The 104,366-nt window shown below is 34.1% G+C and overlaps 3 protein-coding genes across 9 annotated transcripts; 1 reads left to right on the forward strand and 2 right to left on the reverse strand.

Annotated features, from left to right (window-relative positions):
• Positions 1 to 13,997: 13,997 nt before the first annotated feature.
• On the reverse strand, positions 13,998 to 24,041 carry LOC134256060 (TBC1 domain family member 23-like). Of its 2 annotated transcripts, none has more exons than XM_062738653.1 (18): positions 23,986 to 24,041; positions 23,815 to 23,865; positions 22,352 to 22,460; positions 22,048 to 22,153; positions 21,581 to 21,785; positions 21,105 to 21,228; positions 20,073 to 20,197; positions 18,908 to 18,954; positions 18,696 to 18,799; positions 18,417 to 18,545; positions 18,084 to 18,179; positions 17,811 to 17,886; positions 17,137 to 17,274; positions 16,572 to 16,711; positions 15,644 to 15,762; positions 15,408 to 15,487; positions 15,012 to 15,147; positions 13,998 to 14,784 (listed from the first exon to the last, which is right to left on the reverse strand). In XM_062738653.1, exons 1-18 carry the CDS (start codon positions 24,039 to 24,041, stop codon positions 14,508 to 14,510), a joined length of 2,118 nt encoding a protein of 705 aa, XP_062594637.1. In that variant the 3' UTR covers positions 13,998 to 14,507. The 2 variants fall into 2 exon arrangements, with proteins under 2 accessions (XP_062594637.1, XP_062594638.1); XM_062738654.1 differs by having other exon boundaries at positions 23,971 to 23,987.
• Positions 24,042 to 24,086: 45 nt separating this feature from the next.
• LOC134256059 (E3 ubiquitin-protein ligase CBL-B-like) lies at positions 24,087 to 57,335 on the forward strand. 5 transcript variants are annotated; one of them, XM_062738648.1, is made up of 13 exons: positions 24,087 to 24,631; positions 30,551 to 30,697; positions 31,178 to 31,309; positions 32,039 to 32,176; positions 32,495 to 32,714; positions 34,290 to 34,454; positions 37,121 to 37,285; positions 43,426 to 43,541; positions 45,958 to 46,052; positions 47,126 to 47,140; positions 48,306 to 48,449; positions 54,270 to 54,375; positions 56,448 to 57,335. In XM_062738648.1, exons 1-13 carry the CDS (start codon positions 24,087 to 24,089, stop codon positions 56,671 to 56,673), a joined length of 2,214 nt encoding a protein of 737 aa, XP_062594632.1. In that variant the 3' UTR covers positions 56,674 to 57,335. The 5 variants fall into 5 exon arrangements, with proteins under 5 accessions (XP_062594632.1, XP_062594634.1, XP_062594633.1 ...); XM_062738650.1 differs by having other exon boundaries at positions 54,291 to 54,375; XM_062738649.1 differs by lacking the exon at positions 47,126 to 47,140.
• A 7,858-nt stretch (positions 57,336 to 65,193) lies between these two features.
• On the reverse strand, positions 65,194 to 76,417 carry LOC134256135 (protein AAR2 homolog). Of its 2 annotated transcripts, none has more exons than XM_062738743.1 (5): positions 76,325 to 76,417; positions 67,954 to 68,132; positions 66,472 to 66,575; positions 66,256 to 66,352; positions 65,194 to 66,080 (listed from the first exon to the last, which is right to left on the reverse strand). In XM_062738743.1, the coding sequence occupies exons 1-5, from the start codon at positions 76,331 to 76,333 to the stop codon at positions 65,267 to 65,269; spliced, it is 1,203 nt and encodes a 400-aa protein (XP_062594727.1). In that variant the 5' UTR covers positions 76,334 to 76,417; the 3' UTR covers positions 65,194 to 65,266. The 2 variants fall into 2 exon arrangements, with proteins under 2 accessions (XP_062594727.1, XP_062594728.1); XM_062738744.1 differs by having other exon boundaries at positions 76,331 to 76,376.
• Positions 76,418 to 104,366: the final 27,949 nt, after the last annotated feature.

Consider the following 104,366-nt stretch of genomic DNA (forward strand, 5'->3'; position numbering starts at 1 on the left):
AACAAGATTTGAAACACATGGTAGTAATTTTTTTTATTTGTGAAGAGACTTATTGAGTTCTGTCATAACTCTGAAATATAACTCTGAAAAATTAATAAATCATTGCTTCAGAAAGTATTTATCTATCTATTCTTTAATAAATTATTGAATTATTTTTTTTTATAGTAATTTATTAATTAATCAATTTATTTCCATTATTTTTTGCTAACACCTGTTTAATCCATGAATTACTTGGAGTGACTTTGTATTTTTAAAATAAATTCGTTTTAAAAGCCAGAAGTGTTTATTACCCCTACGTGCTAAGAAGATCAAATCTATTCGAACAAATGCATGAATTACTCGAAGGAAAAACAATTATAATATACAGCATATTTTTCCCTTTCACCTGTTATAAATTTTGTATCACTTTAAAGGGGGTCATTTTTCAATGGGGGTCAATTTTTTATAGGACTAACATATAAAATAATTACTCCTAGGACTCTTTTTCTACAAAAAATGATTTTTTTCTACGGGTGGGGGGTAATTTTTTGTCGTTGAAAAATGACCCCCGGTCATTATTCGATGGTGGTCATTATTCGTCTTTACACCGGCATTCGCTCAATTTGTAACAAACTTCTCAATTGTGGCCATAATGTTCAGATGAAGCTAAATAATTAAATTTCGACTGCAGAGTTATTTATATAAGTATACTCATTCTGATTAGATAGGTAGTGAATTCTGTTGATTAGAACTCATATATACAGAACCATACCTGGCTAAATCGATATGTAGCGGTAATGAGTTGTCAATATGTAGCGGTAATGAGTTGTTTTTGGCCGGAAAAAGGTAGCGGTAATGATCAGTTGAAAATCTGAAAAAATGTAGCGGTAATGAGTTGAAATTTTTGGCAATGTAGCGGTAATGTTGACCTCCCATTTCAAGAAGATTTTGAGCTTTTGCAGTGGAATTTTATACCAAAACTCCCTAGGGCCTCTTTCATCCCTCTGAAAGTGTCCCGTCCCGTTTGTTTTATTAGTGTTAACTGTAATAAATGTCGCTTGGCACTATTTTTAGCACAGGGACATATGGAAAGTTATTACGTATAATACAAGTTTTCAGCGGACTTTTTATTCTTTTTACATCTATTAGAGCTGTTTAAGGTAGTCTGAACCTCAGGTTTATAAAATTAGGAGTTAAAAAATACTCATAAAAGTATCGCTGAATCCACAAAGTTATGTAAATTTATCCACAGTATTTGATTAAAGTTAATCATATTATATAGGGAAAATTGTCAAATCTCCAATATTTTTGCAGAAAAAGCGAATTGGAATATCAGCAATGCAAAAGGTCCCGGGCTCGAATCCCGGACGATCCCTTTTTTTGAAATACTTTTTTTTTTTTTACTAAATGATAGTATTCAGCATGTGAAACAGCTACACGACCTCGGTCAGGTCAGATCACCCCGTGGGCCAGGTCTCGGGTCCCTATTTCAGAATGTTGATCTTAAAAGGGGTAATTAATTGTATAATGACGTCTGCCTTGTACAAATTCATAAAATCATCATTACAGTGTATAAATATTCTATATAAAAAGAATCTTCTATACACCTAATAAAGAATACGCAATCAATTTTTTATATCCATATATCGGCATATTTTATTTGCTTCAATATAAATGTATACATTTAATAATTCTACAAATTCAGTCGGGGGGGGGGGGGGGGGGGTATCTGACACCCCCCCCCCCCCCCCCGAATTGCGCATTGTCTTCTTTTTCCCTAAGCGAGGGACACAAATTCTCTGAATTAGCTTGTTAAGAGAATTATTTTTTTATCAATATGAAGCAGAAATTTTTCAGAATCTCACAAATATACAGGAGAAGAAAATACTTGCTGCGGTCTTCAAATCGACATTTAGATATACCGACGACATATTACCAATTAACAATAATTAATAACTATTAATATACCCTTACATGTATCACCTGCATACGGGGTTTATGTCTCTCAGCTGAATCGATTTGCAAAGGCGTGTTCTACGTATGAATAAATTCTAAAACGAGCTCAGTTATTAAAAAACAGGTTGATGAATCAAGAATATCAACAGTAACTGTTTCGTTTGAAGTCATTATTTCGTAAGTTATATATGGTCAATACAATGTCATTGTCAGCAAATGCTGACTGACGTTTTTATGTCCCCGTAAACGAAGTTTCGGGGTACATAATATATAATGTATATAAAATACTAGTAGTTTTTGTCATGTCCGTCCGTCTGTCTGTCTGTCTCTCTGTTTGTCTGCAAAAACTTTAACCTTGCCATAACTTTTAATTTAGTGGAGCTATAACTTTCATATTTAATATGTGTATTTCTTGTGAAAAGACCTTTCTTTGGGTACAACCAAATTTGAACTTGAACTTGGAGTTTGGCCCACTTTTACACAAGAATCTAAACTTTTACTTTGGCCATATCTTTTGAACAGTATATACCAGGACATTCATACTTCACATAATTATTTTTGTGGAAAGACCTTTCATCGGATACCAGCAGCCTTGACCTTGGAGATTTCTGTACTTATGAAAAAACTTTAACCTTAGTCATAACTTTTGAACAGTAACGGTAGGGCTTTCATTCTTCACATATGTAATCCTTGTAAGAAGACGCTTCATTGGATACCAAGAACTTTGACCCTTTGACCTTGGAGTTTGACCTATTTTTTAAAAGCAAAACTTGAACATAACTTTTCAAGGGTTAGGGCTGGTGCATCGTCGCAAACCACGGCCAAAATGTACGCTCCTCTCCCATCTGGCCGTGGTTGAACGAGGAGAGAATTCTTCGTAGCTCATTAAAATATTGACCAATGCGAGTAAAGCGTAGTCGGATGATGAACTTTATCGCGACCTTTCAATATCCAATCGCAGTGTAGGAAATATTTCTTGTATACTGCTGATGTCAATTGTTGATTTCAATTGCGAAGGAAACAAAAATTGTCATTGGCTGAATATGACGTCACAACAGAGAGGCGTAAATATTCAAAATTACGACACTTTTTGTGTTCAAGCAGCCACGGTTAGGAGAGAGCTATATATGCGGACTCCGGACCGTGGCTTGAGACGATGGGTCTGGTGCTTTCATACTTTACATATTTAATCCTTGTGACAAGACTTTTCATTTGATAGCAAGACCATTGACACTTTGACCTTGACCTTGGAGTTTGACATACTCTTTAAAATTTTTAACTTGGGCCATAACTTCTGAACGGTTAGAGCTAGGGCTTCCATACTTCACATATGTATTTTTTGTGGCAAGACCTTTCATTGGATACCAGTTACCCTGATCCTTTGACCTTGACCTTTGAGATTTCCGTACTTATGAAAAAAACTTAATCTTGGCCAATTTTCATATTTCAGAATTGTATTTTCAGTGAGAATAACCTTCTTTTGGTACCAATATATTGAATTTGCATTTAAGAAAAGTTTAATCTTTGCTATGTTGCCATACGGGGGCATCAGTGTTTACAAACACATCTTGTTTTATGAATGTAGTTGAGCCATCATTTACTCAAAGAATTTACGAGTGATTTTTTTTTTGTTATTTCATGACAAGGAGCATACGGCGGGTGTGAGCGGTTGGCAGGTGATGCTCACTCCTCCATGACACCTGATCCTGCTAGAATATGCTTTAGCACGGTATGTTTTGAGTTTCTCCTTTACAGTAGTTTATATTTTTGTAAGGGATAAAGATAAGATCTTGAAAAAGCATTTACTTGACCTTGTAATTGTCCCCCGCTTTCGCGAAAGTGAGGGGACATTAAATCTCATTCGTCTGTCCGTCTGTCCGTCAGTCTGTCCGTCATAAAAACTTTAACCTTGCCCATAACTTTTGATTTAGTGGAGCTATGACTTTCATATTTCACATGTGTATTTCTTGTGACACGACCTTTCTTTGGGTACCACCGAATTTGACCTTTTGACCTTGACCTTGGAGTTTGACCCACTTTTACACAAAAATTCCAAACTTTTACTTTGGCCGTCACTTTTAAATGGTAGGTACTAGGACTTTCATATTTCACATATGTATTTTTTGTGGCAAGACCTTTCATTAGATACCAAAAACCTTGACCTTTTGACCTTGACCTTGGAGATTTACATACTTATGAAAAAACTTTAACCTTGACCATAACTTTTGAACGGTAAGGGATAAGGCTTTCGTACTTCACGTATGTAATTCTTGTGAAAAGACCTTTTATTGGATACCAAGGACTTTTACCTGTTGACCTTGACCTTGGAGTTTTTAACAACTTTTTAAAAACTTTAACCTTGGTCACAACTTTTGAACGGTAGATACTAGGACTTTCATATTTCACATATGTATTCTTTGTGGCAAGACCTTTCATTGGATACCAACAACTTTGACTTTTGACCTTGACCTTGGAGATTTACGTACTTATGAAAAAACTTTAACCTTGGTCATAACTTTTGAACGGTAAGGGTTAGGGCTTTCATACTTCACATATTTAATCCTTCTGAGAAGACCTTTCATTGGATATCAACAACTTTGACCCTTTAATCGTGACCTTGGAGTTGACCTACTTTTAAAAAACTGTAACTTTGGCCATAACTTTTTAAGGGTTAGGATTAGGGTTTTCATTCTTCACATATGTATTACTTGTGACAAGACCTTTCTTAAAGAAACCAACAATACCCTTTAACGTTGGAGTTTGACCTACCTTTCAAAAATTTATCCTCGACTATAACTTTTGAACAGGTGGTGCTAGGGATTTTGTATTTCACAATCATATTTCTTGTGAGAAAAACCCTATTTGGGTAATAATATATTTAATTTGCTTTAAAAAAATTTTAATCTTCGTCATGTCGGGGTCATCAGTGTTTCACAAACACATATTGTTCCTTATTGAGAAAGATGGGGGTTTCATATATGACATGTGCATTACCTGTGACAAGATAATACCGAGCACCTTTTGATTTCTTACCCCTTGACCTTGACCTTCGCGATTGACCTTATTTTGAAAAAAAATCAACTTCAATGATAATATCTAAATAAATGACATATGATAGGATGTTCATATTAGACACAATATGTCATAAAAAAAAATAACATCTCACCCACAAGAACACCGAAAGCAGGGGACCACAATTCTTGAATTTGCTTGTTTATCTCCATTTGTAAGGTACAATAATAAGCCTTAGAAACAAAGGCGATATTATTGCAAACCTTGTCTGCCAAAATATATTGTTCATGTAGTATATTTCTCATTTTTTTTCTCACATCTGATTTAGTGACAAAGTTTATTTACGTCCTTTTAAGATAACTGTTTTTATATATTTCTCCATTTTTAGATATATTGAAATTTACAAAAAATAACCTTTACAGTTAGATTGTAGTTGAACAAAGAAGAGCAAGAACACATAAGAGGGTTTTGTTTTAGATTTTCAATATCTATAGGCACTTAAAAAAAAATAATTGAAAACTTTGGAAGCAACAATATGGGAATATCTTTAGAAGATGCGGCAGCAGGCTTTCAGAAATACGATGGAGAACAATACTGAATTTTCATGGTTGAGAATAACACTTATGTTCAGATCTATGGCACGCCAAATTCACAAAAATGAGATAAACCTAGTTTCACATTTGATAAACTAGGTTTATCGACTGTAAACTATAGTTTACAAACCGTAAACTATAGTTAACGATTCGTTAAGTATAGTTAACGATTCGTTAAGTATAGTTTTCATCTGTAAAACTATATTTAACGGTTGTTAACTATAGTTTACGAATGATAATTTAAGTTTATCTATGGCACGCCAAATTCACAAAAATGAGCTAAACATAATTTCACAGTCGATAAACTAAGTTTATCGATTGTAAACTATAGTTTACAGACCGTTAGCTATAGTTAACAATTCGTTAACTATAGTTTTCATCTCATACATGTAACTATAGTTTACAAACCGTTAACTATAGTTAACGATCTGATAAATATAGTTTCACGATTTGTGAAAATATGATTAACAACTCTTAACTATAGTTTACGATTGTAAACTATTGTTTACAAACGTGAATCTATGTTTATCAACAAAATCTATTGTTAACGCTTATTACAGACCGATAAATATGGCACGCCAAATTCACAAAAATGAGCTAAACATAGTTTCACAGTCGATAAACTAGTTTCATCGGTTGTAAACTATAGTTTACGGACTGTAAACTATAGTTAACAACGTTAATCTATTTTTTACATCTGTAAACCATAGTTGACGCGAAAATCTATGTTTCACAACTGTAAACTATACTTAACACCGAAAACAATCATTTGCGATTGCAAAACATAGATTATCTGATAAATACAGTTTCACGATTTGTAAACTATAGTTTACAAACCGTTAACTATAGTTATCGATCTGATAAATATAGTTTCTTGATTTGTGAAACTATGATTAACAACTCTTCACTATAGTTGACGATTTTGTAAACTATAGTTTACAAACGTGAATCTATGTTCATCAACAAAATATAATTGTTAACGTTTTATAACAGACAGATAAACTTAGATTAGCATTTATAAACTAGAGTTAACAACCATTAAATATAGTTTTACAGATGAAAACTATAGTTAACGAATTGTTAACTACAGTTAACGGTCTGTAAACTATAGTTTACAATCGATAAACTTAGTTTATCAACTGTGAAATTACGTTTACTCATTTTTGTGAATTTGGCGTGCCAAATATAGTTTACAAATCGTGAAACTGTATTTATCAGATAATCTATATTTTGCAATCGCAAATGATTGTTTTCAGTGTTAAGTATAGTTTACGGTTGTGAAACATAGATTATCGCGTTAACTATGGTTTACGGATGTGAAATATAGATTAACATTGTTAACTATAGTTTACAGTCCGTAAACTATAGTTTACAACCGATAAACCTAGTTTATCGACTGTGAAACTATGTTTTGCTCATTTTTTGTGAATTTGGCGTGCCAAACAGATCATTTATTCCTTTGTTTGCAGAATCGACAGTTACAAGCGAACACGGCCTCCAACTCGGCTTTCATATATCGACGACGTTAGATGAAAGTTACTTTTATTCATATGTCCACTCAGCATATCCAAGTGAAGTATTCAGAGATACCAAAGTCAGCCATATCGGTTTCATGATTTGATGTTCAAATAGCTTTATATAGCTAAAAGGATTATATCTGCTAACAACTAAATTCTATGACAAACATGATTACTTTTGTTTTTTATCATCAACATTCCTTATTTATATGCGATAATATTCCAGTATCACATGATTATGATGATATGTGTCCTAATTTATTCGAATACTAAAAAATGTGCTGACTCGATATGATAATTTTATTAACTGAGGCAGGCTACTGACAAATTGGTTGATGTGACAGAAAAATCAACAAAAACGTATAAATCCTGTGGTTCTTATATAGTGACAGTGTAAGTAAAATATTTGGAAAATATTTTGTGGTTAGTCATTTAAAAAATTAATTGGTGAAAAAATTATTCTTTTGCATAAACCCTTTAAATATAGATTTCGCTCAAAAGCATCTTGCTGGAATTCCACTGGGTTTTCTAGTTATGTCCCGTTATAAACAGATCCATTTTGTATTCGTATGAATGAGAATTTATTCAAAAACGTCAGCAAGAAAAGAAAAATTCCCCTGATATAGCCATAAGTTCTACCTATAGATATATCAACGGCTTTTAATCAATTCACAGAGGCCTTGATTTAAACAAAAAATAAATTTACACTACCACAGGATGCTTCCACGTTACTGTGATTCACCATGGCTTTGCTGTTCTTGGGACGAGGAGTTATGAAGATTTATCGCCATATAATCCAAACTGTGACTTCATTCCAACCCCTGGAGACCATGTACACAGTGCAAAATGTTCTTAGTATACAATCTTCACTACCTCAGGAAACTTGTAACTAATTTTCAGTTTTTCTGGACTTTTGTCGCCCCAACTTACCCCTTGGAAAATGACTAGAACAATTCACAACCGACAGTATCTCAGTAAACTCCCATATGTTTCCAATTTTTGGGTTCCAGGGGTTCTTGAAAAGAATATTTTAAAAGATTTTCCAGAATATTTTAGTATTAAACTTCGATACCATTGTGTGGCCCAAACCTGTCCTAAATGGACGTAATCAGGGAAATGTAGAATCTAAATGCGTTACACAAGTTTCAGCCTTTCTTGCCAAATAGGTCTTAAAAGGTGATATTTAAAGCTTTTACCAATATACGTAAATATAGGTATTTAATGTAAATTTTTATTTCCTATTGTGACTCCAACCTACCCTTTGGAATATGCTTTTCTTGACCAGTGTTTCAAATTTCAAAGAATTTCAAATTTCTTATTTCAACATTTCCTTTGAAATTCAATTTAGGTTAATGTATCACCTTAATTAATAATGTAAAATTTACGCAATTTGCAACAATCATGCAAGTATTAAAATCAGTCGTGAAAATAGCATCTACACATAAAGGAGGGCAAAAGAGATTACTGCAGTATCTTTTCCAACTAAAACAAAAATTTTCCATGAAAGTGTCGTTGCGCAATTTTATTATTATTTTTTTTAAATATGACTTCAAAATATCTGTAAAAAAGTGACATTTCCTTGGTTTATAAAACCGAAGGACATGATCAAACTTTACCTTAAAAGTGTAAGATTTCTGAGAAATATTTAAAGTTTAGTTATTCAAGGATCATATCGCAAACAAAAGCCACTTCCTGGTATGATTTGTGTGGTATAACACTTAACATGTCAGTCTCCATTCACCGACTGAAACACAGGACTTTTATTGCTTGGGTTCAAACCACCAGAAAACCACAAAATAGTTTTTGCCAAAAGATTTTTTCTTTTTGAGAAGTTTTGTCATAATTTCATTCCTTTTAATAATTGCAACTTTGGTTTAGAAATTGAATTCATTTTTAAATTCATATTTAAATCATTTTCAAAAGGCCTTTCTCATGCATACTCAGTGCTTTATTCACATTCCTTATGCTACAGAATAGGCCAACTGGACCTTGAACAATTATACTGTTGCTGCAGTAAACAAGAGGCCCCATGGGCCACATCGCTCACCTGAGAAGCTTTGGCCATTCTGTTCTTTACCAGATTTCCCCCTTGTAATACATATTGTGACCCCACCCTACCCCACTGATCATAATTTAAACAATTTGAAATCTACACTACCCCAGGATGCTTCCATATAAGTTTCAACTTTGATTTTCATATTTTTTCTATATATTTCTATGTAAAACATTGAACCCACATTGTGGCCCCGCCCAACCCCCGGGGGTCATGATTTGAACAATTTAGAATATACACTACCCCAGGATGCTTCCAAATAAGTTTCAGCTTCTCTGGCTCAGTGGTTCTTGAGAAGAAGATTTTCAAAGATTTTTCTTTTATATTTCTATGTAAAACTTTGATTCCCCATTGTGGCCCCACCCTACCCTTGGGGGTCATGATTTGAACAATTTAGAATCTACACTACCCTAGAATGCTTCCACATAAGTTTCAGCTTTTTTGACCCAGTGGTTCTTGAGAAGAAGATTTTAAAAGATTTTTCCTTTATATTTCTATGTAAAACATTGATTCCACATTGTGGCCCCGCCCAACCCCCGGGGGTCATGATTTGAACAATTTAGAATCTACACCACCCCAGGATGCTTTCATATAAGTTTCAGCTTTTCTGGCCCAGTGGTTCTAGAGAAGAAGATTTTTAAAGATTTTTCCTATATATTTCTATGTAAAACTTTAATTCCCCATTGTGGCCCCGCCCTACCCCTGGGGGTCATGATTTGTACAATTTAGAATCTACACTACCCAAGGATGCTTCCACATAAGTTTCAGCTTTTCTGGCCCAGTTGTTCTTGAGAAGAAGATTTTCAAAGATTTTTCCTTTATATTTCTATGTAAAACTTTGATTCCCCATTGTGGCCCCGCCCTACCCCTGGGGGTCATGATTTGAACAATTTAGAATCTACACTACCCAAGGATGCTTCCACATAAGTTTCAGCTTTTCTGGCCCAGTGGTTCTTGAGAAGAAGATTTTCAAAGATTTTTCCTATATATTTCTATGTAAAAATTTGATTCCCCATTGTGGCCCCACCCTATCCCCGGGGGTCATGATTTGAACAATTTAGAATCTACACTACCCCAGGATGCTTTCATATAAGTTTCAGCTTTACTGGCCCAGTGGTTCTTGAGAAGAAGATTTTTTAATGACCCAACCCTATTTTTGTCTTTTCTTGAATATCTCCCCTTGCGAGGGGATATGTCCCTTCATTTTAACAATTTTAATTCCCCTTCACCCAAGGATGCTTTGTACCAAGTCTGGTCAAAATTGGCCCAGTGGTTCTTGAGAAGAAGTCGAAAATGTGAAAAGTTTACAGACGGACGGACGGACAGACAGACAGACGGACGACGGACAAAATGTGATCAGAAAAGCTCACTTGAGCCTTCGGCTCAGGTGAGCTAAAAATGAATTAAACTGATGACTTCCAAATGGTCACGGTTGATTGCAAGGCATAGAAAATGACAAAAAAATTAGATACTTTCTCTTTATATGAGGCCATATACTATGGTGGCATTGCCCCGTTAGTTTACAGTTATATTTCCAATACAACCTCAAGTTCTATCTCCATACATATAAGTATAATAGCTTAATCAGTTTATGCATTTAATTTAATTATTTACACAAGAACCTAAGAGATACAATTTTTTTCAATTTCAAGATGTGTATTTCTAAACTTGCATTCATATATCACAATCAAGTCTAGTAATTCAACAAAACAATTGATTTGAACATTTTTGGTCAAGTTACCCAGTCAATGTTGTTTAATGTCTATATCAAGCTTCTTCAGTTTACAACACAGGTTTATCTACATACAAGCTTATGCAGATGATGGATACTTCAAATGCATGTACACGTTTATAGAAAAAAAGATGGTGTTGCTGTTGTTCAATGTATACATCCAGCTACAACCATATAATATTTGCTGCAATTTTTTTAAAATAGAAAATCAAAAAGACAAGCTTAAGGTACATCTTTGAAAGTAAACCTTGAAGAATTACTTGAAGATGGGGAATAGTTTTTTTCCGTAAATATGCTCATTTTAACATCATACAAAATTGTAACTGCAATAAACAGATGGTAAAACAGCTTTTTAAACCAAACTAGTACTTGCAAGAATTACATGTGTAGATTCATAATACAGTTGTTTGGCCAGTTCCGAATAAGAAACCGATTCGGCTGAACTATAAATATACTAAACATTATTTCAAAATTTAAGTGTTTTGTCAAGGTAGTTCGATGACTTGTGGAATGAAATATTGTTTCATAAAAATTTATCCTGCCTTCAAATAAATTTATTTCGCAAGTCACCATAGGTGTCATTTTTACCAGTTACGAATAAGCCGACGAGTTCCGGATAGCCCAGAGATTCTTACTCAATTCAACCTTTAAATTAAAAAATATACGTCCCAGATGTTATCCATTGGCATGTCTAAGAAAAGTTAAATTAATTTCTTACCAATATATCATTTGTATTTCCAAAGGTTGAAGAGAAACTAGAGGTACTGTGGGCACTGAGCTCATTTTAAGTATACCCCACACCTACTTTATAATTATTTGAGACAAATTCCATGTTTTGCTCTGAGAGACCCGAAATAAGTGTCAGATCAAAAAGTAAAATAAAAGTTCAATATGTGACAATGTAATCAAGAATCTGTTAAAGTATCATTAAATCTTATTCAGTGGTATAGGAGGAATTGTGGATCAGAGATGGATAAACCTTTCAATTACAAAGAGTAGCGGTATCTATGTTTTTCTCAGGGAGCCCAAATTATGTGCCTGATCCAAAAATAAAATAGTTTTATTTTGGCACTGTTAAACAAAGATTCTGTGAAAGACTCATTAAATTCTGTAAAGCTTCATTAAACTTCATTCAGTGGTAGAAGAGAGGTAGCGGATAAGAAATGGATATCCTAGAGCATATCAGACAGACGGACGTACAGCTAGACGCACGGACGGACATAAAGACGGGTGGATGGACAAACATTCCTTTACTATATACACCCTTCTTCCTGTTTTACAAGCGGGGATATAATAAATAAGGCTTACAATGAAGAAAACAACGAAGAGTGAATTTATAAAAGTGTTTAAAATGGGTATCCGGAACTGGTAAAATAAGAAGACGAAAATATTTCGATATCTTCCAGTGTTCTAAATATTTATTATTGACAAGTTTTTAGTATATGTTAGAGTACATATCAAACTTACTTTTGATACCTTGAACGTGGTTTTATGTGAAAAATTTATAAATCTACAGAGGTTTTTCATCAGACTTGCGCGTCGCGGTGATTCACGTTTGTTGCGTTGTAAAAGTATGTCGACTGTTTCGAGTACGATAACGAAATCAAACCGAGGGTAAAAAAATCAAAACTTCGCATAATTCAAACGCTAATAAATAAGCCTTCTTACCATAGAAACAATTTATTTTTACACCGTTGAATTTATTAATTATCAGTCGTTACATTACTAATCATTCGGAACTGGCCAAAATCCGGAACTGGCCAAACGACTGTACAAAATGATGCACAAAGATTTAATCAAACATTTGAAAGCATTATTACTAGAAAAGAACAAATGACAACCATCATTAGTAACGCATCTCAGGCTACTATGTGGCAAGGCATATCTCCTCAGTATGATTGTCAAAATGACAACTCTAAATCAAACAATATCTTCCCCATCAGGTTGTACATGTAGTTTGTAAGATCACACTTGATTTCTTGTGTTGGAAGAATCTCTTAATATACCTTATCAAACCCAGCTAAAAATATATTTAAAAAAATGATTATATGAGTCATTATATTGTTGAATATGCATGGATAAGTGTGTACAAGACCCGAAAGGTTAAACCAGTTTTGATGTAAAAGAATACAAGTATTTTAGAGAACTTAATATTTGTGTGCATGCTATATATCAGATAAAAATTCCCCATGAAATAATACTTTTTAGACTAAGGTGGGTTTTCTTCTATGCATTAAAGGCAGCATTAAAACTAAGAAAAAATATTTCTATTTTTGTGTGTTTTATCCTTTGTATTGCAATATGCCCATATAATATATGCACTATCCTTTCTCATTAAAGGAGTTCTAAAACCATGCTCATAGTAAAGTACCGGTATTTCGGTGACAAATTGAGTTTTGTGGAGGAAGTATACTGTGGAATCATTTTTATTCGTGGGGGTCAATGTTCGTGGGTAGCCAAAAATTTCCTGGTTCGTGGGGACGTAATTTCGTTGGTAACAAGTTCCATTTCGATTTTTTCCCTCCAACATTAAAACAAAGAAGGATAACCCCGTCAATAATGCTTATTTAAGTTATCTCTCTTGTGAAAACAAAAATGTACCGGCGGCTTGCACCGACAAATTACAGCCGAATGATAGGAATGATAATTAGTAACATTAATTAATTAATTATAATTCAACCTGTGACATGAGAACTACGACAACAATGCCAAAATTGACCTAAAAACGTTTACCCTGAAATCAAATCATGCTAATTGGCTAATTAGCACCCACTCCAAAATCGCACTAAAAATTGACCTCATCGAAGGGGCATTTGAGCGTGTTGGACTATAATGTAAACACTACTTAAATTTAACAGTTGTATTTATCATTTTATTACTTATTGTATATAGTTCTCGATGTCTTTGATACTTAATATTTTTTTGTTTTAATGTTGGTTTCGTGTCAATAATTAACAACATGCAGATCGTCTTCTTTATGCAAGATCACTCGGACACAAGGGTAACAATTGTTTTACGATGTAAATAACTTTTAACAAATGATAAACCAAATGTTTGTATATACGTTCGTGGGGATTTAAATTCGTGGGTCAGGGTTACCCACGAAAGCCACGAACATTGGTCCCCCACGAACAATGATGATTCCACAGTATTTGGTTTTCAAATAAACATTTTACTTAGGAGGTAATTTCATGGAAAATTAATGCAGCAAAAAATAAAATCTGTAAAAAAAATATGATACATGCATTGAGAAACAAAAAACACATGAACTACATAAATCCATAGAAAGACAAAAATTAAATATTGTATCACAGGAAGTAATAGTTATAGAAATAAATAAAGGTTACAAACCAGCTCTCAACAAAAAGAAAAAAAAAACTGTACTCAAACATACATGTATCTTTAGTTGAATAAATGTTCAATATATTACTCTGATATGCAGTGAGTCAAAGCTGAGAACAAAATTATCATAACAGCAGAGAACTAAATAAAAGATGGAAAACTTTCAAAAGTTCCTAATTATAAAGAGCAATAACATTGCAAATGAACTTTGAATACATTTTATGTATTATTTGTCAATAAATCTCAACATCTTTGACTATAGACAACATTTGTTCTGAATGAAAATACAGGGCATCCAAATGAGAAAAGTTTTAGAATCACACTCAGCTTTCCAATGCATCCAACACTTTAATAATTTGTTGTTTGATAACTTTAGTTGCCTCTGGTGCTTGTGGCATTAGAAATCGGTCAATGTCTGTTACTTGAATAACCTCTCCATCCACAGAGCCATACTTGAATGTGATAAAGTCTGGGTGTTTTCTTTTGGATGTAATTTTTACCACACTTCCTAAAGCCCGCCTTGCCTGAATATGTGCCATATTTTTTCTGTTGGGGATCTCTCGAAGTACATATAAATGAGTGTCTGTCACCAACACATAACTATAAAATATTTGAAAATACATGTAAATATCACTTCAAATGTCAAATGACTATTGGTTATTTTGATCGATTGCGTTTGCTTTAAAGCCAGCCCCTTAATATCCATTTTGTCCATGGAAACAAAATGAACCGTGGGGTGAATTTTGTAAGACATGCTTGTATGTATTTTGATAATTTATTTCTTATAAGTGGAAGGATCTGACTTGCTTATGAAATCTTTCACCTACCTTGGAAACATGTATCCATTACCGATGACCTCTTGACATTTACAAGAGTATCTGACATCAGGCTTCTTTAGCCAAACTTCCACATTTACAACTTCTTTTCTTTCACCATCATCAGAGTTCCCAGCTTGATCATCACCTAGCAATAAAAAAAAAATCAATTTGAGAAGGGAAACCCCTTTACAATAAAGTATTAAATCGTCGGCAAGATTTGAATAGGATAAGTTTTTTTTTCAAAGTTGATACATTTTTTACATGCATCTGTCATCACTTTTATAACCGAGAAAACATATTTCATAATCATCTGTCTTTAAAAGTTAATTTCACATCTTCTACAAAAGTGAAGGAGTTTATATCTTAATGCCATGACAAAAGATTTCCTGCTACAATTTATCTTACCATCATCATCATCACCAATAGAAAAGACATTGGCCATGTTTCTGTATCTCTTGCCCACACGGTCTGTATTGCTGACATGCCTGTCCAAAAATAAAACTTCTCCATCATACACAAATAAAAACATTAAATTCCATAACATTAAAATTCTGTTTCATAAAGAGAGGATTCCATAATGTTTTCAAGGGAGGTAACTCAGAAAATAAACAATGAACTTGCACACCCACAGAATAGCTTACCTTTCCTGCATTTGATGCTCATTTTTAATGTAATCCGTTAGCTTTTGTTTCATCACAGCTGACTTGCTCTTCACTGTAGATGTTAATTTTCCAAAGAATGATTCACCATTTTCCTCACCCTAACAAATAATAAAACATAGTTAGAATTTTAAAAAAATTAACATATGAATTAAACTGATTAATATCTGAGTATAGTATGACAAAATAGAAACTAGGGATGGCAATTTGTAACCGGTTAACCAATTACTCGGTCAGAACGATGGCAATCGTTTAGAAAATCTGTAATTTGTAAGTCGGAAAAAATAGAATTTATGTTAATTTGAATGCAAATTAAAATTCATTTACGAAAAAAGAAATCACTGCTTAAATGTTTATAATTCAGCATTTTCACACATCCAAGCTGACTTAGATGTAAATATGGTTCTCCGGATTGGGACTGTGAGGTAATTGGTCAGTTTGTGTTTGAAGTATTACCGAGTAATTACTGTTAAAACATCATGTCGTTACCCCAACTGTCCGGTAATTCTTTAACGATAACCATCATTAAGCACTGCGATTTGAAAGTTTGTCTCTTGTAGATATCCACTGAATAAATAACTAAACAAACATTGTAAATTAAATTATGTATGTATATGACTTAATGAATGTCTGTATATGACTTTACACTATTTTAATCTTCTTGTGTACATGAATAGAGCTACTTAAGAAAAAAATATATCAAGATTTTGATACATTTAACCGGTTAATCAGTCAGAACGTCTTGCAGTTAACCGATTAGCAATTCTGTATTCGATTGCCATCCCTAATAGAAAGGTTTACGAAGTAATCCATTTTCTGTTTACATTCTATTTGACTGTTAAATAATAATGAAAGGATATCTTTTAAAATGGTATGATGGATCATCACAACAACAATTATGCATATTTACTTTTCCATTTCTATGAAAATCTTCCCCATTCTCCATATCGCTTGAGCTGTTGCATGCCTCTGGGTTACACACAATACAGTGTTTTGGATTATGACTTGTTAGTCCCTCTGATAATCTGTCCTTTAAAATTTCATGTAAACCTGGACAAAAAGGAAAAATTTACATTATCAAGAATACTGTATACAGAACATTGTCACCCCCATTTTATTTTGGCCCCTTTTCGCCTTACCCTCATTTGGGCAAATTTTAAGTTGGGCGAATTCAAAAAATATAGTATAATTTCTTTATTCAAAATTATGACTGAGCGAATTTAAAATGGGGCAAAATTGTTTGCAAGAGTGAAAGGGCAAAAATAACCCTGTATATAGTAAATTCAATATGCCATTACTCATAATATTTCAAGAGAGTTATAATTTTGCAAGAGTATTGTACATACATGTATTTGTAAAAAACAAATTCCTTAATTTTTAAATTTCCAAATCTGCTTACTGAATACATCAGAAACTTTGCATAAACATTGATAATTCTTTCACGATGTGGACAATAAACATATTTGTTTCCATACTTTGATAGCCTCCCTTGGCGAAACTGACATATTGATAGTGTTTCTGTAGGAAGTTGGCGATGACCATATGGACATACTGATCTTCCTCCTCCCGCCCACTGCCGATAAAACAAAGGTGTTCTCCTCCAGCTACTGAACCTAGAAAATCCAGATGTTAATTTAAAATGAGCTTATAGCAGCATAAGTACTCATCTTCAGGTACAAATTGTTCTTTTTAAAATACCTAGCTTTTAATAAAGAAAAAAGATATACATAGTCCAAGAAAGTAATCGGAACAGTGTTACGAAAGATACACTCTGGATTATGAAAATTTGAAAGGAACTACAGGCTAATTCAACACAATCATTTTTAAAGACATTTGCACTTGAAAACACAATAATACTGTATCCAATTATTCATTGTCAATTTTACCACATATAGAAATAAATAATCTTTTCAAATACAAGTACTCTATACACTTATATAAAGATTAATTCTAAATAAAATATTTTTATCCCATGATTTGGAGTTCACAATATTTTATTCAATTTACGATTACATTTTTAATTCTACTTTAAATTCTGTTTAAATCAGTGTTTATTTGATGATTTCATTCTGTTCCAAAGCAGCAAAATAGGCAGCATATGATAATCACTTTGTAGTGTTTATCCAAGACAAAAGTAGAAGTGACTGACCTGAGGATATTGACTGTTGTTGTGCTGCTAACAAAGCCTGTACAGCAGTACTGAACTCTCTGGGATTCTGTAACATCTACAAAGCAACAACTTATTATTCAGTGACATCTCAAATCACTTAACATTGCTTGATTCTGCCACTAGGAATATACTGGAATTGCATTAATGCATCATGAAAAATAATTTTTCATGAAAATTCAATAAACCCTAATTTTTTTCCCAAAGTAGTCACATTACTACAGGAAATACATCTGTAATGTTTTAGAAACTTACCAGATTTGCGTCTAGATGGAACGCTGTACGTAGATGTCCACTGTTGTACTGGTCAGCTGGTCGACAGTCCACCACAAAGTACCGCACACCATCACCCTGTCAACAAGAAAGGGATTCATAATACAGTACATGTGCATGTAATTAACTGGTACACTACATACATGTATATGATTACTTTATCTGTTCCATTTTCAGTTGTCTATTTGGATCACAGCAATATCTAAAAACAACATTCTCTTAGGTTTACTTTATTTTACACATTTTCATTCATATTGATCATTAGGTTACTAAGTTCTAATCTAGGTGTAGCCATATTCAAACAATATTACTCACTCCTGCTTGGCTGTTGTTCTGAAGAAGTTCTGACACAGAAACCGGTAAACATAATGCCTGTGAAACTAGTAGATCCTCCTCCTTTCCTCCTGGGATCATACTGTTACCAAATAATGGACTCTGGTAATCCTACAGAAAACAGGCATAACCTTGTTTCTTAAAAATTGATTCAGTAGAGAACTAAACTAATTCTCTCATATTTACTGTAGCATTAATGATGGTAAAGTTTTAAGAGTCCTTACAAATGCTCTATGGTTTTAATGTGTTTATATTTCATACCCTTCTGAAAGACTGTGGGGTTTTGGTGGCATAGTACTGTGCTAAGGCACAGAAATCCTCAATGTCCTCTGCCTCTAGACCTGAGGGGAAGGATGTCAGCATTTCTGAATTAAAAAAAATCAAAGTCAATGAGATTACCCCAAGGAAAGATATATATTATGAACTTTTATAGAAACTTTATTCCTCTTTTACACTTAAAAGTTTTAAAGTACCTGTAATTTGCTGCTTTGAATCCAATTCTCCTGCCAAAATTTGATCTCTGAAATGAAAATGTCAAGAAAAGTTAAACCTCCTTAACCGATGCAATGGGACCAAAGAAAAACTTCAAGATATCTTGGAATATGGAATATTGATGATAAGATACTTAAAGAAAGTGTTAGTCTAGTTGTAAAGAGACTTTAGAACAAAGGTTTATTTAATTGGATACTGTTCTTATTAGACAGTTTAATAGTGAGCTGTATTTTTGCCAAAAAATTCTCTCTCTGTTTTAAATTTCATTACTCCTAACTTTATATCAAGTTTTATCAGGGTATAAAAGTCATATAAGGCCATCCTTAAAAAAATTATTTTTTGCGGTAACGCGCCTCATCATTTTAGGTGTGAGTAGGTAGGTAGGCTTTTTTTTTTTTTTTTTTTTTTTTTTTGAGACAAAATGTCAGAAATAAATTTCGATGATATAGAGGTATTAACTATGTCTCAATTTTCACCTTACTTATCAAACAGGAAAATTAAAGCATTCTAAATGAATTCAATCTTTTATTGCTCAAATATCAGAACACATCAGTTCTTTTTAGGCAAACTTTTTCTAAGAAAGTGACTCTCATCAGCCACGTACCTCAAATAACTGACTCCACACTAATCTAGTGTTTCGGGGGTGTGATATTTACGAGGTTTAAGATTTTGATAGTTTATTAATTAGCTGCAAATCCGCAATCATCCCATGTGGAATTTTGTCTGCCACCAATTTTGTGGCGATCTCGTAAACATCATACCATGTATCTGTAAGGTGGAACTGACGCACAATATTTTTTTTTTGCCTAGTAATTAAGATGATTTTCCTTTAAAATTTACTGTAACTGACAGAACTATTACTATAGAGTCAATATTTCCCGCAACCTTCTCGGACGCCATCTCTAAATTTGTAGATCACAAAGACGTTTTAATAGTACTGGGGGGAAAGATAAAGCGTCGGTGTAACTGAGACGTAAAAAAAAAAATATCAATCAGATAAAAACGGAAAATGGATACGTAAAAAAAAAAAAAGATTTTTGAACCGATAAAAAAAATCCAGTCGGGTGGATTTTGGTGAGTCGGTCGCGTTACCGCAAAAAAACAATTTTTTAAGGATGGCCTAAATGTTCTATATTTTGTACCAACCTTGCATTAACCAAGATGACAAGAGCCATAAAAAATGTCAGAAATTGGTCTCCATGTTGGAAGTATACATCCCACATCACCTGTATGACTTGAAGATCACAAGGAGCAGCAAACAGACTTCTGAACTGTGAAGAGAAATCAGGCATCCTCAAAGATAACAATCAAAATTCAACTCTCTATGTTCACACATAAATTTTATTTCCAAATTAGTAAATAACTTGTATATCATCAGCAATCTATATATTTGCATGTGTACAAGTTAAGGTCAGATGACATGTTCCTCAAATAAATGTTTTGTATCTCTTGGTATTATATAAAAATTATTCATATTTGTCATTCTCTATTGATTTCTACATTGTTTTAAAAATGTTTTTAATAATAAGTACACCAAAAATTGTGTTATAGGCCATTTAGAAGATTACCCATAAGGGTTATATAAGAAATATGACCCTATGGTATCTTGGCCAAATGCCTGGTAAGGTATCCTGATTTTTTGTGAGGAAACTTGTCTAATTACCTTTACTTCAATGACAAATTCTTAGGAAAAATTATATATTTTTGAGGAACGTGTCGTCTGACCTTAAATAGTACATGTATATGTACAATCAATTGATGATTGCTTTAAAAAGGTTAAGCAGCCATCACTACCCCAATACATAACCAGAATAAGGCATAATTAAAATACTACTTTCACCTCTTCTCTTTTATTTCCCAAAATAGTATTGCCTATTGTCAGTATCAGTAAAGTCAATCTATGACATATACAGGCTGACACATTTTAGTCCTCCCCAAAAATGTCCTAAGAAACAGTACAAAATCTATATATATGTATGTACATAAGTGATGTTAGTTTCTATTTGATAAATCTACCTCAAAAATCACATGTATCAGGTTCAATCTTATATTAAGTAATAATTATCAAACTTAAAGCTGTTAAAACACAAGGACTGTTTTAAGGACGGAAAAGGAGGTGATTGCTTGTTAGTTTAATATTTTTAAATTTGAAAGCTTGATATCCCTGCTGAAGCATACCCATGAATGGCAGTAAAGATCTGGCATGATCTTCTTTGTGTCCAGAAATGAGCTCAACTCAGGGTCATGGTACTGTAGGAGCAAGCGAAACAAATGGAATGGTTTTCCTCCTTTGACACAATCCCTGAAAATTTGAATATGAAATTAATGTCACTCCATTGATAAAATCTTTATTTAGTATACTTCTACCCACATTTCTCATGGTGAGTACTGAGTAAGGAGGTAATAAACCAAAATATATTACAATCATATTAACCTGACAGGATACATGCATAACAAAATAGAACATTCACGTGATACTCTAGGAATCATGTGCAATAGGACACATTAGAATTGTCAGGGATAACATTGTGTGTACTGTAAGAGTGGTCCTCAGAAAAACTGAGGTATGGATAATACTTAATTTTTTTCTCATTTGTGTAAAGTGCCTAAAATTTGAAAATTCATTTTGCATCAAAAATGTTAAATTAATGTACCTAGGAATAAACTTGTTGATGATGGAATAGAAACAGTTATAGAGCTGGGATCTGGTTAATTTAAGTGCCAGCAAGGGTTGTATGACTTCTAGCCATCCATTGTCTGATGTATATTTCTCATTTCTGGATTTCGAAAAGAATGTAATGATGGATTCTAAATCACTGACAACTGAAACTTTGTCTTCTTCCTCATTTCCAAGTTTGTCTGGAAGAAAAGAATTGGAAAATGTATTTAAAATTAAGACTCGTACTTTAATATCCATTCAAAATTGTGTCTTTAATCAAAAGCAACATCAATGAAAAGTGCTATAATATGTGGGCATAAATTTATTACAAATTATATTTCAATGCCTAGCCAAAAATTAATGGGGGATATGCCTTTTAAAAGTAATGCTCAGCAATATGAGAACTTAAGCTGGTGTGCTGAGGATTGGAATCTAAAGATACCAGATACAGAGACATCATACCAACTAGAGCTTTGCAATCTTCTCTAACTATTCCCTGTTCATCAAGATCATACAATCCATCAAATGAACTCAAAGCATCCCCTTTACTCTGCACATTAAGACAAATCTAAAAATGAAAAAGTTTGAAAATGATCAAAGAGTATTTTCAAGCCACAGTTTGACAAATAAATATGTTAAACTTAATAGAAAACAATGAAATCTATTTAAAAAAGAAAAACATATTTGAAATGTGTATGGCACATATGGTACATATCAGATTTGACATAAACAATAGGGAAAGAAAAGGTCAGACAAAAGTTAATACCTGCCAAACCTCTGGTCTCAAATGATCTGGAACAGGTCTACATTTACATATGTTCTTGAGAGTTCCAAAATCACAACTTTCAACAAGTGCCGTTTCCAAATCAGTTATCCTGCAAAAATATTAAATGTATAAATCAACATGATCAAAGTGCAAAAATACTTGACAATGAAAAAAAATCAATGTGGTGGGTTTTGATAATTAATATTTATACATGTTTAGGAGCTCATAACACTGTTCTTTGAAAATGTATGATATTTAGTTACCACACAAACTGATATTTAACAAGAGATGTTTGTAAAATACTTATGCCCCCCCCCCCCAAATTATTTGAATTTTTCTCTAAGTCCAAGGGGCATAACCCTGTCCAAAATGGCTCGAACGTACCCAAAACAGAACTTGTCCTAGATATTCTGATGATAAATCCACAGGTACTTGTGGACAGGACCCCCCCCCCCCCCCCACCTTCCGATATTCAACCCCGGGGCTTATTTGACATTTTTTTTCACAATTTATATTTATAATTCTTGTTGCAAACATGTTGAATAAGTGTAATAAATAATTTATTACACTTATTCAACATGTTTGCAACAGGAATAAATCATCAAAACCCCAAAATAATCGCTCCACAAAAAAATACCCCACTATACATTATAAGAGAGAAAAGTAAGCAACTCCGGTTTGTTTATGTTGTACCCCCACTGGTCTTTCTGGGTTTAAAAACATTTTTTTTTTTCATTTTCACCTAAAATGTCTGTCCACACTGTCTCTACATATATTTCTGTCTCAGTCCATGCTATTGAATTGACTCTGCATCTCATAAGAATCCCACAATTTCTCCTTCAACAGCATTCCAGTCAGATAATAGCCCCAAAACTTTTAGAACTTTGAATAAAATGTCTCACAAGGAGACGTAACAGGTGAGTGATTTTTAGCATGTTTAGATGCATTGTATTTAAAAAAGTTCAAAGTTGAATATCACTTCACCTAAATGCGACTTTTTGTACATGCTGAAAAATAACACACTTGAGAAAAAAGTGTGATAAAATAGCTTAATCAAACTACTCTGGATAGCTTTATAAAGCTATATAGCTAAATCAAGAGATTGTGCTGGACCTGTTTTTGTCTTCATGCAGATTCAAGAATATTTTGTGATCATTACAGATCCTCGTTTCATTGATTAAGCTATTTACTACCAATACTAGCGTAATCTATGAAACAATGCAATCTATTTTTTTTATTCTGTTTGTCACACTTTTCTTTTAATTGATTTTAATACCTGCTAGTCACATGATCAAAATATCAAGTGAAAAACTTGCATTAAAGTGAATGTTGAGTTTTCTGTTGTTCAATTTCGAATAATTTCAATTATAGCTTATTGGGATAAGAAGAAACATTGTTTTTTAATAAATTTTATAAATTTTTTACTCAAAATTTTATCAAAAATCTTGATTTTAATGTTTTACCAGCTTGTGTCATCTATTCCGTCGGCCATGTTTATGACGTGTAGTCGTAAACTGAAATGTTAGATGTCGTAAAATTATTCATACATCTAATTTACACTCTGGAAAATAATGTAAAGTGTATTCTAAAATTCTTTTGCGTTATATCAAAGATCATACATTATACAATCTTACATTCCATAATATTTTACCCCATTTCCAAATGACCGTATAACGGAAACGAGGAACATAAAAAGTGAGAATGAGGTATTGAACCAGGAAGCTGCCCCAGCAAAATGGCGATGGGACCTAAGGATCGCAATCGAAACGCCCAGAGTAAAAATTTTGGGGGAATGATTGGATCTATTCTTCAGGGAGTCTTAGCAACACCTAAACTTGTTGTTGATAAAAAGACCATCGAAAAATCATGGAAATTAATGGACAAAGTTGTGAAATTGTGTCAACATCCAAGAATGAATTTGAGAAACAGTCCTCCTTTTATTTTGGATCTACTGCCAGACACTTACCAACATCTCCGTTTAATTTACAATAAACATGACGATAAATTAAATACTTTGAATGAAAATGACTACTTCCGGGTGTTTATAGAGAATCTTATGAATAAGTGTAAAGCCACAATAAAACTTTTCAAAGAAGGCAAGGAAAAAATGTTCGACGAAAATTCTCACTACAGACGAAATTTAACTAAGTTATCTCTAGTGTTTTCTCACATGCTTGCAGAGCTTAAAGCAATATATCCAAATGGACAGTTTGCAGGTGATAATTTTCGCATAACAAAAAGTGATGCAGCAGAGTGGTGGAGAAAGTCATTTGGGGATCGGTAAGCGAGAGAAGTTCATAGTTGCACGTGTTTACAGGGGATTCTTCCGATATGTTTGGATAATTTTTGGGTGTAGCTTCCCTTAGTTGCAGTAATAAATGCCAGAAGACCACTGTATCCTGTATCCACAGTTGTCTTTTTAAACTTTTTACATACATCAGTCAGATGGTTCATTCACCGACCCCCATGTAGTTCAATATTTTTTAGTGTAGCAGACCCATCTAGAGTTTGGGAAAGGGAGGAGGGCAGGGGCTGGTTCAAATTCTTTTCAGGCCCCATGGATTATTTCCCTTCAATTAGGTGTCATGCCCTAATGGTGGAAGATGATGTTATGGACATGATCGTCATTGCTCTCTACATGCAGCATTACATGCAGCTTTGTTATTATTCCCTCACAACAGAGTTGGAGGGGATAGAGTAATGCAATGGTTTGTGTATGTTACGTCCTGAGCAAAACTTAAGTGACGTAATTTGCATCGGGATAGATGTCAAATGTTGTCTGAATTTATAGATATGCTCTTTGCAATGGGATGCTCTGCTTTGTGGTGCCCTTTTTATGTGTTTTCTTTTCTTTGTATTTTACAGAATGATTTTTACTCTAATAGCTCATGAGCCCCATTCACCCATTTACATCTGCTCATTTACTATTACAGAAGTATATTTACATGTGTATGATGTATGCAAAATATACTCTTTGTCATGTGTAAATGTAATGATTTTTACTCTAATAGCTCATGAGCCCCATTCACCCATTTACATCTGCTCATTTACTATTACAGAAGTATATTTACATGTGCCTGATGCAGTCTTCACAACAATTCTTATTCAGCACATGCCCTTCGGGCATGTATACCGATAATTTTAACCCAGCCCATTGAAATTTGTACATGCCCTACTCAAAATTCATTCATATAGCAGATATGATTGTGCATCAAAAACATAAGGTTTTTTTATTAGCTATAACTATTAACTAAGGACAGTGTTTCTGTTTTTAAATTCTCTAGATCTTAAGATTAAATTGTTTTCAGAGTTTTGAATCAACCATGACATGCCTGTCTGCCATTTTTCTTTTGCGATTTTGTTCACATGCTAGTGGTTTGTTGGCCGGTTTAGCTGAACAGAATTTATATATAGCAAGTTTACACGAATAACTGGGGTATGGCAGAAGAAATGGCAAATAAACATTGCGAGTCGAAAGAAAAATCAACACATGCCCTTCGGGCATGTAATTTGAGAATTTTAAAATGCCCGCTGGCAAATTTACCAGGTCCCGGGCATGGGGCACCCAGGTTATTTCGAAGACTGCTGATGTATGCAAAATATACTCTTTGTGTAAATGTAATATTTGCAATGCATTAAGACATTCTTAAACAAATACTTTTATCTTTATATCACACATGTTACATATTAAAGTTTATGCTTGAAACACAAGTTTAAATAGTGGCAGACTTAATTTAATCAAAAACTTTTGCTACATATCACCTGAATTTGTCCCCCTTTTTTTATCAGGATGAGGAAGAAATTCAAACAAGTTTGATTAGATACAGCATGAAATTTTTAGATTAAATAGATTTAAGTTGGTGCCTGTCTCTTTACTTTTTTCCCTGTTAATTTTCCCAACATCTCTACCAGGCATTACATTTCCACTTAGCAAGGTTGTTTTACCTGCACACATTTTTTTTAATCATATTAAATCAATTTTAGCATGTACAGATGTATATTATGTATTATTTAAATAATGCATTATCAATTTTTTTTAAGACAGAGATGTTTGTATTCGATACTGGATAGTGAACTTTGTCAATTGTGCTAGCTTTATATTTTACATATGAAGAGTATGTAGAAATTTTCAGTGCCTGTATGACTACATGAGTATATTGATAGGATAGAAGAATACAAATTTATTAGTGAAGTACTGTAGAGTGTGCATCATACTCTATATAATTGTGAGATCTTGATGTGAATTAAAGTTGCTGTTCAAGGTCCTTTCATCATCAACAGCATCTTAGTTTTCCTAATTCTGCTTTAGGACACTGCATGATCATCACATAAAGACAAAAAATATACAAGCTAATTCAAATTCAGAGAATCTATGTCCCCTGTTTTATAAGGAAAAAAGAAAAACATATGTGTGGTTTAACTTTTCAGTCTAATTTATGAACTTTTTTTTTGATATAGAAAACAGGACATTGCATGTTCATAATCTTGATAATGTACAAAGTTCAATTAAAAGATAATTTTTTTAAGTCTGTGAAGTCTATCAAGAATTTTATAGTTGGTATAAACTGTAATAATCAAGATTCAGTAGATTATTGAAAGGTCATTGTAAACCCCTGAGTTTGTAACCATCGGTGCTCATGATGAACACAATGTTCACACCATTCTATCATAAATAATATATATGTAGGTCAGGGCACACTTATAAATTATATGAAGTAAACAAGATTATGTCTAAAAAACAAGGAAGTTGTCTCAATGTCATGTGTATCCTGGTATATATACATGTGTTGATAATGCTTTCTGCATGGTATAAAATAAGTAACAAAGCCGTATTTTCCAAGAAATATTGATCTGGAAGAAAAGAAATATTCAGATGCATGTACTTGTATACCAGTATAGTACTAGTTTGTCCATATGTTAGCTCAAAAATTTCTTCTGAGGTAGTGTGGTCTATATAACTCTTGTCTTGATTCTAACCTACAGAAATGCACTGTATTTGTATTGACTAATGTTACAGACATTTTTCTTTTATCATTTAAAATTTAATTACACATAATATGATTAATATTTTTACATCAAACATTTGTTTTTTGGTGGGGATCTAAGTTTCCAAATGCTTGTTCACCCTTTGAAATTGCCAATACATGAACTTGACTAGCGCATAACCATGATAAGGCCGAAAGAAAAAATACTCTCGTTTCCTGTCCCCTGACCCCAAAAAATGGGTAGGTAGTAGGGATGGGTATCGCCCAAAATTTCGTATTGCGATATATCACGATTTTTTCCAACAATATCACTATAATATCATGATATTTTTAAAAGCAGTTTTTACAATGATTTTATACGAAAAGTCATAATTTTTCTAAAAAATATGCTAGAAAAAACAAAATTTTACTTTCTTGAAATTTTTATGTATATAAAATGAATATGTTTGGACGGTAAGATATGCCGTTCTTTTCACTTTTTACAACATTTTTTATACTTTCTGTAATTGTAATTTGAAAGATTGAACAAATAAATGAATAATTACTGGACTTTATAATATGTACCTAAAGACCGGTATTTAGGTCTCCGTATCACGATACGTATCACGCAACAAAAAATCGTGATATACCGGTATACCGATAAAATTGCACATCCCTAGTAGGTACGTAGGGAAAAAAATTTATTTTGAGAAAAAAAATTTATTTTTAAAATTCAATGAATGCAGGACATATAGCATATAATAAAAATAAAACAGTATGTTAACAGTTTACAAAGCAAGTTTATTAATAAAGATTTATAAAGTAAAGGTATCCTGTACACTTGTGATGTATTAGTTCTATAAATATTGTTGGTCGACTTTAGTATTTCAGGAAAATAGCCCCCCAAAATGAAAATGTAATAAAAACTTTTAGGGTCGGAGGGTAAAATGTAGGGTAGGTCGGGTGACAGGAAACAAGAGTATGTTTTGTTTTGGCCTAACTGTGTTCTGTGATAAAAACCACTTGACTTACATTTGACAAAGATCTCAGTCTCCACATAAAAAAAGCAAACATTTGGTGACAGTAGCTTTGCAATATGATGTTCATTGTTCATTTTTTCAAAAAAGTAAACTAAAGTAAATGTTTAAAACAATTAATGTATCATTTAATATGTAGATCAATACTTTTTTGGTTTGTCATGTCTATAAGGACAGGGACAGCAATAAGTACAGGACATAGTCACTTAAACTGTTAAATTTGTACAAAGAAGGAGATCTACTTCAAGATAAAGTACATGACTTCTAATGTCTCACCAAAAGTGTGCTCTCCATGCATTTTTAATATGTTTTCAGTATTCTCAGACTGCACAAGGTTCAGCCATTAGAAAGAAGTTTTTAACTGATGAATATTGAATAATTCATATACTTGTACATTAGTGCAGTATGAGACTTTGAGTCTCAAGACAGATTAATAAAATATAGTTTCTTTGAAAGCTAAATTTAAGGAGCAGCCATAAATATTGTTCAATGTGAGCATCACTTTTGATTTTCAAAAATGAAATTGGTGATTTCAAAATAATTAAATTCATAACCTCTTGACCTATCCATCCATATTAGGGCTTTTTGGAATGTTGAAACTTTTCACACACTTTATTAGGAAAATGCATAAATCGATCAAAATAGTAATTGGTAATAGATTCAACTAATTTTTTAGTAAACCATGAATTATTGAATAGGTCAACAACAACAAAAATCATCTCTGGATGATATCTGCGGTATGTACATACACCAAATAATTGATTGGTTTAATTATGATGATGAGGCCCCTAAGTCCTGATGCAGTTATGAATTGCTCTGTGGGTTTGCTGGGAGTGGCTGCTCTCTACTGTGGCTACCCTTTCAAGGTTACCTGTGTATCGTCTTTACCTTGAGCGCACCAGATAACTTCCAATCAAGTTTATGACATAAGATGTTCATAATCAGGAAGATTACATTACACTTCCCAGTTTTCTGCAAGATAAATTTCAAGGTCATGTACAAAGGGGGAGGGGAGTGTTGAAACCTCCTAATTATAAGATGTCTTTAAAAGTCATACATGAGAATCACTTGAAGTGCTGCATGATGCAAGGGGAGGGTGAACCACCATAAGTTATAGCATTAAATGTCAGACATGTATGAAATTTATACATTAAAATTTTTATGAAATATTGGATTTAGCTTCCGGTGAGAGTTTTCCCCAGTATGTACACACATTCAATAATTCATTGGTTTCTGCTGCTGAAGCCCTGGATTCCCCAGCCAGTGCAGATAATTAAAGCCGTTAATGATGTGACTGACTCTGTGTGGGTTTCTGGGAGTGGCTGATGTATACTCCTGTAACAATGCATGTATTCAAAGTTATATCAAGAGTGCACCAGATTAATTCTAGTCAGTGATCTTACTAAGTATGTACCAGTGAGCATTATCCTGTAAGATTCATATATAATATGTCTTTCACACAATCTTCCCACTTTGAACCAGATTCTTTATAGGGATGGATGCATTGGGTAGAGGATGATTTCAGAAAGTATTAATTAACCCATATATCCCTCCTTCAATCTACTCTCATAATATGACTTACATGTAGACCAAACTTTGATTTATCAGGTCCTTTGCTTTGAGTTAGGTACAGTAATATACTAGGGGTATATTGATTATGTTAAATGCATTTAATATGAAGATTTAAAAAAATATCAATTATTTAACTTTTGAAAAAAGTACGAATGTGCACCAATCCTAGCTGTTTTCATGATAGAATCTATAACTCTAGCTGAGTCAGCTTCCTGTGTCAGATTTGGTAGCACTGTATGTGGGATTGCACTGAAAACCAAAATAGTAAATTTAATTGAACAGGTTGAATCTGAATCTTAATTGTTATTTAAGAGTCCTTGATTTTTTTTTATGATCTGACGTGAAAATGAGTTGAAAAAGAGCAGCATAAAATTACAAAATAATTATACATGTAAATGTACATTGAAGGATATTTAAATTCGATTGATGCAAAACATTGTTTCCAAGAATTAAATTATATGTTATTCTAGTATAATACTTTCTCAAGTGCTATATGCAATTTATCTACATAAAATGATATTCATGATACATGTACAGACAAATACTTATGAAAAATTGACTGATTTTACTCATAATGCAAAACTGTATAAAGTTGTATCGGTTCTTCCCTGTTTTTTTTTTTTCAGTACCATTGTGTCGTGGAAGATGTTTCGTCAGACTCTGCAGGAGACCCACCCCATCAGTTCCCCCCTGGAGGCCATGGCATTGAAATCCACCATTGATCTGACCTGTAACGACTACATCTCCGTCTTCGACTTTGATGTATTTACCAGGTATGTCATCTTAATAATTCATTCATACTGTGACCTCTGTATTAAAAAGAAAATAACTAAACTGAACATTTGAAGAGCAATAAATTAATTGGAAATTTAGATTTGAATTTTGTTCTTCTCTGCTTAAAAAGGGAAATGAAAAATCCACAAAATCATACATACATGTTTTATTAATATCTGCAAGCTTACAAAGTGCATTTTCCAAATACAATTACCATTACCAATTCACCATACATGAGATTTTCATTTTGTTTATCTTAATTGTCAGATATATTATATATTCATCTTTGTGGAGGATACTATTTTTAAGAATTGAGTAGGAAATATAAAAGATTATTGTCTGTCCCTCATAATCAATGCTTCCACCTCATTTCTGTATATTTTGAGATATATTGCCAAAAAAAGGGATGTCCCTGGTTCCATGGGACAGACCTAACATGATTGTATATTACAAATGTTCTTTATGTTTCTTTTATTTAGACTTTTCCAGCCCTGGGTAAACTTGTTACGAAATTGGAATGTTTTGGCAGTCACGCACCCTGGTTATGTAGCATTTCTCACATATGACGAAGTCAAAGCCAGACTTCAGAAATATGTCAACAAACCAGGAAGGTATGTATACCAGGAGATACAGATAAAACATGAAACCGGCTTACATATGAAATAGGTGAACAGGAAATGAAAATGAAATGTTTTTGTTTGAAATTTAAAAGACTGAATACACTGTATACTACTATGAGTAATGTAAATTAAAGTGAGAGTTTTTTTTTTTTTTTCAAACAAGTACCCGGATAATGTTATGTGAGACATAATCAATTTCTTATGCATTGATTTGTGTTTTTAGAAAAAACGCTCTACATGCTGGCTGGTAAAATCACAACCAGGCTTGAAAAAGAACATTATCTGGCTTAAACAGCATTTGACATTTATATTACTACTGATGTCATAAATTGCAATTTGCAATATTTTGCATCAAAGAAAATTGATATAAATACTTTTTGAGGTTCTGTAGCATGATAAGTAGAGTGATTATGTTTTATTGTTATTGTGCCCCAATTTATTGCATACAGATAAGATTGTTAAAAAATACTAAGTTTATTCATTTGGTGCATCCACCATCTCAAAAGGCTTGTAGTGAAATTTTTGCACAGTTTGTATAAACATTGTATGTTTCGTGATGGTCATTGAGAAATGGTTTAAAGGAAAGAGAAAACTTGAAAAATGTAATTTTAAGAGTTGTAGAACTTTGAAGGCATGATATACTGGTTCCTTTAAAGAATCTTTTCATTAATAATTTGATTTAATAGTTTATTATTCTTTTACTGTATGGTCACTTTACAGTTATGTCTTTCGCCTGAGCTGTACAAGATTAGGGCAGTGGGCCATCGGGTATGTCACAGCAGAGGGCCAAATACTGCAGACCATTCCTCAAAACAAGTCCCTGTGTCAAGCCCTCCTAGATGGCCAAAGGGAGGGGTTGTAAGTAAAATCAGTTACATTTCAGTAAAGAAAATGGAAGCCTTTTCCCTGTAGAAAATGTTGAGTTATATACAGTGAAGGAATTTAACATAACGTTACAAGTTACAATGCAATTGCAAAGAATTCAGAAATGTTTGAGTCAAATCAATTGCTTTAAAGTTTACAAGCTGAAGAAATTATACTTTTCTTTATATTTATACATTCAGAGTATTGAATATCGAGTTGGTATTGAGTTATAAAATTAATTGCAAACTATGATGGTAATTTTTATTGAGATTATTGTTTCATTATTACATGTATATTGTTTTATTTCTTCAGCTTCAAATTCCCAGATGGACGCTCCATAAATCCGGACCTGAGTTTCTTGGTGCAGGACTGTGAGGAAGACCACATCAAAGTGACTCAGGAGCAATACGAACTTTACTGTGAGATGGGGTCAACCTTCCAGCTTTGTAAAATATGTGCAGAGAATGATAAAGATATCCGGATAGAGCCCTGTGGTCATCTCCTCTGTACTCCATGTCTAACACAGTGGCAGGTAACAGCAAGTGATTTCTCTGATTATCTCCCTTGAGGCATGGATTTTTTATTTTGTTGCAAATTCACTTGTAGCAAGTTTTCTGGCATATATGAATTAGCATGTTTTATGGTTTTGTACTATATTCAATACCTGAATAAATGTTGAAAAAAGTGTGGGTAATATAGATTTCCAACATTTTATGGAAAATAAGCTTGAAAAACTGTTAGGTATCTAGAAGACTTGGTACAGTATTACTTTGCAATGCAATATATTTATGATATCGGATGATGCTTTCTCTTTCTCTGAATATCAAATTTATAAATTTATTCATAGACTGCCTACTTCTCTCTGGCTAAGTTTACTCCAGAAATTTAAAATTTCACATATATGTACAATTGTATTCAAAATCGCTTTGTGGCTAGCTGTTCTAGAGAGCTGTCTTCCAGGGACATGCAATGAATCAAGCCTCCATTTAGTCCAGACATTGTATTTTTAGTATAAGTTTAGTGGAGTGTATGAAATTAATTTCCTTTGTTGACTGTATTTTAAACACAAAGTTTTATATTATATATATCCAGATTACATTGGATGTGTTTTTAGTGCAGATTACATGTAGAAACACTCTGTTGTATGCAGACAGGAAGATACATATTACAATGGGATCCATTTTTTTCTGCAATCGTGTTTCAGAAATTTATTTACAGACACACTTATTTGTTTTATTACCGGTATGTTACAATGACTTACTAAGCAAAACCAAGATAAGTAAACAGGAAATCAGCACATCACTTGCCCTAGCAGCTCGGAGCTACATGTATAATGAGCATGTTTCCAATTAAAATATGAAAGGTCAGAAGTCAGGATTAATCTTTTAATATATCTTAAACTTTATGATACACCTACAAGTAAGTTGGATGCCTATCCTACTTTGTCATGTTATTAAATTATTATCACATATACAGGTCATTAGAAATTTGTGTGAAAACAAGGCAAGTGTTGCCATGGCTTACAACATCTGTCCAAAGTACACATAAATTTTTTCTCCTTTATTTGGCTATCAAGGTTTACACATCATGAAGTGCACCTAGTTGATTGGTATTTGAGTATAATTAATACTTGTATATAGTTAATGTACACTGTAAATGACCATGATACACTGTTAATTTAAAAACTGTGATGACCCAGTTTTGTAGAATAAAACTTCTGAATTATATGAGTGAAGTGGTTACTTCCTATCAGTATGTCTAGTGGTACTTTTTTTTGTATCAGCTTACACATTATAATACTCAATATAAAAATCCTGCAAAACAGAGTACACAAAGTGAAAGTGTTATTATTTTTAGAATGTTTGAAAAATGTGACTGCAAAGTAATCCATGTCAATGTTCAATACATTATAGAAAGAAACACATTAACATAGTCGCTATATGATTTATTTGAAAAAATATATGGAAAAAATTTATTAAGGGGAACAAATAGTAAACAAAGTTTTATGCCTCGAAGTTTATTCATTGCAAATATATCAATCCAAAAAGCATGCAAAAATTAATTGTACACTTTTTAATTGTTTTTATTTTACAATTGATTTTTACAGGACTCGGATGGACAAGGATGTCCATTTTGTCGATGTGAAATAAAAGGAACAGAGCAGGTTGTTGTAGATCCCTTCAACCAACAACACGAAAGAAGACAAATTCACGAAGAGCCCAAGAGAAAGCGATGTTCAAGGCACATGTTTGAAGATGACAACGGGGAAGATGTTAGTTTTCTATACACATTACAATTCTGATTTTATATGACTCCAAGTCATAATGCCAAAATCGTGCAAATAGATTTTTATCAAAGAACTTTTGAACCTAGATTTAAGTAGGAAAATATTTACTTCCTGGTTGACTGAGTTGAGATTTGTATAAAGTATTTTGCAATCAAAAGGAAATTATAATAATTTAACTTTGGCTTTCGTACTTATGACCAAAAAGTTGTTAAGTCATTACAAGTTACTTCCCTTTCCATGTATAATGAATTGCTTTTAAAGAGATTTGATATAAACTAGATTTATACACATCAAAAACTCAGAATATGATAACTGGGTATTAAGCAACTAAGTGGTTTTATCTCAGTTATGCATTATTCTTGCTTTGATGTCCAAAAGTCTTAAATTGTAATCCTCACCCAGAGATAATTCAATAGAATCTAATCAGATAGAATAATTTTGTTAGATTTATTCTTAGAACTACAAGTTTTTTACTTGTAGCCAGAAACTTTATTAGAAACCTGCTTGAAGTATTAACAAAAAGTCTTGTGTTTTTAGGTCACCTGAGTAACTCAGGTGACCTATTGCTATCCGTTTTCGTCTGTCGTCTGTCGTGTGTTTACATTTGAACATTTTCAGCTTCTTCTCTGAAACCACTGAACCAATTTCAACTAAATTTAGTACACAGCATCTATGGGTGAAGGGGAACAAAAATTATGAATTTCATGGGCCCCGCCCCCCTGGGGCCTGAGGGGTGGGGCCAAAACAACTAAAATTATTGCAATCTTTAAAAATCTTCTTCTTTACTCCTGGACATCAAGCAGGCAAACTGTTGGCATGAATGTAATGAGCTTTGAGTCCTCTACCAAAATTGTGAAATTCATGGCCCCAAGATCAGGGGTTCTAGTGCTAGGGTGGGGCTTTATTTATCATATAGTGAAAATGCATTATTTCTTTGAAAATCTTCTTCTCTGCTCCTGGGTATTAAATAAACTAACTAAGTACATAGTTATGATGAGCAAGAGGTCAGGGGTTCTGGTGTTAGGGCGGGGCTATATAAATCATAGTAAAAGTGCATTATTTCTTTGAAAATCTTCTTCTCTGCTCCTGGGTATTAAATAAACTAACTTACAACATAGTTATGATGACCAAGAGTGCCTCTTCAAAAATTGTGAATTTCATGGCCCCTGGGTCAGGGGTTCTGGTGTTAGGGCGGGGCTCTATTGATTGTATAGTAAAAAAAACATTAATTCTTTGAAAATCTTCTTCTCTGCTCCTTGGTATTAAACAAGCTAATTAAGTACATAGGTATGATTAACAAGTCTTAGAGTGCATCCTCCAAAATTGTGAATTTTATGGCCCCAGGATCAGGGGTTCTGGTGTTAGGGCAGGGCTCTATTGATTATATAGTGAAAATGCATTAATTCTTGAAAAATCTTCTTCTCTGCTCCTGGGTATTAAACCAATAAATTATGTACATAGTTATGATGAGGAAAGATGCCTCTTTCAAAATTGTGAATTTCATGGCCCCTGGTCAGGGGTTTTGGTGTAAGGAGGGAACTCTTTTGATTAAATAATGAAAATGCATGAATTCTTTAAAAATCTTCTTTGCTCTTGGGTATTAAACAAACTAAGTAAGTATACATTAGTTATAATGAGCAAGAGTGTTTCTTCCAAAATTGTGAATTTTGTGGCCACTGGGTTGGGGTAAGTGATGTTAGGGCAAGGCTTTATTGATTATATCATGTATATAGTGAAAATACATTGTTTCTTTAAAAATCTTCTTCTCTGCTCCTGGGTATTAAACCAATGAACTATGTACATGTACATAGTTATGATGAGGAAGGATGCCTCTTCCAAAACTGTGAATTTCATGGCCCCTGGGTCAGGGGTTCTGGTGTTAGGGCGGGGCTCTAATGATTATGTATAGTGAAAATGCATGAATTCTTTGAAAATCTTTTCCATTGCTCCTAGGTATTATACCAATGATCTTAGTATATATATTTATGATGAAGAAAGGTGCATCTAGCAAAATGGTTAATTTCATGTTCTCTGGGTCAGGGGTATCAGAGGGGGGGGGGGGGGGGGGGGGTTAACAGTACATAGTCTGAAGATAAATGAATGCTTTGAAATCTGCTCTATGGTATTAATCAACCATTTATGATGAAATAAAATTTATGATAAAATTTCCAAAATTTTGAAATATGTGTCCCCAGGGTCTGTGGTTCCTGTGGGGTGGGGTGCACCACTGGTTATAAAGTGAAAACGCATACTAGTATTCTCTTTTTTACTCTGATCTAACTCTGGGTATTTAAAAGTAACTGGAGTAAGAATTCTAAGTGTATAATTATGATAAGCAATGGTGCCTCTTTCAAAATTGTGAATTTCATGGCATTTGGATTAAAACATGAACCAAATTCAATTTTTGGAAAGTTGTTTCATGATACTCAGGTGACCTATAAGGCCCGTGGGTCTCTTGTTGATAGGACTTCCGTTTTAGTGATATGACTTCTGTTGTAATTGATAGGAATTGTTTTTTATTGATAGGACCTGTATTGATAGGACTTCTGTTTTAGTGATAGGACCTTTATTAATAGGACTTGTGTTTTATTGATAAGACTTCTGTTTTATTGATAGGACCTGTATTGATAGGACTCGTGTTTTTTTTATAGGACTTTGATGGCCTGGGATGTTCATTTTGTCGGGCAGAAATGAAGGCCAAAGAGTCTGCGGAGGTGGACCACCACTTTAGTTCACAGCTGACCTCCAGGTCAGACTCCACTAAGGCCCACACCAATAACACCCCCACCACCCACGAGGAGCATGACGACTCAGATGTAAGACATTTATATTCAAACAAACAGGAAGCCATATGTCTTCTGGGAAGAAGATCTATTTTTAGCTCGCATGACCCAAAGTCTAAAGTAAAATCATTTGATTGGAGAATAAACATGATCTTCTCCCTGAACAAACACTACTCTTTACTAATTAAATTATCAGGTATGGAAACAAATCTGAAAAATATACTTTATGTTTAAGGTTAACTGTAATGTCTTGAAAGTGACATTTTCAGTTTTCAGTTAATATACAATCATGTAAAGGGAAAAACTTCTGATGAACTTCTGACTGCATGAAAAGTTTATTACACCTTTCTTTTGGTGTAAATATGAAGGTTTTTGAAAGGGTGAGTCATCTTGTTATCTGATCAAAGTCAGCTTCACTTGATAAAGACATAATGTGTAAAATTGTTCCTAGTGTTTGTGTGTAGGAACAAGACATGTGCAAATCAAAAAACAAAACAAACAACAACAAAAAAGAACTAGTCAGAAGACTTTTAGAACAAATGAAAAGTTTAATAACAAATATGTCCAAATATATTTTTGACAAGCTGGAGGTGTCTGGAAGAAAAGTTACCAATTTTTGATTGAACCATTAATTTATGAGAAAGAAAAATGAAAAAGTAGTAAATTAAACTAAAAACAAAAGGCTTAAAGTCACAGATTATGCATAGTTCAACAGGCATTTTAAATCCTATGAATATATTGTGAGTTTATGATTATCCACTGTACATTGTAAAAGTTAAGATACTACACGTAGTACATAATATAATGTATCTATCTATTTAAAATTAGAAAATGAATGACAGTAAATGTTATATCCCTTAAAAACCTTTCCATCTGATGCAGTGTGTACTAAGCCCCCCTTTCTTGTTATCAGTTTGTAAATAAGTGTTTTGCACTGTTTTTTCCCAGCATGTTGAAACTGACAGGGATCACCAGTGGATTAGTAATAACCTGCATGCCCAGGTAGTAATAAATCAGTGTCTAAATCATGTAAGTTCTCAATCATAGGCATTCTGTTTTACCTATGATTTCTTTTTGCACTGGATTGTACGTTACACAGAATAACACATTTTACAACACATGGACCTTAATATTCTCAGTTAAATCTGTAGCTCACTAACTCCCGTGTATTTACTTGAGAGAACCCATACCGAAAAAAGTTATAACTTAGTTATAACTTTTGTAACTAAAAAAAGTTACAAAAAAGTTATAACTAAGTTATCGGATTGAATGGCATGTTTTAAGTGAGGTATAATTTAGTTATAACTTAGTTACAAAAAAGTTATAACTTTTTCATAACTTTTCACCTTTTATTGAACATAAATACAGCAAGTACATAAAAGTTATAAAAAAGTTATAACTACAAAAAGTTATACTTATAAAAAGTTACACAAAAAGTTATAAAATAGTTACAAAGTTATACTTTAGTTATACCCAAATAAACAGTGGAAAAGTTACAAAAAAGTTATACCCGAAAAAAGTTATGAAAAAGTTACAAAAAAGTTATACCCGGAAAAAGTTATACCCAGGAAAAGTTATAACTAAAAAAAGTTATACCTATTATAAAGTTATGAAAAAGTTACAAAAAAGTTATACCCCAAGAAAGTTATGAAAAAGTTATAGAAAAGTTATACCTAAAAAAAGTTATAACTGCAAAAAGTTATAACTATAAAAAGTTATACCTATTAATAAAAACTTTCGTAAAAGTTCCAGTGAAATTATACACTGTATGTTAACCTGTTGTGGATTTACTCAGGTATAAGCTTTTAAAAAGCTACTCAATAAAATTTAAAAAAAAAAAAAAAAAAGATTTTTGAAATTTATACAAAAAAGATTATTTAAAACATATTAAAGGCAATAACAATTTTACCTAACAAACACGATAAAGATAGCTTGGTTTATTGTCAAATACAACTAAATGAATGCACATGCAATTGTTTTAAAAATTCAAGTGTACCTTATTTTACATCATGTCATCTACAACAGATTGAAATTTCTCTGGTTGTTTTAAAGAATACATTTTTAGCATATAGCAATTAGGGTCTTTGTAAAATTACCTAGCAAACTGCATTCTACTCTTGCTAATTGTATAAACAGACATCACTAATTTTAAAATATTAACACCCTATTTATTTTTGATCTAGCTGTATTTCAAAAAAAAAGAAACAGTCACAGTTTCTAGCTGCATACCACCCTCCTTGCACAGGTATCCTTGCAGGTGTGCAGTTGTTTATCTTTATTATTTAAAGATAGGCTGCACTGAAAGTTGGCTGAGTTAGCTGACAGACTTAGCCATCGTTTGACAGGCCGCACTGGTAGTAGACCAAGTTAGCTGACAGACTTAGCCATCGTTTGAGAGGCCACACTGTTAGTAGGCCAAGTTAGTTGAAGGACTTGGCCATCGTTTGACAGGCCGCACTGGTAGTTGGTCAAGATAGTTGACTGACTTGGCCATCCCTTGACAGGTCGCATCTGACGGACTTGACCATCCCTTGAAAAGCCGCTCTGGTAGTAAGCCAATCTAGTTGATGGACTTGGTTGTTCAATGACAGGCCGCACTGGTAATAGGCCATTTAAGTTAGTCGAAGGACTTGACAGGCTGCACTGGTAGTCAGCCGAGCTAGTTGATGGACTTGGTCATCCCTTGACAGACCGCACTGGGTCAGCCGAGCTGGCCGAGGGACTTGGCTGGTGGTCTGCGTCCCTCATTTTAGCTGGTCAGAGTCTTGGCTGGTGGGCAGTGTGACTGGTAGTCGGCTAAGTTTTCGTTGAAATATGCTTGCAATTTTAACCTTTTCTTCAATTCTGCAAAAAATTGTAAAGGTTCAAAATTTAGATTATATATTTAGATAGTATTTTTCCAGCACTCATTTGCATATCAAATTGAAAACACTCTTCCATATCAATTAATTCAAATTCATTAATTCATCCAAAACATGGAAAATACAAGACTAATTTAAGATCTATACTTATAGGAATCAGTTTTAGATTGAAAGATTTATTGAATTTTGAAATGAAAAAAAAATTTACTTTACCTTAAACAAGAAATATTGTGAAGAATTTCATGTACTACAGGTCAGGACAGATTCACCTCATGGAAACATCATGTACCAATATTCTGCTTTATAAAAAAAAAAAAAAGAAAATTAATGTTAAATTACTCATTTCATTGCATTAATTAACATTGCAGCTAGATCATGTTATGATCATGCTGATGCTTATAAGGCTTCACAATATTTTAACAGTTCAGGGAATATATAAACAATTGTGGGAATAAATATGACAAAGAACAACATATTTGATTAATATACTAAATGCTGAAAAATATTATGCGTTTCAAATACTTTCAGTTTGTTTACTTCAGTCTTTGTCATTCGAAATACCAATCAAAACAAACAAGAAATCTAAGATTCATACGCCTAGAATTGTGTTCATTCCCAATATTTCTTCTTTTTGGAATGTTATTCAAGAGGTACTAAGTATACTTTACCAAAATCAATAAAATGTTAGCATAAATATCGCCTTACCAACTGGTTTTATCTCCTTTTTTTCTATCAACACTTTCAACATCCAAACATTCAAATCGTCCATGGAAAAATCCGCGCTCTGTTATTGACCAATCATAGAACTCAAAAACGTCACGTGATCGAAAAATAAATAAATAATTCATTATTAATTTATTTTAAATGCAAATAAACCTAATTGTGTAATTTCAACCTTAAATTAAAAATATAAATACCAGTTGGTGTTAAAATTTTGAATTTATCTTAGTATCAACAAAACGGACATCGGAGGCCGGCGGCCGCCATATTTGCCGCCATTTTGAATTTAATATTTGTTTATTTGTGAAAATAACTATTATAACTGGGTTATTTAATTATGCAAACAATAAAATCTACATGTACTTGTCATCTGCTTAAATCTTAATATAACTGGCAGTCTTTATTCACAACATCGTAATATCTGTTCAACATGAACATGCACATACTCTATGCTGTTGTTTATCTTTATAGCCACCCATATTACGACCAATTTTCTTCAGATTTCAAACAACCTGTGTAGAATTGTATCATTCAGAGATTGTGTAATACCCAAGCTGAAATATTTACGATGTGTTGGCCACAAAGGTCACCCAGTACAAACATCTGTCTCACAGAAAACAATACGGAAATTTACACAGTTTTGCACACGAAGACTTCATGAGATTACATTTCATACTGTTTATATCTCTTGCAGTACATTTATATGAAATATATTCATTCCCAACTTCAGATGTAAGTGCATTATTATAATTTACAAGACAAATATTATGTCTCATCAGGGTCTCAATAAATACGTAATTTTTCTAAGAGAGAGAGAGAATTTTTCTAAGAGAGAGAGAGAGAAGGAGAGAGAGAGAAATTAATTATTCTCAACTTTAGTTGAAACTTACATGACAAATATCAATTTAAATAGACAATAATATTTATTACACACACATGACATGTACTGTGTACACACCCTCAAACACCACAGAGAGAGAGAGAGAGACAGAGAGAGAGAGAGAGAGAGAGATAGATTCTCATTTATAGATGTAATTCACAAGATTTTATTTCACATCCCTTCTGTTGAACTTGACATGGCTGTGGACAGCATATTTACCGGAATTATGAATGAGAAGTCGATCACTGGTAGTAAACAATATTATTGTTCAGGAATTGACAAAGTTTTCTGCTGCAGTGTTTGAAAAAAAAACCAACATTTTGAACACGATCAAAATTCATTCAATTAACACTTAGTTAATATGTTATTTTTGAAAAAAAAAAATGGTGTCAAGTAGTATCCATTAAATAACCCCCAAAACTTGTAAATTTATACTGGTAATGCTTGAAAATGGCTAAGTTCAGAAAAGTTATGTTTTAGTTATACATGAAAATGACAAAGTCCAGAAAAGTTATGTTTTAGTTATACATGAAAATGGCTAAGTCCAAAAAGTTACATTTTAGTTATACATGAAAATGACAAAGTCCAGAAAAGTTATGTTTTAGTTACACGTGAAAATGGCTAAGTCCAAAAAGTTACATTTTAGTTATACATGAAAATGACAAAGTCCAAAAAAGTTACATTTTAGTTATAACTTTTTTGTACCTCACAGGCTAGGTATAACAAGTTATACATGATTATAACTTAGTTATAACTTTTTTCGGTATGGGAATTGTCTATGATTTTATATCTTAATTGTCAGTGAGTTTTTAGTTTTACTAAATGCACTTTAAAACCAAGAAATACTACTAATAAATTTAATTTATTAATCATTTATTTAGCTAATTAAGTGATTTAATTTAAAATATCACCACAAGCCAAGGGTATTCACTGAGAGATAAGTGAATGCAGGCCTTTGGCCAGTAAAACTAGATGTAGAATTGGATGGGGATATTTTCTAGCTGAGATTTTTTTTCCAGTTTCTAAAATCTAACGTATATATCCCTTTTTAGCAATTTACTCTGAAAACCCTGCTTTCCTTGGAGTAAAAGTCTTGAATTTGATAGTGTGTATGTAATCATATTCTATTTTCTACCAGTGAAGTTTTAAAAACACTGACTTGGGAAATGTGCAGTTCAGCAAAGATGGGATATGCTTGGGATTGTAGAAAGAATGATGGTTATAATTCATATAAAAACTAGATTTTAAAAAAATCACAGTATCAGAAATTGTTAATTTGTAATTCATTGAACTATTATTGTAGTTTGATCTGTCAGTTGCTTTGACCATGCATGCAGCAGCAATTTAGGGAAAAAAACAAAAGTGAAATTCCTCCTGACCTCAGTCAATTCTTAAAATTTTGGCCTAAGTATCAAAAGATGAATTGGTTCTGGTTTATGGCTAAAAAAAATGACAGTGCTGTATTCTTCAAAATGTACAGTCAGTGTAAAAACAGACGAAGTAAGCATTATGTGATGTAAGTGCTAGCTGAAATGTACCACTTCATTTTGAAAATAGAACTGACAAAGTGAATCCGACTCATTTAATAATTGATAACTAACAATTAACATGATTATTAAAATGCTTTGATAATAACAGTTTCTAGTTCTCATGTTTTGTTCCTTTGCACCATATCTAATTACAGCTAGTGTATAATTTTTTTTTTATTTCAGTCCAGAGATTCACCCACAATTCCAAAAAGAGATTTACCCCCACCAGTCCCTCCAAGAAGGTCATCACCTGTGCCTTCACCCAGTGTCTCGCCAACTTCATCCCCAAAACCTCCCAGGTAAGGCATAAAATGTTGTGAATTACTTTTAAGATAAACAGCAAAGTTCTGTGTTTACTCATTAAACTGCTTTTTAAAAGAGGAATACGTTTACCACATTAACCAAATGTTTCAAACAAAGATTAGAATCCATAAGCAATTAGTTGTCACTGTTTAATTAGTACATCTCATAAAGTTTACACCATGTAATCACCGGTAAGTGAGGTAGATTGAAATATGACAAAAAATACATACTTAGTTCATAAACTAGAATCTCAAAGACTGATATTTCAAATATAGTCAAAGTGATCTAGAAGTCTGACCACTTATTATGCTGCCTTTCGAATAATGGAGGGTATATTGCTTTGCTGCTGTCTGTCGGTCCACCAAATTCCATTCATTTTCTTCACAGAGGCTGCACATACTGAAATGAAATTTGGTATACAGATTTACCATAAGATTATCTAGTTCAAGCTCTGTTTTGGGTTTGATCCACTAATTTTTAAGAGAGTTACAACCTTTGGACTTTCCAATTCCAATTATTTGCTGTTTCTGTTCATTTTCTTTGCATTTATGTCCAGGGGAAAGGGGCATAATTGTTTCACCAAACATCTCTTGTTGTTAAGTATTTTACCCTGGATATCTCAAACCCTTGGATATCTGGATATCAAGAAGATTTTTCTTGGTCCCATTGAGTTGCGACAACAAGGTTTGACAGTATTTAACTTTTCAAATTCTTCAAACTAGGAACTTGTGCATACTTGCAACTCTCATTGCTACATGTATTGACATGGCCATTGAATGAAAATATATTCAACTTTCTGTCAGCAGAATTGATAGAAATTAAGTTCATATAAATATTCATTGAGCATATTGAGTTTAAATTGGTTTGTCAGTACAGGATATTTCTATACAATTTTTTATTCTACCTACATTATATTTTTTTTATGTCCTCTGTTCTAGCTGTTTTTCTGAAAGAAAAAGCCAATATTTTCATTATTACAAATTAACACATTCTTCCAATTAACTAAAAATGTTTTTGAAGTCTATGAATTATATTTCATTATTTCAGATAAAATTTTCTTTAAATGAACTAACTGAACTGTCTTGTTGATAGGCTAAATTATCCTGGATACAAAAACAATTTGATAAGAACTTCTTATTGTACATATAGAGAATAGCATGATGTATATAAATACATTGTTATTGTCTTGTCTTATAAATGTCACTGGAAGGTATACGTGTATTGTAAATGTCATTGGTATTTCCATATAATTTCTAATAAGATACATTAACAGTTAACGAAAGTTATAAACCCACACAAATTTTCCTACTCACCATTAAAGCTAAATGTGAGCAGGTGCATGCGGAAGTACGTCAGTTTTGCACCTGACTAGTTGTTATTTGATATACACAAATTATTTTTGAGTTGGCTCGCGTAGCGAGCTACTCCCTGTCGACATAGCCGTTTCAGAGCTGTAAAATTTATCACGCATTCATCAAGGTGATCCATACGCCAAATATTATAGTTCTAGCAAAAGATGCTTTGGTTTGAGTGATTGTATAAACTTAAGAGATTTATGCCTTCATGCTTTTAAAGAAATTTTTGATTAAATACCTGTACGATGTACAATTACTGCGTATGAATATTTAGGCGGATCTAATCTTCCCATCTGAAGTTTATTTATAATTGACCTAGAATACTCCCTCTCACAAACACCTGCTGCTCTCATTAGCTGCAGCTAGTTGTTGTTGAAAATCTATTTTTAGAATCCAGATTTGCTGTGGGAATCTTTAACCTAATTACTTCATAACACTGACAACTTCAGCTAATGTGCTTAAATTCATTATAGAATCCAGTCAAAATAATATGGAAGCCCATGAGTGCCAACCTGTATATATAAAGGAAAAGCAATATACACTTTATTTATGAACCGAACATGGATCAGACATATAATATTCAATCTCTTAAGATGCAAAATAAACTAAATATATTAAGGTATGGTGCCCAGATGTATTAAAAAGCTCAATTGACTCGAGCGAGTCAACTCGCAAGCCCTTCAGGCCTTTTATTTAATGTTGGATTCATGTTTTCCAAAAATTGTAAATAAATTTATTTAGAGGTGATTTACATTAGAATTTGATATCTTAAACTTTGTCTTGACTTTTACCCTTGATAAATCAAGAATATTGACTCTGTTTGTCTTGATTTTGAGACCTCAGTTTTTAAGTTCCATCTAGAATTTTTTAAACCCAGTTCGGTAAAAATGACTCCAAGCTTTTACTCATGCCCACCAGTCTTAATTACTGATGTGTTAACAGGGAAACCCAATTTGGATGTTAAGAGGTTGTTAAGAATTTTGTTGTTGTTTTTTTTTTGGTTCTTGAAAATAATCACTCACACATATATGATAAATACCCCATTCTCTTCATATAGTCGAAGACAGTTACCCCCGACACCCCCTGTAGATCCATCTCAGATTCCACAACCAGTGTCTAAGGCAATCTGTACCGACGTCGTGGATGGAGTGGGTTAGTATATGTACTTAAAATTGATCTACTTACTGTCATGTCTTCATATGCTTTTATTGAAACATTTTTAATACATTATGTACTTTTTATATTCAATCTGTGTATGAAGGTCATTACAATTAGTCATTTTTATACCATAATATATTCATTTATATAATTTTATGCTGAACATGTATTATACACCTTTTAAGCTCACCTGAGATAGCTCAAGGGAGCTTTTCTGACTACCTGTTGTCTAGGATTTCTCTGTTCATCCATCTGTCTGTCTCTGTAAACATGGTAAATTTACTTCACAGTGACTTTTTTGTAAAAAAAAATTTAGAAATATCTTCCATAAAAGCAATATCATGTTCATCATATTGATGAACTTCTGATAATCCATGTTTTGTGGATTCAATTTATGTTGAGTCATGACCTCTAGATCTTGTGGATGGGTCAAAGACAAAATAAATTGGGTATTTTTTTCTAGGAATGGAAAGTCTAAAATAGTTTAAGTAAAGTCTGGTTTAAAAAAAAAAAAGAAGGGTTAAGTAAATTAATGTACATGAGGTGAGTGTTGTGACCCAAGAGCCCATTTTATGTTGGAAATAGCATAGCCATTTACATAACAATTAAATTTATTTTAAAATTTAGAAGTGTATATTTAGTGTTCATGTATACATCTCTTTTACATACCCCTCAGTATCTGTTGTTATATTAAATATACAATTATTACTGCATACTACTTGCACAAAATTAATATTTGATTGTATCATTAGCTCCCTTTGCATCAGTGGCTCGTTTCCCCATATTCTTCCAAATCCTTATATTATTTTATCACCATTAGAAAGGTTTTCCCCCAAGTATTTTAAAATCTTGTGCATTTTTAAAAAAAAAAAAAAAAAAGACATTTTAGTTTTAATTCATGTACATGAACATTGTACTATAAATCATGCAGTTTCTTTTCTAAAACTGGTCTTTGTTTCTTGAATTCGATAAGTGAAGGAATTTTATTGCATTCCCTGATGGCCTTGTAAGAATTACAATTTGTGTTACAACTGGTGATAGAGTGGTCCTTTTGTTCATACTTTCAGCTCGCAATCACACAGGTAACAATCCACTTTACTCTGTAGCCAAGTTCAATAGTAATGTTCTAGAGGATAAAGTTAGAAAATGTGCTTTAATGAAAGAGAAAGGCTTAGCATAATTTGTACACTTGGGTAAACACAAAAGTATCTTTCTTTTAAGAGACTGATTTACTTAGGCAGTCACAACTTGTTATACCTCCCTCCCTTGCACTGAATGGCTTAACTGTATACATGTATATCATATATTTAGATTTATACATATAGCACTAGATGCGCTTATCCCTTCCCTTATTGTATTTTAGACACATACTGCTTTGTTTTGATAAGCACAATATCCCCACATATACCCAATGTTTATGACACCTTAACCTTGCAAATATATTATGCTAATATTATATTATCAGTGTGGTTAGCACTTTGTAACAGTTGGTTTTCTTACAGAATTTATAGTCAAGGATGGGTGGATAGAAATTAATTCATGTAAAGGGATTAAACTTTTTATCCTTAAGTGATGAACTGAAATGTTCATTAATGCAACATATGGATACATCAACTGAGGAGCAACAGTTACTATCTACATATTGAAATTGAAACATAACTTACAATGTTTTTTCTTTCACAATCTTCCCTTATTTACTTAGCAATAGACCATTATCACCTGCATATATTTATATAAGTTGTATGTTTTTCTATCAGTTGATCCAGTTCGCAAAAGCATGCTGTATGTATGAACAATTTCTAAAATGAGGCAAACTATTGACAAATAAGTTGATCAAACAACAATATTAAGTCTTGTTTTAAGTCAACTTTTGTGACTTGCTTCCTCTAAAGCACCAGTTAGTCCTGATCTGAGTCATCTGACTGGACAATGTCATATGTCATCGCAATGCATTTCAATTCACCAAGTTTTCAGTTTTCAAAATAAATTCATTCCTGTTGAGAATACTCATCTTTTCATCTGATATTTCTTTAATCTAATATTTGAGAAGACCAAAAAGTCATTCTTGAATGTTCTTCATTATGAAATTCATCAGACTGGTAATTCCTTACAACATTCAGACATACTTGTAACACTATTTTTTTAAATGCATGTACACTGTAATAATCTCTAGATATGCATTCCACTCATTTGATACCTCTGTTTGCTTACTTACTGTCTGTATGTTTGTCTGTACTCTTTCTTTAGGAATTTCCTATGCTGAACTTAGATATGATGTTCCTTCCAATATTAATTCAGTTTGTTCTGAATCTACTCCAACTGTGAACTCCTCTGAATGTAAACGTCTAGTTAATGAAAACCATGAAGTGGAATCAGCTAATCATAAAGGAGGTATGCTTTTTTCTGCTTGCTTATTTCTCATCATGATCATAACTTCTAAAAAAAAAAAAAATGATGTTTCTCTCTATGGATCGACAGTGGCAAAAAATTTCTATCTAGATAAATCATGATTTCTTTTTCGTAAAATGTGATGGTAATGCAGTAGTTGTACATATAGAATAGAAACAGTTCACTAGCACATTAACAGACAAGGTATTTGTAGATTTAAGTATGTAATGACTGTAACAATTGTCTTCCAGTTTTGTGCAGTTATTCATTAAAATGATCTTGCAAATACATGTAGTTTATCCACCTATTTTTATTTTGTTTTTTTGTTAAAGGCATTTTCATCCAATATAAAGTATAATGGAATACCGTTATTTGAAGCAGGAAATTGTTGAGTCAGTTTAAGGTTTTGGCAATTATAGAATATCATGGAAAGATTGTAGGGCATGACTTCAGTACCATTGTTGAGATGAAATATTTTTTCTTCCATTTTGAACTATATTTAAACTCTCAAGACATTATGAAACATGTTAAATTAAATCTTTATCATTATATAAATATGCTTATTGGTTACTTTTTCTCCAATAAAAAAGATTCAATGAATAACAATTAACAGCCATTGCAAATTAACACCTTGATCATAAACCTGTGAATTTTAAGAAGTAAAAATATCATTAATACAATGATTTGAATAAGATATAAATATTTAGGTTTATTGCAAATAAGCATCCTCATGAACATTTAAATGTCAAAGAGTGTATAACAGTTAACCCTTACAAATTAAATTGAATCCACAGAAGTCTGTCAAGACGATGATGTCTTCAAAATTAAGCTCAGTTTACGGTAAATTAAATCTGAAGTTATTTTTGAAAGATTTTTCTGTACCTGTTGATAATAGAGACACCATATAAGCTTAACTAGTCAGTAATCAGAGGAGTGTACGTGATGGTCAAGTTTTCATGCATTCATTTGTAAACAATTTTCAAAAAAGCTACTCCGCCTACAATTTTCATCTGATTGTAGATTAATTGAGATATACATATATACTGCTTTCATTTTGATTGTTGGTAATTTAAATTTGGAGAAAATACAGCTGTTGAATTTATTTTGCAAAGTATTACATAAAGGTTACATACTCTGGCCCTATATTCTTTCTACATGCAGTCTTAAAGATATTAAGAAATTTTTGTCTTGCTGATCAATTATAGTACATATAGGGATACCCGGGTATGCATGGCACTTTTGATTTTTAGCTCACCTCAACGAAGTTGGGGGAGCTTATGTAATACTGTATAGGGGTTTAATTTCACGGGTTGTAATTTTCACGGTTTTCTCTCATTGGACACGATCGCGGTTTCTTGAATTCGCGGAATTCTTATGTTATAGAAGTTACCTCCCTTGTCTAAATCCGTTTAATCCATACCATAGCTACATTTAAACAACATTCATCATTCTTATGTATTTATTTCACGAAAACAGGTTAGGTTAATATAAATAATTGACGATTAATGAAAACAGGTGCAGTTATCAAAAGTCCTTGACTATAAACGTCGTTTGAATGACTTTTCTGTATACTATTACAATGAGTGCATGTACACCCCAAAATCTTCAAAACAACGCGGCGAAAAACCACTGGACGGTAATAAATGTGTTAATGTATAGGTCGACGAAATAATATCCTTCCAAATCTTCAGTATGTTTGATAGTTATTTGAATGATTTTTTTAAAATCAAAATGTTGGTAAAAACTATAATATGCATGATAATGCAGGTAATGCACACACCGTGCGAGGTAACATTTGTTACACACGGGTAATCAAAACTCATGGCCCACGTGTTTTGATTGATGAAACATGTAGCGTTGGCTATTAAAAAACCTTTTAACAAATAGAGGTTATTATCTGTTGACTATTAATGTAAAGCGTGCTAATTAAAATAATTGAATGACAAGTACTACTCGTAATTACTGAAATGACCATGCACTGTGGTACATGTATTTAAACCTATCGTAGTCTGTTCTTAAATTTCCAAATAAAACATGGAGATTATTGAAAAATTATTCACTGTTTCTTGAATTCACGGATTAATTTTCACCGTGAATATAGCGAATATTAACACCGCGAGTTATTTTCCCCCTATACAGTATCCTTGGCATCGGTGTCGGCATCCCAGGTTAAGGTTAAGTTTTTAGCTCACCTGAGCCAAAGGCTCAAGTGAGCTTTTCTGATCAAAATTTGACCGTCATCTGTCGTTGTCCTCGTTGTTGTCGTCGTTGTAAACGTTTCACATTTTCATCTTCTTCTCAAGAACCACTGGGCCAATTTCAACCAAACTTGCCACAAAGTATGCTTAGGTGAAGGGGATTCAAGTATGTTCAAATGAAGGGCCACGCCCTCTTCCAAGGGGAGATAATTATGAATTAGTGAAAAATTAATGGCATTTTTAAAAAATCTTCTTCTCAAGAACCACTGGGCCAAGAAAGATGAAACTCATGTGGAAGCATCCTCAGGTAGTGTAGATTTAAGTTTGTTCAAATCATGACCCCCGGGGGTAGGGTGGGGCCAAAATGGCCGATCAATGTTTTACATTGGAGTATATGGGGAAAATCTTTAAAAATCTTCTTCTCAAGAACCACTGGGACAGGAAAGATGAAACTCATGTGGAAGCATCCTCAGATAGTGTAGATTTAAGTTTGTTCAAATCATGAACCCCGGGGGTAGGAAGAGGCCACAATGGCCAATCAAAGTTTTACATAAGAGTATATCGTAAAAAATCTTTAAAAATCTTCTTCTCAAGAACCACTGGGCCAGGAAGGATCAAACTCATGTGGAAGCATCCTCAGATAATGTAGATTCAAATTTGTTCAAATCATGACCCCTGGGGGTAGGGTGGGGCCACAATGGCTGATAAAAGTTTTACATAGGAGTATATAAGGAAAATCTTTATCAATCTTCTTCTCAAGAACCACTGGTCCAGGAAAGATGAAACTCATGTGGAAGCATCGTCAGGTAGTGTAGATTTAAGTTCATTCAAATCATGACCCAAGGGGGTAGGTTGGGGCCACAATGGCCGATCCAAGTTTTACATAAGAGTATATAGGGAAAATCTTTAAAAATCTTCTTCTCAAGAACCACTGGGCCAGGAAAGATGAAACTCATGTGGAAGCATCGTCAGGTAGTGTAGATTCAAGTTTGTTCAAATCATGACCCCCGGAGTAGGGTGGGGCCACAATGGCTGATCAAAGTTTTACATAGGAATATATAGGGAAAATCTATATAAAAATCGTCTTCTCAAGTACTTCAAAGCAATGATTAGAAGAAAATGTTTTTAAAAAATCTTTTTATCAAGAACAGCAAAGTCATATGCTGTATTAATATGAAGGCATTCTAAAGTAGTATTAAATTCAAGCCCCCCCTTTCAGTAAACTTTTCAGTTCTGATCTGATTTGTGTTTTTTTCCTAGACGATTTGCTCAGGTGAGCGATGTGGCCCCTGGGCCTCTTGTTTGGAGCAGTTTTCTTTTTAAGTACTTCTATGTCCTATATTGACTAGACATGCATGGAAGATGCTTCTAATGTGTTTATTGAACCAGTCAATGTTTCAGATGCAGCAATTTCAGGGAAGGAATGACCAGGTTAATGTTTTTGGAGTAGGTTAACATTTTTGGTGCAGTTTTTGGTGTAGGTCTCATTTCCAAGGAACTATAAGCCCTATGTTAACTAAACTAAGCATGGATGATACATCTAAGGATGCACACTACCAGGCTTGCTTCAGATGCTGAATCTGACCTACATTTTCTGCATGAGTGAACAGGTTGAAAGTTTTTGGTGCAGGTCTCATTTCCAAGTAACTATAAGTCCTATGTTGACAGAAAGGCTTGCGGATGCTGAATGATACATCTAAGGATGCACACTACCAGGCTTGCTTCGGATGCTGAATCTGACCTACATTTTCTGCATGAGTGAACAGGTTAAAAGTTTTTGGTGCAGGTCTCATTTCCAAGTAACTATAAGCCCTATGTTGACCAAACTTGCATGGATGATACATCTAAGGATGCAGACTACGAGGCTTGCTTCGGATGCTGAATCTAACCAACATTTTCCGGTTGAGTGAACAGGTTAAAGTTTTTGGTACAGGTTTCATTTCCAACATACTATTAGACCTATACTGACCAAACTGGCATGGATGGTACATCTTAATTAGTATGCATACTACCAGACTTGCTTCGGATGCTGAATCTGACCTACATTTTCTGGATGAGTGAACAGGTTAAATGTTTTTGGTGCAGGTTTCATTTCCAAGTAACTATGAGCTCTTTAATGACCAAACTTGCATGGGTTATACATCTAACAATGCATTCTACCAGGCTGGCTTCAGATGCTGAATCTGATGTACATTTTCTGGATGTCTTGAGTGAAGAGGTTAAATTTTTATGCAGGTTTCATTTCCAAGTAACTGTGACCCCTATGTTGTGCAAATCTGCATGGATGATACATCCTAGGATGCACATTAATGGATTTGCTTCAGATGCTGAATTCGACGTACATTTTCCAGATAATAGACCAGGTAAAAGTTATGGGTGCAGGTTTATTACCAGGAAACTATAAGGCTTATATAAACCAAACTTGCACAAATGATGCATCAAGGGATGAAAACTCTCAAACTTGCTTCAGATGCTGAATTTTAATTACATTTTCGTGATGAAGATTGAAGAACTAGTTTGAAGTTTTGTAAAGGTTTATTCCAAAGTATCGGATCAGAATTGCATGAAATTTGCATTTTTGGATGTACACTCTTTGTTGGGTAATTGTGTGACTTTGCCGTACTTAAAGACAACATTCGTTGAGATGAGCTCTGTAATCTCTGGTTACTTATGTTTGGTCAGTTATGAGGAAAATGTCAGTTGTTGAGTTTAGTAATTTCAATGCAAAATATCCCAATAAGGTTACATGTTTTTGTTGGGGTGTCACCTTTAACAATTTTTTTAAAAAAACATTTTATATACTGTAGACGTACTTTTTTCTGCATGGGATTAATTTCCGCTATGTACGCGAATACAATTTTTCCACGGAAATATGTCGCAGCATACTAAAGATTCATAAAGGACATATAATGAAAATCCAAGATATCCACGTAATTTCATACTCACGAATTTAATAGAAATTTTGTTTCTGCGGAATTATGTCCCTGTTGAATTAAGTACTTTTACAGTAAGAGGACATTCACATTTACATGAGTCATTTTCCTTCCAGGATCAATCCAAGGTCAACTGGAATAATGTGGGGGTTTTTTTCTCTCTCTAATATTTTACCAACTTTATAGTATCTGATAGATAATGTGTATATGCATGTGTACAGATCATACAGATGTAGGTTCATTGTTTTTATTTGTTGGACCATGTGTTGTCCCATATTTTGTCAGTACAAGAACTATGTATAAATTTGTCAAAAGATATTTAAAATATATGTAATTAAATTTAATTACATATATTAAACAGTTACAAAGGATGTTATTTTGAGGCAAAGGGAAATAATGTAATTTTTGCAGATGCAAATTTTTCAAATTCCTGTTGAGAAATACCTGTTCTGTTTGCACAGAGAAAACCTAGTTTGCTGTCACATCCACAGCTTTCCACTCCTTCATTATGCATTAATTTCCTTCTTTTGATTTTGATAAAAACAGTAGGTGCATTACATCATGAAAAGCGAATTGCAGTTCCTGTGATCTTTTTGTCTTTGGCAATACTAAACAACAGATAAGGGATGGGCTCTAAGAGCTTGCTCACTTTGCTTTTGCGATAGCTTATTCTGACATATTTGCATTTACAGGTACAATTTTCTCTGTCACAGGTAACAGCAAACCCCCGCTAAGGCGAGCTCCCACTGAATATGACTTGCCTCCCTTACCAGCACCAAGAAAACCACAGGGAGAAAAGTGAGTAGTAAAGCAATTATAACGAGCGTAGCAAGTGTCGCGAAGTGACGCTCGTCACTGCTATCTCTTAAAGCAATGCCTGGGTGAAGAGAAAATTTGGACTACTGCACATTCATTTGTCAGATTTCTTTTCCTCAGTAACTTTAGACCCACAATGAATCACTTCTTAAAGCTACGTTCTCCTGAGAATAGCAGTGTAAGTTCAATTAAAAGTCAACACACCTTGATTTAACGAATAAATATTGAAGAGAAATAGTAAACAAAACGTTCTTCGTTTACTTTCAGCACTGTTCAGGCTTCTTTTTGGTAATGTAACTTACGTACGACGTCATGTGACGTCAGAGTCTAGACGCATCAAATGGCACATGCGGCTTGACGAGCCCAATCTAAATTATAACAAAAAATACTGCGTTCGCCATAACGGTCGCACTGTCACATATTACTTCTTAATAGAATGTTTTCCATTGAGGTAATTTAAGCAATAGTTATTCCCCATAGTTGCCATATTGTAGGTCATAATTCCTAGATCCCTTCATTATTCAACCAAGTTCAATTTATTATAATACTGGTTACTGAGGTAAAGATAACACTGTTTTCCTTATGAATATACGTTTGTTAAAGACTATTAATTCACAATTGTAAGATAGTAAATATTTTTTCCCCTTGTATTTCTTACATGCATGTTTAAAATGGGTTGCTCAAAGAGGAAAATTCACTAATTTGCCCTACAAGATGACAGATAAGGGGAATAACTCTGAGGCAAAATACATCATAGGACAGTCTATTGTATACAGATTCAAACTTCAAGTGATCTTTACAATTAACTGATAGAAAATGTATAATTACAGGGGTTGTTCGAAAAGTTTGTGGACTGCTGTCATATCTTTATTATTTTACGTCGTATGTTATCCAAATTTAGTAGAAATATTTTATCAATAAATCCAAAATTGTATTAATTTTCTTTTTATAGTACCACGATTTTTCAAAACTTATCCAGATTTTAAAAATGCAAAAATCGGATTACGGAGCAGGTCAAAATTTAGCAAGTTACGAACAATACACTAAATAATGTCTGTAGTCATACTCTCTGTAAAATGAAGCAAAGACGAAAAACAACCGAGAAATCAAAATTTAGAATTGTTACATCGATTTGTATTCCAAATTATGGCTTAATATTTTGCTTTGTTGAAAAGAAATCAGCTTGAGAAGATAGGTAGTCCTCGTTGAAAAGGACAAAAACAATGATGTTTTAGAGCAGCCGATAACGATGCAATTTTGTCTTTTACTCAGGAAAAATCCTGAATAAAATCAAAAAATGTTAAAGGAATCAAAAAATATGTCACAAGCGAGTTGTGCATGTGTGTACAAATAGTATAGACAGTATTTGAGTGACAGAGACTTTGTATCAGATGAGGACATTCTGTAAAGAAATGTTTATCTGTAAAAATCTTAACAAAAACTTTAAAATGTTGGAACGTCAAGGAAAGACATAGGCACTTTAGAGTTGCTTACCCTGTGAAAGCAGAGTTAACTAATAAAAGAAATTAAAATCCTAATAAAGGAAATTATACAACCAGAGCAATTCTTAAAAAAAATTAATTTCAACTAATAGAAAAAGTATTTAATGATTGGGCATGGGATTATACTCTGTGAAATGTATAGGAATACTATATTTTAGAAATTCTTGACACTATATTTTGATGTTACATTGCCGTTAAGCGTGCTCCTCGGGTACAAAATGTTGATTTTAAAATGAAGTAAATTGATTTCTGTTAAATCAAATGGGAAACCCACACATCAACAGAACAAGTATTTTTACATATTATATTATACTTATTTTAAATTTCTAGTGAGTAATATAACAGAGATTGACATCGGGGTTCGTCCACGAACTTTTCAAACAACCCTCGTATAAAGGTTGTTCAATAAATATATGTGTATTGTGTCTTGTTCGGTTGAGGTAAAGCATGTTATAAAGCCATAATAGCCTTTTGATGTTATAATAATGGATAAGGTCCTGTAGATCATTTTTCAGAAAAATTGATGCTATGCAAAATTTGACATCTTTTTAGAAAACTCTCTGACCCTCCACCAGAAGAAAAAGATATACAGCTCCCAGTGAGAAACAGATTACGTGAAAATACAGACAGTAATAAGGAGAATAGTGTAGACGAGGTCCAAGTTGATCATTTAGTCGCTAAGGGTTATGACCGCTTACGTGTGGTGGATGCATTGCGAGTGGCTAGAAATAATTTACATATGGCAGAAGAAATCCTTGAAACTTTTGTACGATTATGAGTGTTCTCTTTTTTTCGTTGTTGTACCAAAACAGATAAGTGCTCATTTCTATTGTACTTAATGCAAGCTGTGTCATATATAGGCTTGCTTTGGTGCTCCATTCACAGGAAGGACAGGCTGTTTGAAATACAGCATCCATCATCCACACTTTGCAATTTGAAGACATCAGTGTCTTGACACACTTTTTTTACAAAAATATATTGCTTGTGTAACTTAACAATTCCTTGTTTTTATTTAATAAGTAAAGGGTGAGATTTATTAAGTACATACTGTGCTTATTTGTGAATGAATGGTGCATGTTTATTTGAAAATGTATATAATTTATATATTTTAAAGGAATATTATATTGTTCTATAAGTATTATTGAATGTATTTATATTTCAGCAATATTAGTCATGCTAGAGAAAAATACTTACAAACCATATTTTACTGTTCACCTCTACCAAACATCTGCATGATGCAGATTCTTGTGGGTGCACTTTTAGAAATGCACCTTTCCCATGATTTTCTTTCTGGTTACCTAATATCTTCCAAATAGTCAGGAAAAATAAACTAAATAAATTAAACTGTACATGTTCCTTCCCCTGTGAGAAACATTCAAATCTTGGTTAATTTACATTGATTTTAATCTAAGATATGTGGAATTATATTAATGTATGTGGGTTATACGAGGGTTGATCCAAAAGTTCGTGGAATTTCTTTATATTTCATTCATTTATAAGTGAAATTGGTTGAAAATTACAAATGAGAATATAGACACTTGTTGAATATTTTGAATTAAAAAATATTTTAAATATTTGTGATAGTAACTCTATGGCAGTTGCCATAGAAACGGATGTTTGGAAATGCGGAGGTGATAACATCGACGCGTTTATTATCATTTTAATTCTTAATACTTGAAATGAGAATAAAATCGCTCTTCGTGTTATAGAAAATGAAAATTATGTCATTATTACGATTGCTTGATCTTTTATAAACCTTTGTGTGTGTATTTTACTGATTTTACTGGATATTTTGTTTATTAGTTGATAATTTATTGTTCATCTTAAGGTTGTTAGACGACGTCAAATTTCGGTCAAGTCATAAGTTTTGTGAAAATCCCGGGATCACTCTATCTTAAATGCGTATATTATTTACATAGACTGAGGAAAAATGCATCTAGCCACTGGTTTCCAGTGTCGTAAGAAAATGAAGAAAAATAGAACTTTCATGGACGTTGATTGAAGGTGGGGCCGCCTTTTTGAGGCTCTGTTTTAAGTGTTTGTCCCCCTTGATAAATTGAAAGCGTTAATAGATGTTGTCGGCTCAGGTACTGTTCTTGACATTGCTACTGAAATCGGAACATCATATGGAAAGATGTGGTGTATTTTGAAATATGAGTAAAAAATGAAGATAAATTGGTGCGAGAGCATACCCAGGCTTTTCTTGAGAAAAAAAATGGAGAAAAGGGCAGCATTTTGAAGAATTACGTGTTCGAATTTGACATTAGGGTGAGATGATTCTATAACGTGACGTGACATACCTAACTTGACGTTACGTCGAAGTCTCCCCCGGATTTCACAACCATCCATTTTCAGAAAGCTCGTGTGACCTTATTGGTAATTGGAACGTGGTGAAATTTTCCAGTATTGTTGCATTATGACTCTATTTTATAAATATGCCTATTGTTTGCTTTTGTCAAATCATGATAAAATTTTAGAAAGAAATTCCACGAACTTTTGGATCAACCCTCGTATACATAAAAAAAAATATACATTCCCAAGGAATAATAATTTTGTCAATGTATTGATTCTTCTGTATGAATGAGATGCCCCCTAAATTACTTCTGCACAAAGTAGTAAAATTTGGACAACCCGCAAATTATGGAATCTACCCCTCCCTCCCCAAGATAAAATGATTCCACAGTTTATCCTGTCTCATTATTTCTAATTGATTTGGAAATACAGAGGTGAAAATAAGTCCAAGTCTGGGCAGCTTTATTTACCCATTCAAGCCAGTCAATAAGTAAAATTAAGCTTCGTCTGGGCTTTTGTTAAATCTGTGCTTACATGTAGCTTGTACGAGTTGATAGATTGTCACTTGTATATAATTTTGTGTATATAAATTTTATCGATGTTTGTAGAATTTGGGTATGTATATATTTTTTGACTAGTAGGTCCCAAGGACCATCAGTTAGCTGTATAGGATAATTTTGTTGCTTTTGTAGTACAGGGTTGACCCCAATAAGTAACCAATGTTCCACGTACATGTACATGTATTTCATACCCAAGTCATTTTTTTTCTTTTTAATATTTCATATCCTACATTTTATATAATAACTTCATTTGAATGTCTTCCATTTTCTTTCTTTGTATCTGACCTACTTTTGTAAGTGGTTTTATCTACCTGGTATTTTTTTCATTTCTATTGTGAGCAATGAAGATTGAGAAGGGTTGTACATGTACCAATCTGTATCATATGTTTAGTGTAAACAAGTATTTCAGTGTGTTGCAGGATGAAATGTTGAAAAAGGGTAACGTTTGTTTGGGGATTTTTGTGGGGTCCCATTATAATAACTTCTTGCCATTGAACTATTCTAGTTTGTTTTGTACAATACTGGTATAAACATTTCATAAATATTGAGCGAAACTATTTTAGTTTCGTTTTGTACAATACAGGTATAAACATTTCTAACCTTATTTGTTGAGCTGATGTGAAACAGAATCTCAGCCCATACACATCTAGTATTTTGGGAATGGTCACTCAGATTGCATTTTTTTTCATGCTGTAGATTATTCTGAAGCAGTATTTCAACATGCTTTTCAACAGATATGTTTCCTTTTTTAGCATTAACGTTTTTGCCAAAGTCATACTGATTGGTCCAAATTCATAATGTATCACGTGATCAACACTTGTACAGCAATATTTTTGCATTGAATAAATTAATGAGTGAAATTGCCATTTCATTCAAAATATTGTCGCAAAACTTTTTAGGGCCCCGCAAGGATTTGCGGGTGCCCTATAGTAATCACTCTGTCTGTCCGTCTGAATATAAAATGTCTCTCTTCCGAACATCCACAAATTTTCTGTTTTTTTCTAATAACTTTTTTTATGGTTGCCCAATCAAGTTCAAATTTGGTATGGTAGTTCAGTAGGCAGAAATACATATTTTGATGCTAAGTTTGGTTCTCAATGTCTTCTGGTTTGGAGCTGGGGTGGTGGGGTAGATTCCTTAAATATGCATAAGAATGAATGGGCAACTTTTTTATATGGTTGCCCAATCAAATTCAAATGTGTGTATGGTAGTTCAGTAGGCAGAAATACATATTTTGATGCTAAATTTGGTTTATATGTCCCCTGGTTTGGAGCTGGGGTGGTGGGGTAGATTCCTTAACTTTAGAATGCATTGGCAAAGAGAGATAACTGTGAAGATGTTCCCATTGTAAAATGAATGCTAAAGAGAGAGTCCCTTGGGGTTAATTAGGTTTCCTCCTGAAGAAAATCCAGAGCATTATCTTTATCTGTCACATTGAGATGAATTACCACCTCTGTCTGCAAATGAAGTTTGTTTTGAAGTTAAGTCAATTTGGAATGCTATGAACACTGTGAAATGTGGATTAAGATATAAATTTTTATACGTGTAATTTATTTTTGTTTAATAGTTATTTCATTGAATTCTAAAAACAAGAAATAGATTAAAGAAGATTTTTTGAATTACTTTTTTCACTTTAATTATGTTAATTAATTTTTAAGGTAGTTTTATAAAAACCCCATTCTATCATTAATACTGAAAAAGTTCTTACTGTAACTCTAGAAGAAAATGATGAGAGAGGTACAATTAATCCTTTGGGATCAATTATCTAGCCTGCTGCAGAAAATTTAGTAGGCTTTTCTTTATCTTTAAGATTAATGAAAACCTTTGTCTGCAACTGCTGTTTGTTTGAAGTTAAGGTCAAGCCTTCATGATATTTGCATTCATTGAAGGCTGGCATTCTATAACACAAGCTTCATAATTGTTTAATACATTCAATGTTAAATTGTTCTTTACTGCCTAATGTAAATACAAGGATATTATTTTCAGGTTTTTGAATATTCAGGAATTAATTATCTTGAAATTTTAAGAATACAGTTGCTGTTGCTTATTCTTCGTACATTTTTTAATCATTCCGTAAGCTGCACCCTTTTAATTCTACCCCATGGCGGGGCCCTTGCTGACTGGTCAGTTTTCTAGTTCATATAGTTTTTAATTTGGTAAGTTTTCCTCTTCAAAGTGTTAACATTTAATTTTCAATGAACACATTCAAAATTGATATACACTCCATACCTGTACATGTATTACCGGTAACTATCTATTTCCTCACAGGCATAAATTTAGAATCCCGGTATATAATAGGTTGAACTTCCATATGGAGAATTAATTGTACATAAAAAGTATTACAAAGATTCACTTCAGTACCAATCTGATACAGGGGAATGGTGGTAGGGATTTTGTACTAGGATTATTGTGATTTAATTGGATATCTATACATGTGTTTAAGACAAAGAATTAAAGCATCATATTTTTAAATCATCTTTTTGAAAAAAAAATTAGCAATTTAATTATTCAGAGTCCAGATCTAGTAAATGATATTAAACAACCTTTTGATGCCATATCCATTTTGACATAATTCAAAGTTACTATTCCCCATACTTTAACGACATCATTAATATTTTGTTGTGTTTAACACCAAAAGTTACCATACATATAATTATTCACATATGTACCTGTAATTTATCCAAGATAATAGCTGATCAACATTAAAAATCATATCTCAAGATTGAGAAACTTGTAAAATCTTTTCATTTACTAGATCTTGACCTTAAGTTGTTGTATAGGAAAGATACACATATATATATATAATTATATAGACTTTTCACATTTAAAAAAAATAATGTCTCGCAGGAAAGCTTTACTTTAAATACATGTACAGTTGTTTTTAAAAACACCAATATGTACAATGTAGATACCGGTACACGCATTTGAATTTAAGTCGATATTTATATTGAAGGATTTAACAGTATATAGGTCTTTTACAATATGTAAGACGTATTAGAAATTATTTATTTGGTTAAAAGATTACATGTACCAAGATGTGGAAATTGCCAGACAATACATGTATTGCAGTGTTTTAATGAACATGTACATAAACATGAACATCTACATGTATTTTGAAAATGTGTACTGAAAGTCCTACATTTAAGCTTGAAGCTCAAAAGTGAGATTTTAAAATGATGGGTACATGTAGTTCTTGAAGATTTCATTTAAAATGACATTATTGTCAATGTATATATTTCAATGTACATAATTTAAATGGCTTGGAAAGTCATATAAAATAATTTATTCTAATTCTTTAGAAAATAACAGATTTTATTAACTAAAGGAAGTAATTAAGATTGCTAGAAAAAGATTTTAATTACATTTTGTGTACATGTTTTCAGTGAATATAAAATGTTCCTCTTAGAACATTGACTGAAAGAACAGCCTGTGTTTTGTTCTAAAGTAAACTTTCAGTCTCCCACTCCTGAGAATGTAAAACAAACATTTTATTGCTGACAGTGAAGCATGCTGTTGTGATATTTGTTTATTGCAAGTAACATGTATGTGCAATTTAACCTTGAATCTTGTGATGGGCAAAACATGTACAATGTGTGTGAGACTGTTTGAGGGTATGAACACTCCTTTTCATTAGAGATTTGTTATTGTGTGAGAGAGCCCACGTGTATTGTTTCTTCATCGTTATTTGTTCATTAAGACATATGACCAGTCAGGTCCTATTAAAAACAAATGAAAATTAAAGAGAGAGTTTTTGTTATTTTGTCAATTGTACATATGCAGAAAATTTCAAAATTGACACCCCCTCTCTCTGATCTACAATTACAGACCTGTCTACCCTTCCGCTTTTGGCGTAATTCTTCCGCTTTTTACCATCAAATTACGCTATTACGCTACTTATATTAATTTTACGCTTTTGATATTTTGGTTAAAATTCAATTATGAACATTTAAATTTAGATTTAAAGTACGACCTGATGAAATGAAATAAGAAGTTCTTATAAAAGTAATTAAAAGAGGACCACTTCGACAAGGTAATATAACTAGTAGTAACAACTGGTATGGCGAAGATTCGGACGAAAACGAGAAGGAACTACTTAGGTTAACTATAAATTGAAATTGCAATTAGTACAGCTATTTCTTCGCTCATTTTAGTTTATTTTAACATTGCTTAGAACAAGATATAGAGAAATTTGAGTGTTGAAAAGATAAAACACAATGTAAAAATGTACGATTTGTTTAAACATGCAGACACAAACCTTCAGTTAAGTGATTTGATATGAATTGACCAAAATGTATCACTAAAGATGTACGGTTGAATTGAGTTTGCTAAAGGATACTGGTATTTTACAACGCCTTTTTTTCTTATAGATGATTCGAGAAAGAAAGTTTATCCCAGGTTTGTTTAGTTATGTACAATTTCGGTTGTTTTGAAGGAAAATAAAGTATTATAATAAAACAAAATAGGAAAACATGATTGATTACACTTTTACCCCTGAAATTACACCAAAAATGTACTGAAATTACACCTTTGCAATGAAAAGGGTAGGCAGGTCTGCACTTACAGGTAAATGATGCATCATAAAAATATTGAGTGTAACATACTCTGGTCCACAATTGTTCAAGGTGGGTAGTTATGTTAGTTTTTTTTGTTGCATAAATAAGTTTCTAGTCAGAAAATCACAGACTTAGGAAGAGGGATTGTCTAGGTAGGAGTTTATTTTTGAATAGTTTTGTCTTGTCAGTTGTCAGTCTTCCCTCCTTCTGTCAGCCATTGCATTTAGCTCAATTTCAAAGAAACTGTTCATATTTATGCTGACATTTTGATAGGTGCAATGAAGGAATATAAGCATATTGACCCCCTAATATTGCAGCCATCAGGAAATAACTCCTGTTAATTTGGGCCAAATGAAACCATCTTTTGTAATATAGTGTTTAAGGACAGATGATACAAAGAATTTTTTTATCAAAAATTTTGAAAATAACTTCAAAGACAAATAGAGTTTGAATAAGTTTCACAACATAGATTTTCAATTTTCTTTCAAAGTTTCACAATATTTGGATTTTTAAGTAATGAAAAATTAATATTGTACAGAACAATAAGGGTGTCGCAGGAAGGTGGACGTTTGATATTGTAGAAAGTTTACAATTTATTAATATTTTAGAAATATATTATTATAATCATTTACAACTAAAATAGATCGATCAGACAAATTGAAAGAATGGTGACCTCCTGTTTTTTGTGTCTAAGTTATTTATGACATATTGTGTCAAATATGGATGCCATTTCATATGTCTTTCAAAAGTAATTACCAGAGTTAAATTTTTTGCAAACTTGCAGGACAAGGTCAAGGTGAACAGTTTTTTTTTATAAGAAGGTCAAACTTCAAGGTCACGGGTTCAAAAATCATATACATAGAAAGGCTTGTCACCGGTAATATACAGTGTAATATGAAATCCTTATCTTTTCACTTTCAAAAGTTTTGATTATTTACCCTGTCACTTGCTGTTACCTTGACCTTTGACCTACTTTTCAAAAATTTAAACATAATTTTAAATTGATATTAACTTCTTCAAAATAAGTTCAAATTGATAATAATTTTTGATTTTAAGACCCAAAACCAGAAGTCTCTGATGAGACTGTAGTGCTACTGGTCTCTACGTATAATGAAAGAAAAGTGGCAGTTGAATTAAAAATTTTGAACAGGCAGCAATAAACAGAATTATGAACCTTAGTGTAGTCTACTCATGTGCCAATCAAAACTGTGAAAGAGAAGGGTTTAAAAGAAATTTCACAGAAATTTCCAATTTTTAGTAACCATGGTAATACTGTTTATCAAAATCAAAAACTGATGCACCAAACTATGCATCTTAGTGTAATCTACTTGTATGCCAAGTTATACTGAAGTCATACTTAAACTGGAAGAGTAGTAACTTTTTAAGGAATTTCTAAGAAATAGCCATGGCAACACCATTCATGGAAATCTAAAACCCATGCACTTAACTATATATCTTAGTGTAGTCTACTTGTGTGTCAAGTTATATTAAAATCCCACCAAAATTGTACAAGGAGTAGCATTTTAAAGGAATTTCAAAGAAATTTCTATTTTTAGTACCCATGGCAACACCGATCAACAAAATAAAAAACAGATGTATTAAATCATGTATCTTGGAGTAGTCTACTTGTGTGCCAAATTATACTGAAATCAGACCAAAACTATAGGAGGAGTAGCGTTTTGAAAAATTGTTTACAGACAGACGGACAATGGACACCTTACCATCGCATACGCTCATCTGGTCTCTGAGCAGTAGAGCTAAAAACCATGTTTACTCAAATTTGATTTACATGGATGTGTGATCAATTTAAATAGACAAACGCCAAGTTGATTTAACCATCAGCAGACCAACCCTGGTTGTAAGAAAGAAAAGAGAACACATTATGTACATGACTATGATTTTCATCTTACACTATCCATTTAAAAAAAAGTTATTCATTTACATCTAGCTATATAGATAGACCTATTTATTCTAAATGTACAATAGTTGGTGCATATTCATCAGGCTCTGAAGTAAAGTCCCATTTGAATTTTTGTGTCAAATAGTCACGAAACTTGAGTCCTTTTTTCTTAAGTCCACTATCATTTGAAATGTTTTCTAAATTGGAAAAGAACACTTGTAAAGTGGATGTTAGAAAATTATTTTCTGATAAAATGTCAACAAAGAAATCCTCTGGTGTCTCCTGGATGTGAAAATGAAGAACACCTATAAAGTTGGAAAATAATGCAGAATGTTTTTCCAGCGATTCTTCACTTGTGCACATAACATGAACAAGATTCTTCCATTGTTCAAAAGCATCTAATACCTGACCAATCAGAAAGCAAATAAAGGCAAACTGAATTTCTCCTAGAATTCCCATTTCACTGTCATGATAACAAGAGTTTAGTATGCTTTCCATGACATAACTTGAGTCCATACTGTATTTTGTCATTTCAGCAGGGGAGCTGCCTGGTGGATACTTGAGCTTTGGTATGGGACTAAATCTGATTTTACTTTCTTCTCTCACTTTCATGTCCGGTAATTTAGATTCTGCTTCTTTCAGAGAGGCTGGTTCCGCATTTTCTTCTGGATTCTCTCGACATTCATCTTCCATAGATGCATTTTTATCAGATAACAGCTTGGCTTCCTTGGCTTGAGATGTGCTCTGGGACTTTCGGGTCTGAGTGTTGCTTACCTCAGACACAAAGTCGGTGACTGAGGATATTGTTTTACTGAGGGGCTGCAGCTTGTCAACCAATGCAGGGGTAATAAAGTTGCTGAGAGACACCCATTTCTTGAACCTGTAAATAGTGTTTCTTTTTGTTTCTTAATTTCATTTTCATTTGTATTTTTATGAAATTATAAGTGCTCATGAGTATTTTGAATTTCTCCAAATGCATGCCATTTCTATAATTTTTATCATCATATTGCTGATGTTTCCACAATACAGTACCAATATCTGCAATTGCTTCTTACTTGTCATAAGGGTAAGGGCCTAAAAATCTGTCTAGTTCTTTTAGATTGTCCTGAATACGTTGAACATCTTCATCACTGACATTATCGTCAGTCAAATCTGATTTAAAAAAATATAGAAATTTTAAAACTTCTGAAAAAATCCCTCTAACGCATGATTTTCTCCAAAAATCAGCAGTTTACATGTTATCAGCTATTATCATGATTATGAGAAGGTACCATCTTTGATTCCATCCCATTTTCTAACTATGACTCCTTTCTGTTGGAAGTTGATAAATGACCCACTTCTTGGACATACATCTCCTGTCTGTTGGTCTCTTGCACTGAAAAGAAAACAATATGATGCAAGTACAATTTCATTTTCATACAAGATGTGTTTGTGAAACACTGATGCCCCCCATATGGCAGCTATGACGAGAGTTGAAAACTATCAAAAGCATTTCAAACTCCAAAGGTCAAGGTCAAAAGTGTTGGTACCCAATGGAAGGCCTTGTTACAAGGAATACACCTGTGAAATATGGAAGCCTTATTTCTAACTGTTCAAAAATTATGACCAAAGTTAAAGTTTTTAAAAAGCGGTCAAACTCTTAAAGCAATATGAGCTGCATCTTTGATGTCAGAATTTTTTGTTCCAAAATTGTACATAACTTTCTATGACAAAAAAATAATAATGTTAATAAACAATTGTTGTTCATATTTGCAATGGTAGAACTATTTATAAGCTTCCAATGAATCAAAATTACATTACTGTCGTCCTGTACAATAATAATTTCTTATATAAAACTGTATATTGGACTGTATATAAAAAAGCCTTTCTTCTGCTTAATTTCAGTCTAACTGATCATAAAGGTTTAAGTTATGTACAAATTCATCATAATAACACTTTTTAACAGCAAAATAGATTTTTTACTAATGCAGCTCATATTGCTTTAAGTAAAGGTGAAAAATATTCATACCAGCTGAGAGGTCTTGTCACAATGAATACAAATGTGAAGGTTAAAAGCCCTAGCTCCAACTGTTCAAAAGTTATGGCCAAGGTTAAAGTGTGGTATTTTTTGTAAAAGTAGGTCAAACTCCAAGGTCAAGAAGTCGAATTCGGTGGTACCCATGGAAAGATCTTGTCACAAGGAATATATCTGTGAAATATGAAAGCCATAGTCCCACATACTCAGTAGTTATGGGCTAGGTTAAAGTTGACAACAGACAGACAGAGATACAAAAAGAGAGACAAACAGACAAATAAACAGATAGACAGGGCAAAAACAATATACCCCAAGATCTCTCGATCCGGGGGCATAAATATGTGAAGTTTTACCAAGAAGAGGACATCATAACCATGCATACTGGCAATCTAATTAAAATTAGAATCTGAGGTTAATAGTTTCTGCTCGCATACTGGTTACACTAACATCTAACAACATCCCATAAAGGATCACATCAGAGGTCAAATTCTATCAAACAATCAAATTGTGGCCAGCAAAATCATCATATATTTTGTCATGTTTGTTGAAGCGATGTTGTTCCGAAGTTGACCGATGACATGACCCTCTATAGGATGTTGTTAGATATTAGTGTAGCGAGTACGCGAGAGGATGTAACATTTAATTTTAATTAGATTGACATACGGTACCTCACTGGGGGCATCCCCAACCCAAATCACATTAATGATGAATTCATAGTGTATAATTACAGGGAGTATACCTGCAGTAAACAAAGTGGATTCCTGGTGGGATCATTTTAACCCCCTTGAACTTTTCTCCCACTGTCCAAGAAGAGTAATCAATTCCAAATTCTGTTCCCTCTGGAACATCCAAGCACACCAGTGTTGCCCCTTCATGGAAAAGAACCTGAGCTGTCTCTTGATCCATGTCAAAATTAGCCTACAATAGAAACAGTAAAACATATTGAAAAAACGTATTTTCCAGGATCAAAGAAAATTGTAATCATGCCAATATTTTGTTTGATATGCATGTACATGTACATTTACGTCCAGTGATAGAGTTACAAAGACATGTCTTTTCCAATCTTTTCCCCATCATTTTGGTCACAACCAGCAAAAGAAATTATAACAAGAGGCCTGTGAGCCAGAAGCTCAACTAAGAAGCTTTGACCATGCTATTCTTAACCAGATTCCCCCCTTATAATACCTATTTGGGCCCCAACCAACCCCTAGGGGTCATGATTTGAACAATTTAGAATCTACACTATCCCAGGATGCTTCCACAAAGTTTCAGCTTTTCTGAACCAGTGGTTCTTGAGAAGAAGATTTTTAAAGATTTTTCCTATATATTTCTATGTTAAACTTTGATTCCCTATTGTGGCCCTGCCCAACCCCCAGGGGTCATGATTTGAACAATTTAGAATCTACACTACCCCAGGATGCTTCCACATAAGTTTCGGCTTTTCTGTCCAAGTAGTTCTTGAGAAGATTTTTAAAGATTTTCCTATATATTTCTATGTAAAACTTTGATTCCCCATTGTGGCCCCACCCAACCCCCGGGGGGTCATGATTTGAACTATTTAGAATTTACACTACCCCAAAATGCTTCCACATAAGTTTCAACTTTTCTGGCTCAGTGGTTCTTGAGAAGAAGATTTTTTAATGACCCCACCCTTTTTTTGTCTTTTCTTGATTATATTCCCTTGTGAGAGGACCTGGCCCTTCATTTTAACAATTTAAATTTCCCTTTAGCCATTATGATGCTTTGTACCAAGTTTTGTTAAAATTGGCCCTGTGGTTCTCGAGAAGAAGTCAAAAATGTGAAAAGTTTACAGACGGACAGATGGACAGCTAGATGGACGAAGAACAAAATGTGCATGATCAGAAAAGCTCAGTTGAAACCATGAATGTAACAATTTTGGTAGAAAGATAATTCCATGTATTCATTATAATTTGGTTATGTGCAGGAGACTTTCAAAATTCTTTTCTTCCCCATTCACAGATGCAAACATTGTACATGTATTTTAAAGGTCTTTTTTTCCCTTTAGACTAAAAGTTAGTTGTTTGATTAACTTTCTTGTGTATTTAACTGAGCTTGTATTTTGTTGTCTGACCTGAATTTCCTGTTAATTTCATCAAAAAGACATGCTGAAACAGAACAATTTATTATTAACTCTGTGATTTTTTTCCTATGAAAAAGTATGATGAATAAACCTGCTATTTTCCGCTAAATAGCCCTGCTGTGGAATAGTTTTGTGCTATTTACCCATGATGAAATAGTGATTAGTCTTCAAACTATTCACTGGCAGCATTCCGTTTCCCTCAGTTTTCATTTCAGATCTCTTCTTGTTTTATCCAGATTGTGACGTAATACAAGTAAAGTTAGCTTTGGTATAAAAGAACACCTATTTAATGTCTATTCAACTTTAGCAATTAAGTTAATTGTCCCCCTTGACAGCAACTATTTCCTTCGACTGCACCTTGGGAAATAGTTGCTCTCTTGGGCATGTTGGGGGACAATAAACTTGCTATTGTCCTCATAGTCGGCAGCACTGTAAATAAGTGACTGTATAATATGCCTGCAAAAAGACAAACCTGAACTAACCACTGTCTTTGAGAATACCCAACACATTATGCTAATATGTTGACCTTCTTATATCACTTTCTAATCATAATAACCTGAGAAGTTAGTCTCCTAATTTTTAAAGCCATATTTTTTTTTCAGATTTGTTTATGTCATGTATAAAATATAAAGATAATGAACTCAAAAATACGATTAGTGAGCAGGCAAACCTCTTAATAAAACATCAGAGGTGGAATTAACACTTTTAAAAAAAGAGTAAGTGGCATAAATACACAAAAAAATTATAAAAAGATTAAAAGTGTATTCAATTAGGTGTTCTCTTGATTGAGCTGCAATGTACTCGGCCTTTTATTGTTCATAATTAATCTGTATTACAAGAGGCCCGTGGGCCTTATAGGTCACCTGAGCACTATGCAACAACTTTCAAATGATTGAATTTGGTTCATGTTTTAAGCTAGATGCTATGGCATTCACAATTTTGAAAGAGGCACCATTGCTAATTATAACTATACTCTTAGCAATTGCTTAGTTTGGACTTAATACCCATGGGCTGGGAAGGGAACAAAAAATGCATTTCAACTAATCAGTAATATTCAGCAATAATCAGTAGTGCCCTATCACACATGAACCCCTGACCCTAGGTCCACACATTGCACAATTTTTGAAAAAGCACCATTGTTTATCAAAAATGTTTGATTAATACCAAGGAGCATATATCAAACAATTAATTCATTTTCAGTATATAAGTAGGACCCAGGGGCCCTGAAAGTCACAATTCTGGAAGAAGGGTCCTTGCTTTTCATAACTATATAGGTAGTTCATCTGCTTTATTACCCAGGAGCAGGGAAGAAGATTTTCAAAGAATTAATGCATTTTCACAATATAATCAATAGAGCCCCACCCTAACAACAGAACCCTTGACCCTGGGGCCATAAAATTCACAGTTTTGGTAGAGGCACTCTTGCTCATCATAACTATATACTTAGTTTATTTAACACCCAGAAGCAGAGAAGAAGATTTTCAAAGAATTCATGCATTTTCACAATATAATCAATAGAGCCCTGCCTTAACACCAGAACTCCTGGGCCATAAAATTCACAATTTTGGAAGAGGCACTCTCGCTCACCATAACTATGTTCTTAGTTAGTTTATTTAATATCCATAAGCAGAGAAGAGCATTTTCGAAGAAATAATGCATTTTCACTAATATATAATCTATATAGCCCTGCCCTAGCACTAGAACCCCTGTCCCTGGGGCCATAAAATTCACAATTTTGGAGGAGGCACTCTTGCTCTTCATAATTATGTACTTAGTTGGTTTAATACCCAGAAGTAGAGAAGAAGATTTTCAAAGAAATCATGCATTTTCACTATAAAATCCATGGAGCCACTCCCTAACACCAGAACCCCTGACCCCGGGGCCATAAAATTCACAATTTTAGTAGAGGCACTCTTGCTCATCATAACTATGTACTTAGTTAGTTTATTCAATACCCAGAAGCAAAGAAGATTTTCCAAAAAATAATGCATTTTCACTATATAATCTATATAGTCCCGCCCTACCACTACACACTGCTCAACGCCTTATCGGCTACTTGGTTGTTATCGGACACTCAGTTGATAACAATTTTTGACAGATTAGTAAATTATTTTAGATAAACTCTTTTAAAATAGAACAAGAGGCCCATGGGCCACATCGCTCACCTGAGCACTGTGGCTAGGTAAAAGTATAAATTGGTTTATTAATGAAAAGGTAAAATCCAAAATTATGAACAATCATGGATTTTCTATCTTTGAGAAGATGATTTTTAAAGAATTTTCCTATATATTTGTATGTAAAACTTTGGTGGGCCATTTTGGCCCCGCCCTATCCCCCGGGGGTCATGATTTGAACAAACTTGAATCTACACTACCTGAGGATGCTTCCATATAAATATGATGAATTATGGCTCGGTCATTCTTGAGAAGAAGATTTTTAAAGAATTTTCCTATATATTTCTATGAAAACATTGGTCAGCCATTTTGGCCACACCCTACCCCAATCATGATTTGAACAAAAAATCTACACTACCTGAGGATGCTTCCATATAAAATGATGAATTATGGCTCGGTCATTTTGAGAAGAAGATTTTTAAAGAATTTTCCTATATATTTCTATGAAAACTATGGTCAGCCTTTTTAGCCCTGCCCTACCCCCGGGGGTCATGATTTGAACAAATTTGAATCTACACTACCTGAGGATGCTTCCATATAAATATGATGAATTATGGCTCGGTCATTCTTGAGAAGAAGACTTTTAAAGAATTTTCCTATATATTTCTATGTAAAACTTTGGTGGGCCATTTTGGCCCCGCCCTATCCCCGGGGGTCATGATTTGAAAAAACTTGAATCTACATTACCTGAGGATGCTTCCATATAAATATGATGATTCTTCAGAAGAAGATTTTTAAAGAACAATTTATATTTCTATGAAAACATTGGTCAGCCATTTTGGCCACACCCTACCCCCGGGGTCATGATTTGAACAAACTTGAATCTACACTACCTGAGGATGCTTCCATATAAATATGATGAATTATGGCTCGGTCATTCTTGAGAAGAAGATTTTTAAAGAATTTTCCTATATATTTCTATGAAAACTATGGTCAGCCTTTTTAGCCCTGCCCTACCCCCGGGGGTCATGATTTGAACAAATTTGAATCTACACTACCTGAGGATGCTTCCATATAAATATGACAATTATTCGGTCAAGAGAAGAAGATTTTTAAAGAATTTTCCTATATATTTCTATGTAAAATTTTGGTGGGCCATTTTGGCCTCGCCCTACCCCCGGGGGTCATGATTTGAACAAACTTGAATCTACACTACCTGGGGATGCTTCCATATAAATATGATGAATTATGGCTCGGTCATTCTTGAGAAGAAGATTTTTAAAGAATTTTCCTATATATTTGTATGTAAAACTTTGGTCGGCCATTTTGGCCACGCCCTACCCCCGGGGGTCATAAATTTGAACAAACTTGAATCTACACTACCTGAGGATGCTTCCATATAAATATGATGAATTATGGCTCGGTCATTCTTGAGAAGAAGATTTTTAAAGAATTTTCCTATATATTTCCATGTAAAAATTTGGTGGGCCATTTTGGCCCCGCCCTACCCCCGGGGGTCATGATTTGAACAAACTTGAATCTACACTACCTGAGGATGCTTCCATATAAATATGATGAATTATGGCTTGGTCATTCTTGAGAAGAAGATTTTTAAAGAATTTTCCTATATATTTCTATGTAAAACTTTGGTCGGCCATTTTGGCCTCACCCTACCCCCGGGGGTCATGCTTTGAAGAAACTTGAATCTACACTACCTGAGGATGATTCCCCATAAGTTTCATCTTTCCTGGCACAGTGGTTCTTGAGAAGAAGATTTTTAAAACATGCCACCAAATTTTCATTAATTGCCAATTATCTCCCCTTGAATGAGGGCGTGGCCCTTCATTTGAACAAACTTGAATCCCCTTCACCCAAGAATGCTTTGTGGCAAGTTTGGTTGAAATTGGCCCAGCGGTTCTTGAGAAGAAGTCGAAAATGTGAAAAGTTTACAGACAGACAGACGGAAATTATCCGGACAAAATGTGATCAGAAAAGCTCACTTGAGCCTTCGGCTCAGGTGAGCTAAAAAGAGAATATTCATTGTGTTTTTTGTAAACAGAAATGAATACGGATTCAAAATAAAGCCTCGATACGTACTAGTATAGATAAGTTAGCTTTGGAAGGCTTTAAAAGTCAAATTTGTTATATTTTGCAAGTTTTCCTCTGATTGGCATTGCTGTAAATAGTTGTTTTTCCTTCAAAATCCTTATGTTTACCTTGCGTTAATGATTCTCCACAAGAAGACTTCCTCAGAATCTTGCGAATATGTAATTAAAGGGCAAAAATTGCCCAAGTTTAACTTTCAGTATGTTATCGGAAATATGGTTGAATAATGCACTTAGTTATCGGATAACTCGGTTTTGGTTATCGGAAACAAAGGTTATCATAAATTAGGGAAAAACGCAAGAAACGACAGAAATCCATACGAAATCTAAATATTTAAAGTTATAAGTTATGTTTTTTTTTTTTTAATTAAAGCGTTTCTAACACAATAAAATTCCAGTCGGCTCCCTCAGCATAAGTCCTGACTTGTTTCATATACAGGGCACCCCCTTCTTAAGCCACACCTGCTATATATGTGTAACTGTGATGTGATAATAAGATTGACATTACTGGAAAAAAAATGGTTCTCCAAGGATTATGGGGGAAATTGAACTTGCTGTAAAAGCAAAATTGTTATGATTAATTAAACATGATATATTTACGTTTGAAACTGCTTGAAGCGGTCTCCATGAGGTTATCTTGAATGAAAAACAAGAAAAATGGTTGAACAGATGAGTAGTTCTATTATAAATGTATAATTATTAATCTTATTTATATACATTTAAATCAAAACAAACTTTTACGTTTGCTATTTTCAAGGATTTGCAGATTATAATGGATTTTTTCCAATCTATTTATGAAGCTAAAGGAAACTTTTCAACCTGAGTTTCCGATAACATACACCCGTCTAAAACCGAAGTATCCGGCTACATCAACCGTGTTGACGATAACATGTTTTCAACTAACGAGACATTTTAAAAGACTGTTTACTAACCCTTAATTTGGATTTTTAATCTCAGTTTGCTGATCTAAAGGTATCTGATTGTCCACAGAATAAATAAATCAGTTTGTTTGATAGAATAAACTAGTTTTGAATTCTACATAAGTTAAAATGTGATGACATAGTCCGAAATTTTTGTAAAATATCATTTGAAAGAGCTGTAGATCTTTTGAAAGAGAGTGCTTTGGTTTGCGCTTTCTGCTGCTGAAAGTATAATCAATTATCTGTCATAGATCACAAACTTTGTTAGCTGAAATACAGATTTATCGTTGAAATGTGAAATTGAAAATTACCCACATTTTCTAAACATTGCCTTTCTTGCACCGAGTGTCCGATAACAACCAAGTAGCCGATAACGCGTTTACTAGTGTGCACTAGAACCCTTGACCCTGGGGCCCTGAATTTCACAATTTTTGTAGGGGACCAATGCTCATTACATTCATGCCAACAGTTTGACTGCTTGATGTCAAGAAGTAAAACAGAAGATTTTTAAAGATTTCATTGATTTTAGTGGTTTTGGTCCCATCCCTCAGGACCCAGGGGGGCGGGGACCATAAAATTCACAATTTTTGTTCCCCTTTACCCATAGATGCTGTATACCAAATTTAGTTGAAATTGGTTCAGTGGTTTCAGAGAAGAAGCTGAAAATGTTCAAATGTGAACACACAACGCCGGAAGAAAACGGACAGCAATAGGTCACCTGAGTGACTCAGGTGACCTAAAAAATCAGCTTGCTTCGTGTTTTTCATGCAGTGATTAACGGCAAATATGGTCTACATAAGAAGCTGTCAGCCAAGAAAAAATATTTAGTATCACTAGAATTAGCTACATATCTAGATTTACCTTGGTAGCTTTATTTACATATCTCAGGAAGCTTTATTTAGCTATTTAGATGAGTTCAAAGTTGAAAATGATCAATGAATCAACATGAGATTTTCTACACGTCCAGAGAAAAATAATTTTTTTTTAAAAATATGATTGATTTGGTAGCTAAATAAAGCTACGTCAGGCAGGTAAATAAAGCCTTATAGATAGCTAAGTCTAATGATTGTACCAAGACCTGATGTCATGTACAACATATAAATAGTACGTATTTTGTTTATCTACACAGAAATAATTTTACAATCAGAATAAGCCGATAAGAAAAATTCCTGATACTGTTATAATTTTGAATTACATAGGATTTTATTTGTTAATTTTTGATAACTATCTTTTAATGAAGGGGGATTGTGGGTTGCATTTAAGATGGGTCTAGTAGAAGTTGATTAGGCCTCCTTTCCCAACATCTTGCGAATATTCCTCTGTAACAAATACAGTCGTGTGTCAAAAGTGAAGATAATTTTATTTTTTCTCTATATATTTCATTGAAAGCAACATTTTTTAAAATCATTGGCAAATGGTCAATTTTTGTTCAATTTAATTATTTATTTCAGTACTTAAACCAGAAAATGTGCAGTTTTCTTTCTTTAAAAGATCATTAAATATTTAGTTTTTACTAAAAGATAGTTCATCAATTGACATCAGTTCTAAAATTCAAGATCAACGTTGACTATATAATTCATTGTGAGTATGTGAACTGATCAGATAAAAACTATTGTTTATATCAACTACAACAATTTATTGGATTACCATGAAATTTGTGATAAAATCTGTCAAGAAATGTTGTCATACCAGTGATTTTAAAAAATGTTGTTTTCAATGAAATATATAGAGAAAAAATAAAATTATCTTCACTTTTGGCACACAACTGTATATGACTCACTTGATTTAGATCAAAAATTGAAACAAAAGGGAAAAAAAAAAGAAAAAATAAACAAAAAAGCTTTTGACAATTTCTCGTCAAATTATCTACTCTTACCATGTCGTGTGTTTACAATTTACAAATCGACATGCAAACGACATGAAACGTTTGCAAACTTTTAGTTTCACTTCTCGGGATTTCCGGTGGGGGGTGACGGGGCGTTTCGTCCCCTATCGATGAGTCGCACTAAGATCATTCGCTCTAGAGCTAATACATACAGTAAATATTTTCAAGATATATTGAATCTGGCTTTGTAACCATAAAATTCTCTTACAATCTTTTATCCCTGATTGAAAGCAAGATTTTTGCTTTAAAAAGTTTTTGTAATACATAAAGTTATATATACGATCCCATTTATTCTGTCGTATGCCAGAATCATTCATGAGAATGTCGTCACACGACGTACAGATATCGGCATAATTACAATATTTTAACAGCGAGAGCAACGTTAAACCTACACTCAATTAATAATTTGTTTTTCTGACTCTGAACTTTTTCCCATCCATATCAGATATTGGAGCACAAACAAGAAAGCCAAAACAGCTTTGGAATCTTAATTTATTTGAAGATGATGTAGTACATGAGTCTGTATCTGTATATATACGTCGAAGTGACCAATACTGGCTTTTCTACGACGGTGAGAGAGCGCGTGTCGGACTTATTGACACAAGCTGTCGAGGGCGGTCTTGAAGGCCTCGACAGACTTAGCGCAAACTATACAGTTGGTTCCATTTGATGACTGTGTCCACAAAGAATGATGAGCGGTATTGGTTAGTTTTCGTAGATGTTGTTTCGAGACACTTGCTGTTATTTTTGACTTGAGATGAAAGAATGTTTGTATTTTCACAATTATCGAATGTTTTTAATTTGATTTGGTGTCTAGGCTTAGCTTTTTGAATGAAATTATGAGTTGGTAGCCCTGGCACCAACCCCTCAACCACCTTATAGAGCATAATGAGTCGCAAGCTGGTCCTTCTATGCTGGAGCGGTTGTAAGTCCAGTTCCTTGGCCTTGGTGGTGATGAAGCCCTCTTCCCTGTTGTGGTAGTCACTGGAGGTGGTCGGTACCATTTTGGGTGAATAAACTTTACAGTGATATTTGGTAAGGAATACCCCTAACTAGTGAGAAAATGTATGATAGCATCAAATCCGTTTTGGCTTCAGTGCTGGAGACACAGTTATTGCCATTTATTTGCTCAAATTAGGTATTTTGAGCTAAATATATTTGCAACCTGCAAAGTATTTGTCACACAGTTGCCAATCGTGATAGAAAGTTCTACCAGAATTACTCAGAGATATGATGAACATATTAAAAGAGCATTAACTGAGTTACTAGCCGTGATTCTAACAAAAATTGCATATTTTTACAACTTTTATTCAACAATTACATGTACATCATAAATTTGTATTACGAAAAAGATAAGTACCAACGCACATATACTAGTTTAGTTATTCGTCCGTCGGTGACGACGATGACCACTGTCTCATCTCCGTGGGGGGGGTTGGGGGGTTGGGGGTTGACCTGGACAGTGGGTGCGGAGGTGACTGCATGGTCAGGCCGATCCTCGCACAAGCAGATGAAGGAGTTTTTCGACTAGAGTCACGCCACCTGCTTTGTGTGCTCCATGCTGCTTCCACGTCGTGGTTATCCAGCATGGTGGATATCAGGCGTTCTTCCAGGGTGTCAGTAAATTACTGAGAGGTGGAAGGCAATTTGAGCTTGCCAACGTTAAGACATTTTAAAGCCTTAGTACCCTGAGGACGTATCCTGAGTTTGATCCGGAAGTTGAGAGTTGAAGTCTAGAAACGATGAGACGGTGATCTGTCCAGCACTCCGCGCCGCACATAGCCTTGGTGAACAAACGAACTTTCTGTCTGTCTCTCTTCCTGACAATGACGTAGTCAATGAGATGTCAGTGCTTTGAGCTAGGGTGCATCCATGCCGTCTTGTTACGGATGGGAAGGCAGAAAACGGTGTTAGTGATGAGAAGGCCATGTTCAGCGCAGGTCTGGAGAAGCAACATGCCGTTACTGTTGCACTTGCCCACTCAGTGCTTCCCAATCACGCCTTCCACGGTGGTGGTGTCACGTTCAAATCTCCCATTAAAGTCACCAAGAATTACGAGCTTGTGCCGTTGGGGACGGCGTTGATGACATTGTGGAGGTTCTCGTAGAACTTGTTTTAGCCTCCTCTGGGTAAGTCAGGGTTGGAACATATGCGCTGACAATGGGGGCGAACTTTCCTCGAGTGATGGGGTCTCATCGTCATCAGGCGGTCGTTCACTCCTTTGGGTACGCCGACTAGCTTGCCAGCAAGTGTCGTCTTTATAGCAAAGCCTAGCTACGCCAGCTTCTCGTCTCTCCTTGGCTCCTCGTCCTCTCCAAAAGAAGGTGTAGCCAGCGCCTCTTTCACACAGTTCATCTTCTCCATTCATCCTGGTTTCACTTAGAGCCGCGATGTCAATGTTAAAAATGAACAGATACGCAGAGAGGTGTGTCTATTTCTAGAGAGAGATGACAATAGTCGACTTATGCCGGGAAAAAAACGACAAAGTTAAATTGCTGAATAAGGGGCACGTCCAAAAAAGAGTTTAAAATGACAGTATGTCGTATTTGTGTCTGAAGTACAATGCAGAAGCTTCAAAAAAGATAACGCTTTCTACCTTCTGTAGGATGCGCCCAAGTCATATCACATTAACAAGATATATTAGCAGGAATCAATGCCTATGCCAGAAACAACAGAACATGGCATTGCACTTAGGGCCATGAAAACTGCAGGGGCAGAAGTTCCACTTAATCCTGATGAATTCATAAGGCGTCTTGATTGTATAGACAACCTTACCAACGTAAGCATCAGAGAAAACGAGATAAAGTTGCCTCAGTGACAAAAGGTTAAAATGCCTGATGGCAAAATGAAGACCAAAATTGTGGAAACAAATTTTACGAAGGAAAATTTTTTAAGTGTCATACAAAAGCTGACAGAGAAATTCAGTGATCTTGTGGAGCGTGTAAAAGAACAATATATTGCCTTGAAAATTTTGGAAGAGAATCTTCCGGATGGTCACATAATAATCCAAATGCATTTTGCCGAAAACTACATATGCAACTCTGCAGATGAGGTACAGAGTGCCTATTGGAACTCCAGTGGTGTTACGTTACACCCTGTTGTATTTTACTAAGAAACACAACAAACCTTGAGACATCAGAATCTTGTGTTCGTTTCTGAATCAGACGATCTTGGGCATAATATCGGATCTGTCTACGTAATTCTAAAAAACTCTTGCCCGAAGTACAAAAGGAAATTGGTGATATTAAGAGAGTCCATTACTGGACCGATAGTCCTAGTTCCCAGTATAGGAACAAGTCGTCTTTCTACATCATATCTGACCATGATATGCTGTTTGGAATGCCAGCATGCTGGAATTTCTTCGAAACTGGCCATGGCAAGGGTGCCTGTGATGGTATTGGGGGAACGGCAAAATGAAACAAGGAAAGTTTGCTAATATTAAAGATGCAAAAGATTTGTATGAAAAAGTCCAGGCACTGCATAAGAGTGCCAAGTATGTATTTTTGTCAGCAGTAGAGGTTCAGTGCGCTCGAAATGAAATCACTGAAATCAAGAAAACACTGGTTCCAGTTAAGGGGACATTACAAGTCCATCATGTTTTTGGTGTGTCCAAGGGACTTGTAAAAACTAGAATAACATCCTGCTATTGTTCCGAGTGTTTAAGGGGGATTCTACATAACTCTACTGTGGCCACACTTATGAAACTACAGCCAGCTAACCAAAAAGATACGGAAACCTTAGAAGCAGAGGGTACGCGTGAAATTGTTGAAAATCAGAATTATGGTAACACCAACGGTAGTCAGGATAACAATGGACATAGTGACAACTTCGATGATGTTAGTCAAGGAAGCAAAGATAAACCTGAAGAAATACCTAAGAAAGATGAGCTTCTCAAAGAAGGTGACTGGGTGTGTGTATTATATGAAAGAAAGTGGTTCGTTGGAAAAATAATACGAATTGACAGTTGCGATGATGAGTTTGAAGTGAAGTTTCTACGGCAGTCTCGCGGCAAGAATGAAGGAAACCCAACATTTAAATGGGCAACACCAGATGATATTCTTGACATAGGAGCAAAGGATATTATAAGCAAAATCTCAGACCCCATCATCGTAGGAAGAAGTGGAAGGAGTTTCGAGCTCAAACCATGCGATCTTGAACTCATCTTGCAGAAGTACTCTAAGATGTAATTTACGTTATGGAGTCTTAATTCTGATAACTCAACGTGAGAAAGGAATATATGGTATTAACATTGTGCATTTTCACCTAACGAGATCATTTACAGTTTGTGAAAAGTTGGTATATTATTTTATGCAGAGGAAAATACCCCAGTTCTCGAGTTTGGTAATTTACGTTATCTATTAAGGAAGCTCTAAACACAAACAGAAACTATTTTTTGGACTCATAAATATATCATATCAGATATTGAGACTTTTTAATTTAATTTGGAACATAGAGTATGTGTCTTATTTGCGCAGGAAAAATGTTCATAGACAATGGACTATTTTTGAGCAGAAATCACTTTTGTTCACTTACACTGGTAAAATTAATGATGATAATAATAATTAATTCAATTTCTTACTCTAGGTCTCATAAAAATATTTTAATCTATTACAAATCATGTAATTAACTGTAAATAACAATTTCTTTAATCTTACATTTAAGGGCAGATCACTCTATCTGCAAAAACTACCCTATAAATGCAGCTCTTTAGTGTGCAGTGTTTAGAGCGTCCTTAAATTATAATCAGTTTTTGTGTTACTTTTTTTTTTACAAAAGATAGAGTATTTGGGTTTTTCGAAGATAAAAGACATCGATAAATTTTTGTGACTCTTGAAAAGAATCATTCGTTCACTATTGTGAAAATAAATGATTAATAATGCTACCATGTATGTAATTTACGTTATAAACATAATTGACATTAGAATTTTGAAGAAAAGAGATAAATAATATTTTTTCTTTTGCAATTCATTTATATTTTAACTCACTGAATAACAGCCAAAGGAATAAATACAATTTCAAATTTTTTTATATTTTTTTTCCTTCAGAAGCTTAAAATTTGTTAAAAAAAATCTTTTAAAAAAAGTAAAACTGAATATTCATTATTGCAAAAAGTGATCATTTGACGGGATTCTTTTAACTTGAAGACAATAACGTAAATAACAAATGGAAACATACTGCCTACAATATACCTATAATATACAGTAGGTTTTTTTGTCCACTTACATGGCTAAGTTCTGAAACTTTGCAAAATGACTCTTCAATGTTTTTTACGCTTAAAGGCGTGGATTTCTTCTCAAAATAACGACTTTTTTTTTCAAAAAGTCACCTGTATTTGGACGGATTATGTGAGAATAGGTGATATATACCCTCCTACTTTTCAAAAGGGGGTATAATAAAGGGGTTCTTATCACAGAGGGTAGTAGGTGTTGTAAGCGCCATCTAGTTGATGATAAAATTGACACAAATGTATTGGACAATCTTTCGCCAACTTTTGACTTCACAAACTTTAAAAGATCAGAAATTGAAACTGTGATGCTTTACTTAACAGAAAAATGTCTTGAACCCACAGTAGTCATAGGCTTTCAAAATCCAGTCTCTGTCTGAAGAAGATTATAACAATCTCACTAGGATCACTTAGTCACAATTTGAATTTCTTTCTAACGGGTGAAACACAATAAAGGGAACAGTAAGGTTGCACTTGAGGGTTAAAAATTAATGTCTTTATTTTGGCCCAAAAATATTTTTTCTAAAAAGTAGAGTATCTCAAGGATCTGAAACTTAAACGGTTTTGTGAAATTCACATTAGAACTTTGTTTTTTACAAGCTGATAATAATTTAGAACCAATATAAATAAAGAAAGAACTATTTATAAATAACATTTTTCATGCCTTTGTTCAACTATAAATACTTCCATTAAAACAGGAAATTTCATTTTTATACATTTTCTAAAATAATTTGATAGCTTCATTAAGTTACGGACTCTACAAGACCCAAATATTTATGACTGGCTTTTGGTTTGTGGTAAAAAAAACATTTTATAAACTTCTGAACAATTAGAAATCAGATTTAAATGATTATTAAATACAAAGTGCATGAAAATTAGATATTGTTTCAAGTAAAAACAATTTACTCACAGAACTAATGCCAATAGGAAAAAAAATCAAGTTTAGGAAATCCTGAAACTTCCTTTTTTCACATTACTATATAATTGAGGTGCAGAAGAAAAGTTCTCTAATTCATTAAAGTTTTATGAAAACTATTTAGAATGTATGTACACTGATCAACGAAGTCAATTAACCAAATTTAAGGGTTACGGACACTACACAATACTTTAATTTTTCACAGGCTTGAGGATGAAGTTTTTGTTTTAAAGCCCCTTTCCTATCTTTTTTTCAGCATTTTATTTCTCGTTTCAGTTTCTCCTGATTTTTTTCCAGCAAGATATTCTTAAATGTAACATCAGTTTTTCTTCTTCAGATTTTCACCTGATCAGCTAATAAACACCTTTTTATCTCTAAATTTAATAATACATTGCTTCAAAAATTTATCTTCATCTGATAAAAGCATACCATAACCAATATACTTTGAATGCATATATATACACGTGTAACTTTATACAGGTGTTATGTGCAAGTAGAAAAGTCAAACCTTGAAGAATGAAGCTCACTAATATTTCTTTAATTTATTTTTTTTATTCTGTGAAACATTCTATTTTTCTTCAAACAGTTAAATATACAATACTTTATCTAAAATTGGTGTAATTTTAGTTGTTTTCTTTTTTTATTTTTTCGTGGTGTCCGTAACCAGAACATTAATACTGTGATTTTAGACAAAAATCTGAAAAATTAAATGATATGAACATTATTTTTATTTGGCATAATGAGAGGGGTAAAATTATGTGAAAAATGTATAACATTGCACCCCTGTTACATTTTCTTTCATATCTTCAAAAGTTGTTATTCATTCCTGAAAATGCAAGCACCAAAATAATTTGTAAAATAAATTCTAAAGTCTGATAATGATTATTGGCATGAAAATTTATGATATTTAACAATGATTTCACTTGAAAAATGCTGTAATTTCAAAGTGCAACCACATAACACTGTCATTTTGGGGGTACATTTTTTGCATTTACTTAAATTCTGATAAGGCTAGATCAACAAAATTTTGCACACAAGTCCTTTAAAAGTATTCCTATCAATTAATTATGATAAATTTCTTGAAAAGAAAATAATATTTCTTAAAATCATGTATAACAATGTGGTATTCTTAATGCGCCCTATATTGTGTTTCACCCGTAAACTTACAAATCTCCTCTTAGAAATTAATGCAACAATGCACCGAGAACTTGCCTTGCCCTTTTACTGACAAAATACAAACGGCCATTCTTAAAGTATTCTCAGCAGCAGGTTCCAAATTAGAAATAAAAGCATTATTTCCAAAGCTATTTCTGGTCACAGAGATGCATTGATGACGAATTTTGAGCTTAACTTTCTTGAATTTTCCCGCATGACGAGATAAGCTTTTATATCCAAACACACAAGGCAGATCATGCCATATTAAACAGTAATATCCATTGATGAAGTTCAAAGTTGGATTGAGATAGATAACATATTAGTTGTCGATAGGGGATTTGGTGATTCGTTGGATTATTTGGATAAACGGGATTACACCTGAGATGCCCCCGATGTGTCTCTTGCCACGGTGGATGTATGCAACGCACAACAGAGGAGGCTAATCACTCTAGATGTGTAACAAAGGTTAGATGGGTCGTGGAATCGGCAAATGGCAGAATCAAAACGTGGAAAGCGCTAGACCAATTAGTTATAAACACCCAGATAAAATGGATAGGTTATTAAGTCAGAATTGTGTGTGCCATTGTCAATGCTTTTCGACCCTCTTATCGTATCAAACAGTGATGATGATATTGCATTTACCAATGAAAGGAAACAACAATTAAAAGAGCCAAATGAACTTCGACAAGGGGTTAAACGAGAAAACTTTCCAGTCCAGTAAACGAGCAATTTGGAGTGAGATTTCCAAAGAACTGATTTACGAACACTTACATTAGGGTTTATTAAATTAAACAACGTCGTGTCTGTTATTAGAAATATTTTCTTTTGGTTTCCTATGATGAACACTCAAGACCTCCATAAATGGATGATACTGTCGATGTAAAGTAGGATCAAGAACAGTTAGATGTGGTGCTCATATTGCAGCTGTTTTTTGGTTACCAGACACATCGCGCAGACGCTTTCAGTTCGCGAGGGTGCAATTTTTGATGCAGCAGACACAGTATGGGATTCCACAAGCGAATAAATCTTCATAATCTTTATATGAGAGGCAGAAAAGAGATTTTGATGTTTGGTTAAAAACAATGGCCATTACTTCAGATTAAAAATAATCTGCTTTAACGAAAATAGGAAAATGAAGATCTCTCTACCACGTACACTATGCAATAAGTAGCCAAAAAAATTTTAATGGGAGAATTAATGAAACAGCTTCATAATAATAAAACTGCTGGTAATCATGACCCCGTGAAAACTTTACATGGCCGTAAGACCCCCCCCCCCCCTTTACCTAATTTTGCCAATATATATCAGTAGTTTCTTTTTGCCTATAAAGAATGACAATGCTGAAGACAATAGAAACGCAATGTTTTTCAGGAACAGGAAGATTTTCCCAATAAATACGGTAAGCACATTTTTTAGAAGGTGGTATGAGTGTATTATAAATAGTTTATGATACTTTTTTTTATTAAATTTTATTTTTATAGGATGGACTTTAAAGATTTTACTTTGGATCTTCTGGTAGATGATGAAAAAAATAGACTTCGCAGAAAAAGCCCCTATCTTTGAACTTGGACTTGAAGTGGGTGTTAAACAAATGATCTTTCTAGAAGACGACTTTGTCTTTGCACCTCGAAGTTCTGAGAAATCATTTAGAACTATTCATCTGACATGGATGTGACTTTTCTTTCTAAAGCAAGGTACCACAGACATTGAATGAGAGGCACTCAGAAAATACATTATACTCAGGTGCCTTTCCCCTTTGTAGTAGAGGTTGCCTGAGAGTCCACATTAAAAACGATCATCTTTGAACCAGATGTATTTAGAGAAAATTTGTTTGAATGTGCCAATAAGTCTCCAGGCCCAATAAGGGTCACATTACCCTGGATTCTTCATTTAATATGGGAGGACTTTCCGAACTGTGGTTAATCCAGTGATCTCTGGACCTCCTTCATCTGCGGACATGCTACTATCCTCAGCCTCTTTGCTTCTCTTAAACTTAGTCCCCCATTCGATAATCCTGTATCTTCCATTGGAGGATATGCTTATCGGAATTTAGTGTGTCCTGTAAATGCAGGAGTGTTCATGTCACTGGACCGCCCTGCAGTTGTACTTCCCCCTCTACCCAGGCCAGCTATCAGGAATTGTCTTCCCACCGTTTGATTACTTTTCAGCGCCATAGAACCAGGAAGAGTTCATTCCTACTTGCTGTGACTGAACACGCTTCTTTTATATTCAACAGCAACGAATGCAAACTACAGTTTACTGTGTCTTCATAATTAACCTGAGCTGTTGGCTAACAGGGAGACACGAAGGAAGCTAGAAGCGGAGAATTTTCGTTCGTCTTCACAAGGAATTTTTGAAATGGAACTGAAATCTGGGAACCATCTTTTTTTCTCCGAGTCCGTTTGAGTAAACGTGCTTCTTGTATGATTGATTGTTTGTTGTTTTAACGTCCTACTCGAGAATTTTTCACTCATATGGAGACACCACCACTTGCCGTGGAGAGCTGCACGTGTTATCTTATGCTCGGCACTCCGGGCCATTGAACAGTGACGGATCTTTTTCGTGCCAGCACCTACTACGACTAGGGACCTCGGTTTAAACGGTCCCACCCGAAGGACCGGTCTCCACGTCCCACATTAGGATTCGAGCCTGCGACGTAAGGTTTTTCTTGCGACGGGATTCCTAAAACAACACAGTCCGTAGTATCAAGTTTTCTCTTTCATTCATTCAATTGTTGGACATATTTGCTCTTAAAATTACGCACAATACATTCGGATATTCCTAGAAAATCGTCGGAAATTTTCCTCAGAGCTTTGGGTTTTCTTTTTTTCTCGCATACCTACCAATAGCAGAACGATCATTATCACTATATTTCATGTATTTGCCCTGTTTTGGAGGAGGAAACTGGCAACGGATTAATACGGCATTTGTCACCTCTTTAGGAATAGTTTCACTAAAAGATCCGTTCCGATTTGGTCATCTGCATACTGATTTGAAACAACTTCTTATCCCTTCCATAATTATTGACCCAATGAATCAAATCTAGCAACTAACATTGTATGATTTTAAAAATGCAAATGCTCAAGACTAAATAAATGATGGATATGGAGATAACGAACAGTATTCAATTTCAAGGTCCATAAATCAATACAAAATATGAGCAAAGCAAAACGGACCTCCAAAACATCAGGGGTGTGATCAGGTGCCATGGAGGAGTGAGCATTCCCTGCCGACCGGTCTCACCCGACGTGTGCTCCTTGTCATCATCGAGAAATAACGGAAAAATCCGTCTTCAATTCAGTGTATAGTTAACGGACTAACAATTAGTATGAAAAACGACAGTCAGCATTTGACTCAATGATAAATTGTATTTGCTGACAAGGTCATAGTATCGATCATAGAACTTAGGAAATGATGTCTTTGAACGAGACTGCTGATATTCTTGTTTCATGAGCATGTTTGTCAATAATTTATCTCGTTTAGGTAATGAATGTATATTGCTTCATAAGGATAGAAACAGACTTTAACTTCTCAATAATCAGCAAATGCAATTGATCATTGTGTCAAATAATGACTAACGTTTTTCATACTATTTATGAGTCCATTATATATGCACTTGAATTGAATATTTTTTCGTTATTTCCAGATGATGACAAGGAGCACACGGCGGGTGTGACCGGTCGGCAGGGGATGCTCACTCCTCCATGGCACCTCATCCAACCTGCTATGTTTTAGAGGTTTGTGTTTGCTCTGCTCCTATTTTGTATTGTTCACATGCTCAACATATGTACAATTTCTAAACGAGATAAATTATTAACGAACAAGTTGATGAAACAAGAATAACGACAGTCTCGTTTAATGTCATCATTTCGTAAGTTCTTTGGTCGATTTAATGACCTTGTCAAATAACAATTATCATTGGGTAGATGTGTCTGGCTCTAGTATCTTTTATCTCAAGTCACCGGGGTATATTGTATCGACATAAGAATGGAAATAACGTGTTAATTGACAATAAGCTAAATGAGATAATTGATATGCCTGGATTCTGGCACATAAAATGTCTCCAGGTGTGCTGAATATCTTTTCAGAAGGAACGCTAGTAACAAGGATGCACAAAAGATTTCCTGGAAAATAAAGGTAGATTTGATTCATGCGATTTCCACCACAGAAGCGGATCCGATATCAATGGAACTGGTTCCAGTTCTGTATATCTTTGGACTTCTAACTCTCTGGAGTATTGGTCTTAGTTTTTCAATGTTAGAAACATAGACATCCCCCCAACAAGTCATTAAGATTATTATTCATCGCATGATTTTCTAACTTTTCTTTCTGTACCTTCTTTACTGGAGGCTCAAAGGTGGATTCGATTCAGGATATCTTGATGTTCTAAATTATGAAATCTCGGAGTTGAACTATCAAATCCATACTCCACTTAAATATTCACTGTGAATTGCACAGATCTGTGATGATGGCATGATGAAGATCATTTTTAGCTCACCTGAGCCGAAGGCTCAAGTGAGCTTTACTAATCAAAATTTGTCCTTTGTTTGTCGTTGTAAACTTTTCACATTTTCATCGTCTTTTCAAGAACCACTGGGCCAATTTCAACGGGGAGATAATTATGAATTAATGAAAAATTAATGGCATCTTTTAAAAATCTTCTTCTTCAGAACCATTGGGCCAGGAAAGATGAAACTCACGTGGAAGCATCCTCAGATAGTGTAGATTCAGATTTGTTCAAATCATGACCCCGGGGATAGGACGGAGCCACAATGGCCGATTGCAGGTTTACATAGGAATATATAGGAAAAATCTGTTCAAATCTTCTCAAGAACCACTAGGCCAGGAAAGATGAACCACAGGTGGAAGCATCCTCAGATAGTGTATATTTCAAGTTTGTTCAAATCATGACTCCCGGAGGATGGGCGGGACCACAATGGCTACCACAGGTTTACATAGGAATATAGAAAAATCTTAAAAATCTTCTTCTCAAGTACCACTGGGCCAGTAAAGATGAAACTTCTAGCGAAGCATCCTCAGGTAGTATAAATTCAAGTTTGTTAAAATCATGATCCCCAGGGGTAGTGCGGGGCCACAACTGACGATCAAAGTTTAACATAGGAATATATAGGAAAAATCATTGAAAATCCTCTTCACAAGTACCACTGGGCCAGTAATCATGGAATATATAGGAAAAATCTTCTTCTGAAAAAGAACTATTCTAAGTGTAGCAAGTTTGTAAAACCTCCAGGGAAACTTATATGGAAGCAGTAAAACTGAAACTTATATGGAAGCATCATCAGGTAGTGTCAATTCAATTTTGTTCAAATCATGACCCCTGGGGTAGGGCGTGGCCACAACTGACGATTAAGATTTACAAAAGAATATATAGGGAAAAAAAATCTTTGAAAATCTCCACAAGAACCACTGGGCGAGGAAAGATGAAACTTATGTGACAACATCCTCAGATAGTGTAAATTCAAGTTTGTTCAAATCATGACCCCCAGGGTTAGGGCGGGGCCAAAATTAACGATTAAAGTTTTACAAAGGATTGAATACATCGGATTTTTTTTTTTAACTCTTTTTTTTTAATTACCACAAAGCCATGGTTGGTCTTTTCTTTATGCAAGCATCCTCACGTACTGTTGATCCAAGTTTGTTCAAGTCATGAACGGGAAGTAGGGGATGGGTAGGGTGGGCCATAATTGGGGATCAAAGTTTTGCCGAGAACTATATCATGGAATTCTTTTTCCCCAAGAACAGAAAAGCCATGTTTAATCATATTGATATGGAGGCATCCTCAGGTAGTACAAAGTCATACTGGTTCAATGAGGGCTCCAAGGGGTAGGGCTGGGCCACAACGGGGGAGGTGTAAAATGAATAAATAGGGAAAAAAATATCATCTGCTCAAAAACAGCAAACTAAGGCATTTGTTGCATGGCAGCATCATCAGGTAGTTGGTAGTTTAAAATTTTAGACACCCCCATGTAAACTTCTCAATACTGAAGTGATTTCTGCTTTTATTACCTAGCCAATGTGCTCAGGTGAGCGATGTGGCCCATGGGCCTCTTGTTTTTACTTCATCCAAAATTCGAAGTTTTATATCAATGATCATTATAATTAAGTCATTATAAGTGCACCGCAATAGAAAGATGTATATAAGTGATCCTTTAATATTGAGGCCTTTAGCTTCCTTACATCTTTATTAATCTGATAACTTGAACTGATCGCACAATCGTCTTTGAAGAGAGAGGATGAAAGAATCTTTAAAAATCGCTACAGAAAGTTGTCATTGCCTTTAGATTTCATATATATATATAGAAATTCTCTGTAGCTCAACGTTTATCATCTTGCAAAAACTTTTGAACTTGGTCTTTGTTCATGGCAATTTTTGAGAGTACATGAAGTCTCTGTCGAGACTGTAGCTCTACTGGTTTATACTTAAAACAAAGGAAGAGAAAAGTAGTAGTTGGGACTTGAGACTTTAAAACAGCAATAACAGAAAAATGATCCTAGCCACTCATCAACATAAAAACTGATGCACAGAATTATATATCTTAGTATAGTCTACTTGTGTGCCAAGTTATATTGAAATCAGACCAAAACTGTAGGAGGAGGATATGGAGATAACGAACAGTATTCAATCTCAAAGTCCATAAAACAATACAAAATAAGAGCAGAGCAAACACGGACCCCCGAAATATCAGAGGTGGGATCATGTGCCATGGAGGAGTGAGCATCCCCTGCCGACCGGAGGAGTAGCATCTTGAAAAATTGTTTACAGACAGAAAGACGGACGGACGCATTACATTCGCATAAGCTCTTCTGGTCACTGACCAGCAGAGCTAAAAAGAAAATGATAATCATCCTGGACTATTTACAACGTCATTAAAAAGATATTTTCAGCAAATTGACTTATGAGAGCTTTTTTGTGCCATTCATCGGACGAGATCCAAACAGCCTACTGCAATCAACGTCAATAACCCTTCTTCCAATGGTCTTGTCGCCCGTGTGGTGCAGAGCTTAGAGCGTCTGCTGTTGAATTGCGAAGTAAGGAGTTGATCCTCTCGTCGCGGGTTCGAATCCCACTGTGAGATGTGGAGACCGGTCCTCCGGATGAGACCGTATTAACCGAGGTCCCGTGTCGCAGTAAGTGCTGGCACGAAAAAGATCCCTCCCTGCAGAATGGCCCTTAGTGCCAAGTGTAGGACATTTGCGGCTCTCCACCGGCAAGTGGTGGCGTTGCCATGTAAGTGAAAAATTCTGAAGAGGGACGTTAAACAATATAAAAACAATCAACCCAATGGTCATGTAGCACTAATGCATGGATTGATGTGCCAAGAAAAATGCGAAATATTTCCTCAGGTGCGCTAACGGCTCCAATATGAACGAAATTAAATTCGTTTTTGTCAGAAATGACGCGTTTAAGAAAAAGAAAGCTGAAATCGATTGCTGTTTAATCAATCAAGTAAATGCAATGAAGCTCCATGCTGTTGATTGGACTTCAGGAAATTCATTCCTAACCAGGTTAAGGATATACGACAATGAATTTAGAGAGGTCAAAGAATCTTTATCATTGGTGACATAAAACCCCTGTCACACCGGGTCTGCGTCCTCATGGCGATCGCACGGCGTCCATAAATAATGCAAAACGCCGAGGTAATCGCAGTAGAGTCTCCTACAGGGCCGTGACAACGCGGCGAGGTCTCATTCATAGCCAGGGGACGGCGATCACTTTGGGCATGCACAAAGAACGCGCCGTGTGATCGCAGTCTGATAAAGGCCCTGTCACACCAAGCTGCGTTCACACGGAGTCAGTACGTCGTTGTTAAATTTAAAAATCTCCGTGGAATCGCAAGGAAAATGCACAGATTTCTGAAAAAATTTCACAATGTGAAGATGGCACGCGGCGTTCCTACGGCGACCAACGCATTTCTACGGCGATCTCACGGCGTGCTACTGCGTTCCCACGGAGATCTCTCGGCGATTGACTGCGTTTCCACGGAGTTTTCACCTCGTGTTTACGGCGTTCTCACTGCGCTGGCTGCGTTCACAATGCGTTCTTCATCCATGGATATATATTTAGAAGGAGTGCAAAACATTTTTGTTCAGAGATTGAAGTTATATGCTGAAAAGACTTCTATTAATGCAAAGAAATATTCTTAATAATTAAAAATTTTCTACTTGAATAATTTAGTACCAAATTATTAATAGTTTTATCATCAAAATCCTTCTTTTTTCAATTTTATCGGTTCAGATGTGTTGTTAAATTTTCTTTGATTTCATTATGAATGTAAAAAAAAAATAAACACATTGAAAAGTTGCTACAAATTCTCTTAGTGCAACAAATACTAGAATTATTGCTGATCAAATATGAGACCATTGCTCTTGTTTTGTGAGCTGACTGAAAGCGCTCTAACAACGCCGTGAAAGCGCATTGTGATCGCCAACGGACGCTGAAGAAACGCCAAGGGAGCGCAATGATCGCAGTGACAACACCGTGCTGTCGTTGTATAATCTCAGTACAAAAAATAACAAGATAATTAATCTCATTACAAGCGCCGTAAGAGCGCGATAGAAACGCAGTGACATCTCCAAGGACTCCGCGACGTCTCCATGGAAGCGCGGTCTACTATCACTGTGTTCGTGCTGCGACCATGTGCGTCTCCACGGCGTTCGTATGGAGCTCCCACTACGTTGTCGGAGATCTCACAGCGCTGCTACGGCGATCATACTACGTTTCTACTGCGTTCTTATCAGACCGCGATCACACGGCGCGTACTTTGTGCATGCCCAAAATGATCGCCGTCCCTTGGCGTTCTAGGAGACCCTACCACGTTCAGTAGAGATCTCGCCGCGTTGTCACGGCGCTTTAGGAGACTCGACTGCGATCACCTCGGCGTTTTGCATCTTTTAAGGACGCCGTGCGATCGCCGTGAGGACGCAGACAGTGTGACAGGGGTTTAAGATCGCAGTAAAAACGTAGTGTGATCGCCGTAGCAGCGCGGTGAGATCCCCGACAACGCAGTGGGAGCTCCCTACGAACGCCGTGAAGACGCACATGATCGCAGCATGAACGCAGTGATAGGAGACTGCGCTTCCACGGAGACCTTACGGAGATGTCGTGGAGTCCTTGGAGATGTCACTGCGTTTCTATCGCGCTTTTACGGAGCTTGTAATTAGATTACTCGTCTTGTGATCTCTTTGACTGCGATTATCCAACGATAACACGGAGTCGTCACTGCGATCGTTGCACTCCCTTGGCGTTTCTACAGCGTCCGTTGGCGATCACAATGCGCTTTCATGGCGTTGATAGAGCGTTGTCAGCTAGTTCACAAACAAGAGCAATGGCATCACATTTGATCAGGAATGTTGCACTAGGAGCAATTGAAAACTTGAAAGAGAAAATTACACCAGAACCTGTTCTGTTGTTTTAGTGGAATTACTTATTTTTTGTAGCAACTTTTCAGTGTGTTGTATTTTTTTTATTTACATTCATAATAAAATCAAAGAAAATTTAACAACACATCTAATAAAATTGAAAAAAAGAAGGATTTTAATAATAAAACTATTAATACTTTAGTATAAAATTATTCAAGTAGAATATTTTTAATTATTTAGAATATTTCTTGGCATGATTAGAAGTCGTTTCATCGTGTAACTTTAACTAAAATGTTTACATTCCTTCTGAATATATATATCAATGGGTTGAGAACGCATCGTGAACGCAACCAGCGCAGTGAAAACGCCGTGAACACGAGGTGAAAACTCCTAACACGCCGTGAAAACTCCGCGGAAGCGCAGTCAATCGCAGAGAGATCTCCGTGGGAACGCAGTAGAACGCCGTGAGATCGCCGTAGAATCGCGTCCGTCGACGTAGGGACGCTATGACATCTTCACATTGTGAAAATTTTTACAGAAATTTGCGCAATTTCCCTGGGATTCCACTGCGATTTTTAAAATTTAACAACGCCGCAAAAACTCCGGGTGAACGCAGCTTGGTGTGACAGGGCCTTAAGAGAGACCAGATTTAGAAACCGTGTTAATAATAGCGGTTATAGTACATGTATACCTAATTAAATAAATCTACACAACAAAAATGATTAATCAATATTATATTATTTTGTTTACACAAGAACCATCTTGTTCTCACCCACACCTTGCAAGAGCGTTTACCTTTAAGGGGATGGTGGTTAAAAGGTCACTGAAAAAAAAACGGTTTCTCTCCTTTTTACAACCAAACATTTAGACATACTGCTATAAATGTAGAGTTGCTATTTTTTCTCCGATGTATTGACAGCCACACCTTGGACAGGGAAAAACAAGATAATTGCCATTACTTAACAGGAAAATTACGAGGTTGCATGCTTAAAGAAGTCCGAAATATCTGACATATGAAAAATTCTCGAGAGGGACGTTTAACAAGATACCAACAATCAATTCTGAATAAAAAAAAAATCCGGGAAAACATCAGATATTTCGGACATCCTGAAAGTAGCAAAGTTAAGTGTGAGAGCCCCCCCCCCAATCCTTTCTAAGTATGACTGCCGAGGGGCATAACATTTAAAGCAATATGAGCTGCATGTTTGACATCGGAAAATTTTATTGCAAATGTGTAATTAACTTATTTAATGACAGAAATATAAATCATTTATAAACTTTTGTTGTTCATGTTTGTGACGGAAATTTTTTATTAGGTTTAATTGAAGCAAAATTGAATTATTGTCGTACTGTACAATAATGAAGACTTAGGGTGAATTCACCATGCATTGGATACCCTTGTACTTCAACAAGTTCTAGCGATATCGCTACCGATGGAAAATTATCAAAATGGAGTTTAACATTTAGTTTGTGATTAAAATATCAATTTGGGACACAATTATATGCCCTTTATTGAGAAAATATCCTCAAAAATCGAGTTTTTAGGAATAACTCAAAATTCACCATGGATCGGACATTGTTTACCATGCATCGGACAGACGGTATTTTGACCGGAAAAATATCATACCTTTATCAAAGTGCTTTAAAATGCTTGATATGGATATATTTTTATCTTTTATCTAAGAAATAATCCTCAACTTAAATTTAATTGACGATATCGTTGCACAAATGTAGAACGATTCAAGAGACCTCACTCTGCCTTAGAAATGCTTTAAAATGCTTATAATGCGGTAATTCGCGCCTTTTTTTCATGGTTTATCATACTCTGGTTTGTAGAAATAAATTGAGTCAAATTCCAGACGTCATATATCGATAACTTGTATTTTGACTGAAAATATAGAGTTTTTATTTTCTTTTTCCTAAAAAAAACAGCTATCAGCTGGGTTCTGTATGAAAATAGTAGTGCTTACCTTTGTATCGGAAAGTGTCCGATGCATGGTTAATTTGTGTCCGATGTACGGAGAAATGAACATACTAGTGAAAACCAGCTTTAAAAAGAATTATACGAACATTGAAGTGAAATTTCTGTAAAATTTAGGTAAAATTACCAATCTTTGACTTTATTCACCAAAGTTTGACTCGTTCCGTCGAAGTCGAATTTTAAGAACGATAACTCTAAAAATCGCAAAATCATAAATTTCTGGTTATTCCCCTTTGATGATGTAAAATATGACGTAACTTGAAGGCCATTCTCAGGGTATTTTTATCACGATATGATAATAACAATCGGTATCATCAAAAAATTTAAATCTTCATCTTTAAGACAGAAAAAAAATAAACACACGGAACACTTAAGTTGAAAGAGACTTTATTGTCTGAAGTTGTCCGAAGCAAGGTATGTGTCCGATGCATGGTGAATTCACCCTATATGAAACTGTATATTCGGTTTTACAGAAATACTTCTGAAGAAACATTTTTAAACTTTATTTTGGTCTCATTGGTCATAAGGGTTTAAATTGCATACACATTAATCATAATAGCACATTTTACCAGCAAAATAAAATTCTCAAAGATACAGCTCATATTGCTTTAAAGTACGAATTTTAACTTTTGTATATTACAGTAATACATATCTGATATATATAATTTTATGCATTTCCTATAACCATATATTAAATATTTTTAATTTATTGACTGTATGTATTGCAAACACAAGTAATAAAAAAGGCTTAAAATAACATATTTACTTTAATTTTGGCCAATTTTATGCGTTTAAATGATAAATAACCAAAAATGCTTTAAAAAAAACCTGATTTCATTATTTCAAGTTGACTGTAATTTCAAACAAGGCTTACATTTTAAAATTAAAACAAACTTTAAAATAATTTTTATATTTTCAATATATTATATATATATATATGTATATATATGTATATTACAAAATCGTATTGCTTATCGATCTTTTTTGTCTTTGCTATCTGCAATATATTGAAATATCGATATTTCTGCCCAAGTACTGATATAGATAATTTTATGCATTTCCTTAACCATTCACTAAATACGTGTAATTTATGACTGTATTAGGAAACACAAGTAATAACTGAAAAGGCTTGGAATAACGTATTTACTGAACATTTTGGCCAATTTTATGCGTTTAAACGATGTTACCAAAAATGCTTTAAAATAAAACCTGATTTAACCATTATTTCAAGTTGACTGTAATTTCAAACAAGGCTTACATTTTAAAATTAAAATCTAGCTTAAAATAAAATGTATATTTTCAAGACATATTAAGCCTTCGGACATCCTTATCATCTTTTCTTTTGAAATTGCTCTCTACGAGATATCTCCCTAATACTTTTCAGTTAAATATTTCTAAATAGTTTAACTTCAACCTACTTCTACTTTATAAGTCAATATATCTTCTTGTGGACCATGTAACGTTGAATAAAATATACGCTCTAAATTATCCGTCAAGTAAATGAATACCTGATATTATATTAAAGCATTTTTTAGAACAGGTTTGACCGAGTGAGAGTTCCAGAAAATGTATTAATTAAGAAAGTTAATTAACAAACATCTGACCGTTTATATAAAGCAGCTTATTAGAGGGAAAAGCGTTTTTTCAAAATAAAAATTAAAAAATTGAACGTCTTCCGACTTTTGAAAAAATTCTGCGGGGGAAAGATGCATTGAAACATTACAAACAGTTAAATTTAATACAATTTTTTTACTGCTAAATTTTTTTATTGATTTTTTTTTTACGTAATTAGGGGAGATAACTCTTACCAAAATTCAAGGTCATAATTGTATTATTAATGTTTATATAAATACAAATAATAGTATACTCGCGAAAAGTATTTATAAATACCACATAGCTTAGTCGCGAAAATATAGTGATCTACAGTAGTTTAACTTCAGTCCTACTTCCTACTTTATAAGTCAATATATCTTACTAATTAAGCCAAGTTAGGCTTCAAACTCTATGCGACGTTAGGGTGTGGCTGTTTCTGTGTCTTGCGGGGTGGCAGCATGTCTGAAAAATAGGGATTATTTTTTCATGCAACGTTCTCCTAGCTGGCCCCTTTTCGAGACAAAAAATATTCAGATCTCTTAGAAGAATTTAGATTACGTCATGATATAATTACTTCGCAGCAATGTTTCTGTCTAAATTTAAAAACATTAATGGGCACTATATAATGATAGTAGTGCGTTGCTAATGGTATTACTTTATCGAGTTCCTACATTTAAGTTTTGAGCAAAAGACAATTAGAATAATTAAGGTAGTTTATATACACATATATAAAAATTCTTGTTGTTGTCCCCACAATAAAATAAACACATCAATAAATCAACCAATATCCCATAGTTCAATTTTAAGAGGCAGTCCACCGAAAAACCAGGCAATCGGTGACACATCGCATGTCATGGATTTTAATTATTTTTTGCATGTAGACTTAGTAAAGCAAGTGTTTACACAAGACAACATCAAACAAATTTTTAGTGCTCCTCTAGTCCTATTTTTGGTAAATGCTTAATTTTAAAGGTACTTGGACACAGATTCGAAGTTAATATTTTCTCCATGATATCACAAAGCTCTATCCCATAGTATCATTGTTTTCCTAGTCAAGCATCTAAATTATATAAAAATTCTTGTTGCTGTCCCCACAATAAAATAAACACATCAATAAATCAACCAAAGTCGTCTTTTACCAAATTTTTAGGTCACCTGAGTAAACTCAGGTGACCTATTGCTATCTGTTTTCGTCCGTCGTCGTGAGTCGTCCGTTAACATTTGAACATTTTCAGCTTCTTCTCTGCAACCACTGAACCAATTTCAACCAAATTTAGAACAAAACATCTATTCGTGAAGGGGAACAAAAATTGTGAATTTCATGATCCCTGCCCCCATGGGGCTTGAGGGGTGGGGCCAAAACCACTAAAATTAATGCAAACTTTAAAAATCTTCTTCTTTACTCCTGGACATCAAGTAGTCAAACTGTTTGCATGATTGTAACCAGCAACGAGTCCTCTACCAAAATTGTGAAATTCATGGCCCTGGGGTCAGGGGTTCTAGTGCTAGGGCGGGGCTAAATAAGTAGGTAGTGAAAATGCATTATTTCTTTGAAAATCTTCTTCTCTGCTCCTGGGTATTAAATAAACCAACTAAGTACATAGTTATGATGAGCAAGAGTGCCTCTACCAAAATTGTGAATTTTATGGCCCCAGAGTCAGGGGTTCTGGTGTTAGGGCGGGGCTCTATTGATTATAAAGTGAAAATACATGAATTCTTTGAAAATCTTCTTCTCTGCTCCTGGGTATCAAATAAACTAACTAAGTACATAGTTATGATGAGCAAGAGTGCCTCTACCAAAATTGTGAATTTTATGGCCCCAGGGTCAGGGGTTCTTGTTTTAGGGTGGGGCTCTAATGATTATATAGTGAAATGCATGATATCTTAATTGAACATCTTATCCTTTGCTCCTGGTTAATATGCTAATGATCTAATTACATATTTAAGGCCAGGATTTATTTTATTTTCAGTTTTACAAACCCTCCCCTCAAGGTTTTGAATTTTCAGAAAAAAATTAAAAAAAATTTCTTTCCGATGTCAAATTTGAGTCGGGATCGAGATTTCAAATTTACGAACTCGCACTTGCAACAATTTCCGGTTTTACGATGAAACGGCGGGTAAATAAAGCTGAGAAGATAGCTTGGTTTAGTGTAAAATTCATCGATAAGAGTGCCATTCAAAACGTTTCACCCATTCAAAGGACAAATAAAATGCTGACGACTTTGTTGCACAATATCACGCTGGTGAGATAATTATGCATTCGTTTCAAAAGTAACTGTCTGTAAATTATTTTCCTCCCCCAGGTTTTAAACTGCCCGTGGTAGCTATTGCATATTGCCAGCGACATTGTTTAGGTCTCTGTTATAGCTTACAGTCTAAGCATCATTCTTCAGAAAAGGGTTGCTTATGCATCAGATGTAATGAATATAATGAATAAAACTATGGGAGAAGTTAAGTCCATTTGAGGAAGAAATAAACAATAACCTGAAGAAATAAAAAAAAATTCAACTATTAAAAGGCAAGAATATACAAATATATACAGGCATGTAGTATCATTTGTATCAGCCAGAAAAATTATTTTACACTTAATTGAAAAAATGTTCACCCTACTCCCCAATACTCCCTGTCTGTTTTATGATAGGAATTATAATTTTAGAGATCAAGTAAATTTTAGAACAATGTCTACACATTCACCTAACACATATTAAAAAAATGAAGATATATTGAAAGACTTCTACAGAATTGATTTTTTAAAATATATTTTGATCAACATCACAAAATTTATATAACTGGCCCAAACTGGCAGATGATGAAATAAGCAATTAAATGTTCTACTTTCCTATTTGTAAGCATTATGTGTCCAGTGGTAAGGAGCCTATTAGGATAGCATAAAAAAAGAATGTACAAATGTTAATAATTGATTTATCAAAAAAAAAATTTATTTCCTTCTCCTTTGGGACTTTTTTATTCTCATGTTCAGAACTAAACCTAACCATTAAAAAAATGCTGGCCTTATAATGAAGAAAGGGGCCTCTTTCAAAATAGATAATTTCAGGGCTGCTGGGTGAGGAGTACCAGGGGGGTACTTTGACTAAAAATAAATTAATGCTTTGAAATCTGCCCTTTGATAAGCAATGGTGCCTCTTTTAAAATTTGTGAATTTCAAGGATTTTTGATTAAAACACGAACCAAATACAATCGCTGGAAAGTTGTTACATGATACTCAGGTGACCTATAAGGCCCGTGGGCCTCTTGTTTTTTTCGTATTTATTCTTTGTTGACGTTTATTATTTTTGTTTTGCAGCATGGAGCTAGAAACCGTAAATGTAAATGAAATCGATTGGTTGGATCTTGAAAGTTTTAAAAAATGCACGAAGAAGAGGTTGAGGAAGTCAAAGACGCATTCATATGTGGAATTTGCTCAAAGCACAATAAACATCAATCATTACTAAATAGGCATCTTAAGTAAAATATATGAAGGTAGAGAATATGCTTGTATCCTGTGTGTCAAAACTTTTAAGAGTGAAACCCTTTTCAAACAGCACCTAGAAAGGTCCCATACAGAACAAGAGGCCCATAGGCCACATAGGCTCACCTGAGAAGCTTTGACCATGCTATTCTTAACCAGTTTTCCCCCATTGTAATACCCATCGTACCCCAAAGGTCATGATTTAGACAATTTAGAATATACACTAACCCAAGATGCTTCCACTTAAGTTTCAGTTTTTCTGGCCCAGTGGTTCTTGAGAAGAAGATTTTTAAAGATTTTCCTATATATTTCTATGTTAAACTTTGATTCCCCATTGTGGCCTCGCCCAACCTCCGGGGGTTATGATTTGAACAATTAAGAATCTACACTACCCCGGGATGCTTCCACATAAGTTTCAGCTTTTCTGGCACAGTGGTTCTTGTCTTCTTGAGAAGATTATTTAAAAAATAATTCCTATATATTTCTATGTAAAACTTTGATTCCTTATTGTGGCCCCGCCCAACCCCCGGGGGTCACGATTTGAACAATTTAGAATCTACACTACCCCCAGCAGGGCTAGACAAATAGCACTGCCCGACGCCCGGGACAACCAGTTTTGGTTGGTGGACAAGTAATTTGATAACAGGTGCCTGCCCGCGGGCAAGTTCTTTAATCTAATTAGCAAAAAAAATCATGTACGATATACTCAAATATCCTTTGTGTTATCGATTTAAAAGTGTCACAAATCACAGCAAAGCACTTGTTTTCACTGCTGTTGACCACTGCATCACTGCATATGCGTACATTGAACAGTCGGAACTCCTCTAGATTTGACCAATTAACGTATTGTTAAAATATGCAGATGTCGTAAAACATGGAGTTACCGATGTAGTCAAAAACATCGTATGGGAATTTAGACATTTATTGTCAAAATATTAAATTCATACTCTTCCCTGGCAATCACACAGCCGTGGTGTCGATCACTTCATTGACATGCAGTAGTGTTCTGTTCACAGACTCGCGCTCGTGTTGTTTGTAGGTTTTATGAGATTGAACATTGTCCGATATCTTCACCTTTTTCCATTATATAAATACTTCATTACTTTTTTTAAAAAGTGTATTTTATAGCAGAATTTTGAGAATACTCCTTCAAAATAAACATTTTCGTCTGAATTTATCTGTGGAAGAATTTCGTGATTTTATAGATCTATGGTGGTCTTAGTCTATTGTTTAGGTGTCTTACTCAAGAAATAATTTAATATCAATACTTCAGTTCTATGTAATTTAAGAAAAAGGTGGGACAAGCACATTTTTTGGTAGGACAAGTAGTTTTACGATAGTAACCTGTCCAAGGGCAAGTACTCCAAAATTGTATTTGTCAACCCCTGCCCAGGATGCTTCCACATAAGTTTCAGCTTTTCTGGCCCAGTGGTTCTTGAGAAGATATTTTAATGACCCCACCCTATATTTGTCTTTTTCTTGATTATCTCCCCTTGTGAGAGGACCTGGCCCTTCATTTTTACAATTTAAATTCCCCTTCACCCAAGGATGCTTTGTACCAAGTTTGGTTACAATCAGCCCAGTGGTTCTTGAGAAGAAGTCGAAAATGTGAAAAGTTTACAGACGGACGGACGGACGACGGGCAAAATGTAATCAGAAAAGCTCATTTGAGGCTTAGGCTCAGGTGAGCTTAAAAGAACACTTGTGCGCAGATTGCGGTACTGTTGATAATTCTCGGTTAGCCTTAAGGAGGCTGGCGGGTCAACAATTTAATCCCAAATTAACCACCAGATTTAACTTATTTTTTTAGATACGGTATATTTAGCTGTCAACTATCATTTAGCAAAGGTTTCAAAATTTTATCATTTTGTATATTTTATATGGAGCTCTCCTTTTAAAGGAGATTGAAATAGTCTAAAAATGGCTGCCACCCCCTAGCCTCGTTAAGTAAACCCCCTGGTTTATAAATCTCGGTTAGCCTTAAGCAAACGGACTGAAAAATAATTAAAGAATGTTTAAGATACCAATTATTGCAATTCTTATTTACTCAATGGTATAACAATTGATATGATGCAATTTTGATTTCTCAAGACGTGGGGGGGGGGATTATCAACGTAAATCGTCTACAAAGGATCTTCATAAAACACAAATACAATAGGCTTGTAAAAAAATGAATGCCAATATGAAACTTTTGCAACTTAACTTGGACTTTTGCTCAAAACTTGTTTGTAGTAATACCAATATTAGCAACGAACTTCAAGTACTATCATTATATATTAGCCAATCTTTGTTTATTCTGGTCTTTAAATTCTATAAAATATACTTCTTACAGTTAAAAATAGTCATATTGCGAAGTAATATCGTGCCATGACATAAACTTAATTCTTCTAAGAGATCTGAATATTTTTTGTCTCAAAAAGGGGCCAGGAGAACGCTGCATGAAAAAATAATCCCTATTTCTTCCTAGATGCTGCCACCCTGCAAGACACGGAAACCGTCACTCCGATGGAACGTCGCATAGAGGTTGAAGCCTAAATTGGTTTAATTAGTAAAATATATTGACGTATAAAGAATGAATGAAATTAAATTCTATCGTATCATTTTATTACTGTTGATGATATAAAGGAAAGTCCCTTCTGAGGTCAATTTTGAAACAATATTGTGTCAGAAGTCGGAACCGTTGATACCCCGAAAAGTGACGAGGAGTGTTTGAAAAAACGGAGCACTCTTATAAGCTGCTTTAAACGGTCAGAGGTAGGTTAATATTTGCTCTCTTCCGTAGAATACAACTTTCTTATGTATCTCGTCTAAACATATGAAAAAATTCAGGTTTACTTACCGTGATGATCTTTTTCCACGAGTCACGCCCGACCGTCATCCCGAATGCACTGTTCTAACCGGTGTAATGCATCGTTTGGCACTAAAAAATGTGTTTGAAAAATCAAATCAGTATGCACTTAACTTACTAGTAATTTGTGTCATTGTTTTCAATTCGTCTTGGATGTAATTGAATAAACTTTTTTGTCAAATAGTCAATGTCTAGTTCTATGTCTTGGTATATATTCATTAATGCCAGTCCAGTCATTCTTGCCTCGCCCATCATTGATCGCAAATATGTCTTAATTCGACGATGGAGCAAGAAAGATCTCTCCGCTTCACAACTTGAATGAATCAATGGTCGACCACTTATGTTTCCATGCACTTACCTCGTGTTTGCAGGATGAAGGCGATTGCAAATCATTGTCCCATATAGATAGAATATAGATAGATTTGTCACAATATCGCTGATGTCAGGAGCTTTAGAAACGTGTTTTGGTAGGAGACAATAATGCTTTTCCTGCTCTACTATCTTCAGGAAATCGAGGATTTAGTTCACTTGTGATGTAGTCACAGAAATGAATAGCTATATTTCGGAGAAAATATTCCTCGCAGGTGGTTGCTTCTGCATTTGCTCGATGGGGTTGTCTGTCTTTCAATCGAGGCATTTCAATGCTTGAATTAACAAGCACCGCTAACTGTTCTGCATCTTTGAACCACACAGAAAATTCATCTGCAGTTCTAGAAGGGAGTGCGCTTATTTCGTCCTTTGTGTTGTCAATTAAGCTGTAGGCATTCACAATGTCTATATCACGTTTTAGCAGCTTCACAGTTAAAGGCTTGATGATTTTTAATAATACATTCTTTAAAGTGATGAATGCGATGAGGAAAGATGAAGACTGCAGAACACTAAGCAATCCTTGAGCTTTGATTCGCGTATCCATATCCCATTCCAAAGGCAAATCAACATTTTCGATTTCAACAGAATTTGGATTTAAAATAAATTCTAATGTTGAACATACAGCCCCAAAAAGTTCGAAGAGGGTATCAAAGCAAAGGTGTCGCTCGACCCATCGCGTTTTACACAGACTTTTCAGTTTTTTCACCTTTGACGATGGTGTGCTATGCTCAATTACTGTTTCTAACACTCTTTGTCTTTTGGGTGAATTGCCGAAAAACAAACTAATTTCCTTTACATTGTCGATCATATTTCCTATACATGGCAGTTTACAATATGATGCTGTACTTCAGTTCAGCACATGACTATTACAATGTGTATACAGTGCTGTAGCGCTGTGCTCCCTAATTCGACTCTGGACTCCTACTTTTTGAGAGGACATAGCTGTTGCACCATTATAACATTGTCCCCTACATTTTGTGATATCAACTCGATGTTTCCCTAAAGGTTTTAGCAAGGCATTTGCAATTAGGTTCCCAGTAATTCCATCTAACTAAACAAAGTCGATAAATGTTTCTCGAATTTGGATAGTT

This window comes from Saccostrea cucullata, unplaced genomic scaffold (genome assembly GCF_032062105.1).
Source record: "Saccostrea cucullata isolate Sc308-1 unplaced genomic scaffold, CSIRO_AGI_Scuc_v1 ctg141, whole genome shotgun sequence".
NCBI lineage: Eukaryota > Metazoa > Mollusca > Bivalvia > Ostreida > Ostreidae > Saccostrea > Saccostrea cuccullata.

What these genes read in the sequence shown, in the direction of transcription:
- LOC134256059 (XM_062738648.1), top strand. Translation starts at nt 24,087, where the DNA reads ATGGCGATGGGACCTAAGGATCGCAATCGAAACGCCCAGAGTAAAAAT. An exon ending in TATGTCAACAAACCAGGAAG is followed by an intron (nt 31,310 to 32,038) that starts GTATGTATACCA and finishes GTCACTTTACAG; the next exon opens with TTATGTCTTTCGCCTGAGCT. An exon ending in AAGATGACAACGGGGAAGAT is followed by an intron (nt 34,455 to 37,120) that starts GTTAGTTTTCTA and finishes TTTTTTTTATAG; the next exon opens with GACTTTGATGGCCTGGGATG.
- LOC134256135 (XM_062738743.1), bottom strand. An exon ending in ATCCACTTTGTTTACTGCAG is followed by an intron (nt 66,576 to 67,953) that starts GTATACTCCCTG and finishes TTTTCTTTTCAG; the next exon opens with TGCAAGAGACCAACAGACAG. An exon ending in ATGGGATGGAATCAAAGATG is followed by an intron (nt 66,353 to 66,471) that starts GTACCTTCTCAT and finishes TTTTTAAATCAG; the next exon opens with ATTTGACTGACGATAATGTC.
- LOC134256060 (XM_062738653.1), bottom strand. Translation starts at nt 24,041, where the DNA reads ATGTTCCTCGTTTCCGTTATACGGTCATTTGGAAATGGGGTAAAATAT. An exon ending in GAGCATCAAATGCAGGAAAG is followed by an intron (nt 15,488 to 15,643) that starts GTAAGCTATTCT and finishes ATTTTTGGACAG; the next exon opens with GCATGTCAGCAATACAGACC. An exon ending in TATTGGTGATGATGATGATG is followed by an intron (nt 15,148 to 15,407) that starts GTAAGATAAATT and finishes TTTTATTGCTAG; the next exon opens with GTGATGATCAAGCTGGGAAC.